Source organism: Vanellus vanellus (assembly GCF_965231255.1).
Source record: "Vanellus vanellus genome assembly, chromosome: 1".
Lineage (NCBI taxonomy): Eukaryota > Metazoa > Chordata > Aves > Charadriiformes > Charadriidae > Vanellus > Vanellus vanellus.
In genome coordinates, this window is record NC_138905.1 from 202863080 (window position 1) to 202984975 (window position 121896).

Sequence of the window (121896 nt, forward strand, 5' to 3'; positions counted from 1 at the left end):
AGCCAAACCTTTCTGGTTTCGCAATGAGTATCTGGGTTTATAAACTTCTACTCACATGAAAAACATAATTCTTGCTCTTGAGGAGCCGACAAGCATAAATAGCCAGGTGTCCTCTGACATTTCTCTTCCTCCAGCTTCAGAGGGCAACACCTTGCCTTGAACATTAATTCTCCTGGGAGCTTTGAAGGAAGACAATATCGTATGCTGATTACCCAGTGAAGAACAAACTGTTGTACTCCAAATGAACTTTGAGTTGCTTAGGGATTTTTTTCTGTTGCTGATGATTGGTCCTTTTAATGCTCTGCTGTAGTGCCAGCCTAAAGACTTTCCAGCATACTTTTCCTCGACTGATCTTCCCTTTAGCTCTTTTAGTCCTTTTGAACTTTGTACTTTTAAAACATAAAAAATTTCCACGTTGGTCATTTAGATGGGGCACTGTATTGCATTGTCTTTAGTTCAGCAGTAAATCATGCAGCTCCAGGATATGGGAAACCATGGACACGATTTCTGATAACACACAGTGGTATTCCTTTCTTGTTGACCTTAATTTCCCTTTCCTTCCAGCAGAGCTGTGTGAAAATGTTCCTAATCCAAAGGCCACATTTTGAACTCCCATTGCTGTCGTGACTATAAGGGAGACAGAAATCAATCAAGCAGAGAAAGTACTGTGGACACAGCAATCGGCAACCTATACTTTTTGCAGTCTTGTCCCTCAAGTGCAGAATGTTACGTCATGGTCTTGCCAGGTATTCAGAGACTGAAATGATGGTAGAAAGAAATGGCTTTTTCACATCAAGAAAAAGCCTGTATACACAGCTGCTGTGTCAATCTTACTTCCTGGCGGCAGTCACCGGTCAGGGCTCCAAAAAATGACTTTCTGACATGCAGCCAGGCCTATGTCCATCTTCTCCAGTAAATCCTGTTTCACCATGGATGTCAGCACTTCTCTGTCTCCAATATTTGCCTTGGATTTCAGAGATTTCACATGCTAACCAATGTAAAAATTTCCTCTGTGAATTTGGCACACTTGGGGATGTTAATGAGATGCAAACTTTGTAAATGTATGCTTAAAAGAATTTGACTGAAATCAGCATAAGAGACATGCTGCATCAAGAATTGAGGGGAGATTTTCCATATATGAAGAACGTAAGAATGATTTTATGGTTGAGGAACTAGAGAAATACTAAGACACAGGTTTAGGCTCCAGCTTTGCTGCAGACTTCCCGTCCGACCTGGGCTGAGTGATTTGCTCACTTTCACTGCTTCTTGTTTGAAAACGTGCAGAATTAATGCTTCTTTCTTTGTTTGTTTCTCACTTTCCTGTTTTGTCCTGATTTCTCAGATTGGAAAACCTTTGATGTTATAATTCTCTTATTATGCATTTGTAAAGGTTGAACATGAATGGACACTGAAGTGCAGCTCTATTACTCATCATTACTTTGTCACTCTTATGCTTCACTTGACAAGGAAGTTGGTGCTGCAGAACACCCAGTTATACACTGGTTTAATTTGGTTTATTTATAGCTGTTCACCAGGCCTAGAACAGAGGGAGTCAGCAGCAGCATGTAAGTAAGAAAAAAGAGATCTTTTTCTAAGGATGTCCACCCACCTTGTCTGCTGCAAGAAAAAGATCTTAGCTTCAAAGGGAAGTCACACTTGACCAACTTGATGAACTTCTATGATGAATTAAGTGGCTTGCTAGAAGGGGGCAGAGCAGTGGATATTGTCTACAAAGACTTCAGTAAGGCTTTCAACATTGTCGCCCATAAGTATGGGCTGGATAAGCAGACAGTTAGGTGGATTGAAAACTGGCTGAATGGCTGGGCCCAGAGGGTGGTGACCAGTGGGACAAAGTCTAGTCTGAGGCCAGTAGCTGGCGTGTAACCCAGAAGTCAATACTGGGCCCCTTCCTGTTCAACATTATTAATGACCTGAATGATGCGGCAGAGTGCACCCTCAGCAAGTTTGCGGAGGACACAAAACTGGGAGAAATGGCTGATATGCCAGAGGGTCGTGCTACCATCCAGAGGGACCTCAACAACCTGCAGAAATGGGTTGAGAGGAACCTCATGAAGTTCAGCAGGAAGTGTGAAGTCCTGCACCTGGGGACGAACAACCCCAGGCACCAGTATACGCTGGGGGCCAGCCAGCTGGAAAGCAGCTTGGCAGAAAAGGACCTCAGGATTGCTGGTAGACACCAGGTTGAACATGAGCCAGCAATGTGTCCTTGCAGCAAAGAAGGCTAATGGTATCCTGGGCTGCATTAGACAAAGTATTGCCAGCTGGTCAAGGGAGGTGATCCTTCTCCTCTACTCAGCACTGGTGAGGCCACACCTGGAGTGCTGTGTCCAGTGCTGAGCTCCTCAGTACAAAAGAGACATGGACATACCGTAGAGAGTCCAATGAATAGCCATGAAGATGATCAAGGAACTGGAGCATCTCTCCTATAAGGAAAGGCTCAGAGAGTTGGGACTGTGTCCGGTTTTGGGTGCTGCAGTATAAGAGGTGCTGGAGAGGGTCCAGAGAAGGGCAACGAAGCTGGTGAAGGGTCTTGAGAATAAGTCTTATAAGGAACAGCTGAGGGACTTGAGGTTGCTTAGTGTGAAGAAAATGAGGCTGAGAGGAGACCTTTTTGGTCTCTACAACTACCTGAAAGGAGGTTGTAGAGAGGTAGGCGTTGGTCTCCTCTCACCAGTTACAACTGATAGGAGAAGAGTAAGTGGCCTCAAGTTGCGCCAGGGGAGATTTACGTTAGACATTAGGAAAAACTTCTACACTGAAAGGGTTATCTAGAACAGGCTGTGCAGGGAAGTGGTTGAATTGCCATCCTTGGATGTGTTTAAAAGCAGTCTAGATATGGTGCTCAGGGACAGGGTTTAGAAGTGAGCTGGGAAGAGTTAGACAACAGTTGGACTTGATGACGTTAAAGGTCTTTTCCAGCCATAATGATTCTGTGATTCTATGACTGTTCAGCCTGGAGAAAAGAAAGCTCAGAGGGATTTTATCAACATATATAAATACCTGGAGGGAAGGTGCAAAGAGGATGAAGCCAAAGTCATCCCAGTAGTGCCCAGGGACAGGATAAGAGGCAACAGGCACAAACTGAAACACACGAGATATTACCTGGCACAGGCTGCCCAGGGAGGCTGTGGAGTCTCCATCAAAAGCTGTCCGGACATGGTTTGGGGCAACTGGCTGTAGGTAGCCAGGCTTGAGGAGGGGGTTGAACTGTCTGACCGCTGAAGGTCCTTTCTAACGTCAACCCTTCTGTGACTCTGTGAAAGACCATGAGACAGAGCAAACTCTGGCAATGTTTATATCATCTGTCAGCAAAGATCCTGTGACAGCAAAGCCAGACAATTGTAGGCAGAGCTTTCCTTCAAAAACTAAAAGTATGGTCACATGCTAAGAAAGGCCCTGTGCAGGAATGGTGACACGCTCTTATTCATGAGCTTGCAGTTCTGGAAATGGAAGAAGCTCTTACACTCTGTCACTGCAGTGTTGTTCCCCATAAAACATTTATTGCAAAACTTTTATAACCCAAGTCATGAAGATTTTTTGCCCCCCCCCCCCCCCCCCCTTTTTTTTTTCTAAGTCAATGCATTTGAAACCTGTGAAATGAATAAAGTCCTGTTGCTGTTCCAGTGATACACAGGGCCATGGGGAGACAGTCGGCCTCCAGGACATCAGTGACATATAGCTTTATAGCAATGTTCATTAAAATTTGCCGATTAGGCAGCAGGGTGATGCAAAGAGCAGTGCAGCCTCCTGCTCCAGAAAGTGGAGGAATCAGGGCTGTTGTGGAGTGTGGAGGGGAGGAGTGACAGTCTGGTTTGGGGTGGCAGAAGGCAGTGGAAATCATGGCAATTCCTTTGTGCTTCCAACCAGGACTTCCAAATGGTTTAAAAGGCCACTCAGAGAGATTGTGTCCCCAGTTTTATCATCAAACAAGTTTACCTGGCCACTGGCAGCTTGAGTTCGGTGAGTGTTTCCCACTGATATTCTCACTACCCCCTCTAAGAATTACTGCCATTTCCTAGTTCTGTGAATTAAACTCGGTAAGAAATGAACTAAATTAGTCATTTAAGGCAGAATATATTCAACAAGTCAGCTCTAGGATTTGGAGCAACAGGGGTGGCTGAGCAGACTGGCCCTGACATCGGTGGCAGTGTTGTAACCATGATTTCTACGTGATGGTATGGCACTGGAATATCTCACCACATACTTTCCCCTCAGGTACAATACTTTTTGACTGTCTCGAATACTAGAAATATTTTGTGATATATGTAACTAGAAGATTGGACAGAGTTGAAGGTGTGTCAAAATCCACAGTAGTATTTTCAGACTTTTCCTCCTACATTTTGGCATAAAACAATGTCTATAGCTTAAGAAAATTTTAATTAAGTAAACACTAGAAAATATTTTAGAACAGACTTGGAGTTGAACTTTTTATACATACATTTTTAATAACACATCTTGAATTCACTATTTAAAACTTTGCAAATCTTTTTAGTGTAATAACCAAGTTTAGTTTTCACTTGAGCTCAGAGATGAAGATGGATACTGACTGCACATCATGAATCCTCATGCCCTGTAAAGACACTCATTCTAACTGAAACCAGCTGGAAATACTTGCACTTATTTTAACTTTAGTTTTTCCTAGTTATCTAAAAAGATCACACTGTACTTGCTTAAACAAAACATTTAAAAATGCAGTTGTCATCCATTCTATTCCTCCTGTAGCTGAACACTTTGTTGTTTTATAATAAATGGTGACATTAGTTCATATCATGTGATTAAAAAGGATTCATCACCCATTAGAGCCCATAATCGCAGCCTATAGTCTCATTTTAACATTTCTCACTGGCATATCCTACTTGACCCTGCTTACTGCAGCACTTCTATTATGCTGTCTAAAAGGACAAGAGGACTGAACAGAAACAAAAATGCAGGGGTGAACATTGCTTTTACACTCACAGCTATGTGTTCAGTGCTGTTATAGCTCTAGATGAATAGAAGAAATCTGGAGTCTGGCCAACACCGCTCGACAGAAATCTCCATCTTCCAAAAAAAATGTCCTGATGTGTTTAAAATAAACTGAACAACTAAACCAGTGAGCAAGAACCTTCTTTCACACAAATCTAGGACACCACTCAAGACAACCTGATTTAACATGGCATCAGCTTCATATTTTATGCACTAGCACTGTTTAGGGATGTTTATTTTCTGTTTTGGCACACTGGTAATATATGATAAGGATAAATATCAAAAGATCAAAGGCTACTGATTAGATCTTTCTGCCTAGGTTTGCAATAGGTAATGCAGTGCTGATGTATTCCTTAGGAAAGAAATCAAGGTATAATAGAGCAAACCCACACCTTCATGGTTCAACTTTGTTACACATGGCTTGCTGATAACATCATGAAAATAGCATTCATGTCTGTATTGAGTGACACAAACAGCCAAAACAGATCTTTCTTCTTTTAGCTCTTTCTTTTTTTCCTCTCTTTCTTTTGAGAGCTGCATATCAAAATAACATGAAAATAAAAAGTAGGAAGGTGCTGCCTGAAGCTGTGCAAAACAAGTTTTGCTAGAGCTGAGCCACTGGCGGGTTTACGCCAGGGGCTCTTGGGGCCGGCGGAGGGGCAGGGAGGCTGCCGCTGGTGTCGGGGTTTGGGGGGACAGGAGGAGGACAGACAGCGCTGCTGCGGGCGAGGGAAGGGGGGCTTCGCATCCAGCCCACAGGGCTATGGCACTCCACATGCTGGTGCCACAGCCTGTTTCTCTCGTGTTTTGCCCCAAGAGCTCAAGAGCTTCCAGGTGGAAATATGGTGAGGAATCCAAATCTAAAAAAAAAGCCCAGCTTGAAGTTTACCCTGGACATCTGTGTTTCTCTGCTACTTACATGTAGTTGTCATTATTCATCATTACTCATTTAACTCCTAACCACTCTTAATGTTTGCACCCATCAGTTTTCTTTACTGTTGACCTCTTTTACTGACTCAAAAAAAGCCTATCTAGAAGCCTGCATTGCCCTTTTTACATTGCCATGGGTTTTGCTTGTTTTTCTCCTTATAGCCTGTCTGACAGGGTCACCTGCTGACAAAATTAAGGAGCAGACTGTGAGTATGAGCATTGGGTGCCTGATGTCCACACTGTCTCATCATGGGCTCTTCCACCCACTTCTTCATGGCAAACCTGCTCGAGACAGGGCTGGCTCAGAGCACTGTGGGTGCTGTTTTCCTGGTGCCCCAGGGCTGGGGATTTGGCCTGGACTTTCTTTTATTTAGCAGTTTTAGAACAGCCTTAGAGAGCAGCAGGTCCAAATGAAAGCTGTTGGGTGGGTGCATGGTGTGGTTCGGGTGAGGCAGTAAATGTCCCTCTGTCCTTGTAAGCCTGCTCCTGGGGCCCAAATGTGGCCACCTGCATGTTGCTAAGCTACACCTCTGGCTGAGCCAATGTAACTCATCTTCTGAACCAAATCTTCTCCAGCTTTGCTGAAATCCAGGTGCTCAGTGATGGCTGATGTCCACTCAACAGCAGTTCCCCTTCCTGAGGAAAAAATCCCAATCACAACACCTTGTTTTCTCCATTTTAAAACCCTACTCCACAGTGGTTATTGCTCCTCTCTCAATTGCTCACATTTTCTTCTGGGACAAAGAGACAGTCTGTTCTGGTGGCCTCTTTTTTTGCTCGGCAAAATCAAGTTAGACTCAGGCTTTCCCCAGATCTCCCACAGCCCTCAAAAAATGGTGTGTACAAACTCCCATGCGCAGAAAAACCAAATGAGACATCTCGCAGTTCAAAGTATTTCACATCTCCACTGGGGAATTTTGCTCAGGTTTTCAAAATGAAACAAAAACTTCCCCACTCATTTTGCAGAGGCTCGTTATCCTGTCAGGGCTTTTTTTTTTTTCCACATTGTTTAACATATTTTTCATTGTACCTTCTAAAGTCCAGGTTTCAGGGCTGCCTGACAGTGGATCTCTTTTATTCTTCCAGTGTGGCTGATGATATACTGCCCTTTCCATAGCTTTCATGGTCCTATTGCATCTTGGCTCTCCTCCTACCTGGGTCCAGCCCCATAGGCATCAGTCAGTTGCCATCCCCTTTTCCTTGCACTTGTGCCACAGAGCTCTGACGTGTAAATAGGGTCCAGTGTCCGAATCAGTGTGACCATTCCTGCAGCTGTCAGAAGCTCCCCCCAAAGGGAAAGGAACCCTTTCTCATCTCCTGCCCACCAAAACCAGACCCTTTTGCTGGCTACCACAAAGATCTTCCATTTCTTCCAGAATCCATCACCCACTGGTGTTATTTTGCCATTGAATCAGCATTTACTCAGCAAAACTAAGAGTTAAATAGTTAAATAATTATTTCAAGCTGTATCTCAGTACTTATGTGGCGGTTCTTACTGTAGCATCCAACCTCATCCAACTCCTCAAACCCTGTAACACCCAGGAAAGGAAGGAAAATTTGACTACTTTTGTTTTCCAGCTGTGGATTTGCCCACAGCCCTACAGAAAAGCTGCGGTACAACCACCTCAGGACACCCAAGTTCACGTTGGCTATGAAAACACTTAGGGGTGATATGGCTATTAACACAGAAATATTCCATGATAGTTTCTTGATTTTGACAGGTCAGGATATTTCATGTTTACATCTAGAAAAATAAGTAGGTGAGATAAAAGAAACTGAGACTCTTGAGAGTTATTTGGGTCATTTAGGCACATTGGGGATGGATTCAACTCATCTAAGTTTAGATGGGAGTAAATCTGGATTCCCTTACAGTCCATGGTGAGAGACGGGCATTTCTGCAGTGTGATTCATCTGATTTGCTTCAGATATTCACCCTGGGATTTGCACAACAGAGAGCTGTGCCCCAAAACTGCCTGTTCTCTTAGTGAATTTCGAGGGAGCCAAGGGAGTGAGCTGTGATGGAGATCTCAGCATCATGGAGGGACTTCCCCACTCACAGCTCTTAACTGCTGCTCTGTTAACAGAGGTGGATACTGATTTAAAACACTGAGTAATGCTCAACTTCTTCCACTCCCACAGTTACCACAGTGTTGTCTTCTGGTATAAAAAGACACAATGATTTCTCTGTGTATCTTCAAGTGACTAAAGGTATCCCTATCCAAGTATCCGCCATTTGAGCCCACCGGAAGCCTGGAGCAGGCAAGGCTGGACCCACGGGATGGCTGCCAGCAGAGCACCAACTTTTAGAGTAATATCTTCCTTTCAATCCTTTGGAATGATTTTCTCTAGATTTGTTTCTTCGGCTTTCGATGCTATGATGACCAGCGCCACAAGTGCTGCGTAGACACCCCCAGCCCTGTCTCCAGCCAGAGACCCTGCTCCCTCCCCAGCCTCCACCTTGTCCTTTTTCCCTGGCCCATGGTTTGGGTGGCTGCAGACCACACCGTTCCTTGCTGCTGCTGCTGTGGGTCGCCCAGGGGTCTCACAGAATCATAGAATCACAGAATTGTCTAGGTTGGAAGAGACCCTTGGGATCATCGAGTCCAACCATCTACACTACTCTACAAAGTTCTCCCCTACACCATATCCCCCAACACCACATCTAAACGTCTCTTAAACACATCCAGGGATGGTGACTCAACCACCTCCCTGGGCAGTCTATTCCAATGCTCGACCACCCTTTCTGTGAAAAATTCTTTCTTAATGTTCAGTCTAAACCTACCCTGTTGGAGCTTGAAGCCATTCCCTCTTGTTCTGTCATTAATTACCTGTGAGAAGAGACCAGCACAAACCTCTCTACAGTGTCCTTTCAAATAGTTGTAGAGAGTGATGAGGTTTGGTGTTAGAGACTCCATCACAATCTTTTACCCTACCCTTTTGCCTGGAAGACCCTATTCCTCAGTTGTGTTGGATGTCTGTGGGACTTGAGCAGAGGTGATTGAAGGTCACAAACGCCACAAAGCTCCAAGTGAACCCAGCAGCATACAACTTCCTTTTATTGTGATAAAGCTCCTCTTTCCTAATGAAAAGCATCCCCAGCCAAAATGTGCTCTCTATAAAACATAGAAGGAAAATAGCCAAAGCTTCTTCTGGCCTGCAGACTTTACCTGATCTGGGCTCCAGGGCCATGGGCAGTTTAGGCCAATGATTTCTCTTTGCAAAATTACAATCTCTTTGCATGCAAGGGAGGATGGGGTGATGCTGTGTACAGGTCACAGAATCATAGAATTATCTAGGTTGGAAGGGACCTTTAAGATCATCAAGTCCAACCGTCAACCTAACACCGCCAAAACCACCACTAAACCATGCCCCCAAGCATCATGTCTACCTGTCTTTTAAATACCTCCAGGGATGGTGATTCAACCACTTCCCTGGGCAGCCAGTTCTGATGTTTGATAACCCTTTCAGTGAAGAAATTTTTCCTAATATCCAATCTAAACCTCCCCTGGCATAACTTGAGGCCATTTCCTCTCATCCTATTGCTTGTTACTTGGGAGAAGAGACCGACCCCCACCTCTCTACAACCTCCTTTCAGGTAGTTGTAGAGAGTGATAAGGTCTCCTCTCAGCCTCCTTTTCTCCAGACTAAACCAACTTGCCTCTGAACATTTCCCAGAACTGCCACAAACAAAAACTGTGATCACTGCCCAAACCTGTCCACAGCATGGTGCTCCCAAACATGCTTCTGTGTGTATGTTGCTCCCATATACATGGTGCGTGGTCCTCATTATGGTGCTCCTGCATATGTGGTGTATGGTTTTCAGTGGGGTGCTCCTGTATACATGGCACGTGATCCTCAGCATGGTGCTCCTGGGTTTCTGCACGTGAAGAGAGCTAACCCCCTTATGGGTGCTCACAAAGGAGGTGCCAGGAAAATGGCAGTAACTTTCACATGAGGTGGCAGAGCACTCCCATCAGGCCACATCATTTCCCATCTCAGACCCAGCCGCCTCTCCCAGGCCACCAGTGCTGCCTCCCAACACATCTTCTTCCATGCTGAGGGACTCAGCTTTCAAATCATCACTGCCCAGGTCAGTCCTCCTCCAGGACATGTACCCACATGCCCCACAACTGGAGGTGCCTGCACGTCTCCTGCAGCGCTCTGCTGCTTCGCTTCGTTTCTCTCTGATATGTCAAATAGGAAAGAAAAATGTGCATTGTAAAATCCCCCTCTCTGACTGCTTTTGGATCGCATAGTTTTGTGTGAATTTGTGTGGTTAACATTGGCTCTGGCTTGTCCTGCTTTATCGTGGCACATCTGTATGCTTGGCAACCAGCAGCACTGACACAGAAGTTCAGGAAAAGAGGACAGTTGAAATTAAATTACTGTTCTCCCCCTCATTTTAAAATAGAACTGTTTTTTTGGAAATCTTTTGCTTGTTAACAGTACTATGTAATTAATGTATCTCATTTCACTTTAATATGAAACTGTCTGAGACCCACATTGTTCAGGTTCCTGAGTTTTCACAGAGTTAACAAAAATGTGGTTACATCAAGCTTTCATTGTATGTCGTGTCAATTATGCGCTGCGGGCTTTGTTGGGCACTGGCTGCGCCCATACCCACGTGACTGTCCCAGACACTTCACACAATGGCATAAAAAGACTCTCGTCTTGTCAGCAACACCAAATTTGGTGAAAAAAAGAAAGAAAAAAACTTCAAACAATTGTCTTCTGTTGCTAGAGCATATGTTTTAGTAGATAGCTCTGATGTATCATTTATCTTTTAATGCAACACAATATTAACGTAGGTGCTGACAACTTCACATATTATTTAAGGAACTGGTTTTGATTGCCTAAATTCATACTTTAAAATAAATTTATCACCGATTGCCACGGACTTGTGTAATTCTGAATTTCTCCCAACCTGCTCTTGATCATGTGTTTTTGCCTCACTGAGAAGCACATAGTGGCCACACTGCGATCTGCCTTCCCTCATATATCACACGCTAATTTGCCTGGCACTGCCAGTGAGATTCCTGCTTAGTGTTATCTTTTGTAACACTTGGAAGATTGAACAGCTGAAAGTTATGTTGAAAATATAAAGTTACTCCATAATTTGTACCTATGTAAGGTACTTGCCTGATGACACATACTGTTTATTCTGTGAAAAGGACTGTTGAACTTCTACTGACCCAAGACATATGGAAGTGAAATCTGGCAGAGACTACAGCAATATATAGTAAATGGAGTTAATATTCCCATTTAAGAAAAAATATGATTTAAGTTTTATTGTAACTGGGAAACATAATCGCCATAATATGTCCATTGAGCTGTGTCCAAGCTCATGGAAACCAACATCACCGCTTTCCTTTCCTGCAGCCACCACTCGATCAGGACCTCCTGGTGGCAGGTGGTACGGTTGCTGTGAGATGACCTTTTTACAAAGGTGAAAATACACATAGCAATTTTGTATTTAATAAGAACTGTTTGATACCAGGGGAATTTATAATTATTATGCAAAATGCTTAGTACTAAAAGAACATTTTCTGCTAAAAGAAAAAAGTTATTTGTCTCAGGTGTGTTATACATGCTCAAGAGATCGCTAGCCAACAAGATCCCAGTGGGAGAAACTGCTGGTATGGCAATTTCCCATTGCGCCTTTTGCTGGGTTCATGTGCACAGTCATCTCAAGGTTCTCTTGTAACCAGCAAACGAGCAGCACTGTGGCAGGAACAGACTTCTGTTTCCTCTGGCTTGGAAATAATTCCTAGCTTGCCAAATGAGCAAAGGCAATTTGAGGAATTTGCACCATAGTTCAAGTAAAAGCTCCCTGCTCCTCCCTTGAGGAATGCTTTCCTTTGCCAGGTTTCCAGTGCTTGTATCACACATTTGGTAACCAGCAGAAGGAAGGGACCTATTTTATATTCCCAGCGCTCATGGTTCTTACAATCAGGGCCGAAGGAGAGTTGTCACTTGCACTATTCCTGCTAGCAGAGGTGAGGATTTGCCCTTACAAACCCACAGTGATGAAGCTGGGAGGTGGGTGGGTGACACGGAGTTTTGCCCCCAAGAGAAGCTGTTTGGTGGCAGCCTGTGCTCACAGCAACACGCTGCAAGTGGAATAGAACCTCCTGAAATCATTGACTTGGTGCAGAAAGGCTTGTGGTTTGATGGGTGGGTTTGGCAGGCTTAAAGGAATTTTATATGCCTGGAAGAACATGTGCAAAGAAACTGGAGCAGTCCTACAAACTGCCAGGCAGTCGTGAAAGGGGAGACTATTTGGCAAAATAGTTTTGGCTAACAACCGCTTCATAGACCCCTTTTCTCCATGAGCTCAGGGTGAAGTCTTGGAGTTGAGAAAACATGCTCAGTCCCTGCTCAGTGGTAGTGACCTTGGACTGGAAAAGGTGCTGAGGGTTTCTGTCCTAACTCCTTTACACTTTGGCTACCCAGGATTATGCCATGCAGTAAAGTTGGTGGCAAAAATCCATGTTGCACCAGTCAGAAACTGGTCTAGTTCTAAAGCGCATATCCAGGTGTACCTCAGTAGTCACCAGCCAGTCAATTCGCTTTCGGGCCATGGGGGTCTCCTGCAAGGATGGACCTCCTCCAGCAGATTGGTCTCCACTCAAAATCTGCCAAAGCTGTAATGTTTTAGCAGAGAACAGGCAAAGTAGGCCAGTTAGAGAAAACGTAAAATGAACACAACTGGGCATCAAAGCACTAACATGAAGGAGGGGAAACCTGTGCTTTCTTCCCTATCGTGGCCACCACTTATGTGTTATATTCAGTAATGGTTTCACATACAAATTCCATAAGCCTTAAACCAGTTGTGTAACAATTTAGAAAAGTTTAGGTATTTCTTTGGTTTGTTGGCTATTGGGTTCACACCACTGAAAAGTCACATAGACGCCTTCTCACAGAGGTTATTTTTGACCAGCACAGTTCCAGGGAGTGATGTATATGTACATGCTTAAACTACCATGGAAACAACTCTAAAATGAGATTCCTCACTTGATGAAGGATGCATTTGTACTTCCCTCTGAGCTTCATGCATCAAACATCAAGCAGCTGATGAAGAATTCCCTTTTTTCTATGATGTTGCAAATTATCGGAGGCAGGGGGGAAGAGTTCCTCTTTCAATATCAGCATTCCTTAGCAAGGCTTTATCCCACTCACTTAAGACATATCTCAGTTTGGGATGAGTCTAAAAGGCTGCCTTCTAAAAACATCATGAACATGATTATTTTTTAACCAATGCCACACATCAGATAAAGAAATCTGCTGCCTCTTATCCCTGCTAGAGGTATAGTTTAAGAAAAATTGCTGCAAGACAGCAGCACCTCTGGTGTTTCTACTGACGAGGGGGAGATGGGGAGTTCAGGTGGCCTGGTGGGCAGCAGAACATCGCGCAGGGGGCAAAATAGCAATCATGACTTTGTTCAACAAGCTTTGACCCTTGAGGGAGACAAAACAGCCCAAGTTCTCCATCTGAAAGATCTGCTGTGTGCTGCCCTGAAAAATGCCAAGACCTGTAACCATTTCTGATGTGGCCTCCTGTTGCATATTGCTTGCTCTGACCACAGAAGTTTCCTCCTGAGGAAATCACTTTTAGCGAGGCTGATAGCAAATGCACACTCATGTGTGTCTGCCATTGGGCAAGACATGCCCTCACAACGATATTTATCACCTGGTACGTCCATAGGAAATCAGCTTTCACTCAGGGTCTCTGTATGACCAAACCCAGTTGCTCATGGGCTGAAAACGATTCATGAAAACATGAGGTTCCTGTGCTTGATCTCCCTTCCTGTACCAAAGAAAGGTTTGAAAAAAAAAGAAAGTTGAAATAGTGTGATGATGACAAAGCTTGATTTTCTTGAATTTTCCCCAATTAGTCTGGTACCTTGCTGGGCATCCTGGCAAAGGCCCTCCCTTTTAACCCTGGCAATTTTTGTATAGCCTTTCTTAACCACAGACAGAGAAACAGACCTTCTATAGGGTCCAAACTATGATTTGTTATAGTCATGATCTCAATTTCCAGAGCCAGTAAATCTGAAGGCCTCCGCTGCTGTGTTAGTTACATTCCTGAAACAAGAAGCTTGGATCTATCGATTCCTCTAGCAACAGATCAGTAAAATGATTGTCATGAACTAGAAATGATGGGCTCTAAATGCTCATCCTCAAAATCTTTTCAAAGGAAAAGCTCTGTAAGGCAGTCTAAGCCCTGAAAGGATTCCTAGCACTCTCCTTGGTACCTGCGTTTGCATTAAGATACAGTTTCATAGAATCATAGAATGATTAGAGTTGGAAGGGACCTTGAGGACCATCTAGTTCCAACCCCCCGCCATGGGCAGGGACACATTTCACTAGACCAGGTTGCTCAAAGCCCCATCCAGCCTGGCCTTGAACACTTCCAGGGATGGGGCAACCTGTTGCAGTGTCTCACCACCCTCACACATTAAAGAATTTCTTCCTACTAGATTTAGCACCGCTCCCCCATCAAATCACATCCCAATGGGTTTCTGTGGAGTAAGAAACCACACCATGAAGGGGCTCCTGTCTTGTTAGTTTTGAATTCTTTTGCTTGACTGTTCGTAGTAACATCCCTTGCTATTCACTTCCTCCCCACTGAGCTTAAGGAGTCCAAATCATTCAGTCTTTCTCACAGAAAATCCTTTTCACATCTTTGCTAGGCTCTGATCCTTAGAAAGTTCAATAATTGCAGCACAAAGGCTGGTTCCTTGTTAAACTGACTGCAGAGCTACCAAGGAATTTTATAGGATTCTCTCTTATTCTGGCAATGTACTGAAACTTAACTCACCTAAGCTATTGCTTGTGGTTCTGGGGATTTAGTTGATGTGAGGAGTTACTTGCTGCTCTGAACCTCCTCCTCTCTTCCTTTGTGGGATTCTCCAGTTGAAGCTGGAGGAGAAATCACATTATTTCATGATGAGACACCAATGACACAGACAAGAATGTCCTCCCTTGGGGGTGAGCACACTTCTTTTTTTATACATGTGAAAATACATGTTTGACGTCGCTTCTGGGGATGAGGTGGGATTTTATTATAAGAAATACTTTTTGCCCGAAGGTCAGCAGACACAATTGCTTCCGTGTAATGTTGTCATCTCTCTGGAAGAAGAGTCATACATATATAAATACACAGCACAATCTATAGTTAGTTCTTTAAAGTATATAAAGTACATTGGCTATAGGAACTGTCCAAGATACAGGAACACGTGTATGAACAAACCTGTACATTGCGAAAGACGCCTGGGCTCCTGTCCTCCAACCAACCTGAACAGGCTGGTAGAGAATTCAAATTATTTCCTTCTCAGTTCCCTCAGATGACACTGAGCCCATCAAAGACTCCTTTTCCTCCTGTTCTCTTTCAAAACTTTATTTATTTATTTATTTATTTAAATTTCATCTTTAATCTGACTAAGGTCATGGATATAGACAGAACTCATCGGAGGGGAAAAATAAAAAGCTTTATTACTTAAGTTAATGGAAATCAGACTGTAAATCTTTTGATAGTTACTCTTTTGATTACTACCATAGACTTGTTACATACTAACGTGGATGTCATGTCTGGGGCTACAGAAAATACAAATAGAAAATCTTTTTAGCTATAATGAGGAGGAGAGAGTTTTGACATTATTTTTTTTCCAGACGTACTGAGGCTGATGATTTTGCAATGATGGTGGGCCCCATCCTTTGCCTTAGCGACACAGCTTTATCCTGAGCTGGAAAGTTTCCTCTTCACTTTCAAGTACAGTATTAAAAAAAAAATTATTAATTAAAGACTAGAAATGCAAATGCTACACTTATAAAATGCAAATGCTACACTTATATTGCCTTGCATAATGCATGCTGAAACCAGAAATCGTCATCTTCATGACTGCAGGAAGGATACTGCTTACTCAGCAAACATACTAAGAAAAAAAATAATTCATATTTTAAACCAATAAAGCATTTCTAGTGGTTTGGCACAAATGACATGTCAGTAGTTTAAATTACACAGACGACAAGGATGTTACCGTTCATTTCCCAGAAAGGACACAGAGGTTTCATGTTTTATGAACCAGAATTTTAGTGTGAAAACAAAATAGAGGACTTACAAGTATCCAGGCACATTGTACATAGCACAACCCGCTAATGCTTTGAACACTTCCCTCCACTTTGACTGTGAACCAGGAACAATTATTTAAATAAATAAATACATACATAAATAAAGGAAGATGCTAATAAACCTAACTCTCCCTGTGCTGGGGAGAAGACTCATCCTTGAGGAGTTCTTTCTGAGAGAAATAAAACCAGCCTGCTTGTGTTTGGAACCCGCCACCATTTTTTAATTTTTTTTTTTTTTTTTTAAAGTGTACAAACTCAAAGTCAGGAAACAGCCATAGCTCAAAGAAGGAGCTGCCTTAATGCTAGGTTTTGTCCTTTCCAGACCTCTCAAGTCCAAACTGCCGGCTCCCCCACTCAGCACCTTGCTTTCCAAAGCTTTTAATCCCTACACAGCTGTAAGCACCAGGTGACTGAGGGACACGCATTTTTAGTATCTGCCCTTCTGTCAAACTCTCACTGTTTTGGATCAAGGCAGGTAAAACCAGTACAATAAAGATCTAAACTTGGAGAACAATTCTGGGAAGCTTTCAGCACTCCTGTCAGGAGAGAAGACAGCAGCTTTGCCGCTGCCTTGACATCCCCCTCTGCCCCAAGGCAGGGCGGCAGCCAGAAATGGCCCTCACCAAGTGCCACGTGCCACTTCTCCAAGAAACACCACATTGCAGAGAAAGCAAAACTCAGATCATGTTCAAGTCCCATTCATACTCACATCCTTGGAGTTTGAAAAATCAACTGAGCAAGAAATCCAAGTTGAGCTTGATCTTCTCATTTTCTTTCTCTATTTGCTTTTTGTGAACATCTGCAGAAATTGTTCTGCTCAGAAGTGTTTCCAGGACTGCCACCAGCACTGTTTGCCTGGGTAAGACCATGCTTCATCAAGGGAGTAACAGAGTCTGGGCAGCTTTTCCCAGCTATGACAAACAAGGAGACAACCCTGGGGCTCCTTGCCCAGAGCCAGCTCTCATGTCCTCCTGCCAGCAACAGAAGAAGCAATCGACGGTGTCCTTGAAGGATTTTCCAAGGACTCGGCTATCTTCAGAGATTTTTCTTCTTTCATTTCACAAAAAAGAAAATAAAACAAACAAACAAAAAGGACACTGGAGGTAGAAAAACATTTGATTAAACAATTAGTTGAAATGCCATGATGCCTCAACAGTACCTGGGACACAATATCCTGATTTAACCGCATCCTTCCCTACTCAAATTATGCACTTGCAAATGTGCCGTAACTGCTATATCAGTGGCTTTACTCCATAAAGACAACTAGTTCTTGGGTGAGGAAATAAAAATATTTCCCAGATATATGTATTTGAAAACACCAACATACCGATACCCTGAAAATAAAACTAGCCACAGTAAGCCCTTATAAATATATATATATATGCACATAATTTCCATGTCCACTGACAGCATACAGTAGTTGCTGGGTGAAATCCTTCAAGTCAGGCTATGTGGAAGGTTGGAACAGGTGACAGAAGCTCAGAAGGGATCATCAGAGAGTATGAATTAAACCTGCACTCCTAAACCCCACTAGCTGTTCAAAACGGACACAACCAATCTTTTCTGCCCCTTTTCCTTGTGCATTTGCTCACTCCCCCACACCAGCTTGTCTCGTCACGACCACCTCTCTCTCTCCCTGAAGCTCTTTACTACACTAGTGCCTCACTCAAACCCTTTCTGGTACTTTGTCTGGGAGAACTCGGCTGGGGAGAGGGGAGACTTTTGTAAAGGTAACACTTAGGTGCCATTATGCCTCATTAAGGGATAAGGAAGAAGTGAAATTATCATTTCAGCCCTTTCCCTGCCCAAGACTTATTTCGCACCCAATCATGAACCTGTCTCACGTTGCAAATTCTCCATCATGGACCAACAGCGATGAAACTCAGAAGCGACTGGGACCTCCCCGACAGCGAAGGTAAGAGGCCGAGTGACACCCCCGTGCAGGGTCAGGCCCTGCCCTGCCCGCCCGCCCCGCAGCCACTGGGGCCCTGCCAAGACCAAGCCGCTAGCCAGAGGCTGCCAGCTCCCACAGCGAGCAGCCACTAATCCCCACGTCACCTCTGTACGCCTGCGAGATGCCTGCTGTGCTCGCGGCTGTCCAAAGAGACGGCTAATTAGCATTGCAGACACTAACACCAGCCTAAGTTTAGAAGCGCGTGCCCCATTACTCGCTGGTTTCAAGCATCCGTGCCGTGGCTCACGTGCTGGGGCTTTCGGGCTTCAGCATTTCAAATTAAAAACCTGCTAAAGGAAAGATTTATTTCTGACTTGAGAAATTGGAAATTGCCCCTGGGGACAGCGTGTCCTGCACTGTGGCCACAGTCGCACCCCTCAGGAGACACACACAAACCCTATGGCTGCGCTCTAACCCTAAACAAAGGGGAACTCAAACTTCAGTGCTTCCACAACATCATTAGCGTTTGCTGTTACAACCCAGAGAATCTCATTTCACATATGATGATCTAACACCCTCTTAAGTTTCAATAACTCCTTGGCCTTAAACGCTTTGAATTTCAGTTTCATTGGGAGTTCTCACAGTCCTCCGTGCAAGAGGAACCGAAAAGCCCCCACTCTGCTTACTCTGCATCATACTTGGTCTTATGTGTAACATGTATCACATATGGCACAACTGGAGCGTAATGAACTGAAAAGTGAATGTTTACAAAAATGGAAATGAAAAATATTTAACTGCCCTTCCTAATAGTAACAGACAAAACCAGGAAAGCGAGTATTAGAACAGGAAAAAGCTTTTCTATCCTAAAAAAGGTCAGCAAAAATGGAAATGAGGTGAGTGCCTACCACCACTCATGCCTTTTCTCTTCCATCCCACACACCTCCTTTTGGGACTGCAAGCTCTCCTGTCCTCCCCTGTTCACAGAGTCTCTCACAGGACAAAGTCAAATATACTAAAAAACCAAATGTTGCTGCATTAGAGAGTCACACTGTGAGCATTTTAAAGACAATTAACATTGTACATGTTGAAATTAGTCCACAACCACAACCTTTTGTTCAATAAAAAATAACTGTCATAATTTATGCTTAGCTCAGTAATTACAAAAAGCTGCACGTTCCCCTTACTCCCATAATGACTGCACACAATTGACAGAAAAAATATGACTAACAAAGCAAATTACTTTCCTGAAAATTGCATGAATTTTTCACTATTTCTCACACTGAGCTGTATTTTCTATGTAATTTGCTGCTGTCTAATTTCCTTAGTGCCTTAAGGCTACTACTTCACCCGTGAATTGTTCAAAACCAGATCTCAAACTTTCAAATCCTTAAAGGGTGGATGCCAGAGGGATGGGAGGAGTCTTTTTTCAGTGGTGCCCATTGATAGGACGAGAGGTAATGGGCACAAGCTTGAACACAGGAAGTTCCATCTTAACATGAGGAGGAACTTCTTCACTTTGAGGGTAGTGGAGCACTGGAACAGGCTGCCCAGATGTGCAGTTGTGGAGTCTCCCACCCTGGAGACATTCAAAACCCACCTGGACGCTGTCCTGTGCAACCTGTTGTAGGTGACCCTGCTCTGGCAGGGGGGTTGGACTAGATGATCTCCAGAGGTCCCTTCCAACCCTGACTATTCTGTGATTCTGTGATTCAAACTGAGGAGAAGCAGAGCACGCGGTTGGCGTGACTTGAGAAGTTGGGAACCTCCCGCCTGGACTGGACCGCATTGCCAGCACCATCTGCAAGGCTCCGTGCAGACACAGCAGGAAACCCCTCACCCTGCACTTCTCTGGTGTGCTGTGGCAAAGATCACAGGGATGGCCACAACAGCCAGGTTGCCACCTCACACCCTCCTAAGGTGGAAAGCGAGGGCAGGTTCCTCATACGTGTCACATTAACTCGGAAGCTCTGTGTAGAACAGGGCATCATATGTTTTCCTGCACAGCAACCCACGGGTACTCCTTGACACCAACCTCATTCCAGGCCAGCTGCTGACACAGTTCTTACAAAGAAAAAAATACGTATATGCCCTGAACTCCTAATTATTACAAAATTGCATGTCTTTGTATTTTTGAGAACTAAGGCCTTTTATTGCATTTTGTATCACCATTCAAATTTAGGAATAAACTGCATACATTGAGCCATGATGCATTCCTGACTGCGATATCTCAGCAGTTTAAAGCATTCCATCTAAACGCACTAAACACTTGCAAAACATTATTGCTGATGATGGAATAGCTCCATCTTCTGGAATAAAAGTTATTTACCATGGATTATACCATCTTTATATTTCTAACATGGATCTATGTGTAAAAATTTCTATTTCAACACCTAACCTGAATGCTTTTACTGATATGGAAGGTGAATCTTGGGAAGAAAATGGGAGAAATTTAGGATAATAATGCGATTTCTGATAAACTTATTATTTTCTAACTGCATTGGCAACACGTCTTTTGTACAGCATGCCATATTAAAAACTGACCTTGTTATTTAAGAAATAGCTGTAATCTAACTTTGAGAACAAGAATTCAAACTCTGTTTAAGACAAAACACTCAACACACACGTACTTAACTTTAGTCCTCCTGATTTTCCATACTTTAAGCTCCACGTTAAAAGTTTGTAGTGTTACAAGAGCGTGCTTGTGGTTAAACACTGTGCTAAACAACGAGTGATTAAAGCCGCTGCTGAAGTCCTTGAAGTCTGATCTATAGAGAAGGGGCTAACAAGTGATCCTTATTGGTATTTGTTAAAAAACTTAAATGTATGTTTAAATGAAATATTTCAAGTTAAGTGCATCATGCATTTTAGGCAGGTAATTAGTAACGATGATTGCCATATGTAAAATTTAACTTATGGTCAAGTCAGGTGTTCAGCTGGAGAGGCCAGAACAAAACCACGATTACAGTTTCTGATTTTATCACTTTTATGTATCACGGTCACATTCTATGGCTGTTGCTTGAAAAAAAAACAAGCATTAATGAGCTGAGTTCTTACGTACTTACTCACAAAGGGAAAAGAGCACTGAAGCTGTTAGTGATCTACTGACTGGTGCTGTGTAGTATTTCTTGATTTCACAGGCAGGGTAAAGCCACCAGAAGAAAAATGAAAAATGAAACATGTACATCTCCATCTACTTTTGAAATAGTGGTGTATCTAAAGTTAATACATACTCACGGACACACAAGAATAGCAGAAATTTAAATAAACTTGCTTAACAAAACAAAGCAACTGAAGCTTTATTTCTCTATATAGAAAGAGGTGTCCCTATGTGCATTCTTTTAAGCTAAGGAAAATGAAAAAGCCATGCAGCCCGTGTAAGAAATAAATCCTAAGGTGGCAATATATATACACAGAAAGTTTCCCCTTTAGTAGATGATTCCTCTCGACAGATTCTTAATGTCATTTAGGAGAGCCAAACTTATGACTACTTTATAGTAGAATATTCTACTACATTTTTTTCAGTACAATAGCAAAACCATTTCATGAACCACCATATTGCTCACATCAGTTAAACAAGAGCAAGTAACAAAACTTACGCAGCTAAATGTATATCTGGAAATCAGATTCCTTATGCAAAGTAAGCACAATGAAAGGATATAGAACAAATGAAAGGACTTTTCTTAAAAAAAATTATCTTTCAACCTTCTGCAACTTCAAGTCTCATATGGCTTTTGAATGGAGGCATTAAGTTAAAATAATTTTCCCACCCATAGTCAAGTATTGACTGTATTTAAATACAGCAATGCGAGGAAAAACAAAAGTTAAAAATTTAGCATACCATATTACTTTATGTTATATGGCATTAAAATCCCTTTTGCTAAGGCTACAAAGGACAGATTTACAGAAATATGAGGTACCGGCATTTATGGTCAGAAAAGTAAAGGAGGAAAAGAATTATATAGCATTGTCATCAGACATTTCTTTTCTCTTTTTCTTTTTTTTTTCCTTTTTTTTTTTGAGGAGTTTTTGATTTTGTTCTTGTTTTTTATAAAATACATGTCTTGATGACCACATGCTTAATTTAAGCTTATATTCATTTATTTTTTTATATATATATATTTTATTTGTAGGGGCAATTGAGAGAGAGTCACAAATAAGGAAAGGACACTAAGGTTTTAATAAGGGCAACAAAAAAAATGTTTTCACCAGAATAGATTCACATTACAGTACACCAATATTGACAGCATTCTCTTTTGTCTATTTTTGGTACATAAGATGGAATCTCTCTACATAACCTTATAAGGCTTCAGTAACTAAAAAGTAAAAAACCTATTAGTTTACAATTTATTTAAAAATTCTGAAAGACACAGCAAGTTCTAAACTTTAGTAGTGCTACCCATACACAACCATCTGGTTTAAGAACCCATTAAAAGAGCCTCCTTTCAAGGGAGCTTCCAACAGCAGTGTTGTGCAATATGGATGTCTCTTACTACAAGGGAGGGGGAAAAAAAAAATTACACATGGCACATTCTCATTCATATTTTGCAATGTAAAAAGTTACAAACATACCTAATCAAATAAATAATAAAAAATGAATCTGAAATGTGTTTGTTATGTATCCTAAAACCACTATGCAGAATAATGGAAACTTTCACTCACAGACTATTTACATGGTAATACCCAAGTGAGGGTACACATTGCTACAAAACTCATAAAACAAAGGGTAAACTTGAAATGTTTTCCATAGTAAAGGTCTAGCAGCATGACTATATCTAATGCTGTTTGTTTTCTTGACGGTTTTTGGAAGTTTGTTTTAATCTATGTCTTCATCCAGTTCATAATTGTCTTTGTCATAAATATCTTTTACTAAAAGAACCCGTACGAGCATATTTTCCAAAGTGTTACGGTCCAGTGAAGTGGCAGTGTACCAGATAGGACTCTCCGCGGAGACAGAACACTCTGGTTGCAGATAGAACATGTCCGTCCTCTGATTCAGATTCTGTGGGCTACAAAGGGGGAAAACATGGGGGGTCAGAAAAACAACCTCACAGGACAAAACAATACGTTAGCAATTCTGACATCCTCTGTAAACCAAACTCTAACCGTACTTAGGTGAGTTACAAAAAGAAGATTACTGGCCCAAGCACAGCCAGTCCCACATCCTCAGAGTAGCCAAAAGCAGATGCCTGGGACTGAGCAAGCATATAGGAGACCACCGACTCTTCCAGTTTTCAATTTGCAGCTCCGGGACTTGCTAAACCAGAAAGTACTTTTTATCTATTTAGGAAACCCTGATCGACATATTTGCAAAGAGGCCCAACACTGACACCAGCAATTGCTTGTACCACAGCCTGATGCAGCCGTAGAGCCTGGGGTTGCCATGAAAGTCAAGGATGGTAGTTCCAAGAAATGCATAGAAATACAAGCAGCTAAAATTCCTCCTCCTCCTATTTTACTTAAAGGGTTGATCACTATCAGTCTTAAAATCCTTTAATTCCTGTCCTGCTATACTTTGGAGTTTGTATACACGCTTGATCCAGCTCAGACATATCCTCTAAGCCACTATAGAATCATAGAATTGTCTAGGTTGGAAGAGACCCTTGGGATCATCGAGTCCAACCATCTACACTACTCTACAAAGTTCTCCCCTACACCATATCCCCCAACACCACATCTAAACGTCTCTTAAACACGTCCAGGGATGGTGACTCAACCACCTCCCTGGGCAGTCTATTCCAATGCCCGACCACTCTTTCTGTGAAAAATTCTTTCCTAATGTTCAGTCTAAATCCACCCTGTTGGAGCTTGAAGCCATTCCCTCTTGTTCTGTCATTAATTACCTGTGAGAAGAGACCAGCACCAACCTCTCTACAGTGTCCTTTCAAATAGTTGTAGAGTGATGAGGTCTCCTCTCAGCCTCCTCCTCCTCAAACTAAACACTCCCAGCTCCTTCAACCGCTCTTCATATGATTTGTTTGCTAGGCCCTTTACCAGTTTCGTTGCCCTCCTCTGCCCTCGCTCCAGCACCTCGATACCTCTCTTGTATTGAGGTACCCAAATCTGGACACAATACTCAAGGTGTGGCCTCACCAGTGCTGAGTACAGGGGCACAATCACCTCCCTACTTCTGCTGGCCACACTATTTCTAAAACAAGCCAGGATGCCACTGGCTTTCTTGGCCACCTGGGCACACTGCCGGCTCATATTCAGCCGCTTGTCAATTAGAACCCCCAGGTCTCTTTCTGCCAGGCAGCTTTCCAGCCACACCTCCCCAAGCCTGTAGCGCTGCATGGGGTTATTGTGGCCCAAGCGCAGAACCTGGCACTTGCCCTTGTTGAAACTCATACCATTGATGTTGGCCCAGTGATCCAATCTAAGTCTCTCTGTAGAGCTTCCCTATCCTCCTGGCAATCAACACTCCTGCTTAACTTGGTGTCATCTGCAAACTTGCTGATGATACAACCTATGTCCTTATCAAGATCATCAATAAAGACGTTAAACAGAAATGGTCCCAACACTGAGCCCTGAGGCACACCACTTGTGACCGGCCGCCAGCTGGATTTAAATCCATTGAGCACCACTCTTTGGGACCTTCCAGTCAGCCAGTGCTTGGTTCAGTGGATTGTATGCTCATCCAGGCCATGCGAAGCCAGTTTTTCCACAAGAATTGTATGGGGGACAGTATCGAATGCTTTTCGAAACTCCAGGTATACAATATCAACAGCCTTTGTAAGACCCCTCAGGGAAATTCTAGCATTTTGCCCATTTAGGCAAGTTTCAGAAAGTAATATCCAATTTTGCATGTACAAGTGCTCACTCATGCTCCCTCCTTCATAAATACTGCAGACTTCAGAGGTTAACTGCATTTTATGTTTGCTTGGTAAAAATAAAATCTTTTACCAGTTTGTCTTCCCAAACTAGCTGATAAAGTTTCAGGTGTTGCTCTTCACCTGCTGGGGTGAATGTTGGCTTGTTCTACTCTCACATAAATCTGAATAAGAGTCAGATGAGAAGCCAAAATATAATAATTTAAAATATTCTCATAATTTAAATATTTTAACCCCCTTCCTACTGTTTTGACAAAGCAGTATTTTTATAGGAACAAGCAATGATATAGCACTCATATCTGTGAATGAGGAACCTGAAATTTCAGCTGCAACTGTCCACCGTTTGCCAAGTATACTTCAAACAGCTGGCATTACCTTAAATTTTACAATAGCTTTTAAAGTGTTAAATATTTTATTAAAATTACTTCATCGAAGATGTGAGGTATATGTTACTAGAAGTGGAACCAGGAGAAGCAGTCTGCTGCTCTAGTCAGCAATGGTGACCAATATCTGTAACACAGCAGAACTGGAAACCACACCATAAACAATGGGTTTAAGTGCATGCTTTTTCTCAAAAGTTGAGATGTTTCTAAAGAAAAGAAATTATTTGTTCTGTCCCCTCCACTGGCTGTGTAAGTCAGTTCAAAAATCTAGCTTCAACTTTTAACAATATACCCTCTCCAAACTGTGAGAGTGGACAGCGTGAAGGCAAACCCTCCCTGCCAACAATCAGAATTAACCGAGTTTATGAAAACCAGGTGCTTGCATTAACAGACCACAAGTTACTTTTTACGTGTTTCTCTCTATAACATCACATACTTGCTCTTCTGCCTACACTGTGCGTAAGCTCTTTCTTCACTTTTAAGAATGTTTCCTAATCCATTTTGGGTCTCACACTTTGTTTGATTTATTGTGTTGCATATACAATGTGATTTTATTTCTTTGGTATCACTTGCCTATATTTCACTTAGAGTTACATAAATCTCCATTAAAATCAGTCGCATGAATGGCTGTTCCAATTAAACAAAACACTTCCAAAACACTGAAATGCTGCTGATTTTTTTTTTTTGGGGGGGGGAGGGGGGAATTGCTGCCTAAGCTTTTCTTTTTAATGTATTAATTTCTGTGCAGATTTGAAGGAAACAAGCTTTTTCTAAATGCTGGGTTACTGTCAGTAGTACTTTTTTTAACTAACTAATTTTAATCATGCTTTCAAAGTAGGTATCTAGAAAGCATCTACATCTCCAATTCCTGGTAACTTAACATTACGCAAATCCATTGTCTCAATCCAGTTTTTACTGAAGAGACAGGGACCTCACAAATGAAACCCTCAGTAGCAAAACCTACCAGATCCCTTGCTGGTAATTCTCCAGAGATACTCACTTGTCTCCTGGTAAGAAAACTGAATCATACTGTCATTCCCAGATGGAGTCCTTAACAATTAACACTGAAGTACTCTGCTGCTACCACACTTTCTGCACGTCTTGTCCAGATAAATAACTGGAGATTTCAATGCTTTCATTTAGCTGTTTTTCAGAAGACCTCAATCCATTCCCTTTGCTTGAGCTTATTTCATGTCGCATCAGAACATTTCCCTTGTGCACCCAGTCTACTCTAGACCACTTCTGTATTACCCCATATCATACTTACCTTTTAGACAGATAGCACTCAAACATTTTCACAGGGCATCTAGCTGGATCGGAGGTGTTTTCAATTTGTTCAAATACTGGTTCATCATCTTCATGTTTCCTTTTTCCAGTAGTAATTTTATCTTTAAGAAGAAAACCAACAACATCTAAGCTATAATTTGAAGTTCCTTTACATTTTTCAGTAAACACCCCAGCATGGGCAGCCCACCAATGCAGTCACCACAGCTACTCATATCTGCAACCTACAGCCGCAACAAAGTCACAGCATTTAGCATGGAGACCAGTGGGCTCAAAGGGATCATTTAAGGCAGAGACCCTGTGGTCTCCATGGACCACACACTCTGATTAAAGATCCAGGAGTCGAGAGCTGCTCAACTTTATGCAAAGGCAGACCCTCTGGTTCCCAGCAAGGTGCCCAGATGTCCCTCAGAGGAGCACAGTGTGGATGCTCCTACAATACTTATTTTGGAACTGCCATAGTACCTTCACTATCAGCTCTGCACAGGGAAGACACTTGATATCGAAGACAAGCTTTGCTTTCCATTGTTAGAGGATTTTTTTTCCACTGTCTGAAAACAGTGCCAAAAGAAAGTCTTAAGTGTTGCTCCACTGTTTTCAGGCCAAAATATTTAGTGTTAAAGTAGAACAGAGTATTCAGAAGAGCAACCGGTGAATGTGATCCTAGCTGTTTAATCCTCCAAAGGTAATCTTCTTCAACTCGAGAGAATATTGATCCTTCAAAAAAAGAATATTAGACAAAATACAATGGATTAGCCCATAAACTATGAAGGTGCAAAAGAATCAAGTTTGTGTTTACCACAAAATTAAAATGCTCATGACAGAAGCCTCTAATAGGTATATTTAATTATCTGTCCACACCCCCTAACCCATCTCTTAAAGACAAAGACACTCACTATTTCAGGAAGAGATAGTCAATGGGAAATATCAGTATAGGCAATTTCACACAGAACACATTTCTGTTTCATTTCAACAACAACATTGCTTACATGCGGCTCCCTCATGTTGTTACATAAAAACAAATGTCCACAGGGCTAATCTTAATCCCTTCATAAAAAGCGTATTTTGGAGATCATATTATTCTGCTTAGGCAAGGCCTCCAAATAGCTATACCTTTTTCTTCTTGCTCATGGATACCCCACTTGGAAAGCACTCCTGGACCATATCAGGGTATAGGGAGGGCCCTATACAGAGTCTCTCCAGAGCTATACAGAGAAAAGCGAGTAACAAGAAGAGAGAGGAAAGGGGCTGGTAAGGACAAGCCCTCACTCAAGAGAGGATTGCGAGAAAGGTGGAAGAACAGTGGATTCCACAGTTAGCACTAACACTGATCTGCTGGGGAAAATTCTTGTTTTCTCCATGAACTGGCAAACCTCCTGAGCAGAAGGCCCACAGCAGAGAGTCCTCCCAATCCAGCTGAGAAAGACTAAAACGCATAGCCCCGTACCTGCCTGCCTGCTTCCCATCTGGGAAAAAAAAATGGGCAAAAAAAAATAAATTCAGCTCAGGTAAAAAGTACAGGTTGAAGAGCAGCTGTTTATTCTAACTGTCTATACTAAAAACGGACAGTTAATTTAAGATTAACAGGCAGTGGCAAAATCAACTATTGCAGCATGGATTACCAAGAAACAAGACAATAAGAACAGGTACAGTCTTAACTGACCTTTTAGATGAGATCTTTGATTTTTAATCAATTACTATCGCAATGCATAAAATGTTTGTATATATCTACATGCTTAAGAATACTGAACTATGAAGAGATGAAAAACATACATGACCAAAAAGAAATTTACCATCTGGAAGTATGCTTGGTTGCCAACTTCTAAGGATTTTATTTAATTCCTGTTCAAACGTCTGGTAGATTGGATCAATAAATATGTTGTCTTTTCGATTACTTCCATATAAATACTACAGAAAAGAAAGAGACGGACAATATTTACAATTCCAGATTAGAACAAATCCTGTGCTATAGGGTTCTTTTTCAGTACAATACTTGCCCTTTTATAAAAAAAACCCAGTATCTATAAATAAAGCAATGACACTTTTTCAATATTTAGCAGTTAAAAGTTACCTCCAATATAATGTATGTTGTAACTTTCTAACTGGATAAGAATCATAGATTAATTACAACTCTAACATTTTTCTCTAAAATTTCTTGTGTGCAACATTGTATCAGTGAATGGGGAGTAATTAAAAAAAAAACAACCAACAACAAAAACTAATTTATCTTTTCCTATAGCTAGGTCTTCAAAGAGAAAAAACATTTAGCAAGAACCTGCCATTTTACATGTGAACTCTGGACACTGACAAAAGCATCTTCAACACAGAAGTGGGAGCAAAAAAACCCTCCCCGTATATTTGCGGTAATGATGTGCAGCGGTGCAAGAAAAAAAGATAGAATAGTGCAAGGCACCTGCCTATTCTGCAATCTAATTACCTTAAACCTCTTGACCTTACAGACAGAAACTCTTCTGAACCTTTACCAAGAATTAATGGCTGAGGGCCATACTAGTATTTGACATCCTTTCTGGAGACATTTCTAAGAAACGGAGGACTGGCTTCTTAAATTTTCCACTTCAGTGCTATCTTTGCATGAACATGCCTGTTGTTACTGAATACAATAAAAGTGACAAACACAAAAAAGAAAAGTATTCACTTCTGGAAATGGCCTCTATTTCTGTACACATACTTGAAATAACACTAAACACCGCACTCATTTATACTTGGTGGTTCAGCACATCTTGACTTCCTTATCTTTGCACTTAGTTTTATAATAAAGAAAAATGAATTGTTAAAATTCCTAGAAGTCTCCAACTTCATTTAGATAACTATTTCATACAATGTTTAACTAATTCTTCAAAGCACAACATTCCCCAAAATGTGCTTGTTTCTACATATATCAGGTTTGATTCTACAAAGCAATTTTAAACCAGGCAATACAGCTGACTATAAGCTTCACAGGGTTTGTCCCTCTGCTCCCTGGCACATTTTTCCTCCATGAGTTTTCTTTTTTTCTGGTTTGCATCAAACACTCACACTGAACACTGGCGATGAAACTGAAATGAGACTGAAAACTGGTTCAAAACCAATTCCCACATAAACCTGTGAGAACTCAACTAAAAATACTTGTTTCCTGGTTCAGAATAAGCATTTGGCGTAACCCTGGCACCCCCAGTAGAAAGAAACCTGTGAAGCGCCCTGGACTATTAGCACTGCAGGGTCTACAGAAGAATGATGTCGTGTTGCAGTCTCCCCTGCTCCACAATACCCAACGTGCATCTGCAAACCTTCATTTCCACACCATAACGCTGCGCTCTGCTACTCTACAAACTCTGTAGCATAAGCAGTTTCCACCTGAGATGAGCTCTACCGAAACCACAGTGAACAGGAGGGAACAGGACATGCCTCTGTCCCACAGTGGAGAACAGGCTGAATCACAGCCCACAGCACCTTCAGACAAACATCTGCCAAGCTTCATCAGCCTGAATGTTGCCCAAACACCACCATTATTACATGTGCAAAAAAAACCCAAAAAGAAAACCTCAAAAGCCCCTCATCTGTACTGGGACAAAGAATGAAGGCCATGATGCAGCAGGGGAGCACAGCAGGCTAACGCATTCTTTTAGATGAACTCTCTCCACTAGATGCCCATCTGACCATGCAACAACCTTTACTTTCAAGTATTTTTCAGGATCAGTACTTTAGAGTTATCAAAACCATTACTGAGCCATTTCTGGCTGGAAGCAGAACAATTTCAGCTGCAAATGAACCTGAACTGAGAAAATGTACCATTTGACTTAGAGACCAGTTTGCTGTAACACATTTTCCACATGCTTCCTTTAAGAAAAACAGTTATTTTCCAAAGTCAAAAAAACAACTTAAGACTTAAAGACTCTTAAGCACTTCCGCTGTGCTTAAACCATATTCCACCCATGAGGAAAAGCTCCAACTTGAGCCTGTACTTATCCACAGTGAGTGCAGTAATTCTGGGAGGGGGAAAGCGCTCTTTTTCTAACCTATGGCTTCCACATTCTTCTACTTTGAAGAGAAACTTACTCTAAGTTAGCAAAACGTTTACAATCTTTGGCACAACTTTATCCTTAAATGGCACCATTTAACCTCCTCTGAGCCCCTTCTGAGTTAAACAGCACCAATACCTTTTATGCAGTAGCAGACAATTTATCCTCTTTCAGGAGTACCCACATGGAGTTGTCAGATGGAAAGAAGGACTAAGAAAACACTAGGAGGCCATGGAGTTTTGTTGCACGTTGCCCCAATCCCATTGCATTTAGTGTACCACTAACTTGTTTAAACCTGTTTCTTCAGAAGGGTAACACATACCCATATACGTACAAGTTGCCATTAGCACATAGATGTTGGCCGCAACCCCTGACAGCTCACACGCTTACGTGTTTCTGTCCCTCACTTGCTGTCTGCCTTTGCAAAATGCACACTCTTCAGAACAGGGCACATCTTCCTACCAGTCTGAATAGCACTGGCACAACTGGGCCAGTGAAATGGGGCTGTTAACATCACCCGAATTAAATACTCGACACTAAGTATAAGCAATAATTACAGTAAAATGACCACAAGTTGTTCCTCTGATGTTGTCCTCAGTGTTGTGTATGTGTATTAGGGCTCGTGATAATTACGTTGTGCCACACAAACTTTAGTTCCGGTGAGCTAAAAATCCCCCGAAGCTTTACACATAGCTAGCTTTCACAGTAGACAAAATAGACAGTGTCAAAGGCACAAAGAGAAAGGTGAAAAAAAGACAAAATATTAGTTGGGTTCCATTTTTTAAACACAGACCTCGGTCTGTGTATTGTTTATCAGCTTAATATGAGTATTTTCAATTCAACAGAAAGATACAGAAAGACAGCAGACCATGCAAGCGCAGAAGCAGAAAGCTAGCTGAATTTGAAACATGCCTTGTAGCAATATTGACTAAAATGCCAAATAATGAATGCTCGCTTCTCAAAATTGAACCATGAGGTAAAGACATTAACTAACTCCTTAATTTTGCATACTTGCAATACAGAAAAATTAGTGGAGGTACTATTTATTTTAAAAAGATTTTGATTAAAAAAATTGTTATTTGATTCAAGTCCTCTGCCTTAAGTATGGAACAGTTTAAACAGGATTGCAAAGCCTGTGAACAGCTTGCTTTCCACACCATAAGCATTTTTTTTTGCTTGTAACTTGACTGAAATTTTCTGCATTCTCAGCTCTGAACACTGCTTATTTTATCCAGGTTTTGCTTTATGTACCAAAAATTAAGACATCCTCTGCTTAAAAGATAAGCTGTGGAATAGCTTTTCTAATTATCTAGTGATACGTTATTGCCTTCACATATGATACATCTAAACTGACTCCCTTTAACTGCAAAATTCAATGTAATTACAATTCAGGGGCAGGGGGTGTGTGTAAGACAGTCAATATAGCAGAGATTCCTGCACTCTACAAAAAAAGCCTGACCATCCACAGTCTGCAATATTCAGTAAATTATACTCTCTCCAAAAGACTCTTCAAATAGCTTGTTTCCACTATATGCTAAGTAACTGAACTAGCAAAACATTTACAGATCATGTCTCGTTTCATTCTGTTTTTACATTAAGCCATCTTTAGCAAACAAAATGAAGCACAGCATTTGGAAAAACTATGCCATTTTAGACCGCAAATTCCTTGCTTTAACACAGCAAGAAGCTTAAAATTATTACAATATACCAGTTTACATTTGAGTTTTCAGGATGGGTCTGCAAACTCATTTTCTACACAGACAGGTTCTACAACGTGATTTACACGGCGGCCTCTCTGTGTTCCAGATCATAGCCATCATATTAAGAATAGCTCCTAGCCAATAAATTCACATTATCTCCATTCTTCCACTGAAATGGGTTACGGTCAAATCAGCAGCTCCGCTTCTCATCGCTACAGCCTCTACTAACCTCCTGAATCCCAAGACACAGATAATAGATGCTGTCAGGTGCATAGTTCTCTCCATTTGGCCTTCGAATTTCATTGACAAAATGTGTCAACCCATAGTTTAACTCAGCTGAAGTATGTGATAATAGATCTTCCTTTAATTTCACAGACTTTGCTGTAAAATAAAGAAAAAATGCTACATTATACAACAGAATTATTACACTGTGAGGATGGGTTGGGGTATTTTTGGAGTGGAAAGCAGGGAACTGGCTTGATATCCTCTCCACTAACCAATGAACAAATCTAAACGTACCAAGTAGTTCAAATGTTAGTTCTGTATTAAAATAAACAAGGCTACCAGAGCAAAGTCTAGTTAACCAAATGCAGTATCACCCACTGTCATGCACAGCTGAGGATGACACAGAAGTGGCCCAAGATGTTGAAGTGAAGACAGTGCTGTAGAGGGAGACCTTCGGGGGAAATGGCAGTTCCCAAAGATCCAACGGCATAACACAAGGTTGCTGAGACGCACGTGGGAGCTGAAGAACAGCAGAAGTAGTAGCAATCCCCCTTGGCCCTCACAGTACTAATGTACACACAAAGGAGCATTGCAGAAAGAGCAGCGAGGCTCCACAGGAGCGAAGGCCACCTCCTGTCAGAGCTCCACAGCCAGGTAGTGCCAGCCTCAGATGAAGATCTCTTTCCAGGACAAAGAGTAGGATGCCCCTCCCTCCCTGGCAATTTAGAAGTCCAGAAAAGGTGCGAACTCCAAGGTGAGTTAGAATATGAGGAAAACCACGATGCAAACAAAAAAAATCAAAATGGTCACAGAAAGTTGGAAGAGCCAGGAAGGTGCTGTCCTGGCTTGCTCGAGAACTGTGAGACCCAGCACTTTGAACCAAGTAGGGAAAACTAGGAAAAAAAAGAGTTTGGGAACTACGTGGTAAAATAATCCCAGCCACTGTGGGAACATTGGGGACACGTGAAAACTTCTATTAAAAATTCCATCTGAAAAATCAGATCAGTACAGCAATTCTCCCTACCAAATGAGAATCTGGATGCCAGATTTTTGGAAATACTTACTTGATTTCAGTTCCTCTAATTCTGGAAGCTCTTCATCTAAATACCGAGACTTTACCCAATGCTTCCACGCATTTACACCATACGTGTATTTGAATGGAAAACTACACTCTGAGTTTTCAGAGCTGTCATCGTGAGATTGGTATTCTGACACCGCTTTCCTCTTCACTCCCTGCCATTGAAACACAGTGGTTAACACCGCCGACAGCCGCTAACGGCAGCAACACAGAAGCTGGGCAGAATAAGCAAGCTGCAGGCCAAATTACAAACTGAAGGACCAGTGTAAAGGAACACATGCTTCATTCAGTAGGTAGTTTCTGTGTTGAACATACTTCTAAGGACACTATTTACTCGAGCTGACAGACATTTCAAATTCGCCTTTTGAACTGGTTCCTAACAGACAGAACAATTCTTGATAATGGAGTTGCGGTATCAGCACTGGAACAGGCTGCCCAGGGAGGTTGTGGAGTCTCCTTCTCTGGAGACATTCAAAACTCGCCTGGACGCCTTCCTGTGCAACCTCATCTAGGTGTTCCTGCTCCGACAGGGGGATTGGACTAGATGATCTTTTGAGGTCCCTTCCAATCCCTAGCATACTGTGATACTGTGATCTTTTATATTGTACTAAGCAACAAACATGTGATGCACTAAATAATTCAGTATATTTATAGGATTTTATTGTTTTAATGCACAGGAAGTTAAAGATGCGACAAATTATGTCAGAAGGCCAACTTTGGGGCTCAACTGAACTCATCATTGGAAAAGTCGGCATTGGTCCCAAATTACTGCATGTCCAGCAATAGATATGCGGACAACATCAAGCAGATAACGCTGACAGTTTAGACTCCAAATTTAAAAGTATAAAGACACATTTATTCTTAGGAAGTTTTATTAGAAGTTGGCTGCTTTTTTTAAAGCTGCAATATCTACTGCAGTTATTGCAACAAAACCATTTCAGCTTCATGCTAGCACCAGAAATTCTATTTCCTCTTAGTTTCCTTCTAAATAAAAGAACGTGGCTAATTTATTTGCCACACCTAAACTAAGATTTTTGACTGAAAATAAAGTCTGGGGAAATTACTAGCAAATTAAATTTTTTTTTAAACTATTTTATAGAGAAAATGTTATAACTCCCATTATAAGCCATGGTTATGCAAACAGTCTACCATTTTACTATCAAATTAAAGCAAGAGAGCTTTGTTCAAAGTAGAAGGTACAAGAGCATTACCAAGAGTACAGAGTACATATATACACACTAGCATATTACATCAACAGTTCTACCAACGTGAAGCAAAAATGGGATCAGAACTTAGAAATCACATTCCTATTAAATTCAACAGCTAATTGCAACAGACATAGGACTGAAATAATTTTATTATTTGAAATATATCAATTTACATCATAAAGATTGGATACTAGGTATGAATAGGCAGTAACGTTTTAGAGCAGTATGAGAACTGAAAAAAAAAAAAAAAAAGCCAAATCAAAAACCTGGCATATTTTTGCCCACTTAAATTATGTGCTTTTTGATTTTTTTTAATAGCATGACAAAATTACCTTCTTTTTAGACCGAGGCCTTGGCTGTTCCTCATATTCTTCCCCAAAAACAGGAGGTAATAAAAACTCATTTTCTGTATCAAGCTCCTCAGTTGCTGAAAATACATTAACAGAAACTTATTTCTAAACATCTTTTGAATAATATTGGTTGGAAAAAACAATTAACTATATCAGTGTGCATTAACATGACAGGTCGACAGAAGGACACCCATAAACATTACCAAAGACTGGATTTCGGTCAGACTAGATATAAGGCAGAATTTTTTTATAATGAAGGTGGTGAAACAGGCCCAGGTTGCCCAGAAAAGTGGTAGATGTCCCATCCCTGGAAACATTCAAGGTCAGGTTGGACTGGGCTCTGAGCAACCTGCTCTAGTTGAAGATGTCCCTGCTCATGGCAGGGGGGTTGGACCAGATGACCTTTAAACATCCCTTCCAACCCAAACCATTCGACAATTCTATGAAATAAACCTATTCTTATTTCGAAAGTAAGGCAAAGCTATCAAAATGTTTATTTCTGAATAAACTGTAAAGGATACAATGCTCAACATTTTCAAGCTCTATCACAAGTTACTGAGGCAGCATTTCTTACTACAGACTCTTACACAATTTCTTCTGCCTGTCTTTGGTATAAAGTTTAAGATATGGTGAGAATGAATAGCTGTGAGTGGAAAAAATACAAATTAACTTACTACATGCACTTTTGTTCATGTATTTCCATCATTTCTATTCATGTTTTATATTTTATATAGCACACTACACTTGGTTAAAAACATTAAGAATCAGAATGTAAACTTTTCAGAGAAATTGGTTTTAGTCAATATTTATACAAGTGGTAGAAGTCTAGCTCATGGTGCATATCACAGCAATTTCAGTAAAGAGTTATATGATATATGTCAAAATACAATTTCTTTAACATTTCAGGGGTAGGATGATGGACTATTTCAGGCAACACAGTGGAACAAGACAACATATGAATGGATTTAATGTTGCAAGTTCCACCTTTATTTACTTTACTGAAGATGGTTCATCCCCCATTTACCCATCAAACAAAATCTTCATTCAAAACCAAATGCTCTTCTGATAGCCTGATTTCACCACCTTACTGCTCAAGACACCATTCAAACTGGTCCAGATGAAATAGCACTCACATGCAAAGATTTAAGAACTCTCCCGCAGACTAAAAACCAGTCTTTCTCCTGCTGCCAATAAGAAATCTCATCTCAGAAACACTTCAGTGTAATCAATATCTATTACAAAACTGCTATTATTTACTACTCCACTTTAACTATTTCTTCTTCCATGCTTTTTTTTTCTCATGTACCCAGCCTCATGTACTTAGAAGATTAAAAATCTAGTATGCACCCGGCTAATAAACTTCCTAAGACTAAGGTCAGACTAACCCTTAGACTTGATCTTTAAATTAGACATACAGCAAACTGAGAAACCCAGTCCGGGCATCTAGTGCTGATATCTACGGCACAAGGCAAAAGAAGACTTTCAATATCAGACATAGAAGCTAGCCAGGGGAGGTTTGAGTTACGTGTCCAAGATAAGCTATGTCAAGGAAGATACTAGTTACAGCCAGGAGTTTTCGTGGATCTTGGATTGATTAGGACCTGGTATAAGGAAACAAACACTGTTGTCTGCATTCTGTACAGTGGCAGAAATTGTAATACATAAAAGGTCTCTAAGTAGTGATTTTCCTGCTAATTCAAATACTGCAACCTTTTTCAAATACAGGTATGGACATTACCACGTTACTAAAAGGTAACACAAGCGATGTGCCGCATCTCAGCTTGCAATTTTCTAACAAACTTGAGTGGAAATTTTGCCCTTTTGTCATTTCTGCTCTAAACCACCACTTCCCATGGAAATACCTGGTGATTGAAGAAGTTATGCATTATTGTTTTCCATGACATGTGCCATCTGAGTCTTTGGGCCTTCAAGATAGCTTTCCTAAATCCATGTCCCAAACCAAGTAATGCAGCCAAGTTCTTTTGTGAAATGTTAATTCCCCCTTTTCTTTGCATTGTTTCAAATACCATATTTAGAAAGATGGAGGAACTAATTCTGAAGTCATCACTCTTGCAAAGACATGGCAAAGTTGTACCTAACAGTCAAGTGGATCTTGCCATCAAATAAAGCTCCTCTGAAAGGATGATGAAACAAAGTACAGTGGTTGCCCACAATGTCTATTTCACAATATTTATTAAAATGACAGAAAAAATACCTCTTGGAAAGTCTATTTCAATATCAAGGTCTGGTTCATACGGAACATCAGGCAAGCTTGTCCGTGCCTCTGTTTCTGAGTTTAGTAGATTTGACTCAAGTATCACACCTGTTGAAAAACACAAAAGGAGGAAAGGGGAAAAAAAAAAAAAAAGGAAAAACTCTCGTTATTTTAACCAACACGTGGATCAGTCAAAACAGGGCAGATTTAGAACATTAGAAGCTGAGTGGTTCTAAAGCTGCTTGTTCTGCTCATCACCATCCTAGGTTTTGTTGTTCTTGGGATCTCAGATTTACTTCTTCAATCTGATTTCCTTCAAACAGAAAAGATACTTACTAGCCCATCTGTCCTTCAGTAAGATGTGTCAGCAAAGCACGTGTATAGAAAATCAAATACTGGCAAATCTGGATCATATCAACCAATCACAGAACTCAAACAAGCTTGACAAACCTATCATTTTTTCTACATTATTCTGCCCGCAATAGAACAGACTTTCAAATCTGTGAAAGAGATCCTACCAAAGCAAACAAGGAAGGTAGGCTGAGAGAAACAAAACCTTGACCTCTTTCCAATGAGGCCTGGCAAAGACAGATTCTTCCGAATTCAGTTCTCTGCAAATGAGCAAGCTCTGGTCTCATATACCTACTCATTCAGCTAGTTGTACTTAACAAAAGGGAGCAAGGAACTGCAAATGACAACCTTGCAGCGCTACCAGGAATGTCCAGCTTTAACGGGGGAATGGCCACAGTTCAGAAAACAATAAGCCTCCTGAGACTGCAGCAACGTTGGCTTCCTACATACCAGGCCCAAAGCGTAAGTTTGCATCATTTATCAACATCCTTTGAGACATCTATTAAGAGAGCTTAAAAAAAACCCAAAATTTCACCCGAGTCATGGAAAAACCTTAAAAACTAGGTCTTGGAAAAGGCAGCAAATTACCCTGGGAAGATACAGAAGAGATGAGGAATTTGGCAGGCAGAACTGGGGAAGAGGGGCAAAGAGGTATGTGCACTGTGAAAATATCATTACAGCATATGTGGGATTTTTTGATCTTCAGCTGTAAAGTTGTCCCAGACAGTTCTCCCCTTTAAGGTAAGCTGGTGGGACAAGAAGCCATTTCAGCATCACAACCCCAATGATCTAACAGTTGACACATTGCTATCTTCAAAGATGACACTTGCAGGTCAGGATCAATCAAGAGCGAAAGCATCATTATGTCACCTGGCTTTGTTGACCACAGTTCCACTTGTGAAACTTAAGTTTCTCTTAGTTGTAACAGTCTGTGCTTCCCCACACTCAACGTAAAACATGTTTAGTAACGTGTTACTACAAAGAGATCAGATCCCTGTCATATCCCACCTCGTTCACAGAAAGTTGTGTTCACACCTGTAAGACACAGCTACGGAGATCGCTTTCCTTAAACTTTTGACTTGAGTTTTTCTGGGAGGAAGAACAGATTGGTTTTGGCTTGGTTTGAGGTATGCTGAGAAGAAAACATGTGTGTGCGATGCTGGATGACTGCCTGCCATCAGCCAAGGAGCTGGCGCAAGCAAAGGGAATGCCTGTGTTTTTAAAGACAAAAGTCTGGTACAGGACAGTGAGGTCACACAGCAGACTTCAGAAAGTTTTCCGTATTTCAAATGTGCTAAAATGGTCTTTAAAAATATTTACGTGATTAGATTTCAACTTAACATAACTCAATAACAGCACTATTGTACTCAAAGAATCTTTCCCCAAAATAAAAAAAATAAATAAAAAAAAAAACAAACAACCAAACACAACCCTTCTCTTGATTCACATACCCCCACACATACACCCAAGCACTCCACAGAATCAAAAACTAGTCAGGAAACTCACTGGCCACATCAGAAGCTTCAGCTTTTCCATCATGTTCAGGTACCATCCCTGACAAGTTCAGTAGCTCGGTTTCCAGAGGATTTGAGGGTACTTTTCCCCTCAAATCTTCTATTGCTGCAAGGATTTTCTCACTGCTATCCAGAGTAGTGGGCAAGAAAACTGGAACTGGCACCTATGCAGACACAGGGAAGAAGAGATAATTAGAAAAGAAAAAAGTATGCTGCAATAAAGCATCAACAGCAGTCAACACAGCAACAAACCCTACATCCTTTGTCTAAAGGACAGGTAATACAGATTAGAAGCATATCACTTCAGTTTGGGCTAACAAAAAATATTGACAGGTTAAAAAAAAAATCAATATAAATGATTGAGAAGTGAAAGCAGGAAAGGATACAGAAAAAAAAAATTACAAAATATAGTGGGGCAAAGTAAGAACAGAAGGGACTTTGGAGTTTCAAACCTGTCTCGACTATAACTTAAGACTAACAGTTTGGACAAATCAGCATCCTGTTTTAATGGCTTGCCTGTGAAACACAGAATTTTAGGAATTCAGGGTTTTCTTCCACCATTTGGATGAAATTTGTTACATTAGTGATAACAAATTTGACTTAAAGTTACTTTCTTTTGCTTGCACAAGATTTTTGGGGGTTTTGGGGGTTTTTTTTTTTGGCTTTTCTTCCTTCTGTTTATCCCCCTCTGCCATCCCTCCCCAACACAACCTTTCCATTTCCCATTACCTATTCAGCAAACTCAAAAGTATCATTCAGCATTGTTCCTACGAAGTTCAGCACCATAAGATTTTCACACCGAAAGTGGGCAGATGGGTGCTAAAGTACAATCAGGAAATTAAGTGCCACCATCAGATTTCTAATGCTTTTTCAATAAATAGTGCTGCGGCATCCTGCAGTCCTTTAGATGGACCAGAATGAGAACAGTCAACACCACATGCATGTGAATGGATGCCACGTTAAAAATGAAGTTGAAGACTCACTTACAGGAACAGGAACTGTTGTAGGAACAGGAACATTTTGACTATACATGTTCATAGGCACCGGAACATAGACAGGTACAGGAATAGGCACTGGGACATACTCTTTTTTCCAATCATCTTCTATTAAAAGAAAAAAGAAAAAGGTAAACACTCGCAGGTACTTAAATATATTTTACACTTGCAGTTTAGGAAAAAAACACGAGTATTTGCAATATTTTTCAAGATAGTAAAAGTTTAAAAAATCTGCACTGAAGAAATTAGTAGTTCCAGTACATTTGAAGAGTTACCTGTCTGACAAGATTTTGTCTGCATATGAGGTTTACAGTATGTGGCTTTCGTCATTGTCAAAGGCTTGCAAAGAACTGCCTTGTTCTTCATTTCTCTGTTAGGTGTTGGAGAAGGCGGTGGTGCTGAGCCCTACAGAGAAGCAAAGGTGGTGCTGTTACACCAAACTGATTTCAACACAAAGTTCTTGATTTGATGTATCAGTTCCTACTTGTCATATATGAGATACTGAAGAGGACACTCGCAACAACACAACAGCAAGAACTATGATTCTTTAATTGCAAGCTATTCTACATTTCTAGTAATGAGCTGCCACTGGCAGGAATGTAACATGGTTGTGTTTTGTTCAGTCAGGGCTAGCACTTTTATTAGCAGCTTCTGGCTCATTTGCCTTTTCTTTTCTTTTTTTTTTTTTTTAATTTAAGATACTCTTAAGATACTCTTTTTTACATTCTTGTTTAAGTGAAAGTGCAATTTAAGCTATTTTGTAACATAAAAATAATTTTAACTGTAAAAAGAATTCACTATAAGTAGCATAGCAAACTTTTGGCTCAAGGTCTACCCTTCCTGAACTATGCTATAATCCAAAGATCACAGCTTTTTAAAAATGTATTTCTAAATAAAATATCTCTAAAAAAAATTTTAATACCTAAAGAATGAACTTCGAGCTCCCCCTGCTGGCTCCACAATAGCGACAACAAATACTTGGGAACATTGCATAATGCTCAAACTGTATCCTTACAGTCAACAGGTAAAAAACTCCCTCATTCCAGGCATGGTTTTTGTCCCCTAGCACCTGTTTTAGAACCTGATTTAAGAAACAGACTGTCACTTTTATTTGGTCATATGTAGTAAGACTAGCCCCACATATCCTTTTAAATATGGAAAGAAAGTCAAGTCATAAGAACAGCAGTAGACTAACAGGCGTATACTTTCTAAAAATATTTTTAAAAAGATTGTATCACAGATATCTTTTAAAAATCACGGACTGAATTAACATCACTGGAAGCTATTAACCATAAAATACTAGATGTTTTTAACCTGATGGTTTAGCTTGTCTGATGTCTCTAGTTACCTAAGCAACCTTATTTTCTGTGTTTTTCATGACTATATTTTATAATGCCATCAAAATACTTAAATCTAAGATTTACCTGACAGAAGCCTATTTGCATTAAAAAGGAGAGCCGATTTTTTCATGGAAAAATGGGCACTTCTGAGATCTTCCATGAGACAAACAAATCAAAACAAAACTAACTTTCAAACAAAATACATTAAGCTAACTGGAAAAAATATTACTAATAATACTTTTGACAAGTTGGAAAAAAATGAAACCCAAAATGAAGGCTGCTGCTCCACTCATGATCCCCACCCTCCCAGACAGTGATCCTGCAAAAGGTTACGCTTCACTACTTTGTCACCTGCAGTAAAGTCAATCAGACCCTGAGCACCAAATACTCTACTCTTAGGAATTATAATTTAAGATCTGAAGTTTTATTTTCAGCCTTTTAACACTGAGGTACAACCTTAATATTCTAACTGATCAGTGAAATTATCTTCCCTTTCTGTACTCAATAAATACACCTAATCAGGCTAAACATGTCAATATATTCACATACTTTGTGGGTTAACACTTTTAATCAACACTTTCATGCACTATAGACATAAAGTATATAGCTGATGATTTGGTTTCCCAGAAGACATTGAAAAGACAAAATATGAAGATTAAAAAATTTAATTTCAACTCCTGAGTGGAAAAGACTAAAAAACTCCATGAATTTAGGTTAGTATCATTCAAAGATACTAATTTTTTTTTAATAGCATCCCTTTAAGCCATCAGGATCTTGCGTTTTAAAACATCTAATCATGTTATATATGCATAAAATATATATACTTACTGTCATTTTTGTTCGAGGGGTTTGACATCCCTGATCTAAAAAATGTAAAAAAAAAAAAAAAAAAAAATCATTTTTTTTAGAATTCTTTTTTCCCTTTTTCAGAATCAAAGCAAATTTCAATAAGCAACTCAGACAACATCGATCACCAGGGAAACATTACATTAACAGCACTGATTAGTACCCCATCCCAGGTGAGAAGTGGACACGAGACTTCTCATTCACAGGCACCGCACTACTCCAGCATTGAACTTTACACAAAGGCAAACACTAAATCAATGCTTAAAAAAAAGTACATACCTAAATGTTCAAATATGAAAATGGCCACACAAAGAAGTTGTGTTGACATAATTACACTAATTAAAAAGCTGACTTATTTGAACTTTGCCTGACATGCCATTTAAACCACATAAACACGCATTCAAACCCCATCAGTAAATTTATATGGTATCTATTGCCAACAGAAAAATAAAAAGGAGAAATGTGTTTGTCTTATCTAGATACTTTCATTCCATTCTCATTTAGTTTCCATTTCATTTATTTCCTTTAAATTCCATTTATTTCTTTTTTCATTTCTAGTGCATTTATGTGCTCTCTGTGACTAAAACACATTTTGAAGTGTTTCCACAGAGCAATCACAAACTAGAGCACAGTGAAAGAAGAAAACATTTTCTGTCCCCGTGATGATACAACACTAAAATTATGCTTAACCTAAAAAGATTTGTTTTTTAAAAAGTGATTACAAAGCTGTTTGATTACCTCACAATGTTTCAGCTCTTGAAAAAGCAATAAACTAAAGAGCTAAGATAAAAATAGCAAGCAGTGCAATGATGCCTCTGATGATAAAATAAAAAAGGGTAATTTCTAACACAGTTTATTACAACACATAAATAATTCATGCACTTTTACATTTTTCATTTCAAGGAAGCATCTTGTTTGCCATTTAGCAGCCATAAAGCAGCACATACCATAGTGTAAGTTCTCGGGTCCTTTTTGGGTTGCCAGATTTGGCTCGTTTTGTTGACAGTAGAAACGGAGCAAACAGTGCTGATCACAGAAGTGTTTCATTTCGCCACGCCACTGCACTTTCTCTTTGAGAGTTCCTTGGGACTTACAACAGTCACATCGTGCAGCCTTAATGCAAAGGAAGATTTGGACATTTTTAAACAAGCCTTGGGGAAAAAAAAGTATTTCTACATTTTAAAAAGTTATGTTTTTAAGAGTGCTGAAGAATCATTCCCACTATAATTATGTCTTGCTCGCGTAGGCTCTACGATAGTTACACTACCTCTAACCTGTGCATACAGGCACATCTGTCACTCTCCTTGCAACTGTTTGCTGGGGCTTAACACCCAGAATTAATATGCTTTGTTTCACTAAAGACAGTCAGCAAAAAATAATTTTATGCATCAATTTTAATGACCTCCACTGAAACATTCTACAAACCAAGAGCAGAAAGCGACTGAGACTTCTTAATGACTCTCTTGAACCAAGGACAAGTAGAGATTTCCCTTCCCCCCCAAAGTTCAGTGCTTTTTTTGTTTAAAGTCACAAACAATTTCTTCTCTAAGTATCAGATCAGAGCCCTTTAGTGTAAATAATTTTTATATTTTCATTATTTTAGTAGTTTGACAATTTAAGAATCCAATTATTAATTAGTTCTTCAAAGTCTATGACTTATAAACAACAATAGCTCTCAAACTAAAGAAGATAAATCCAGTTAGCAAATAACTTGAAACTCAAAACTTTGTTCTTCTGTATCCCTAGCTAAACATGTAAGTAATATAACTTTCACCAGCCTACATGAAAATTTCACGAGACATCACTAAGAAAGACATTGCTTTTCTCTAAAATAGATTCAACTGAATTTAATCAGCCATGCTATAAATTGTTATCTGAACAGTGGTACCCCCCATTTCAAATCTCGAAGTAAGCAAAAGTTTGCACTACAGCTCCCCTGGATATTGCTTGCAACCTCCATCCTAAAGCAGTCCTTAAAAAAATAATAGCTTTATGGATGCTCAAGAATCTAAAATTAAGTCAAGCTAATTAATAATATAGCCAGGAGAGGAAGAGGGAACTTACGATAAAATGCAACACAAAACATTCATACGTAAAATCATACACAACACTGCAGTTATGCACAAGACTCTGGCTAAATAAAATAAAATAAAAAATGGTCCAACTATAGTTCTCACGACCAAAAAAGTACGGAAAGGCCAATTAGTTCAAATTTTAAAAGTAACTGAATGTTGAGTTCCTTCTCTGTGCTTCAACAGTCTGGCACCATCCTTTGGCAATGCAGGAAATTCAGCTCTCAGCTGTAATTTTCAAGTGTTTGAGATGGTATATACAGAGATTCAACTTTAACAGTATAACCAACTTCAAATTGGGAGCAATTAAAGCTGTGGCTTCAGGATCACCTCTCACCAAGGAAGGGCAGGTAATTCTTTTCCCCCTGCTCTGTGCAGGTGTCAGCAGTAGCGCTTACACACCTGCAGGGTACACCAGGTACAACAACTCCATTACTCCCACCCTTCCTCAACGTTTGACCTCCTGCTGATGCTGATCCAGAGTTCACGCTGCAGCAGAGATGTTCTCAGTGGGACAAAAGAGCAAGTAAGTTTTGTTCTTGGAAGGGAATGGGGAAGATGGAAGTGCAGTGTTGCTAAAATAGTCTAGATTTATCAGTTCAGAGAAACTGTGAATTCACACCTTTAAAGCAAATTGCATCTTCCAAAGGCACCAAAAGGTTGAAATACCAGTAGAAAAGAAAAAAAAGTAGAATTCACTAATTTTAAATCTCAAGCCCACCTAACACTGATTGGTAAGAGTGCCAGCTGACCCATGTACAGAAAAGCCCACCTACTCTGACCTGCCGTACACTGCTTGACTATCAAAGCACCACTTTCTGCTCAATTTTCTTTCTCCTTCCAAGAAAGAAAAGTGAAAAATCTTGTCAAATGCAGCAACAACAGCCTTCCTGTAACTGTTTTCTCCCTCTCCTGGTTCTGCTCTTCATTTAGGCCTTTGAGTAAGTGTATTGTCATCTCTCCTGGGCTGCTGCTAAGGTGAAAAAATTTTGGTTTGCTTCCACATGGAAATTACTATTCCTTGGCAAGCCCAAGAATCCTTTATAAGGACAGTTCATTTCTCATCCCTACACTGTAATTCTACTGTTTCCATAATCATGCTTGCACTGAATACTATACACCCTTCCACGTACTGAAGTTTCCTACTACCTGCTTGCTCTCCCCATTTCCCTGGACCAAGAAATTATGTGAAAGCAAAAGTGTGAATTCATGATTTTCTGCTTTTTCCTTCCTTACCCTTTCCGTTTGTTTTCATTTGGAATACTGGCACTATATATTAATCAAATCTCCAAAATACCTGCCTTCAAGTTTGCTCTATCTCTGTGTTTGCAAAAAGTCCATCTATATACTCTGTGCTCCAACTGCACATAACTCATTTGCCACTCATGGCTGTTTTTTGGTCCAATTCTTTTCCCAGGTCCAAGTTCAACATGTTCAAATGGACATAATGATTAGTATAAATCACTAACGCTTACCCCAAACTTGGTTTAAAAACAAAGTTTTCACATGTGGGGCTTTTATTTACATTTTTAATCCTCCAATGACCTGTTCCTAATGTTTTCCAGTGATTTGGACTGGTATTAATTTGACCCAATCTTAGCTGTCTATTCTGAGTTCAATCCACAGTAAGTAGGAAGCAAGGGATATTTCCAAAGAGTGAGTGATGCTAAGAGAAAGGAGATCAGCTATTCTGGAACAGTTACCTACTGGTACCTACTTGAAATTGAGATGGCTAACTGTACAATGGCTAAATTTGGACAAGAGAAATTCCACAAGGTTATCTTGCTTCCTTTACCATTTAGATTAATGCTGGCTCCATTGTTTCAAACTTTACCAGTGTTGACAATCAGTGTTATCTGAGCTCACCAGTCACAATAATTTTTCTGTGCCTCAGACTGCAGCTCCCCACCTCCTAGTCTTTGAAGATATCTGACCTCCACTGAATACAGTCATCACTGTATGTGCTCAATCCAATACTCCACTATAGCCTTGAATGACCTGTAAGCCCACTTCAGCTGTAGCATTTTAAGCAATGTTACACAATGTATATTTAAAGAAACATATTTCTGTGCTGTCTTGGAACTGTAAACTCTTTTTCGAGGTACTTTCAATGCTCTAGTATAAGTAACATCAAATAATTGAAACTGTCAAACATCAGGCTACCAAAATATTTATATTGAAATTTCCCAGGCATTCTTCAGATTAACATCTAAGCCATGGCTTGTTATTGAAGTTTACAGGAGGAGCTCTAATAACAGGGAGCTAACCTGAAGACACCAAAAATTGTACCTCTCTTATTAGAGGTGCATGGACACCATACAGTAGAAATTTCCTCAGAACTTAGCACCAAGGGGTAACTGTAGCTGTCACCCAACAGATGATTAGGGCTAAACTATTCTTTTACATTTCATTCCTTCATATCAGGTTTGAGGAACACTTCTAGATAAGTCTGATGTGGTTCTAATACTTCTAGATAAGAGTCTGTTGTGTTTCTACCACTGCTACCCTCTTCTGGCTTTTTGAGAAGAGAATTTTGGCAATCAGGAAAGGTCTCCCGTAATACTTAATTATTTTTAAAAGTCAAGATGTTTTCCAGATAATACTACATGAGAAAGATGTGTCCATAAAAAAAGTAGACAAAGAAGATGGAGACAAACACTTGTTTAATGAACATAATGCTGGTGTTAAAACATTACTAGCTTATGACTACTTATTTCTCTTCATGTATACATTCATTGGAACTCCAAAATAACACGGGACATTGCATAAATGAGACAAAGCTCATACATACGTAACTATTCTTTTAAAAAAGCTAACAAACAAAACAGCAAATGAAGTACAAATTCGGGGAGGGATCTGTACCTATTCTGTCTTCCTATATTTTGATCATTACCTCTTTACGGCTAGGTCAGCTAACAATGTGCTACCAAATCTAAGACATTTGGAGTGACTTTTATAAAAGAGGGAGAAGTTACCAGCAAGGATGTAAAGAAAAAAAACCAAGGCAATTTTAGCAAAACACACAATTTCCCAAAACCTATTACATGTCTTCCCCATGTAATAAACCCCAAACTTTTATAACCAGAACTGAATTAGGCAAAGGCTTTATGAAATATTTGGAAAAAAACGACAATCAAGAATTCAACATCATGTAACACTACTTCCACTAGCAAGTGTAAGATTCAAAAAGTAAAAAAAAAAAATCTAACACTTCAGTATCATCAAAAGTCAATAGTTACCAGCAAGTCTGCTTAGATTAAATTGCCTTTTCACGGCATCATACCCAATTTTCCTGCACCACAGAACCAACAGCATTTCTTCAGCAGACTTAATGGGCCAATTAAGTTATTGTCTTACCCAGCAATAAGGGTAGGGACCAGAAGGATAACCTGACATCAAAATTTTCAAGTGGTTCTCAATCATGAATCAGAGTACAAGCTTCCATAGAAGTTTATGTATATGAAACTAGTTTGGTACACACACCCCCAGACTATATTATTTGCTGAATCACCAAGAGATTTCGAAAGCAAACAAAAGCTTTATTAGGTTCACTATCAGAAGGCACTTTTTACGCAGGGATAAATTTCACCCCATACCCCAAGTTTTAAGGCATATTGATTAAATATTATTGTATGAAGTTAACATTTTAGTAAGTTTAAGAACTTTGCAGCCAAGCTCCATCACCCTATTTTCACATGAGACAGAAGACATGAGACATTCTGGTCTTCAGTAGTTCACTTTCAGAAATGTCTAACAGGACCCTACATACTTTATTAAAAATAAAGACTTCACAATGTTTGGCTGTAACATTTCTGGAACCAGCCATTCCAAAATATCAGATATGTCTTCGGATTCAGTTCTGTTATGGTAGGTAGATCATCTTGAATTACAGGACTTGTATCTAGCCCTCTAACACTTCAAGCTTTTTATTGCCTTCCAGGCTGCATACAGAGTTTTGGTAAGGTGATGAATTTTGAACTGTCTTTTTTCCAATTGCATCCACAAGTGTAGTTCTTGTTTTGATATTATCAGTGTAGCTTTCCAGGATGTTCACACCAGAGATTTTATCCATGGTACTAATCGCAGGTTAAACCCAGTCCAATTTCACCTTTATTTCTTTCAAAAAATGAAAACAAAAAAAATCTTAAGGTGAACTCTTTGTTGGTTGTGCTTCACAAGGTAGTTAAGCTTCCAGAGATTTAGAAATAGATGCTATCTGTTTGATTAAAACTTTTATTAGAGATCCATTTGGGCTTGCTTTTCCCTTTGGCATCCTTTCCATCAGGAAATACTGAACACTCAAAGCCTTTGCAGTTCAAACTGTGGGAGAAGGGAAAAGGCAAAAAAGGAGGCAAAAACAGGAACAAGAAAAACTCTGCTAACCTATTTTATCTTCAGTCAACTCAAGGTATCATCCAGCTGCTATTAACAGTGTTTTCAACATTCTGAATACATATTTAAGAAGTTGTCACAAGAAAAATACAGTATCAATTGAGCAGAAAAAATTGGAATTGTAAATTAACAAGTACACATAGTAGTTTCTTGTTTTTCTGTAACTCAAGACTTCCTTGCCATGTGAATTAATAAAATCAGATGGTAAAAATGCTGCTCTAAGATCTAAGAAACCTCAAATGACGAAATTAATATATTTGCTTATTGCATAGCAAATGCTTTGCTGAAGTAAGCCATATTTGCTGTACAGTCCTTGAGATATCCTCACATGTGCATTTTTGGTTTTTTTAACTGTGGAGCTCTCGTCAAAAATTCTGAGTTACTTGCCTTGTAGTACCAGTCCTGAAATTTTTTACAGCACTCTTCACTGCAGAAATCTCTCACTACACCATCAAGTTCCTTAGATGCTCCCTTTTTGCACAGCTGCGAGCAGTAATTACAAGTAACACATCTCAGTCCTAACCGTCTTGCAAAGTCTTGTTTATATAGCAGCTTGCAGCCTGGAAACAGATTTTAAACATTAGGAACAAAGTAATTTTTACAGAGAGATATCACAGTTAAGAGTTAAATATTGAAAATTAAATTAATACAACAGCTAACAATTGGGGCTTCAGACAAATTCAGGTTGCATAATAGACTACATTTCAAGACATTTTTACTTGAATACCTTTCCTGCACAACTCTATGGTTTCGTGTGATGTCTGCATCTTTTTCAAAACACTACGCTTGAATCTGTGCTTATCAAATCCCTGAATAAACAGTCAGAAAAAATACATAATTTTCTTTTCATATAGACCCATGCAAATGTGTTGACTTGAAGTTACATTGCTCAGTTACATGTCCTCAGAATGCTAGATATCCAATGACAAGCAGCAATTTTAAGCTACACAACTCTAGCCGCTAAAACAATACTGATCTTCAAGGATCAACTTATTTCTATTACTACTTTCATTCATATTACTACAACAAACCACTTAAAATAGCCCATTAATTTTTAAGAACGCTAATAGGTACAAGATGACCTAAGAACCAAGGGTTTCTTAAAAATATTAAAGTCAGCAATGATCAGTACTGAGAATAATTATGCAATGACAGGAGTTTACATATGAAATTTGTGTAGTATTTGTATGCAATGAATCTTCTATTTTTTCTTTTCACATCAGGTGGGTTGGGGCTTTTTTGCATTTGCTATACAGTCATAATTGCAAGGCTGCCATAAGCATAGCTATATTCTTCAATAATCTGATCCTCCCTCAAGAAAATTAGAAGACATTCTAACATATTAAATGCATGAAAAGATGAATACTGTAGCTATTACGTAGGCTATTTTGAGAACATAATGTATTTAAACCACGTCAAATCTAGTGTCTATTCAGCTGATGCCTAAATCGTATACCATGTATCTCTGTAATTGTGCTAATTTTACAGAAAAGAACAGTATGAGAATACGAAGTAACTGTCTATATTAAACACTGGAGGGACAAGGTAACATCTACACAGACCTTTAATCTAAGGTACTGCACCAGTTTTTATGATCTCCCAAATATCACAGTACCACAAGTCTTCCAAGTGCCCACTCTGCTAAGGAATGTAGTCTAACACATGCAGAGTTCTGTACTTCTGCTAAGTTATGAAACTCAGTATGTAACATACATGCTGCACTTCCTCTGGCATACAGAATATAACAATACTAGAATATAACGCATTCAGTCATTTCAATTAACTGACTTGCGCTGTTGTCTATTAGGGTAGAATTTCATATGTGTGAAACTGAGATACTATTTTAAAAATCACAAAAAACACAAGAATGGAAGTGGAAGCTGCAGCAGACAGCATCTTCCAAAACCAAGAAGTTATTAAGAAATTTTAACTTGCAATGCTACAAGCTTTCCTAACAAATTAAATTTGCTAGCAATATCAAAAAAAAGACAATTGTATAGATCATACAAATAAGACACTGTAGGTAATAACTGTGTTTTAAACTGGCTTTTTTTTAGTTATATATCTGACTCTAATAACAGAATAAGGAAAATTACTAACACACAAATAAGGAGTGAAGAAGGAAAGTGCCAAATCATTCTTGCAGTGCAACTAATCTGGATGTTAAATACACTGCTCTTAAGAAAGTAATAATCCTGAAGATAGCAGTGTGTGCAAGCTGTTAGTTAAAAGTGCCCATTAAAGCACTGAAAATTTCTTGCCAGTATTCACCCTCTACAACTACCTGAAAGGAGGTTTTAGAGAGATGGGAGCTGACCTCTTCTCCCTGGCAACAAGTGATAGGACAAGAGGAAACGGGTTCAAGTTATGTCAGGGCAAGTTTAGATTGGATATTAGGAAGCATTTTTTCACTGAAAGGGTTATTAAACATTGGAATAGGCTGCCCAGAGAGGTGATAGATTCACCATCCCTGGAGGCGTTTAAGAAAAGGGTAGATGAGGTGCTTAGGGACATGGTTTAGAAGTGGTGGTGTTTTTATCAGGGTAGGTTAACGTTAACGGTTGGACTTGATGATCTTAAAGGTCCCTTCCAACCTCACTAATTCTATGATTCTATTCTTTCCTGCTGGCTGTATCTCTCATTATTGTACGGGGCATCAGATTCTTTCCATTTCTTTACAATTCTAGAGATAGCTCAGTATCACAATGTATCCTCCTCTTCAGCTGTGCCTTAGAAGAGCCATCCAATGCTGCATCAACCTTTCAAGACTATAGATTAGTACTCTACTACCAATCAGGTAAGCTATGTGCACCAAGCTAAATAGTCTACAAAAAAGGAATTGAAAAAGGTGGCATTTTTCTTGGCTGCTAAACTACAAGGTGTAAAACTGAAGATAACTGCTGTTACACTGAAAAAAAGTTACCAGGTAAGGAATTTTCCATTCTACAGTCAAACATCTCCCACATCTCTGTGACTCGGGGAAAATAATGACCATTGAACATTAAGTAAGGGGAAACAAAAAGTCCAAAATTCCAGCCCTTGAGACTAAATGCCTGAAAAACATGGGGTTTTTTTATAGATCACTGACTGCAGGGCTTCTTGCTGAAGGAGACCTCTACAGAAGATAGAAAATCCAGTTTTATAAAACTTCAGATGCTGACAGAAGATTGTCACAACCCTGAAGACTTCTAAAATGGAAGTACAGGCTTTTCTTTCTGCAACATTATGAGCAAAATTCTTTAGATTTGTCTGATAATTTTTTATGTTGTTGTAACATATAACTTCATCGACCTGACCAGGCAATATTTGGTTGCTTCAAGACCTTGTCATGTCAGATGAAGGGCAAACAAAATGCCTTTCTTTTTATAGGACGTATTTTAATTAGGCTCTTGGTACTCTGTGCATTTTTAGGATATAACTTTTCATTATAATCCTATGGTTTTGATTGGAATAGTAAGACTTTCTCTGAAATATGGAAAAAGGTATTCGCCCTTGGCAAAACAGATTCTAAACTCAAACAACTTGGTCTTCACAGTGCACAATGTAAATCCTGAATCAACAGAGCAGTAACATCCATGCTGGCTTTGTAGATGTGACCAAGAAGTGGGTTTTAACTGACAGTACACTGTGGATGAATAATACAAAGAGCACTAGTTGTCTGATCTTTCCAATATCAACACTAAAATCTTGAGGCTTTGGCCAGCCTAACTCCCCCAGGGACTGGGGTTCATGAGCATAAGTACTTTTTAAGACAAACAGCTGACAGCCCCAACATTTTGAACAAAAATATACAACTAAAATCCTAAGCTCCTCCAGATTTCTGCTGTAACACCAGATACACAAGTTATAGTGTGACCAGATGTAGAGGTCTAGTGCCTTAAAGTGATTCTAAATAGTTCTTGACAATTTCAAAGAAAAATGTAAGTCCAGGTCATTTGGTTCAAGCTACACAAGTAATCAATTACGTTCTTTAGCAAAGTTCTAACAGAAGACCACCCCACAAGTCAACTGTCTCGGAAAGACCATTAAGGAGCATTTTCAGATGAAGTATCTCTCACTCAAAATTTGAACCAGGAAAAAAGAAGTAGCCGAGCATCTGCTAAATCAATGTAATGTCTCCTTAATTAAGCTATTAGAGTTCTGGCTTCCAGGCAAAAGCCAACACAAAACCTATCCCTTCCAACAGCCTTGAACTTTGGTTTCCCACATAAACTGCAGAGAGAGGATACGCATCTGAACAAATACAACAAGGGCTCGCTGACAGGACAATGCACAAGCAGTTCCTCCAAACCTTTACTTCAGGCATGTTCCTGGTCAAGAGAGCTTTCCTTTCTCTTGGCAGCCCCAAGAACTGCCAGGCCCAGCCCCAAGAACTGCCCATGACAGGAAACATGCTTCACTTGGCTGTCTTCAGCCTCAGTACAAGCAAGCTACTAAGAACCTGATCCTATTCCACCAGCAGCACCCACCTGAGTTATGGGAAGTTCAGTACATCGACACATCAAGCAACTGTGAAAAAGGAATGCTGAACTAGAAACACTTCCTAAGTCCTCAACACCAGTCTCTCTTTCCCAGAGAGAATACCATATTTTATAGAATGTAATTGTTCCATCCCAGAAGCGATTAGGTTTTTTACCTCTGAAAGGCTGTACTTACCAGACTACCTTTCTCCTCCTGCAAGCTACGTAGACGACTTGCTTCTCTCATCCTGTAATAACCTCAACTATTGCCCTTTAACAACTTCATCTAGAGAAGAATAACAAGAGGCCTGTCATATCACAAGCCTATCACAAGCCTATCACAAGTATCAAGAAGCCTGTAGCACCACAAGGTAGGTCTTGAAGATTTCTGGAGCTATGTTCCATCCGCAGCTTTCTGCTGCTTTCTGTTGCCCCCCTCTGTATTGATTTGAATGTAACAGCCACCTCTTCTGTACCCACATTCCCATCATCCACTGTCTCTAGCTTCACAATAAACATTACTATCCTTAGGAAAACAGATGCAATGCATCCAATTTTGGGTCCTGCTTGGTTTACCATTAAAATAGACTCCATTCCCTCTGAGTAACAGACAGGCTATGTCTCATACTTTCTTCCTTGTCTTCTGGTTAAGAACCTTTCAGTATTTTATTATTCAACTCAACTTTTACACAACCTCAGTTTACCTTGGAATTTTCCAGTATTAGATACTATCTCCTTCCTTTCTCCTCCCTCCTAGTCCCACCCAGTTACTCAGTTTCTGCTTGCTCTTTAATCTTTTCAAGTTGATCATTCTTTCATGTTAATAGGAAGCATCTTTATAAGCTTTCTTCTTTTGCTCATAATCTCAGCACCTTAAATTGTCATCACCACTTATCTGCAATAGCCAATACTGTCTTCACTTAAAGAACTGTCTCAAATATCTTCAAAGACACAACAGTGGAATTAACACCGAAGAACATCAATTTAACAAGGACCACTGTAGTCAAACAATGCACAGGGTTTCCTTTCTTTACCATGTTAGAAATTAGCTCTCCATGAAAGAAAAAAAATCTCAAGATTCAGCATAACCTGTATTCAAACTAAATTTAAATTACGTTACTTTAACAGTATCAATGTTCTCCCTCTTATAGACAGAGGGAAGACAAACATATAATCTCTTCCTCAGCATAGTTCTATCTTCTGAATTTTTCAACTACAAGAACACTGACAGATGTATCAAAATCCAGGCTAACAAGTTAAAATTTTCAAGTAATTCCAGAAGATATGCATCCAACAAGCATTACTGTAAACTACACCTACACAATCAGACTCTCCCACTTGTGGAACTCCACAAGAATTGCCTCTCTAGGTCTTCCATGTGCATTTGTCTAGAAGATGCGAATCTGTGCTTTCCTGAAGCATAGAGCAGAGAAGGCAAGAGCCTTCACTTGGTGCTTCTGCAGAGAGGGAACACGTTAAGTATTTCAGAAGGGACTTTTCTGATTTGAATACAGACTCCATCTACCTGGACTTGTGCAAAGCATTTGACACTGTCCCACACAACATCCTTGTCTCTAAATTGGAGAGACATGGATTTGATGGATCAACCACTCGGCGGATAAGAAATTGGCTGGATGGCCACACTCAGAGTTGTGGTCAACAGCTCAATGTCCAAGGGGCAAGCAGTGATGAGTGGCTTTCCTTAGGGGTAGGTACTGGGACCTGCACTGTTTCACATCTTTATTGACGACACAGACAGTGAAATTGAGCACACCCTCAGCAAGTTTGCTGATGACACCAAGCTGTGTGGTGTGGTTGACACATCTGAGTGACAAGATGCCATCCAGAGGGATGCGGACAGGTTGGAGAGGTGGGCCAATGCAAACCTCATGAAGTTCAAGAAGGCCAAGTGCAAGGTCCTGCACCTGGGTTGGGGCAATCCCAAGCATAAATACAGGCTCGATGGAGAATGGATTGAGAGCAGCCCTGAGGAGGACTTGGGGGTGTTGGTGGATGAATAGATCAACATGAGCTGGCAATGTGCACTCGCAGCCCGGAAAGCCAACCGCATCCTGGGCTGCATCAAAAGAAGCGTGGCCAGCAGGTTGAGGGAGGTGATTCTGCCCCTCTACTCCACTCTCGTGAGACACCACCTGGAGTACTGTGTCCAGCTCTGGAGCCCCCAACATAAGAAGGACATGACCTTTTGAAACAAGTCCAGGTGAGGGCCACGAAGATGATCAGAGGTCTGGAGCACCTCTCCTATGAAGACAGGCTGAGAGAGTTGGGGTTGTTCAGCCTGGAGAAGACTCAAGGGAGACCTTACAGCAGCCTTCCAGTACCTAAAGTGGGCCTACAGGAAAGGTGGGAGGGACTCTTTATCAGAGAGTGTAGTGACAGGATGAGTGGTAACAGTTTTAAAACTGAAAGAGGGTAGATTTAGATTAGATATTAGGAAGAAATTCTTTACTGTGACAGTGGTGAGACACTGGAACAGGTTACCCAGAGAAGCTGTGGATGCTCCACCCCTGGAGGTGTTCAAGGCCAAGCTGGATGGGGCTTTGAGCAACCTGGTCTAGTGGAAGGTGTCCCTTCCCATGGCAGAGGGGTTGGAACTAGATGATCCTCAAGGTCCCTTCCATCTCTATGATTCTATGATATGCTGTCTTTTTTACCTTAGGTCATTTTTATCAGCAGAAAAGTATCTTTGAGCTTTTACAGTAACAAAATTTGTCTGGAATAGTCATCTGCAGCTCAAAGATTTAATACCAGACTGCTCAATAAGACAACATGGCCCAAACAACTGCACTGTGCCAGAGTTCTCTAATGAAAACTGCTACGGGTCAACTTGATGACAGGGACATCCCATTGTAACTTTCGTCCATAACAGTCAAAACAGATTGTATTCTCTCAGAATAACTCAGGCACCTTAAAATCCCTCCGAAGTTGATTTCCACTCTTCTGCTAAGCCGATTTGTGGGAAAGGAATACATTCTCTCACTAACGACATGACCCTTGCAATTGTGAAAGGGCGTTTTTATGGATCATACATTTTACAGTATTTAAGACATGTTTTACTTTTCATTTGTCCCCTTTTTCCAGGATACTCTGACTCATCACCAAATAAACCTCCAAAAGAAAGCTGCAAGAAAGCTGATATTTCAGGTTAGAATTTATCTTAGAGGGTCACTGCCAAAGGAAGTGGTCAGAAGCAAAACCAAACTGTCTAACATGGTGGGCTAAAGTTGAAAAGCCGCCATAGCAAGCACAAATTATTTTAATGTGGTAGGCCAATGTGAGAGCTTCAGAGAGGGAGATAACAGCTCCGTGAAGGACAAACCCAAGAGCTTGTAACAGTAGATTTTTATTACGCAAAACAGTTAAGTGTGATATGAAACTTTACAGATAGCAAACTTTTTTGGTTTGGTTTGTTTTTTTCCTGGAACTATATTCTGTACTACTTACCAATTCTTGATAGCATTATGAGGTCCTATTGCAAAGTAGTATGTAGTTAGGAAGTTGTAATTATGCCATAACATTTTTCACGAAAATAGGTGGTTTACTACTGTCTTCAAAAATTTCTGTATGCTAGCCCAAATTCTGTAAATTTTATTTTTAAAAGGAGTATCAGTGTTTCTAGAAATAGATAGATGATTACACGTAAATTATAAAAAAAGCTGTGTTTAAAGAGTTTCTGTAGCTTTCACATTTAACAATAATGAAACCAAACATCAGGAATTAAGAGGTTCAAGCAGGTTTGATGACAATTCCCTTCACCTAGGGGAACACAGCAGCCCAGCTTGGCAGGGCCAGTGTACCTACTTTTCCTCAGTGCAGTTTACCTACCGGAGAAGCCCAGCAACTATAACTCAGTCTTGACAACACTTGATATCAAACATCTGTGTTGAAACCAGTTTGTTAATGTTTCTAGTAACAACAGGAATTGCTCTAAATTTCAGGTACTATCTTAATTGGTTGTGAAGCATTTATATGTAATCACCCGTATAAAGTTTAACACACTCGTGTTTAGGCTATTCCCAATATCTGTAATGTTTTAATATAAATCTAAAAATTAATCAACTAAACTTTTAATAGTATACTTTACTGAACAATCCACTGCGCAGCAGTGGTTGGAAAAATACCACTCTGAAATTTACAATGCTTTAACTAAATATACGTCTTTCCTAGACACACTCAGTTCTGAAATCACTTAATTTCCTGAATTTCTTTTTTCCACTTGTCAGCTCTACAGTATTTCAAAAGGGGTTATCTCTACTTAGATGATACATCAGAACTCTTTACATGGAGTTTAATTTGCAGGATCTGTATCTCCCAGAAATTTATTAGCATACTATCAAGATGATAGTACAGTTGCTGGTGTCATAGCTGCCCTTTATCTGTACTATCCATTTGAAAGGAACTCCCATGCATCAGATAACTGAGTTACTCAGTAACACACCTTACTGACCTTCCCCTTCCAAGAAGCAGACTACTGGATATGAATCAGTGTTACTAAAATCCACATTATAAAATTATTACAAGGCCTGTGTTATTTAAATCATAACACTTAGTTCTTTTGAAAATATGAATTAAATGCAAAATAAGTCTCAAAGTAAAAAAGTTATGGGGATACTCATCATAAAATAGTTCCATTGCTGGATTGCCAAAGACTGATTTGCTGTCCTAGACCCTCAGAAGGGAATATATATTAAAAACCCTCAAAACTCAGTAACTTGAAGATTTCCTCAGGATTAAAACCCTGCACAGCCTATCCCCAATTAACACAAGAAGATCGAAGTTGCATGAATGACAACATATACAATATACATCTTATTCAATTTAGATACTGGTATTTTGGAATGAGGCATTCTAATGGCAAAACACCAGGACAGTTTAATTTCCAAAGCGTCAGCACCAGGGGAACAAATTAAATTCTTTCAACTAGTCCATTCAGGTTGTTCACCCTCCACATAGCATCCAAGTTTTGGACAGAAACAGAAAAAGCATACTGTACTCCAGAAAAGAATTAATAACCACCTTTAGGTTAGTTCTAATTCCACCTTATTGCAATGGGAGTTTCAGCTGGTGACTGCACATATTTTTAAATATCTCAAGTGAAACATACAAAGAAACAGAGTTGGAATAAAACTGCAGAAATACTGATCACAGAGACTTTAATGTGGGTGCCACTGTTTGTGTTTAAATATATACGTATGTGCATGTGTAAAAAACCTCAGGTATGAGGAATGTGAGCAGAGGAATGAAGACATCTTCAGTAGTCTGGCTAGGCAGGCTAGTCAAGGGGTATTTGTGGTTGATCTTACATATGCTTTCCGGTCAGTTTGCTTGATGACTAACAAATAAACACTCTTTCAGCACCTGTTTAACTTCTGTTGATTTTATCTAGGAGCCTTCTTTTATAAATACACACCTGAAATTTTCCAGTATTTTCCCTTGAGAGTTTAATTTCTTCCAAAAATGCCTTCTGTGACTGAGCACCTTCTAGGTTATTTCTTCTCAAATCGTAATACATTGTCTTCTGGTGAAGAGTAATTGCATGCTCAACAAAATAATCTATGTTGGTGAAGTTTCTCGAATACTTTGCAATATCAAAACCAGCACGGCCTCCATATCCAACAAGTTTATTTTGTTCATCTACTAGTTTTTCTACTTTACAAACAGTTGGACATATTTCTGGAAAAAGGCTATAGCATCAAGGAAAAACTGGTGGTGTCTGGGTGCCTGGAAAAGGGGGAAGAGAAATCTATCACCTCTGACAATGGAATTTGTATTTGTTGACCTCCACTCAGTCTATCTAAAGACCTGGCCCTCTCTTCCTCACTAAACTCTGTTAACTCTTGGATTCCACTATTTCTGCAGCAATGACAATCGTTGTTTTTCCTTTAAAATACAAGGACTGGGTTGCTTCTACAGAGCTTCTGTCCAGGGCAGCAGTTTATTTTCATCAGGTAACGCAAACAGCTTTTCTCATATGCATCACAAAGTAGATCTAAGCTACACGTAGGAGATGTGTGCCATATTTATTCAAGTGACTTTCTACTTAATGGTGCTTTTGACTACCTTTCTGTTACTCGGTGGTTCAGTTCACCACAGTAAGCTGATAAAGTTTGGTTTAATGCTAACATCTGGCATATTCATCCTCACAAAAATCATCTTTGCTCTCAAGCTGGCAGTCCAACACATGCAAACTTAGGACCCGCACTCAGACGTCCAGCAACGGATTCCCCCCATTTATTAACTGCACTCATGGGGGAGAGGGTGTTTTTATTAATTTCCTTCCTCAAATTTTCCAATAGTAAATACAAGTCCTCACTTATTTCAAGCCTCCTCACACAGAAATGTATCTACAGAAGCAGTAATATGGCACAGCTCACATTATTAATCTTACTGATTTTGTTGTGACAGCCATCAGCCTTTAAAATGAGGGAGTCTTTTAAGTATTCACAGTAATACCAGCGTATACTGTGACCTCCAGGCCAAAACCAGTTTGCTCTTCTCTTTGAATATATTCTGTGGAATTGTTTATCCACAGAAACAATTTCTAGCTAGATGTTTTCAGTGCTGCAATGATACGCTGTAAAACTGGGCCTTGCTTTGTCCTTTTTTCCCCTCCAGCTATCACTCTGCAGTCCAGAACACAAGAAGTACGCAATGATGGCAAAGAGACCTAAGCCACCACACTCTGTTCATCCGAAACAAAAGATTGTGCAGTCCAGAGCTATCAGGGAATGTCCTGGAGGGAAGGCTGCCTCCAGCCTGGCACTCCACCCCTCTCCAGGTTAACAGGATCCTGCTACACGTAAATTGGCACACCTGCTGTTTAATCTGCTTGAAAGCAGAGAATCTTCAGCAAGGTTTACCAAATGATAGTGCAAGCATTATTATGATAACCAAAGAAAAAAAAAAAAAAAAATCACTATATCCTCCACACATAGGTCATCCAAACTTGTAGTTAAACTTCTAAGATCAGGATTAAATACAAGTATCCTAGAAGTGGAAAGGATAGGTTCCTATTGAGACAGTATTTTGCTGTTTGTATTAAAACAATCAATATTTTAATGCAACTTAAAAGAATCCTATGCCCATATACCTCCTTTTTAGTTTGTTTTCTTTTTGAAAATCCAAATCATTAGTCAGGAAAATTATAATGACAATAATCAACACAGAACAACAGGCATCATTCAAGTTACTGCTTGAATAATTATTCTAAGCCAACACAGAAAGAATTTCCACTGTTGCATTAAATTTTTAAAATACTAATCAAAAAGAAAGCTTGGTAATCCTCAGTGCAATTAGTGTTAGCATAGGCTCTGCTGCCTAAGTTTCAAAAAAAGAATTTATGTATAATTTTTTTGTGCATATGTGTACGTATATGTATTTACACACGCACTGAAGAGTGTTGCCCACTCTTCCTTAACCTGGAGTAAGTGGTGGAAAAACTCCAACAAAAGACCGTAAAAGCAGTTCAAATTAACAGGTATACGCACTAATAATAACAGGTACATGCACTTCACCAATAACAACTAAGAAACTTCTGTTTCAGCCTTAAGTACAACAAAATGAGTTATCTTAAAAATTAACATAGTAAATCAACTGTAGTTAAACTACAAACCTTCGAAAAAAACCAAATACATACATACCTTCGCTACAAAATGGTCTTTTGATGCCAGAGAAATTCACTGTCTCATGCAGCGTTTTCTCCTCTTGACAGTATTCACAGTATGTGACTATGCAGTGCAGTTTCTTATAATCATCAGAACATGCTCTGCTGCAGAACTGATACACTTTGTTCTAAATGCAAAATTGCAAAGCATCACAAATAGCATTGATGGGTAAAATCTTAAAATCTGAAGAGTGCAACTTTAAATAATAGTTTGCCATTAAGACAAAAACTTTAACATGCAAAGTAAACAGAACTGCAAACACACAATTCAGGTATGACTTCTAAAGCTAAAGATGCTATAAATACTCATCATTTCATATGAAAATGCTAAACAAAACACGCCAATAATCTTAGCATATCCTCTTCAGATACTTCTCTCAGTTCACAGAGAAGTGTAACAATGGTCTATCATATATACAGTAATACAATAACTGAAGATGAAAGCAGATTTCAAACATTCTGCTGATGTGAGAAAGTACATTTTTCTTTAAATTCCACAGATGCTTTTTTATTTATGAACAAAGACGACTGCTTTTATCCATACTAAAGCTAAATTATATTCTCCAGAACAAGGTAGATTTTATTAACTTAATTTTTTAAGCTCAATACCTTATAAAATAGCTACCCAGAAAAACTGTATTGGAGTTACAGGTTTAAACTTTTAAACACTTCTTCATTCTAAAAATAACACAAAACAAACCCTTACCTCCCATTCCAGTACTTCTGGTTTTGAACAAAAAGAACTTTTGCAATAATTACATTTCAACTGAATATCACTGGGGGAGACAAACTGACCATTTGTTGAAGACTGCACACTGAGAGTCTGAAAAACATAAATATGCATACACATCACTAAAAAAGAAAGTTACTTTTAAAAGTTCTCTTCAGACAGATTTTTTTACTACCTCTCCATCTCGCAACTGTGAAAGTGTAAAACATTTCTGTTACAGGATACTTTCCTTCAGACCGTCATGTCTGCACTAGCTAGCAGTGCAAACAGTATCTTTTTACACAGATGCACTAATTCTGTATCAGGAGTTTGCAGGCATTAAGTAGTCATGCACATTTCCCAATCACAGACAGGACCCAAGAACAAAATGCCACATACTGCAGAAAAGATGCCGCATTTATCTCTGTGGATAAACCTTTAACCCCATTGTCCTGTAACAACTTTAACACAGTTTGATGCCAACATACAGCAGTCATATCTCTCCTACTATATCAAGCAAATGTCCTTGTGGTTGAGAGAGGTTTGCTAGACTTCGGCTGCTCTAAACAAGTAGCTGAAGACTTGTACTAACACAGGAGCCACAAAGGTGTTTTAAGTTCAAGGTATAATCTATGCACTTCTGCATTTGCAGGCTTCCTCACAACGCAAACACTACGCTCAACACTTTCTACCATATGGGTTATGTAAGGACAACAGGAGTCCTAGAAGTTCTGGTTCAAACCCAAAAGAAATCAAGAAGCAAGTATACCCACCACCTCCAGTTCAGGAATGAAGGAAATGTTAAAGAACTAGCAGATGTGACAACGTGTACAGAAACGCTGAAGACTGAGGGAGGAATGCAGATGAAATATATTAAGTGCTCCTCAAATGAAAAGCAACTGTATTTTTTGATATCTGTATTTGCATTTAAATATAGGACCACAACCCCTATTGTGAGGTCTACAAGTTAAAAGTAAAACATGTTTTTTATTGTTTTCTGATGTACAGCACTGTTAGTTTCTTTTATTTCTTTTCCCAAGTATTTGCTGTGGCAGAAATTCAGGCTCTACATAGTCTAGGGGGCTGGTAAAGGAACAATAAAGACGCAAGAACGGAGTCTGAGACTGTCTAAAATTAAAACTGTTTTTAAAGAATACTTACATCTAACTGTAGATAACTTCTTCTTAACAATTAAGCATTACTGCTTCTAAAACAAAACCAATGTTTGTTATCATAAACTCCTAGTTTCCCACAGAAATCGGTAAAGAACTGCATTCATATTACTGAAAGCTCTAAACCAAGCAGAAGGTGGTTATAAAACCAACACGGTTTTGTATGGCTTCTAGAAGTTTCTGTTATCCTGCTTACAATTAAGGACCACTTCTGTATAGCGTTTTCATGAGTCAAGATGACATACACATAGTATCCTCATAATCTTACTTTGCCGCTAATTCACAAGATGCTTAGAACAAATAATATCTTTAGGAATTATTTGGTCATATTATGACACACAAAGAATAGTGCAGCAAAAAGATCATAAATTCCTTAAATTCTCTCACAGGTCACCCCAAACAGCAAGGTTTTATCAATGTTGTGCTTCAAAGGTATCAAGGTATCTTTGAAATCACATACATATATATACACACACACATATGCTCTTTTGAATATCTTAAATTCAAACAAAAAATATTTATGTTGAATCTGACTTTTCTTGAGCCTGCCCTGAGCAACAAGAGCATGGGAAGTGCCAAGCAAAGTGAGAAACCATTGTAAGGCCCTTGACAGCCTTCAAACTGCTCTAAACTGCCAAATTACTAATGAACAGCAGCAGACACAGCCTAGGACTCTTCTGAGAAGACCAGTGTAGTAGCACAACTTCTGGCCTGCTCCTGCCACCGCAGTGTAAGCAATAGAGGGGTTATCCTTGCTCAGAGCAACACAAAATCAAATTGTGGAAACACCTCTGTACATAAACGTATACATGGAAGGGCTAGTTGCAGCCAGACTGTGGTCAGTTTTTTTCTAGTTGAGAAAAAAATAACTTTGAAAGAATCAAGTTGTTCTTAACGTGAAAAAGAGAAGCAAATATGTACAAGGAGTCTTTTACATATGGTCGCCCACTCGGACAAGCTAAACATGAGCCAGCAGTGTGCGATCGCAGCCCAGAAGGCCAACTGTATCCTGGGCTGCATCAGAAGTGTGGCCAGCAGGTCAAAGGAGGTGATTCTGCCCCTCTACTCCACTCTCGTGAGACCCCACCTGCAGTACTGCATCCAGCTCTGGAGTCCCCAACAGAAGAAGGACATGGACCTGCTGGAGCGTGTCCAGAGGAGAGCCACGAGGATAATCCAAGGGCTTGAGCACCTCTCCTATGAGGAGAGGCTGAAAGAGTTGGGGCAGCTCAGCCTGGAGAAGAGAAGGCTCCGGGGAGATCTTATTGCGGCCTTCCAGTACCTACAGGGGGCCTACAGGAGAGCTGGGGAAGGACTTTTTACTCAGGCATGTAGCGATAGGACGAGGGGGAATGGCTTTGAACTAGAAGAGGGCAGGTTCAGATTGAACATTAGGAAGAAGTTTTTCACTCTGAGGGTGGTAAGGCACTGGAACAGGTTGCCCAGAGAGGTCGTTGAGGCCCCATCCCTGGAGGTGTTCAAGGCCAGGCTGGACGTGACCTTGGGCAACCTGGTCTAGTGAGAGGTGTCCCTGCCTATGGCAGGGGGGTTGGAACTCTATGATCTTCAAGGTCCTTTCCAACCTAAACCATTCCATGATTCTATGATTCCACAAGCAAAAACAAGGGCTTCTTTTTCTAAATACATGTACGTATGTGCGCGAGAAAGAAGTGTAAGGTATATAACAAAGAACACTTACAGACAACATAATGATGGTGAAAGACAACATTAGTGAATTATCACAATGAGTAACCTGCTAAAAGACATTGTACTTATAATTCTTATACATACTGGTTCTACAACCCTCCAGATACATCCATAAATTGAAAAAAAAAAAAAAAAAAAAATCAAAGCTTTAGCATAAGTTTTTTGAAAATTTTGCATAGACTCATGTTTTGCAAGATAGCTTGTACTTCAAGATACTTATACATTTGCTAACTTTGGGAAGACGCTTGTGCTACAGTCTCCATGTTCACAATAAATAAATTAGCAGTTTATTTTTCCTTAAGAGACAAGCTCAGAGCAAGATCTTCAACTGACCCAGTAATTAGTCAGTTAGTCAGTCCAACTGACAATTTTGAAACAGTTCTGTCCTTAACTCTGCAATAACATGCTACAAGACAGAGCACAAAAGAAGACAAGATACAGTCATACTATTTCACCACCAACTACCAAACAAAAATCAAATCAAGCAGGCTATTCTCCCTTTTTTACCCTCTTTCTTACAAGGATGAATGCTCTTGCAAGCTGTTGGCACAAAGGAGAATATAGATATCAACATAAATCGCACAACAAGCAGCTCCACTGAATCTTTCAAATATTTTAATACATTAAAACAACAGTTAGCTAGGAAAAAAAAAGGTTATTAATAAGATGACAATCAACCCTACTGTAAACAAATTGGAAATTTAAATATTCCAATCCATTTGTAAACCAAAAGGACTAAAATTTTTGCAGAAGGGAGACACAGACCTGAAACAGCAGTTTGTCTGTTCTGAGAAGGGTAACCCCTAACAAAGAAAAACGTACAGGAAGAACAGGCACTGTAAGAAAATGAGATTAATATAATGCCAGAAAACTAAAACAAGTTATCTGCATTAGTAAAAAGTGAAAACTATCAAGCACCATAGTAAATCAGCCATTTTTTCAAAAGATCATTGCAGAAAGAATTGCAATTGACCAAATGGATCAAACTATTTTCTCAATTTAGGTTCAATGCCTTAAGTGTCACTGAAGTATAAAAGCGCCTCAAGGGAACACTTACAGTCCAATGCTCACATTGTGGTATGCTGTCCATCTAAATACTAAATGAATGTAACAAACAAGTTGTTCTCATACAATCAACTCTTACCTAACGTGAATACATTTTATTCTTCTAGACAGTGAATATATGAAAACTATCAAAAGTCAGAATCTGACAGAAATGTTTGAGCAAACTAACTGTTATGCAAGTGACCACCAACCCATTCTTGGTCTTTACTGAGAACTCACAGACTGTATGGCTGCTCTAATTAACCTCCACTACAACATTAAAGACAGATCTACATGTAGCACAAACTACAACAAAAGCATCAGCAAGGTCTCAGTAAGATCACCTACTACATTGGTTAGGATGGAAGCACAGAACAGGGCTACATGATGGAGGTCCTATCCAGGGTATATTAAGGAAGCAATTAAGAGATTGATTTGCTTTCCAGTTGACAGAAAACACCAAAGTTTAATGACAAATGGGAAAACCCTGTATGGGTGTAACTGTTCAACAACACATGAGAAGGCGATTATCAATTACACAGTGCACATCTGGGAAAACTCTTGTTACATACAAAAACTGAAACATTTTCTTTAAAAATGTTCTTTCATCACCTAGAGATCAATCACTACAACACCTTTTACATACGCTTTAACCTTAAGTCATATTAAAAATATGACATTTTCAAGAAGCATAGCAGCCTCGTCCAGTGTGCCTATCACTAGGCTTACAAGACTCCGGTTTCTAGACATAATTTAAACAGCTAGCTTCGTCCATAAATGTTCTAATGGCTTAGGCTCTAAACTTTCATTTCAGAAACAATCACTTTTCCCCATGACACCCCTTTGTTAGTATATGAGAATTTTGTTACTGTATTTAGTATAAACAAAATGAAATTTGTTGATCTTCAATCCAAAACTGCAAGGCTCATCTCCATAAAGATGCTGGGGTGGGAAAAATAAGATGATCAGTGATCTTACTTTGTGTTTTCTTACAGTATCAAGGAGAAATAGGTTGTTATTATCTGATTTTCTAAGTTTAAGATAGCAAGTAGTGTTATCATTACAAAACAGTACTCTGATCAAAGAAATTGTTATGAGCCAGAAGCATTTGCTATGTTAATTATAACTCATAAACATGTATATACAAGCAAGTTAGTTTAATATGCAAATACTTAACACAAACACAGGTACACAGATATTTAGGGAGGAAAAGATTTAACACAGCAGCTAACCTGAAATTTAGCTACACAACTGGAACTGCAAAAGTTGTACAGTTTTCCATCAGGCATTGTGGCTTGATACTGAGGTAAAGAGTTTCGTTTACAAAAGTGGCAAATAATTCCCATACCTAAAAGAAAAACGTAGTTTACAAACAAAATAAACACAAAATAGTAGCGTAGGAAAAAAAAAAAAAAACTGGATTACAGGTCAGCTCTTTCCACCACTTCAATGTAAAAAGCTAAGATTTGCCTGTTTTCCAGTCAGCTTCCACAAGTCACACAAATCAAAAGAAACTGCAGAGGTTTTGCTGAATTCTTCCACTAAAAATCAGCATTAAATATGAAATGTCACCTTCTGTAAAATTCACTAGAGCATTTTCAACTTTGAGTTTGCTGAATTGAGATCTATGCCTGCTTTGCATATTGAAGAACACACATTTTGAGTTATTTATCAGTTCCTTTCACTCAGATTAAAATTTTCACCTAGAGAATATCCATAGACATTACAACTACCTCCATCCTCCAATCACTGCTTGAGGAGGCAAAATGGCGTGGGGGGGTTGGATCACAGCCAAGAGAATATTAATTTATATGCACAAAAACTGCACTATCATTCTGTGACACATCAGAGTACATTACGTCTCAACATTTTTTTCCCCAGAAGCCTTAAGACAGTTGAAAACTGTTTCCAATATCAAACAAAAAGGCCAGTGGGGAAAATGACCCCTCATGGGTCCATTTACTGGTGTTGAATGTAAGATGATACTTTTATTTTCTTCATAAGTAAGTTTAAAAACCTGTAAAGTCACATCTGCATAGATTAATTCTAAAATAAAACCCACCCCCAGTGTTCAAACATAAAAAAAAAGAAAAATATGTCTAGTCTTATCAGGGATGAAAATCCATCACCCTTTTCACTTACTTTGTGATTTTGCATATTTTGATTTGTGTGTGTTCATGCATGTAGTTGAGCAGTATGGCTCCATATATCCATTAGGTCCTATGCACTGAGTCATGTCAAAAAACCTGCACTGAGCTCTGCAGCCAGTACAAGATGTTAATTTGCCATATTTCTAAAACATAAAACAAAGCAAAACAATGTGTTAGTTAAAACTATGTTTGGCTTTTGGTTTTAAATTACGGTATAACAAGCAAGAGGAAAACTTATTTATTTACTTCTGTAATTTGCTCCCCCATCAGAACCTTCCTATATTAACTATCACGATCATCCTCTCAAGAGCATTCTGCACTAGGGTTGGGTCTCTTACTCCTGGGGCAAGCTGGCTAAAACTAAACTTCTGTGTAAAGACAAAAACCAAACACACACCCCTCAAAAAACCCCAACCAATCAAAAAAACCCATCCCAACCCCCACCATCTGCAAACTGTGAACTGTGGTAAGAGTATACAGCAAGTTGTGGTGAGACAACTCTGTTTCTCTCACCTTGTTGATGGGACAATAGTCATTAGAAAAGAAACAGGAGCCTGGCATGGAAAAGATGAAGGATAAATAATGGTGCTAAACTTTGGAAAAAACAATTAAAAATTATACTCTCCAAATAATAACATCCTTAATATTATCAAGTATAAGTTAGGTGTAGCAGTTTCTTAGTAACAGCACTGTCAGGAAAACCCCTAACTGTTCAACTCTCCTAGTTCTAGTCCTCCACAGGCAGAGGAAACACTGCAGGAGGTTTTATGCTCCTCATTGGATACAATGAGGAACTGTGACTCTGTGAACCCGATAACCTAGGTTATTATTATACAACCTAGGTTGCTTTGAGTAACCTAGTCTAGTGGAAGGTGTCCCTGCCTATGGCAGAGGCGTTGGAACTAGATGATCTTTAAGGTCCCCTCCAACTCTAACCATTCTATGATTCTGTAACAGACTCAACTTTGACATCTCTCAACAAAGCAGTCAGTAAATCAACAGTTTCCCACTGAAGGGAACAAAAGTTTTATAAAAAGCACTGGAAGGCTGCACCAAGCAGAAATACCAATGACACAGTCAACACACAAAATCAATAGTTCTGATCTGCTACATACTTTAGTGTTAACCAAATATCTCAAGCACCATAAAGCAAGTTTCAGGAAAAAATTGTCTAGACACCTTCCCTGCCCATAGAAATAGCATCATGGTTTTGACAGTGATCATAAGATAATTCCTCATCTGAACAGCGATGAGACTCCTACTAGACAGACTCTTTCCTTATTCAGTATTAGAAAATACCCTCTCGACACTCAGGCACTTAAGATTTCTTCCCTTCTGTTGAGGAATAATTTTGGCACGACGTCTCCCTCTTTCCCTCTTCTCAAGGACTGAAGGGGGAAGGAACGGCAAAGCCTGTTTCATAGGTGCTTCACTTTGTTCAGAGTAACAGAAGCTTCAATGGATATCTCTGGACATAAGTATATCTTCTGGACATAAATATATCTTTGGATATCTTTAACATTTGAGAAATAGGTAAATCCAGTCTTACAGACAGCCAGAGAATAAACTTATGGTTTTATAACATGCATCATCTTCCCTATATTAAAATAGTGTACATAAAAATGTACAAATACACATGCCTCTGCCACAAACTGGGTTTAGCACCTTGCAGAGATCAGCAAAATTTCAAAATACCACACAACTTTACAATTTCCACATGCTGCTTTGATGAAAACTTTGCTGTAGATTTCCTCCAAAAAGGAGTATGTGTCAAGATATCAAGCTCCTACATAGAAGAGGTTATTTTATACAACTCCAGGATCCTTCCTTCTCATCTTCATTTTTTTTCCTGTTTCCCTTTAAAAATGCTACCCAGTACCTAATAGTCCTCCTCATCAACCACAATATTGACAAAATTCACACTAAGTACCAAAACCAAAATGCAGCAATTACACTGTTCTATGACTTGGAGCTATTCTGCCAACATACATGCATCTCCAACATACATGCATCTCCTCCTACACAAAAGCAGGGCATCAAAACCACTTCAAGTTATATTAACAGTAAGAATATGGAGGTCACAATTTACAAAGGACTTGACTTCTTGGAACAAGCTTAATAGACAATAACCATCAAAAAATCTGCGTGCATCAATAGCCTTGGTACCTCTAGAATAAATCAAAATGTAAATCTAGAAGCACTGATGCAAATATGCAGACAAACAGCTTAACAAAGAACGTTAAGGAATATAATCAGAAAACACCGCACAGGTAAGTGAAGCTTTCACAAGCTCTAGATCTGAAAGGAAAAAAATCAAACTGAGGCCATAATGACTTCAAGAGACAGCAAGATGAAAATATATGCTATAATAAATGAATTTATAGTAAGCTGATCAGAGCATAATCGGTAAAGATGCACTGTGTCAACAGACTACATGTTTCTACTTGAAAGTAGACATAGCTTTTGCTAACCAGCATCTCAAATATCTCATTATTTAACTTGAAGTCAAGAGAGGATCACGCACACAAAGGTCACTTCTGAATTTCAAACACCCTTATAATACTGGAGTAGTTCACCGATTTCAGCCTAGATCTTTCAGACTTAAAAGCAACATGAAGAATCTTTATTAATATCTAGTAATAATCTAGCAAACCTCGATCTAAATTATCAAGGCTACAAAGAACATGACTTTCCAAGAAAAACATTATCAAGGATGCAGAAGATTCTGTGGGTAGAAACAAAAGCATGACAGCAAAACTCTCACTTTATTCTTGTCACAGCAACTAAGAACAGTGTTAGAGCTCTTCTGCATTATTAGAAGTTTAAACGTGTTACCCAAGTAAAGGAGACAGGACATCGGTGAAGAACAAAAAAATTAAAAGGCCTGAAACTTCTTCAAATTTATTGACCCCAAAACCTCATAAACATCATCTCCTCCAAGCTGAACTTTCTTCTTGCATTTTTATTACTCTTGCCAGCACTCAACTTGTAAGCTTGAATATTAATATTCAAATTTGTAAGCTTGAACATTAAAACCATTCAAAAGCCAAGGAGTGCAACACTTAAAAAAAGAGATTAAAGCACACCTGAAAGTATTCATAATTCAGCATTATACAGGTGTCTCAAACATTTTTTTTAATAGCCTAACTCAAAGGCTTCCTCCACTGACAACATCAGAGAACTTCATACCGTACTGTCCCATACGTTTTTAGATAGCCATAATGCAAACCAAGAACCCTCTCTTGTTCTTAAGCGTCAAATTTCCAGCTGAGACTCTCTTCTCAAGGTTCTCAGGTAACTTATATTTCTACTCTCGCATTCATCACAACGTGTTACCTTTCATCTTTAAGAATCTACAGTATTAATTTCATTCTGTAGAAGAAGAAGTAACATTCGAAAATCCTTTCCCTAGAAGTACCCTTCTAGCTGGAATAAGCAAATGGAAGATTCACTAAAAGTAAGGAGAACCATAGTATTACACAGGGTCAGAGAACATTCTTATGAGGTAAGGAATTTTGGCCTGAAAACAAGATAACTTAAGAGGATAATAACAGAACCAAAAATGGTATAATGTGGGGCACTATGGATCAACTGTTCATTGTCTTTTCTAATATTAACAACCATGGGAAATTTCATGAATATCAACAGAAGTTTAAAAACAAACAATAGGAGGCAGCTCTTCACATAACAAACAGCAGGTCAGCCAAACTTCTTACTGAAGAATGTCAGAGACGGAAAAACTGCATATATGTGTTCACAAGGAGACTGGACACGACTAATTAAAGAGATTCACTAAAAACAGCATGCAGGAACATTGCATGAAGTTCAGGAGATCCCCTGACCTCCAGAGAGTCAGAAATTAAGAGAATACTCAGGGGAAAATATCTTAAGTACCTGCCCTGTTCCTACTCTTCCCTGTATGCCCACTTACATACACTGCAGGAGTCTCAATCCCTGATCTGAACCAGAACAGCTGTTCTCATGTTCTTACTACAGAACATTTTTCTTTTGAATTGAGTATTTTAACCATCCTCAAGGAAAAGCGGGTGTTCAGAAAAGAAATTAAGGAAAATGTAAAGCTATGTCAGTGTTGTTGATATTTCATGGTCAGGAGACAAAAGAACAAACTGCACTGGTAGAGAGAAAAACAACAAAGAATACCAAAATCTTCATTAATGACAAAGTAAAGAGGGAAACCAAAAAAATTACAAGACTTCCCGACTCTGTATTTTAAACATCACTGCTTCATTCTTTGTTTCAGAAGTACAGAATCACAGAATCATGTAGATTGGAGGGGACCTCCAGATCCAATGTAACCCGCTGCTCAAAGCGGGTCCAGAGCTGGTTGCATAGGATCTTGTCCAGTCAAATCTGAGCACCTCCAAGGATGAGCATTCCAAAACCTCTCTGGAGGACTTCACCGCCTTCACAGAAAAATAGCTTTTCCTTCTATCTAAATCAAGTTTCCCCTTGCCTTCAAATTGTCTGTTGCCTCTCATCCTTCCACTGTGCACTTCTTAGAAGAGCCCAACTTCATCCTCTCTATACCCTCCCATTAGATAACTGATCCTCCTTTAGCCTTCTCAAGGTTGAACAAACTAAAGTCTCCCAAGTCTGTCTTCCTATGTCATATGCTCCAGCCCTCTAAACATATTGGTAGCTCTTCACAGAACTTGTATCAATATGTCAACAACCTTCATCCTGTGGAATCCAAAACTGGACACAGTGCTCCACACGAAGTCTCAGAAGTGCAGAAGAATGCGTGTGTGTGTGTGTCTGTCTGTGTCTGTGTGTGTGTAGAAATCACTTCCTATAATGTGCTGGCTACCCTCTTGTTAGTATAGTAATAGGTTCCCCAGAGAGGCTGTGCAGTTCCTTGGAGATATTCAAAACTCAAATGGACAAGGGTCCTGGACGACCTCTTCCAGGTGACCCTGCTTGAGTAGGAAGGGGGACAAGATGACCTCCAGAGGTCCCTTCCAACCTCAAGCATTCTGTGATACAACCCAGGGTGCAGTTGGCCATCTCTGCTGCAGGAGCACACAGTAACTCCTGTACAACTTGTTGCCTGCCAGCACACTGAAGTCTTTCTCCAAAGCTGTTTTCTTGGCAGTTATCTTCCATTCCAGATGAAATACTGGCTTCATCTTGCGCTCCCCATGACACTTCAGTGGTAGGCAAAAGTCACTGTAGAGAAAAACCTGCACATTCAAACTGGTCTCAGTTTCAAGTTTCCTTCAAAGATGGAATTAACTCAGAACCAATCCATGAGAGAAAGTTACAGGCGTCTTCCTTCCATGCCCCACTTCTGGCAAATTCAAATCTACACAGTCCTATGAAAATATACGCAAGTTTAAGGAAAATTTTGAGTAAAAACACTGCTATCAAATTAGTAAGAAAAATAGTATGAATTAGATTAATAAGTACAAAAAAATTAAGTTAATCCAGAGGTAAAACTTCCAGAGAACAATGGCCTAGTGCCCCTTAAGGTTTGGAAACTTGATGCAAAGTAGTCTGACTAGACCTCTGACTAGACCTCTCCCTCATTACTCCACCTAGATTCTGCATTGAGATGACCTAATTTTAGCTAGATGCAATTGCATATTTGACCTCTTCCAAAGCATGAAGTCTAAAGTAAATGCAGAGGCCTGAATATTCTTCTGTTCTTATTCTATTTGATTCTAAACCCACTCCTTCTTTCACTACATGTTTGTATACCCTGTTAGACACTTAATCCTAGAAACCAAGTCTACTTCATGATAAGTATCTCATGACAGATAACTGAGAAAAGATATATTATAAAACACTTCATGCAGTTCAAAAATTCTTATGAGTTACTAGTTCTACATACATTTCAAATCTTCATTCTGTCCACTAGGACAGTGCTGAACTTAAACTGGCAACGACAAAAGTGGCTATCAAGATGCAAGACAAACAGATGATTGGGATATATTCCAGAAATACAAGTATTGTTGCAACAGAAATTCAAGTTCCTGGCAATAAAAGAAAATTCATTTGGAAGGTTTCTGAGGCATTTTTATCCTTGCCACCATCAGTCAGCAACAATCATTTTAGAAGGAGTCTTGATCTTCCTTTGTATCTTACTGAAAGGACCATGAGAACTGAAGTCTAGAGCTCTTCTTGCATACATCCGACTAAGAAGAAAGATAAAGCCCCAAAATAAATATCAGACCAATACTGTAACTTCATGGTATTTTAGAAGACTCACTTCCATTTGCAACCGAAACTAATTAAAGTCTCTGTTCTTGACTAGAGTTCTTTCTGGCTGCAAGAGTGTTTCAATAAAGCTATTAGCGCCTTGCATCTAGATACCTGTGCTACAGACTTCTGTTCTTGACTAAAAAAAGAAGTTTGATCTGCTTCACATGCATTCAAAAGGATAGAGAGCAGGATGAAGAGCATGGCTACAGCATTAAGAGAGCATTCTTGCTACAACTTCTCCCATGCGAGCGCCAGTTGATCAAGAACACCAGAATACCGGCTGATTGCTACAATGCTATGCAGCAGCCCAAAGATTCATTTCCAGTTGAAGGAAATGCTTCACAGTTAAACTCATATGGTCCATGGTAAAACGGATCAGTACATACTTCTCAATCCAGGCAAACTTCTCGCTGGTAGCTTTAAAGAGTAACAGTTTCAGACTAGAAATAAGATAAATACTGGGAAAGCTTCTAGAAAAGAATATTCTGGAACAGAAGCACAGTCAATGTGTGTTCAAATAGACAGGTAAAGGAGAAAGAAGATAGACATTTTCTGTAAGTAGAAAAGCTAAGAGATTCACCACATGGAATTCTATGATAACAGAGATCCATTAGTAAGGCAATCAGGAAAACAGGAGCTAAACTGCTTCAGATATATTTGAAAGAAGGATGGTCCGGATGGGTCCAGAAGCAACACACACGTCTAAGAAAAGAACCAGATGTCAGCAGAATCTGTAACAGCAAAGAAGATACTGTATTATTTATTCAGTCTTCTGGAATAAGGCACCCAAATCATCACTCCCGCAAGAATAACTGTAAATTCTTCCCTACTCCTACAAAAGAGACTAAGATTAGTAACACCTCAAAAGCATTTGCCCAAGTCTTTAGAGCAAAAGCTAAAGTAATTGCTTTTGTGGCCCTTGAACACCCAGTGATTTGTGTTTACATTTCATCAGCTGAACTTTGCAAACAGCCAAATCAATAACTTGTCCTGTAACTTTTCCTTGGCATCTCCAACTGTCAGCGCTCCCTCTTCCTGCCAGTTTTATTGCTGCTCTCAAGACACTTGTCATCATGCCTTCAAGAAAAGCAGAGCTGAAAACCCCTTCTTCCCATCCCTCAAAAAGCAAGCTACTCTTCCAGCTGAAACATTCATTTAATGTCTGTTTTGCCTTCTCTCCCTCTTGCCTTCAACCCTGTCCAGTTACTCCAGGTACAGCAGTGCATGGATGTGGTTATATCCATCTGAACTCCTGATACCTAGTCATATCACCTCCTTGCTCCTCTTCCTAAGAATTTCCTGTGCTCCCACAAAGATTACACCTCACAATTTTCACTGCCGTAAGGACTTTTCTTCAGAACTACAAAGCTGTTTTAACATCTCTGATGTACGTATCTCACTTTATCTTCTAAAATATTGACAAAATAACATCCTGAACACTTCACCTGAATAATATTCAGGTACCTAAGGAAGCCGATTATATAGTTTTTATTGAAGAGCAGCAAATTCTACAGCCGAGGGCAGACATCTGAAGCAGAAATGGCAAAATAAATGGTTCAAGAAACAGGAATAAATAAAAGGTAGAAGAAAAGGCAGAAGAATAGGATAGTTTCTAGGAGGACTTGATTTGCATCAGAGATGCAAGAAACTGGAGGCATAAATACCGAGAGACCTCAAAAAGACCCCACACCACTAAGCAGGAAGAAAGAGGAATCAATTATTTCTTGGTTGATAAAGGTTTGGCATTTAACCATGGTAGATGGGGTAAAAACCATCTAGCTATCTCCATCTGTAGAAAAGTACACAGTATCAGATTTCACTATTATCAGAGATTACCTAATACCAAACTAAGTATTACCTGAAGTGAGACAGAAGTGGTTTAAAATACAAGGAGGAGATTCCAATATTAAATCACAGTTTGAACTGGCTGCAACTGCAGAACTTGTCTTTAAGAGTTACCAGAAAGATAAAAAAACCTGCTAAAACTGAAAAGTCAGTATTTCTAATATTTCAAACTAAAGCAGCTGTTCAACTCTCACAATTACTGGTTTTGTTAACAGTATTTACTCTTGAAACAGACACTTGGAAACAAGATTACAAAGCAGTAACAACTGCATGAAGTAGCAGATTTTGCTGTTAACCGTACCATAAAAAGGACAGATTTGTCTTAATAGCAAAGCAGCACAGAAAAAGAACTGACACTACATGGGACAAGACAAAGTTGAAAACCCTAGATGCTTCCACTGAAAGATTACGTGACAAGACACTCTATCATAGCATTCAGTGAGATTTAAACCAGTAGATAACAATACATTTTGTGAAATTAAATACAAACTCTGTATAAACAATGACCCACAAGTTGCAGAACTGATATGCATATTATTGTATACAGTGAAAGCTCCTAAACCCCTAAACCCCTTCATACAGATGAAGCAGATGAAGTGAGTTTTAGGAGTTTCACAAAAGCAGTTGTTGGGCAAGAAGAATTTGAAACAAGGAAACACAACTGCCTAGGTTGGGTTTTTTTCTATTGCTTGTAAGTGAATAGCTCAACGGGATGGCATAGCCTGGTTAGTCTTGAAGCATGTTCAGTAGTAAGTCTTTATCTAATCAAGTAAGTCAACCAAATGCACTTCTATTCAGTACCGAATGAAATTTTTCACTAGATGAAAAGGCACTGTAAGCATGTTCTCAAACTAAGAAAATACTTGTTTGGCTTGCATTCATCTGGTACTCGCTTCATCCAAGAGCTATTAAGAAGCCTATGAAGAAATAGCTAGCATTCCTTCCCCCCTTTTTTGACAGCACATGGAAGACTTTTAAGAAGCACCCAAAGCAAGCAAATCCCAGGTCACGTTCTAACAAGAAGAATTTAAGTTAAGGAAACAAAGCACAAAAAGTAAAAGAACATTTTAAACTAGTAAAGTATTAAATGCCATCATAGCAGAATCAAGAGCACTGTGAATCAGATCAGGCCAGTAAACAAAGCAGTTAAAGACTGTATTTTTTAAAGCAGACACAGACTCAGCTTTATCTTAGTTGAACAGCTGGAAATTAAAAGGTATGGTTGGTTTCACAAGCCAAGTCACAGAATTCAGTTGTTCCATAAAAAAAGGTTGTCAAGTCTGTACCCAAATCCAGCAAGCCAGGACACAAAGGATGTGGCGACTGCCTTGAAAAGGAAGTTGACTAATTTTGCAGAGACAGAAAATACACAATAGTATCACAAGCAGAAACAATGAAACAACACATTTATGTGCTGTTGGTCAATGTGTCTTCACGGCAGGCATACCTGGGGTTTGTTTCAATTTGTTGCATAGATACTAATTTTTAAATGAATCACTAAAGTAATTTTTTAATGGTTAAGTTTCATTTTAATTATATGAAACACCTACTTGAAGAATGCTTTTGGCATTTGCACAATTACATAGGCAGTTTAGCCACCTCCTTGTCAGATATGATCTCAGTCTCTTCTACTGTTGGGTTTTTTTTTTATTCATTTTGTTTAGCATCATTCTTTAAGTCCTTCTTGTCCCTCTACACATGAACAGTTTGAACTTCAGTGCAACAAGTAAAAAGAACTTACAATCCAGAAGTAGTAGTCTTCTTCAGGTTTAAAAAAAATAACCATTTCCAATGAGGGTTTTGTTTTGACATTTTATCTAAATTGTCACAGTGATTTCATTTATGGAGGAAAAATTTTATCGCTGTTTAAGAAAGCTTGACTTGCACTAAGCTGAATGGCTGTTGTGCCATCAGGAAATTAACATGCTCTTGCATATAACCACAGTGAGCATTAGTTAGGCCATGTCTATTTAAATAAAATTAAAAGAGTTCTTACACAATTTATTAATCTATTTATTTTGCACAGCTATTTTTAATATGAAAGAAACCTAAGCTCTGTAATGACATCAGTTTTAGGTAAGAAAGAACAGCCACTGCCTCTCAGCAAAGCAAAACACAGGATGTAATATTCAAGATTATTTGTGTCTCAGTTTTACAGCAGGTTCCGAAACCGGTATGTAGAAAGTGAAGTGCATCCATCACTTTCAAAGGTGACTTAGGCACTTCAGAAAAAACCTATGCCCCATCCCAGGAATAGCACTGTTTCTTACTTCCCTGCCTCACACCAACGGTCTAAAGCAGAGGAAAGAAAACCTTTGTAGCTGATGGATTATTTGCACTCAGTGGCCATTCCAAGACCCACAGTAATTTTTATTACCCACAATTTTAATTTTTTCATTCCAGGAAGAAAAAAATGTCCGTGATAACTTATTGAAAATTAATTGTTCAAATCAATGTAATATTTATTAAAAAAAATAGGGATGAAGTATATAGATAGGTACAAGTAATAAGAATCAGTTTTCATTTATTACTACTACAAACGTATAGCATATTGATAGGTGTATGACATTTACAATGTAAACTGCTTAATACAAAGCTCGTACTAGTAAGACCTATTTATTTTACAACTGTTTGCAAGAAAACATTCGCTAAAACTGTTATGTGACACAGGATAATCAGTTGCACAACACAATGCTATAATTAAATAACACACCAACTTTTCCTGTATTATCTATTCCATTGAGATAATTTCAGTATGTAATAGCAACTCTCCCATAGTTTCTCCTTCACCGGTTCTCCTTTAAAAGATCTAATAAAAAATTTCCAAACAACATTGTTACTACTGAATAAAGCAACCTACAATTTCTCAATTGTGGCCCAATGAGTTGTCAAGTGATACTTTCCAAAGTCTAAATTCCTTTTTAAAAAGCAGAATTCCTTGAATACATTCAGTTAAGAAAACCTTAATGCAAATGGAAGTTCAAACCTAAATAAATCCTGCTAGACAACTAAATATCCTCAAATAATTGTGCTCTGAGCAACTCTGACACCTACAACAACATAAACTAAAAAACTTCTAATTTTATGTCTTGAGTTTCTCTTAATATCAAAAATACCCCAAAACCCCCACACTCCAGGAACATTTGAAACCTAACAGTTAAGAATTACATTTAACCACCACTCCAAACCAGATGCACATGAACACTAGAATTAAGCTTCTCACAGCCTATTACAGTTCCTCAGTATCAAATATTTCCACAAAAGAATTAAGAACCTGCTTGAATAAAGTCTGCTGTCAGAACTAAATGCACCAAAAAAATGTGTCTCAATTTTAAAGGTTCTCTTAAGGATCCTCACAATAATGCACAATACCCGACACTACTTGTGAAGATTCCTGGTACTGCAAATTGCTCCTCCCCAAATCAAACTAGAACATACAACTTGCTACCCATATCCTTCTCATTCTCAAATACATATCTAAACACAAAAAAAAATGTACAAAAATATCTGAACAAATAGAGTACAGTCTGTCATGAGTGTTAGGTACAGATTTATCATTCGACCTCTCAAAATTCCACGTTCGTTTCATAATTCCATGTGCAGTGCATGTTATAATGGTTGTGTGGGAATGGCTCAAGTTCAAAGTTAATCTCATGCCTTTTTGTTTCTTCGAGAGACAGTATTCAACGTTTCTTCAAGTCTTTCCATGGCTTCTGGGCATGCCTATGTTTTTAGTATCTTGGAAACCTATCCTGTCCCTTTTGGTATAGCTGCGACAAAAGAATAATGCTTATGTTAAGTTTTCGGTTATGCTGTTTCCAGATTTGCTGTTTGCACATTGCATATATACAAGAACAGCCATCCCCAAAAGCATCAAAATTTAATGTCCAAAGAGAAAATACAAACAACAGGATGCAATATTAAACAACTTAAAACCATTCAGCGCTGTACTCCCTTTTCTCTTGGATCATTGTTTTCTTAAAAATGGAAAGAGATGAAGAAAGAACTCAAACCAATGTGCAGCACTGGGGCCACTCACATATTCAAGCGTGAACTTCAAAATCAGATAAATTTCTTGCCAGTAAACCAGTACTTTCATATTTCATAACATTACCCCTACAAACTCAGAGCAAAATGTGCCAAGCAAAAAAAAAAAGTATCCACCCCAAAAATATTTAATATTTCAGAGCTATCCTACTATACCATAAATACTGTAATAACATTTAAACCTTTAACAATGGTTAAAAATAACAAACCTTGAAACCATTAGCAATGGTTCAGAGCTAAGCTGGCTCTGTAATGTGTAAAAGACATCAGCATCAGATTTCTTGATTTGGAATTATATTTAACCACAACAATTATTATCTTAACAGTCTTATGAAGAAATAAAAAACTAACCAAGTAAAGAAAATGAAAGCACAAAATTTAAGACATGGACGGACGAAATTAACAATAAATTTTGAAATTCTATGCTGTACAGTGAAGGAGATTAGACACAGTACAGGTACACAGCCTATATGCAATCAGTTAGAGCATTCTTATAGCTATGTCTAATCTGTATGCTCTGCACATCTTCGAATGTTTCTACTGCATACAAACAAACTTTTGTATCTAAAGAAGAACATCACTTAAGGTCCAGAGTAAGCTTGTGTGTCAGGCTTGCTATTAATATTCTCATTAAGTGATAAATCCATTAGAAAGAAATAGATTTTTTTAAAGAAAGCTTAATTTCAGTGATACTTTCATTAATAACAAATAGGTATTGCTATTACAACATCAAAAACCCCACCAGTAGTGAAAGGCCTATTCTGGCTAGCTTGCCCTCACTGGCATCAATTTCATTTTCAGAAGTCTTTGTTACTTAAGACTTCTAATGAGAAGTAAAACCATGTTATGATTAACAAGATAAATTTAAGGATCATTAATATTTATTTAATTTTAATTTATAGGTAAAGAAGTAATTACCTGCTTGTATTCACCAACGCAGTTCTGACAGCAGAATCTTTTCTGCTGACCATCAATAATAAGAATATTGTTTCCAGCTCCTTTACTAGGCAAATACTCCCCGCAATGCTCACAGCAATTCATTATTAAACCATTTGCCATCCTGTATCTATTGAAGCAATGGTCACTGCACAGCTTATGAGTCATATTTTTAAAGCTAACTTCATGACGAATCTAAAAAATAAAAATAAAAAAGTATTCTATCACCACACAAGCACAAAGTTACCTGAAACTACCAGACAAGCTCAAAGTCTTACATTCAAGTACAATAACTAAAACCAGATTATACTAGCTCACTATTTAAGAACAGAGATGCTTCAAATGAGCATGAAACATAAAACCAGAAATTGGGTGGTTCTGTTGTCTTCAAAGTTCTAGAAAAAAAATCTTGGACCCATCTGCTCTTGTAGCCTAGAAGCAAAGATCACATGGAAGGATGTAATAATTGCGTATTAGAGCAGGTCAATTTATGCAATTTCATGAAATACTCAATTTGCAGGCTAACAGCATGGCATACAAAGACTGGCCAGACACATATGCTGTGTAAAGCAGTAGACTGAACTATGGTGAGTCCAGTAATGGCATCAGAAGTAAATTAGTACATTCACAAGAATTTAAAATTATATATATTCTACATATATCTAAAAACATTTGCATAATCTTTCAAAATGTACAGGAAAAAATAAGTAATACAGTAAATACTGACTTTTTTCAACAGTAATTCTTCTATGTGGGAGATCTGGGTTATAATTACAAGATTCTAAGCCTAAAATTGTTGACTAGCTACAAGACATCACCAAAAGGCACTTCAAGTTTCTGAAAGAAAAAAATCAAATGTTAACCTCTTTGAATTCTCTCTTCCTTTAGTTGCTCTTCACGGACTTTAAGCCTGCATATCTTAATATCTCACTCCATATGAAAATACTGAATCAGATCTTAAATTTCCTTATTTTGAGTTCTCTTATTTCAGAATATAAGTTATTAATAGTGTCATCATTGAGAAAGATAAAAGACAAAACAGTCAGCCAGACCTCAGTTAGTTTACCACAGATAGTGCATCTTGATTTATTCAAAACTCCTTTCGAAGGATTCTGTTTATCTTCATAGAAGGATAAACATGATGTACTGCAAAACTCCTGGAAAGACTCACTTGAATCAACTTGAGCAACAATGGTACCTTTCATTGTTGTTATATCTCTGAAAGACAAAAAAACCTCTAGTGTGCTTGTGTATAAATACATATATATTTAAAACAAGAATACTTTACATCTTATCTTCTTTTTAATGTTTACATTTCAAACCAGTTTTGTGGATGTACAGTTGTTAGTCATATGTCAAACACAAAGTTTAATAATATTTTCACAACTACTGCAAGTACAATGCCTTTCCTGTGTAAAAACCTATTTTTTTGTTTGGATTTGGGTTATTTTTTTCTCATTACACTATTCTAGAATTAAGTGACTTTAATGGACCATTAGGTACCAGCTGTGGCAAACTCAATCTTACACAAACAAACAAACACAAAAAAATCTAACAGAGCAAATTTAAACTAGCCCTTTTGCAACTTTACACAAAAGCTATACTTAAGTTTCATGTGGGGGGGAAAAAAAAAAAACCAGCAACAGCTTTATAGTAAAAGGCAAGATTTATAGTAAGAGGTCTTTATTTGTATATCACTCCACCATTCTCAGTATTAATCTCAGGATAGGATGAGGGGAGGAGAAGAGAAGGTTGTTTATTCACAGTTTAATGCACATAACCAAAAAGCTTAAAGCTCTACCACAAGCTTGCCTAGAACTTTTTTCATCTAAAATTTTAAAAAAGTTAATTCCAGCATTAATTTAAAGTTCCAAAGCACCTGAACAGTCATGCAGTTGCCCATGAAACTGCACCAATTCAATGCATTTAACCAGACAAGCAACCATTAATAAAACCAATTTGAAACAGAACAAACCTTCTAACCAAACTGTTTTTCACTGAAGTTTAAATCTAGACTTCCTTGATTTTCAGTTGTATGCAACTTAGAAAAGTTGCTAACACCGTGCTTGTCAGTGCACCTTTATAATCAGGTCTCCCAAACTTCTGAGGTCATTTCTAAGGTAGTTTCACTCTTAATCCCAAACTACCGCATACCATGAACTAGAAGAAGCAAGGAGAAGAAATAAAAGCCTCCCCCCTTGCCGTCTAAGGAAAAAAAAAACTATTATTGGCATACAGGAAATGCTATTGGGTGTAATAAATTAAAAATTGATTGGGCACATATGGATCTCTAGTGACATCGCAATGGGTCACCAGTTAGAAAAGACATGCCCCAGACACTCGTATCTAGGAGCCCTAAAACTAGGATAAGTGGAAAGCACTGGAAAAATGTATGTTTCCCTAGACAGACCCTCTTGAAAATCAACTTATACCGCCACTGGGTATTAACACTCGCAAGCCTGCCTCCTTCCATCAAAGGAAAGTCAGCAGATTTTGGCTCGCCCTTTGGCAAGCTAGTAAGGATTTGTGTTAGGGAATGTTACCGCTTCTGTTCAGCAAAACAAAGCCAGAGCTCCTGCCCTGAGGAGCTTACAGTTTCTGGCTGGATTCCACCAGGACTTATAAACACTATTAACTTGTATGAAAGCACATATTAACTTGTATCAAAGGGCACAAATGCAAAGTCAAAAAGAGTAACACAAGTCAAAAATTATGAACGCTAAGAATGCCAGATATTTCCTATACTTTCCTTCTTAAAGTAATTCCTATGCTGTTTATGTAGTTACAAATATTAAGAAGAGTGCTAGAAAAGTGGTTTACAATAAAAAAAGTAAGAATTCTGACTTTTTAGATGGGCTTATACAATTTTTCTAAAAATTTATTGTATGCTTCACTTTTTTCGCTTAATCTACATATTTAAAGGCAAATCTGAGCATTACCTCGAAAAGTCTGACCTATGACATATCAACTATTGTCTATCCAATCTACATTCAAGATCTCCTGGATTTTGCTAGAATCCCCTTATCCTTTCATTGCATTGCAATCTGACAATATTATGTCTGCTGTAGTAGGAACGGAACACAGAAGCGAGTATGGAGCAAAGAGTACCTGGTTTTCTACCACCAGACAGCAAAAATTTGGCAATAAAGCAAAAAAGGCTGGATAAGATTTAGTTTCACAATGAAGTCATGCTATAGAGGAACAATTTCATGTGTATACCACCTTCTATTTAACTGCGATTGAATAAGCAACTGTATATCTAGTGGAAGAGCGAAGACCAACGTTGCCTCAAAAATTGTCAAAAGTGACTTCTCGGAGGTTTTCTAGAAATCAAATACACTAAAACTATTTTAAGTAACCTCAAAAGCTAGAAATAAGGTATTTTCCTCATCATTCAAGAATAAAGCCTTTTAATTCTAGGCAGTGTATATAGCCTCTTACAATACACAGATAAGTATCTCCAAAGTTGCAAGACAGCACAGATTTAGCCATGAATTTTCAAGATTTCAGTCAGAAATAAAAAGATTAGGCGAATCTTCATCTTTATATATAATGCAGCTAGCTGAAGATTGTAGTCACCAGATTACTTCTAAAAAAAACCAGTAGTGTATAAACACGTACAAGCCAACAGAAAGTGCAGAATGCTTTTATCTAGCTCTGTAGAGGCAAGGGTTGAGAGAAACTAGTTTAAATCTAAAATTAAGCAAAGACCACCATCTCCAAAACACACATTAAAGAAAGGAGACTTTACTGCAAGCCTTTAGTTCAGCAAGAATTCATCATTTAACCAGTGCCACTGCAGGGTGTACTGGATTGAAAGTTTACTGGAAAAATATGAAAAAGTACAAGTATCTCAGTACCCGGAAAGAAAAAGTACAGCTACATTGTACACCTAACACTACAACAGTACAATTATGGAAGACTTCTCTTTGGCAATTTTAAGTTTGGGAAATAATAAAAAATTACAAGTCAAACCTAATCAATAATTTAGAGAATGCCACTTCTAGGTGCGCTCATCACTCGCTCTGTACTGCCCACTTAAGGTACCTTCAGCATCAAAAGTTGCCATAGCTCCCCCTAACTACAGGGAAATGCTAAGGCTTCTCTTCTCCCCATGCTGCCAACAGTGGAAGAGCTCCCAGATTTCTTCCAGCTTCTTGAAAGTATCAGTTTCACTTCCTTTTAAAGCCTTGATTTTATATTTCCATCTATCAAAATTAATGCTTTCTATACAACACAAGGTCCACTTTTTCTCATAAAGGACTTCAGATATAAAGAACATATCTTGTCACAGAATATATTATAACTTGGACACCTTATCTTTATTAAAAAAGTAATTTTTAGTGTATTTGCTTTCGTAGAAACAGCCTGCCATAGTCTGAATTCAAAAGCTGGTATAATTTTTACTTTGTAGCAGACACAGTGAATTCAACATTTCCAAACAACATTAAAGTGACACTATGTGAAGTACTTGTATAGTCAGATTTTATAACATTAACAGAGCAATTCTCATACATGCGTGAGAATCTCAAGTATTACTGGATTTATCTCCTAATATGAAACAAAATTTAAAAATCCCTTACTTTCTGCACATAACACAAAGTTTCTTTGGAGTGGGTTTGTGTGAGAATGATGAGAGGCAGGTAGTAGAACAAAAAAGGTGAGCTGATCCTTTTCGCTGATAGGCAGTCTGTCCCTTTTGTAAAGGCTTTTTGCAGTTTGCACATGTGACTTTAACCTGTTTAGAAGGCTGCTGCTGGGTGGAAGGCTGGAAAATCTGTTTAGGAAGTGATGCTACAGGTGACAAGGAATCCACACCTGGTTGCTTCTGATTTCTAGGGAAGGAAGCTGACTGGGATATCCAAGAATCTTCAAGACAAAAAAAACAAACAAACAAACAAACATAAAAGTGAACAGACATGTACATATATATATAGAATAATATTCACAGATATATGACCATAAAATATTTTTTTTTGTTGGAACTGACAATTAACAGGAGAAAGATATTTTAAAGGAAAATGCTGTTTGATGGTACCACTCTCCACTGTTACAAAGCTTCAGAATATGATGGTCCCATCCTACATCTAGTGACAGCGACAAGTTTTGCAGCCCTCAATTCACTTGCACGGGGTTTGCAAACTGGCATTTTTCTCTTCAGACAAACAAAACTGCAATTACCAACTGCAATTAAAACAAAAAGGGGACCAGAGAACATGAATTTCTAAACTAAGGTTTGAGATATAAATTCTGCAAGTTTTTAAGAACACGAAATCTTGGATTTTCATTAGTTATTGTGTTCTAAAGCTTTTACAAGCATTGTGTGCCCGGCGTCAGTGATAAACCCTAGAGTTGCGGGTCCCCATACTAGTTTCCCAGCCTAGCCTGCAGTCAGAGAACTACACCGCAGTTAAAGCTCCACATCTGGGATCTGCATTTACATCACTGATTCCTGTGAGAGCCTGTTCTCCTCAATAGTGTTTTCAATGCAATGAATACCACTTAATGTACAAACTGGCAAAGTCATGAGAGTTCCAAGTCTTCCTCAGTAGAAATCAATGAACCTAGAAAATAATATTTCATTAAGTTCTGGCAGTACACAAATCCATGACTCTGTGGTCTAGACTCCACTAATCTTCCATCTCTATTTTCGGACAATAAGACTACTATGGAACAAAGTCACCTTTGCTCAATCTTTTGTAGCATAACATGCTACAGAGTAACTTGTACACAAGAACTTAAGTAAAACTTTTTCACCAACAGAAACACATCTAGAAAGATCACGTTTCTGTTAAATTACATGCTCAGTATCTTGGTATGGAGCAGAACATATAGTTCAGGAGGAAAAAAAAATACCCCAATAAAACATAATTTCTGGGCTTTTCTCTGGAATTTAAGCTCTCATTTTAAATAATTATCACCAGAATTTAGGAACAATGAGCTTCTGAAGAATGCCAAGAAAGATACGTTACTTCAGTGTGAATTAAAACCTGAATAGGAATTTATTTCTATCATAAAAAAAACACGTACACACATTTTCAATAGTATGTGTCAGCTGTCCCAAATACTGTCACAGCACTTGGGACTTACCTTTCAAGCTTTTTATTTCCAGCATCTAGACCAATGCTTCACTGTTATTTACTGAATAGCAAACACCTGCATAAATATTACTGTATTTGGTAGTACTTGTGTTACTACTTTTAAGTAAACAGTAAACACAACATTTACTATAACTAAATAAAAATACTGAAGCCTTGAACATCTTACTGCAGTAACTCAGTGTATTCCTGGAGTGGTATTACAACTAGTATTAACAACCAAATATAAGAAAAAATATTTTAAATTCTGTTACTTCGTATAACAAAAACCTTAATCCATAGACTTCAGCAACTGCCATACCTTAATCTTAAGGGACATTATCTTGGTCCATAATAATTTATTAAACAGAAGGTACCCTGTCCACACTATTTTGTGAAGTCCTCTCTTTCTGTTTTATTAACAACATATTCTGATGCATAGTTTTAAAATTCATTTTAGGGTAAAGTTCCAAGAACCTTTGTTACAGCAACAAACAACATACATTCCTTCACAAGTAGAAGATCATTTTCTGGTGTGACTTTGTAGCTGTCAAAAATGTTCTATTTCTCAGAAGTGTAAGACACACTGGAAATTTACGCATTGTAACACTTGAAGGTAAATAGAACAGCTGAAACAAAGAGGTGAGGAAAAGAGGGAAACAAAGCAGAACAAAACACATTCCTCTTTAAACCATTAAAGAAATTTATCTTTGAAGGCATTAAGTATCCATACTGACAAACTAAAATATGTTACCACAGTGCTTAAACTTTAAAGTCACTTGACTGCCCTCTTCAAACTTTTATATGCCGTTACGTCTACTATCTCAGATATATTTATATCCTGGTAGCACCTTAACACCTCAAAATATTTTCAGATTCTCCTCTTTCCTCATAGGTTTCAAATAGGAGCACATTGTATCTCTTATCAGGACAACGTAGCATGTGCAGTAAAGTTACATGTGCTTTTAGTTCCAGCAGGACTCAACTGCCTCTCATGAAAACATGAGTTTTCTAGTTTGGGTTTAAAACTTTCACCATGACTTCCCAGTACCTCATTAAGACAACTTTAATATTTCCTGAAGTATCTTAAGGCTTCAGACAGCCTCTCTTAATTGACATTTTGTTGCATTTTTCCTTCCACAAATATACCACAAGAACATCTAAAGATGATCTTGCCTTTTTTTATTTGCTTTCACTTCTTTCACATCACACCTTCATAGACAGTATTTTTTATATTTTGACTTTTCTTCACATCTCACTTTTTAACCATGTTACCTCCTCCACTTTATATTCTATACAAAGAATCTGTAAAATCTGTTTTTCATGTCCTTGAACTGAGAAGGTGTATCACACTTCCTCAGTTGATTCCTCATGAGTTTCACTGCCCTTACGTCTTTATCTTCCAGGTTTCTATCTGCAATTCTTTTATGGCCAAATTTATGAGACTGTACAGTTTTATGTTCAATTTCTTCTTACTATAATGGCTGTTTAGGGTGCTCCCATTCTTTTTGACTCATTCGAGCTCTAAACTGCTATAAAATTATTCCCTACCCTCATTTGAACCAATACATTTATTTCTGGAGCCATCTTGCAAAAATGGCTCAATGAAATTATGTCTTTAAAAAAAAAAGCTGAAAAAAACGTATCAGCACAACCTGGGGCAGAAGTGGGGAGGAAGACAGTAATAAAGTTTTATAGAGGTATGCAGCTCTTGAAACATATTCAGCTACATCTGCATTTATGACCTGGTTTAGATCAGGGCAGTTCTGAACTGCATCGTCCATTTACAATGTGTTGGTTCTGTTTTTGGAGCAGTTTTGATGCAGGAAAAACCTAGATTCCATTCAGAGAAACAAAACCTAAGTTCCAGTCCAAAAGCACTTGAAACTCATCTACATGGACTTCTGTTCATCTACCCGGACTTCTCCAAAACCTTTGATATGGTCCCCCACAATATTCTTCCTGCTAAATTGGAGACATATGGATTTGATGCACAAAGAATTGGCTGGCTGGATGCATTCAAAGAACTACGGTGTAGGACTCAATGTCCAAGTGGAAACCAGTAACAAGCTGTGTCCCTCATGGGTCTGTACTGGGACTGAGACTATTCAGTATCTTCATCAGCCACATAAAACAGTGGGATTAAATTCAACCTGAGCAATTTTACAGCTAACACCAAGCTGAGTGGTGTAGCAGATACGCTAGAGGGAAGGGATGACATCCAGGGGACCTTTATAGGCTTGAGAAATGGGCCCACATGAACCTCATGAAGCTCAACAAGGCCAAGTGCAAGGTCTTTCACCTGGGTCAGGGAAATCCTCAATATCAATACAAACTGGGGGATGCATGGATTGAGAGCAGCCTTGTGGAGAGGATCTAGGGATACTGGTGGATGAAAAATTGGACATGAGCCAGCAATGTGCGCTTGCAGCCCAGAAAGCCAACTGTACCTCGGGCTGCATTAAAAGAGGCGCGGCCAGCAGGTCGAGAGAGGCGATTCTACCCTTCTACTCCATTCTGGTGAGACCCCACTTGGAGTACTGTGTCCAGCTCTGGGGCATCCAACGTAAGAAGGACATGGACCTGCTGAGTGGGTCCAGAGGAGGGCCACAAAAAAAAATGACAGAAGGCTGGAATACCTCTCCTGTGAAGTAAGGTAAAGAGAGTTGGTGTTGTTCAGCCTGGACTTTCAATATACAAAGGGGCTTATAAGAAAGATAGAGATATATCTTTTACCAAGACCTGCAGTGATAGGGCAAGGGGCAACGGTTTTAAATTGAAAGAGGGTAGATTTAGATTGGACATGAGGAAGAAATTTTTTTATGATGAAGATGGCAAGCCATTGGAGCAGGTTGCGCAGAGAAGCAGTGATGCCCCATCACTGGAAGAGTTCAAGGTCGGGTTGGACTGGCCTTTAAGCAACCTTACCTAGTGAAAGATATCCCTGCCCACGGCAGGAGGGTTGGACTAGGTGGTCTTTAAAGGTCCCTTCCAACCCAAACCATTCTATCAAACTCCAATGCTTACTGGGACATTAGCTTCTGAAGTAACATGCTGGACAGAAGTTTCTCTGTCATGCACCTACTGCTTCCCATACAGTAGAGGCACTTAGCTGAGGGGAATACACTAACACTGATCCAGAAGAAATCTTCCAAATCACATATAGAATCATAGAACCATTTAGGTTGAAAAAGACCTTTAAGATTATCAAGTCCAACTGTAAACCAAACAATGCCAAGCCCACCACTAAACCATTTTTCCTAATTTCCATTTTTCCTAATATCCAATCAAACCTCCCCTGGCACAACTTGAGGCCATTTCCTCTTGTCTTATCACTTGTTACTTGGGAGAAGAGACCTACCCCCACCTCACTACAACCTCCTTTCAGGTACTTCTAGAGAGTGATAAGGTCTCCCCTCAGCCTCCTTTTCTCCAGGCTAAACAACCCCAGTTCCCTCAGCTGCTCCTCACAGGACTTGTTACTATAGACCCTCGCCAGCTTCATAGCAGTCCTGGCTAACTGGAGAGGTCCCAGCTGACTGGAGGTTAGCAAACGTGACACCCATCCAGAAGAAGGGCCGGAAGGAGGATCCAGGGAACTATAGGCTGGTCAGTCTGACCTCAGTGCCTGGGAAGGTCATAGAACAGATCATCCTCAGTGCCATTACACAGCACATGCAGGAGAATAGGGTGATCAGGCACAGTCAGTATGGTTTTGTGAAAGGCAGGTCATGCCTGACAAACCTGATCTCCTCTGATAAGGTGACCCACTTAATGGATGAAAGAAAAGCTGTGGATGTTATCAACCTGGATTTCAGCAAAGCTTTTGACATCATTTCCCACAGCATTCTCCTGGAGAAACTGGATGCTCATGGCCTGGACAAGTGTACTCTTCACTGGGTGAAAAACTGGCTGGATGGCTGGGCCCAGCGAGTGGTGGTGAATGGAGTTAAATCCAGTTGGCAGCTGGTCACAAGTGGTGTTCCCCAGGGCTCGGTGCTGGAGCCGGTTCTCCTTAATATCTTTATCAAAGACCTGGACGAGGGGATCAAACACACCCTCAGTAAGTTTGCAGAAGACACTAAGCTAGGTGGGCATGTTGATCTGCTTGAGGGTAGGATGGCTCTGCAGAGGGATCTGGACAGGCTGGACCAATGGGCCGAGGCCAATTGTATGAGGTTCAACAAGGCCAAGTGCCGGGCCCTGCACTTGGGTCAACAACCCCACGCAGCTACAGGATTGGGGTGGAGTGGTTGGAAAGTTGCCTGGCAGAAAAGGACCTGGGGGTGTTGGTGGACAGCCGGCTGAATACAAGCCAGCAGTGTGGCCAGGTTTAGATTGGGTATTAGGAAAATTTTTTTCACTGAAAAGGTTATCAAACATTGGAATAGGCTGCCCAGGGAGGTGGTGGATTTACCATCCCTAGAGATATTTAAAAAAAGGGTAGATGTGGTACTTGGGGACATGGTTTAGAAGTGTTTTTGTCAGGTTAGGTTAATGGTTGGACTTGATGATCTTAAAGGTCCCTTCCAACCTCAGCAATTCTATGATTCTGTGATTCTACTGCCCTTCTCTGGACCCTCTCCAGCACCTCAATGTCTTTCTTGTAGTGAGGGGCCCAAAACTGAACACAGTATTCAGGGTAGGGCCCCACCCGTCCCAAGTACAAAGGTACGATCACTTCCCTAGTCCTGCTGGCCACACTATTTCTGATACAAATACATACAATGTATTTGCCAGAGCCTTACCATTGATCTACTATTTTTCTAACAACATATACATGTCACACGTCCTGATTCCTTTGGCATTAGGGGAAAAAAGTATCAGGAAACAATACATCTTCATATATTCAAGGCTTCAAATCCTCTAGAAATCCTCTATAAGAAAATATGAGTAATGGCTCTTGTTCAAGATGCAAGCTAGAATGTCCTAGCAAGGTAACAGACTAGTTCTGAGATTTGCAAAACTGCTTTGTAAACTGATATATGAAGTCCTTACACAAAGTTTTGACATTCAACAAATGCTAGCTAGAAAATCCACAACAAAAGCTGTAGTATCAGTAAACAAAGTTTGCTACCTAACTTCTTACATCCTATTTCTGAACTGTAAGCCAGTGTTTTTCAATTCACGATCTTCAAATTATATAAATCAAAGCATTTTTATTATCAGTAGGCTTAAATTAACTAAGCAGGAGTCTCCACCTCCATTGGAAATATTTTAGAAATCTGGAAATCAGAACAGATGGAACACCACTGATCCAGAAAAGATGAATCTATCCTTAGCAATCTTTGACTGGAGTTGCGTAGAATCTATTAAACATATGTAAGATCAAATGCTTCCTGTCATATTATCAACGTTTCTAACAGGCAGGGTTAACTTCTACTAACAAGATTTTCTAGAAGAAAAGGAGGCAACTTTCAGGGAAGAAGAACAAAATTGAAAATTGTAACTTGAAAATCTTTCCTTTACATCTTTGTAAGTACAAAAACCCATAAATGATCCGCACCTACCGTGTTTTAGGCTTTTTCTTGTGTAAAAGCCATTTTCACTATAGCGGTCTTCCCTCTTTCCTCCTCTTGTTTCTTCTTCACATGTTCTTTGTCATTTTTCAAATTTCTCTCATTTGGTATTTTTCCTCCTTCCCTTTTACCTGTGGCAGCCCTCCCTGCTTCCTGTTGAACCTACTGGGTTTTATTTATCAAATACAAAGACTATAGCCATAAAAAAATCCGATGTATGTACACTTTGAAATACATCCGTCATATCTACTTCTGAGGGAGTCATCTTCATCAAGTTGCTAAAAAGGACTCCCAGCCACTACTCCTGTCTCTCTGAACTCTGTCTGTTTCAATATTGCTATAGTCCCAGCCTGTAAGACTATACCGACAAAATTCTGGTGTCTCTCTGTTAATCACACCAAAAAAAAAAAGTTCAGTAGTTCAGTTCAGTAGGCAAAGCATATGCTGATTTTCTTAAGACCTGCTTTCCCCAAGAAAAAAAAAAAAGGCAATACTTTAAAGTAACAAATGCTTCAAGTTCTCATCCATGACTGCTTGACCACCGAGATAACACAATAATCATAACCCCATGTCTAAGGGATCAACTAGCAACAGTGGGAATGTTGGTTTTAAAAGATTAGGAACTGAATTTCTAAATTATTCAGTGAGATATACAGACTACAAAAACTTCCCAGCTTTCAACTTCAGAAGTCAAATTTTGAAATCGGTTTCAAGACAAAAATCCACAACCTAACATTTGCCTTAAAGCTTAACTTCATACTGCCATTTCCATAATACAATATGAAAGGTATTAAGACTTTTGCAAAAGTACATTTGGTCATTTGGTAATATATGACCAAACTGAAGAACTTTGCTATGTAAATACTTGTTGAAAACCAAATCCATGTGTCTTAATCAGCATATGAGCAAATTAAGAAATTAGATGCAGTAGACCCTTGTTAATGCACAGAGTCTACCCATTTTAAGTTTTCCTTGGAAATGACGCTAACTAGTCTGAAGTTAAACCTGTAGCAAAAGTGGTAATTTGGCTTTTTCTCCCACTTCTGCCCACAGGGCAGCAGAGTACCAGTATAAGTTGGAACTTCAAAGGTTTTAAATTGCTTACGTGAAAGCTTAAATTCTGTCGAATAGCAACTCCAGAAAACCATTCATGGCTGCTCCATTTGGCTTTTAGCAATACCTGTTTACTTGCTAAATCAAGAGACAATTTACTGCTAATTACACAGAGATGTAGAACAAAAGCAGCTAATTAAAACTAATTAACACTGTATAATATAAATACATATCATCACAGATGACTAAATAGCATTTATATAAAGTGTGTATAACTTACTGCAGGAATATGAGAGTCCACAATTAACTTGGACCCTGTTTTGTTAAGCACTGGAAACACTGAGAATTGCTCAGTATGCAATGATTTATGACAGCTAGCTACGTACAGCTTAAGATCAGACTTTCAAATTCAGGTTTTTCATATATCAAATTATATTCAGACGGCAAGACAACAGATCAGTAAAATAGTATTTAAAAATAACTTTGATGCATCATACTAGTCATAGAACTGCACAAAAAGGTACAAAACTTACATAGATACACTCACCTTTGTGTCAATTAAAGGGATATGCTTACATCATAAAGAGAGCTTTGCTTTAGACACAAATACTTGTCTCTCAAAGCATCTGAAGGTATCACTAGCTGCTAAACTGGCACAGTTTACCTACCCAATATATTATGTCATTGAGCACATTTTATTCCAGAGTCACAGTTACGGTTGTGATGGCGATGAAGGGAACCAAGATCTTCCATATGAATTAAGCTAAAAAAACTAAGCAAACTAATCAAACATTTTATTATTTATTTTCAGCTTTTAAGGAAATGTTCAGAATTGCAACTTACCAGGATTATGATGAGTCACAGATTCTCCATTTTGAAATACATCTCCAGCCACGTTCATTCTACCAGGATTGAAAGGTCCTACAGCAGGCTTGGTCTGTGAAGTCAAAGATGGGGTGTATGTTTGCATGTTAACACCAAAATTACTTGACTGCAGTCCGTTAGATACATCTCCCAAGTTGGCATTCTGCAGTGATGTTACATGTGTAATCATTAAGTTCATGTCACGCCCTTCAGCATTTTCTAAATGACCATCACTCACAGAGCTCATAGCACCTGTTTCTAATGTAGTAACATTAGCAATCTGAATTTCAGAGTCTGGTTCTGTGGTTATACCACTATTACCTATCCCTGAATTTACCTTACTTCTTGAAAAACTGGAAGCTGAGAATTCCATATCGTTGGTTCTACTTTTACACTCTGGAAGTCTTCGTTCATTAAAACTGGAAGCATTCTTCTCTTGTCCTTGATTTGTTTCAATGTCTTCTTCATCATCAATAATAATAGTTTCACTTATACTCCCCTTTTGAGAATTTACATCTTTTGGAGGAGGAAGCATTTTGCAATCATTCCCTTGAAGTTCTTCATTTTTTGATGATGTAAATGCAGTGGTCCTTTGATCTGCTATCAGTGATGTAGAATTTTGCGGAGGTTGTATAGGTTCAATAAAAACTACATCATCATCATCTTCTATAGGCGAGTTTTGGAATTTATTAGGTCTAGAAACTAAAGAACTTGGTGGACCTCCAAATGTATTTCCTACATTTGCAAGACCTGCTGCCATGGTGGTATTCCCTAGTAGACCAGGAGTATGTTCAGACAGTTCTAATCCTCCCAGAGGACTTGTGTCCATTCCAGATCTGCTGTTTAAAGAAAAACAAAGCAAGAAAAAAAAAAAAAAAACAAAAACAAAAACAGACACCCAACTTCAGTGTAAGATACAACTTTAGAATAACAGTTCTTAAAAATAACTACAGGATTAATAGTTCCAGCTTTTACTTTTTCTTCCTGAGATCATAAAAGAAAAAATAAAGTTTGTCTGTGCTCTTGGAACATTTTAACATTCATTTACTTTCTAATCCTATACTAGTAAAAAAAAATACTTTCAGTACCAACATTTTCCACACAATAGCTACACATCATTGTGTTTAGCAATACATACATGCATACACAGGAAATTGTGGGTTTTTTTGATGGTACTTATTAAATTATTCTGATTTCTCAGCCCCTTTCCCACCCACATATGCACACAATGATCCTGTAACACTGCTTTTCTTAAGACTGCAAAGCAAGATCAGAAGTTATATGTGCAGAAAGATTTCAATTCCTATTAAATTTCATTCCTATTAGAAATGTTAGTTTCAGTATCAGTAATTTATACAATAAAAGACTGAAGCACATGTCCAAGTGTCTAGCAAAAAAAAAAGCAACATCATTTGCGTACTAGCAGCTTTGAAATTCAACTGATACTCTCCCAAACCCACACTGCCACAGCTCCATACGCAGCCCCAATACAACTGGAATGCAGAAGTAAGCAAGAGAGATATGGAACCGCTGCACATGACAAGAATAGATATATTATGCAGTGGAAGGTGCACAGCCACTACCAGAGGCAGCTCATTTGAGGTCCTGACTTACTACCTCATGTTCCAGTGCAGCTTTCAACAACTTTAACTCTTTTCTTTTTAACAACAAGTGATGCTTTTTCAGGCTTCTGCCAAACAGTTTCTTTGCCTGGGGGGTTCTGTTTGCTTTTAGTAATTGTTCTGTTTGGGGAATCTGTTGCTCATAATTGTCAATTCTACCATGAATTAATAAGAATTATAAAAGGCAACCTGGACATACGATTTCTGTACCTGTAATTCCAAACCGGTATACAATCAGTGCTAGAGGACCTAAGATCTCTCTAAAAACCATCTGTACTAAAAATCAGTAAATTCAACTGATCTTGATAAACACAACCAGAAAAATATAGACATAATTACATGATAAATTAGGTATGTCTCAGAGTATACACTAATATGTGACATTACTGAGCTCCTGTGAAAGTAGCTTTCTGTGCTTTTTTTATAAATCCTTTATAAAGGAAGGTAAATAGAGGAAGTATAAATATCCTGCTCATCAATACTTACCCATCTAGAAATCCACTGCAATCTGTTTACCTTAATAAGTTGCTCCAAGAGTTTTTATTTTCTTTCCTGCGGGGAACCTGCTCTTCTTGTATCAACTTGCTGCCCTCCACAAAAGCAGTGTGTTCTGAAACAGGGTCAAAACAAGCATTAGGCATTCTAAACAGTTTCTTCATCTCAAACCTCTACTACCAACTATGTTCATTAAACTGAATTCCTTTTAAATTTGCAGCTTAAGTTCAAACCTGACTCTCAGCACTATCATCCTACAATGTTAGAGAGAGTCAGTCTATACAACCATTGCCATGAGTAAAGCAGCAACAGTACTGTTTATTCTAGATTTTCCACTCTGTCACATCACATTTCCAGAATCCTTTGTTTGATGCTTTATAGACAGATGGAATACATTTGGTAATAGACAGACATAAATGCAATTAAGTAATCAAACATTAGAATTAAGAAGTATATCTGCAATAGAATATTAAGGAAATAAATGGTTCAAGTAAACTAAGCTATTGAGTAAAGAAACCTTAGCAGTTACATTTCTTTGCATTTTATCATGTCAACCTCCTTGATGCTCGTAGCATAATATACTATGCTAAAATTAAGATGTACCAAAAGGAAAACTACACAACATACGTTACAAAATCAGGCTTACAATGCAATATAAACCTTACATTGCTAATTTTCAAATTATATATATACACTGCAGTGATACTTAGCATAGGTTCAGGCATCCACAGCTTATATTAACACACGTGAACATTCACAAGAGACTGCAAATGTTCAAAGTTCAAGCCTATATTTATTCTTCAGGTTTTATAACAGTCATTAGGTTTCCCAGACTTGGCAGCATTTTTAAAATAGAGAGCATCAACTTGTGTAGTTATCTACTGTTTGAGGACAGCCCTTAAAATCCCCAGACAGTGAAGAGGGCCAGAGAAATAAAGCTCAAATTTTCTTCTATGCATTTATAACATTATTCAAGCCCTCTTGTCCATTAACGGAGCAGAAAAGGGAGGTGAGGGGGGCAAGGGGCATGATAGACCAAACCGCAAAGCTGTGAACCAGATTAATCCTAGAAGAGAAATGACCACCTTCTAATTCCTTCATATGTTAGCCTTTCAGCCAAATGACATTATGTAACAGCATTTGAACTGCAATAAAGGTAACATTCTGTTGGAATGAAAGAAGTTTTCTTACCCCCCCCCCCCCAAAAAAATGTATTATCAATGCAGTTTGCTTGTACCTCCCCAGAAATCAGTAAGTTACATTGAAGATTAATTTAATCCAGTATTTACCTATCTTATTTTTTCCCTATAGGGGTGAATGATTCAAAGTTAGATTTTCCTACAACTCCACTTTTGCTGAAAAGAATTCATTCCGTTCACTGATTCCTGAAGTTTCCCAGGTTTATTCCATGTATTTTCTTTCTCTACAAGTATAAAAGCCTCACAAGCACATAAAGCTTTTAATAAAGTTTTAAATATACCTGAACAGATGGGAGCAAAGAATAAATAAGACTATGCCAAGATTATACCTCAGGCCTGACTCAAACCTTTGCAATTCCTATTTTTACAGATCCTTAGTAGAAAGACAGACTTGGGCTGAATTACAGTACATGTGCATAATATGCAGCAAAGGTATGACCCAAAACATATGTTTTTGCCTAAATATATATTTTTTTTTTTTTTCACAAAGTTTCTTAAAAGGGTATTGCTAGGTATGACATAAAAATACGAGGAGATTATGTGCTTAAATGTTAGTGCATAGTCATAAGTAAAATGTGCATATATTTCCTCGGAAACATCAGCTCCTCCCTCTGCAAAACTCAGTAACAAAATTACCCCTGAAAATCAGAATTTTTGCAAAACAAGGTAGCTAGTTTTCTAAAAATGCTAGTACCAAGAAGAAACACAAAACTACATAAGCAATGTCACAGTTAGTATTTCTGAACGAACAACTACCAAAAAAGGAACAAAGTGAAAAGAATAGGTTTAGAATGGGAAACAAGGAAAAACCTCACATTTCAACTGGTAACAGTGAAAGATGCTTAACAATAGAAATACAATTGCTAGAAACCTGTAAGATTGATTAGACCGATCACCAGATGAATGGTTGAGATTTTGAAAAAACCCAATAAAATACAAACCGATGAGACCTACTCTGCAGAAAATGCATGTTCAATACAGCTGCAGAATGAGCTCAAGGCTTTGTGGTATCACACAGGCACCAAAATTACACCTGGATGGAAACAACACCACTACCGATATATAACAGACCTTCCTGAACCAGGCTTTGTGTGTCCTCCTTTTAAATTAGGCTACATTACTCATTATAAAAGTCTTCATGCTGAAATAAATTACAATCCCATAGCTACATTCAAGGCTTAATTGCTGGAAGAAATAAAAGGCCAAATGCAGGCATTTCTCTAGAAGAACGGCAAATAATACAGCTTTTAAGACAGCCAGCTAGGCCTGTCTTAACTCCATTGCTGAATGATAAAATAGATTTTTAAATTTATGATGAAATGCAGAAATTGAGGTGGGGTGTGTGTCTACCTGAAAAATATATAAATATGTGTCTTATCTCAACTCCGCTTTAACAAAAGCAGAAATTGGAATTTAACAGCCTTTACTAAGTGCCAGGAATAACATCTGGGATGAAGGTGACAGAAGAGCACAATCATGGTGCTGTACACTTGGAGCAAAGTTACAAAAATCAAAAGGAGTCACTGAAATCTGGCCAAAACCAATTTGGCATTCAACCAACAAAGGGCACTTGAAACAGACACCCAAAGTAGGACCAGTGTGTGCAAGTACTTCCATATAAAGGCTAGAAGCCTAAAAATGAAAAAGGAAAACTTGAAAGATTGTTTTTGAGAGAACACATAACTGAGACATCTTCAAAAGTGAATGGATGAACAAAATTCAGTAGACAATACTATACTAAGGTTCAAACATTGGAACAAGAAGAGTGATTGATTTGCCCTAGTCAAGGAATACTACTTTCTGCTAGGAAAACACGGTATCCTAACTAAATTATTTACTTCAGCAGGTACTGTACTGCATTTAAATTCCATATCCAAACTAGAAGGAATAGCATACTATCTATCATTTCCAGTCAACAGTGACAGCACATGTGAGATAAGAACAAGAGACTGGAAAGTAATAACTGAACATTTCAACTACTGTGGTAGGGCAGACCAAACAAACAAACAAAAAACCCCCTGACCCCGCAACTCCCCCCCCCCCCCCCCCCCCCAGTGAACTGCAACCAGCTAGAAGACTAAAAGGAGGAAAAATAACTCCTGATCTAATTCTGAGCAACACAACATAGTTCAAGACGTAATTATCCAGACAACGCTCCAGAAGAGTATATTTAAACTCCCAGGGGAATAAAAAAATAATCAAAAAAGTTTCATTACTTCAACATTTGACTTCAAAAGGGAGAACAACATAAGTGTGAGAAACCCAGTTAAAAGGAAACAAAACGGAGCAGCAGAACAAAAAGCTTCTTAAGAGCATGAAGACCATTTAAAACCTCACCATATTAAGTATACAACCAATCTACAAAGACTCCAGAAAACCATGAAGACTACTGTCAGGAAGTCTCTGAGCTTAGAAGATGCTGGAATTGTACTCAGGGGAAGTTTCATATACATTTGCCTTATTATTTACCTTTTGCTAGCCATGGTTCAAGACAAGCTACTTAACCTATGTCAGAACAAAGGTCTGTCTAAAATGACACTTCTTGCCAATTTTACCAAGAGGATATACTTTTTCTTTAAGAAAATTTTACAAGAAGCCTGCACCACAGCAGAAAACAGAAAAAACACCTTTGCATTGATGTTCAGTAAGAAAAAAATCAGGGAAGACCACATCTAAGCTCTCTTTCTAGGGGTCAAGTCAGAGGAAAAATGTCATATCGATGTGCTAATAGAAGAGGATTTTAGAACAAATCACTAGGGGCACAGGGCATTCACTTAATATTTCTAAAGACAGTCAAAAATTATGTTTCAGCATCTGTAACAGATTACTTAAGCAGGAGGTGATAACAATTACCCAAATAATTACAGACTACAGTCCCATCTCCATCACTAAATAAACTGATAGAAACTACAGTGGAATAAATATTAAAAAAAAAAAAATACACAGGGAAAGAATTAACATGAATTTTGCAAAGAAAAAGTAATGCCCCACAGGACTACTGGACAGATCTTTTGAAGGGTTAACCACTTGCTGACCAACCCTGATTAAACTGGCATATAGCACTTAAGACTTCCAAAAGACATTCAAAAACAATCCTCACTAAAGACTGCAGTGGAAATTATCCATAATAAAGGTTTGTGAAAGGGGGAATTGTGATTATTTAAAGAGAAAAATATCTCGTGTTTGCTGTCATCACACTAAAGAGAAGTTACCAGGGGCGTTCCACTGCAGCTGAAAACAGAAACTGGCTATAAAGAACTACAGAAGGCTATCACAGTTCTCAGTGCTCCGATAGTATCGTAGACAAAATCACTAGTGATAAATGCAAGGTAATGAACAGGGAGAAAAGCGTAACTACACACATAGCAACCCCTATAAAGTGGAATAAGCAATACCTAACTCTAAATACATAGCAATACCTCTAAAGATCTAAGTTTCAACTCTTCCACTCTTTCAAATCAAATCTACTCAATCATCAATGACCAAAGAGGAAAAACAATAGAAAAGAAGAATCAAGAACAATATAGAACACATTTGTCGCTACATAAGAAAGATGCTGGTGAATTTTTTTTATCATGAGATGTTCAGACAACCCCCTTTTCATGGAAAGGGAAAAAGAGATGAGTTACATTTTATATTAAAGGAAAAATCTTCTCATTGGAAAAGACAGACAACTCAAGGAAGATGTTAAATCTGCAAGGAAAAAAAAATACATAGAAGATAAAGAGAGTGCTATGCCCAGTTTCTTACAACACACAACCAAAAATGCGCTCAGTGAAATAATTAAGTAGCTTTAATAAACTATTATGCAGGAAAACATCTTTTCTTAATTGTGAGTCACTGCTGTAGAAGGCTACAAAGGGCAGAAATGCAACCAGTTCAAATAGGGATTGAGCAAACGTGAAAATAAATGCACTGCTGACTGTTAAACACAGTGGTCCAAAGGCAACTCTACCTAAGTCCTTAGCCACCAGCCAGCTGCTGAAAACCAGAATAGAGCCGCAGAAAAATCATGTTGTATCTGCCAAGTTTCTATTCCTACACACCACTGTTGCAAAAAGGTTACTGAATTGTCTACTAATCTAGTACGGCAATTAATCTAACCTAGTAGAGGAATAATAATATTCTTACACGCAGAAGAAATGTCACTAGCCTCTCATGGAAGCTTTGCCCACTTACACAAAATCTGAATTTTGGCCTATGGCTGTCAGGCTGACTTCAGTTGGGAGGCAGGTGTCAACATTTAGGCAAAATAATCAGTAAGAAACTAATTTCAATGTATCTCAATGGTCTGTGAGGCTATACAGTTCCAATAATGAATTCCTGACCCTGACATTAAATGATATCATTTAATTCCTTAATTCAGCTACTTACAAGAGTTCTTATCGTTCCTTCTCACAGAAAGTCACTTTTTATCACTTGACTTTTCATAAGTCTGATGATCAAAAATTCAGTCTATTGTAAAGACTGTACGCAGCTATTAAGGTCTCTATCTTAACAGCATGCTGTAACATCTTGCTACAACTCAGGAACATTCATTCTCTACACAACCAGATGCAACTTACATACCACAGCTTTTCTTGGGGTATGAACCATATCCATACAGTTTACTGTATGCCACAGTTCACCCCAAAAGCAAAGTAAACCAATCCAATTAAAAATCACCTTTAAGTGATTTTAAAGTACTCTTAAGTACTTTTTTTTTTTTTTTTACATTGCAACCGAGGCAGTCTAATAGCTCAACTATACCCACTCAAAAGGGCTGAAAAATGCTAGAAAAGCAGAAGTAACCCAAAATTTTAAGGGTTGCAATTTAAGCCACCTTTAAGCTAAATCTGACTGCTGCTGCTGCAGTCCAGTCTCAATTTGTGTAGTGAATAACATATACTGTGTATGGACAGAAACCGACCTATGTGAGTAGAACTCCACCTTAGGGAAAAAAAAAAAAAAAAAACAACAAACCCACAACACGGAGTTGTAGGGCCCTTCTGGGTCATCAGATATAAAATTCTTACCACAGGCAACCACACAATAAAACCATTTTTGTTGAACATTGTTACTATAAACATTTATTATTTTTGGTTTGGTGGGGTTTTTTTTGTTTGTTTTATTTTGGGTTTTTTTTTTTTTCCTCCTTGTATCATTTCTGAGGGATATCTACTCATGAACCCTAGCGTTTTATGCTCAGGTATGCCTCAGATATGTGGTGGTTTTGATTTACTGTCAACTTTCACATCTCTAACAAAAGTTTTAACACTTCTGAAGGTATACCTAGTCATCAGGTCCACAGACTGATTTTGTTATGCTATCATGTGGCACAGTTGTTTCTGCAACCACACACATAGCCAGACAAAAGTTGATCCAGCTGACAGAGACTTTCCTGCTGGAGTCCTTTCCAGCCAGATCAGTTCCCCAAAACATAAAATGTCTGTGCAACAAGACTAACAACTATGCCTGAACATAACAAGGTTGGTGCCACAGCTCTGAACTTCAGCATAGAGATTATTTAGCAGATAGTAGTGACAAGCTAATAGCCACAGACTGAACTGCATTACCCTGAGAGCAAACACTGTGTAAAACACTCAAAAATGCACATGCTAACTGACAATGAAGCAAACAGCAACAGACTGAATATTAAAGCATATGTATATCCACTGGTCACTATCAGCATGGTATGTGAACCTTTAAAGACTTTAAGCAAACCTAACATACTACATTAAGGCCACAATGACAATTATTTCATCAGTCTACCAGCTTCATCACAAATCATGCTAGTGAGTTCAACACAAATACTTGCCTACTTCAGGCTAAACTCAACTGCAAGTACTCACAACACCAAAGTAAAACAAAGGCCTTTTTTAAAATATTATAGATGTTAATTATAAATATTATCCAAGAGTCTAAATAAGATTTAACATTAATGCATCAATATATTTATATCACTGTTTTTTCAGAACACAAGTAAGAGCTTTCAGGAACAGGATACTAAGTTTAGGTCCACAAATCTAATCTATCCACTTTCTGAGTTCCATCGTTAGAAGAGTCCGAGATCTCATTACTTCAGCCTAGAGATACTACTCCAGAATTCATTTTCCAGTAGGTTTGGAGCTGCTTCAAATTTCATTCTTTCCCCAGATTTTCAAAGCAGTGGTACAGACTGAAAAAATTAGCTTACTAAAAGTAATGCCCAAAATGTATTTGTCACACAGATTTCAGGGATTTTAAGAGAAAAGCATATGCACACAAAGACCTGTAACTAAAAACAGTAAAAACACAAGATCTACACAGTGAAGGAAATAATTCTGAAGCAGTTGGGTTAGTAAGTCTTGGTCTTATTCAAAAGGCAAACTATTTGCACACAAACTAAAGCTTACTAGAAAACATGCAAACTTCAGTATCTCCTCAGCATCTTAACTGCACTGCAGCCACCAGGGTTACATGCAAATGCTGACATCTGGTTTCCAACTGATGTTTCCAGGAAAACTTTAACTATCTTTACTTAACACAGCCTCTTCCTTGGGTCTTCCTACTCAACCAGTGCTAAGAACTGCTCCCCTGTAAACATGAACAGACTAACAATTCAGGGTCAATCTCAAACTTGCTTCTATTAATGGTCAATCTTGAATGCAAGTGTATCCACACCAAGCACCTATCATTTTCAAGATTACTCATAGGGCAATAACCAGCATTTGACATAGCAAGTCACAGCAAATCAAAATAATGTTGGCTAACTATGTACAAGTTTTAGCGCAGCCATACTGACATGTATCCCCCACCCTCCCTTATACACACGCACACTTTCAGTGTATTTCATGGCTGTTTAATCATGAAAAGGTGCTGATCAAGAACCCAGCACCGCTTCTAGCCTTAAAAGCCATTACATAAAATGTGGTAGACAGCAAGTTTTATCTCCCTACTACTCAAGCAGCAACATACTGCTTAAGGGTATCCTTTACTATAAGTGGAATAGAAAGGTGAAACAAGACAAAGAACCAAAAGACCCACAGAAGATTTTATATCTAAATACTTATCTATTACTTATAGCCAAATGCCTATCTATTTCCAGGAAAGTAGGTAACACTAGACCACAGCAACAGACTTGAAAGATGACCTAAGTGGAAAGGGAGCACTACAGTAACAGTAGAGAAGCACTATGCTAAAGATATGAAAACAGTAAAAGGGCAAGTAAAACACTGGAAAGTAAAAATAAATAGTAGAAAGTGGCCTTAATACAGCATGCAAAGAGGCCAAATTGTCGTTTGACATATCTTAATTTTAAAAACGTAATGCTTAGTAGGAAAAAAAAAATACATACTGAATGGCTAGATCAGAAACAAACGTGAGAACAGTAAAATTATTTAGAAGTCTGGACTGGGCAATGGAATATAGACCACTAATAAATGTCAGTGGGTTACAACACACATTTCAGAAACATGCGTTCCTCTTCCTCCACAGGGACCAATGAAGATTAATTGAGAATTCAAATCTATGAAGTCCCTAGATTTTGCTAGCATTCAAGAAGTTACATTGAGATAGCAATACACAAAATGTATAATCCTTTTAAAACAGCATTTAATTATTACAGGTTCTAGGAAGCAGGGTTGGAAGTACTCCATTAACAGACGTATTACAGCAAATACTACAAATTTAGCATAGATACTAATGAGAAGAGGCTCTATAACTAAACTTCTCTTTCATAAGAGGTATAGTTACATTGGCTATATTTTTGATATATCTGTATCATGATTAGTGGCTATACTAATTTGTAACAACGTATTATACACAAGTAGCATGTAATCTTTCAAATTTGTAAAGTGACAAGAAATTAGGGGTACAGCCAATAACAAATAAACCAATCTAATCTGAAAAAAAAAAAAAAACACACAGGAAAGACAAAGAGAAATCTCAAATGCAAGAGGATAAGCTCTACTAGATCTAATGCATCCTGTAGAACTACATGTTCAAAAAACAAATAAATTAACTACAGTAATGCTGATTCTGTTAACACATTAACCTTCCCTTTTAAAATACACTTTTTAAAAGTCAGTACATTTAACGTAATTTTAAGAAGCAGATTTTAAACAGTATTTAATGAATTTACATTTTATTAATAATTTTATCAAAACAGCACAAATTTTTATTTTTGTGTTGGGGGGGGGAAAGTGTTCAAATTAACTTACAGTGAAGCACTACCTATCAATGGAGAGCATCCTCCTGGTCACTGAATGATATCAGACTTAGCTGATGTTGGAAGGAACCTCTGGATATCACCTTATCAAAACCACCCCAGCTCAAGGCAGTGACAAATTAGAAATGAGATCCATCCTTGAAGTTAAGTCAGGTTATTAGGGTCATATCCAACAGAGTTTTGCATACAAGAATACAGATTTCCCAGCCTCTCTGAACACCTTCTTCCAGTGTTTGATTACCTTAGCTATTCAGAATTCTCCTTGTAGCAATTTATGTCCATTACCTGTCAGCCTATCAAAGTCCATCCCCGAGAATCATAGAATGGTTTAGGTTGGAAAGGATCTCGAAGATCACTGAGTTCCAACCCCCCCTGCCATAGCCAGGGACACCTCTCACTAGACCAGGTTGCCGAAGACGACGTCCAGCCTGGCCTTGAACACCTTGAACATCCAGGGATGGGGCCTCAACAACCCTTTCTGGGCTACCTGTTCCAGTATCTTACCACCCTCAAAGTGAAAAATTTCTTCCTAAGGTTTAATCTGAACCTGCCCTCTTCTAGTTCAAAGCCATTCCCCTTCATCCTATTGCTACATGCCTGAGTAAAAAGTCCTTCCCCAGCTCTCCTGTAGGCCCCCTGTAGGTACTGGAAGGCTGCAATAAGATCTCCCCTGAGCCTTCTCTTCTCCAGGCTGAACAGCCCCAACTCTTTCAGCCTCTCCTCATAGGAGAGGTGCTCAAGCCCTCGGATCGTCCTCGTGGTTCTCCTCTGGACACGGTCCAGCAGGTCCATGTCCTTCTTATGTTGGGGACTCCAGAGCTGGATGCAGTACTCCAGGTGGGGGTCTCACGAGAGTGGAGTAGAGGGGCAGAATCACCTCCTTTGACCTGCTGGCCACACTTCTGATGCAGCCCAGGATACAGTTGGCCTTCTGGGCTGTAATCGCACATTGCTGGCTCATGTTGAGCTTCTCGTCAATCAGCACCCTCAGGTCCTTCTCCTCAGGGCTGCTCTCCAGCCATTCCCCGCCAAGCCTATATTTGTGCTTGGGATGGCCCCGACGCAGATGCAAGACCTTGCACTTGGCCTTGCTGAACTGCATGAGGTTGGCTTGGGCCCACCTCTCCAGCCTGTCCAGGTCTCTCTGGATGGCATCCCTCCCCTCCAGCGTGTCTACCTCGCCAAACAGCTTGGTATCATCGGCAAACTTGCTGAAGGTGCACTTGACCCCACTGTCCATGTCACCGACAAAGGTGTTGAACAGTACAGGTCCCAGTACTGACCCCTGAGGAACGCCACTCGTCACTGCTCTCCACTTGGACATCGAGCTGTCTACCACAACTCTTTGAGTGCGACCGTCCAGCCAGTTCTTTATCCACCGAGTGGTCCATTTGTCGAATCCATGTCTCTTCAATTTAGAGACCAGGATATTGTGTGGGACAGTGTCAAACGCTTTGCGCAAATCCAAGTAGATGACATCAGTTGGTCTTCCCTTGTCCACTGCCTCTGTAACCCCTTCGTAAAAGGCTACCAAATTTGTCAGGCATGACTTGCCCTTGGTGAAGCCACGCAGGCTGTCACCAATCACCTCCTTGTTTTCTATGTGCCTCAGCAGAGTTTCCAGGAGGATCTGCTCCATGAGCTTGCCAGGCACAGAGGTGAGACTGACTGGCCTGTAGTTCCCTGGGTCTTATTTCCCTTTTTGAAAATAGGGGTTATGTTTCCCCTTTTCCAGTCAGCAGGAACCTTGCCAGACCTCCACGACTTCTCAAATAAGATAGCTAGTGGCTTAGCAACTTCATCTGCCAGTTCCCTCAGGACCCGCGGATGTATCTCATCAAGTCCCATGGACTTGTGCACCTTCAGATTCCTCAGGTGGTCTCGCACTTGATCTTCACCTACAGTGGGCGGTTCTCCATTTGCCCAATCCTCGCCTTTGCATTCTGTGTCATGGGCAGTGCGGCTGCAGCCCTTGCCAGTGAAGACTGAGGCAAAAAAGTCGTTGAGTACCTCAGCTCTGTCTCTGTCCCAGGTAACCAGTTCTTGCGTTTCCATCTGGAGAGGGCCCACATTTTCCCTAGTCTTTCTTTTCTCACTGACATACTTCAAGAAGGATTTTTTGTTTGTCTTAATGTCCCTGGCCAGATTTAGTTCTATCTGGGCTTTAGCTTGTCTAACCCAATCCCTGGCTGCTCAAACGATTCCTCTTTATACCTCCCAGGCTACCCGCCCCTGTTTCCAGTCCCTACAGGCCTCCTTTTTCCTTCTGGTCATGTCCAGAACCTCCTTGTGCATCCATGCAAGCCTCCTGGCTTTTCTGCCTGCATTCCTCTTTGTAGGGATGCATTGCTCCTGAACCCAGTTTCATCTTCTCTATACTTTCCCACTAATTAGTTGAAGACAGCAGTAACATGTCCCTCCAACCTATTTAGACCGAACACACCCATCCCTATCAGCTTTTCCTTTGTTGTGTGCTCCAGCCCCCTAAGCATCCTCATGGCCCTCCACTGGGCTCACCCCAGTGTATCAGTGTCTTTATTATAAAACGTTCTACCCAAAACTGTACTAAACACTGTAGATGTGATCTCCCAACTATCAAACAATGGGGAACGATTACTGCTCTCAAGCTGATGGCTACAGTCTTGCTTAATTCAGCCTGGTATGCTGTTTGCATTCATCTCTGCAAGGGTGCATTACTCATGTTCAACTTGCTGGCTACCAGGACTACCAGAAGCTGCTTTCTACCCTATCAGTGCCCAGGCTGTACTATTCTCACATATTTTGGAAATGAAGGCACTTTACAAATGTCAACAAGGACTTTTAATGTTATTCTTCATTACTGTTTCCTCCTTCCTCGTTTGGTTTCTTTTTTTTTTTTTTTTAATTTTTATTTTAAACTAGCATACAGTCTACACTTATATATGTACAGCTCGTGAAAAAAGTAACTGCACAGATAACTGGTAGCCATCATGCCCAATGGCACACCCCTATTTCTCAGTGCCTGATTGCCCAAATCTTTTTCACTAATGCTTTTAAAATCCTTTCTTTTTACTTTTGCACGTGCTTAGAAAGAGGAAAAACTGTCATGCCATAGTTTGTAAGTGAACAAGAAGTTTGTAGACAGTCCATTTTCCTTGTCTTTAGCAATAACGAACATCAGCTAGTAGTCTCAACCAGATTTTTCATCCTTGAGAAACACCTGAGTATTATCTAACAACCTAGTATTTTTGGCCCAGTATGGACAAGGTTCTTCAACACAATTTAATTGCAGTGATCAGCATTCAATGCACCTAGTAATTCAGAACAAGGAAAACCGAATTTAAGAGAGTACATTAATACTATGCTACGTATAGGAGGGAAACCCATGCAGACTATGACCAAGTAAACAGCCAATGAAAGTACAATATAACAAAGGAAAGAGAATCATAACACCGTAAACAAAGTGAAATGAAAAAAGGAAGGGGAAGGAAAAAAATTAAATGGTCATGCAACCAAACATATATGCTTATTTGAATTTAACCTCATTACAAATACACTATATAACATTTGTTCTAAGCCAATATTTTGTCTTTTGAGTCCGAATCTGCAACTGGAATAAAGACCTGCAGAACATTAAGTGTATTCCAAGCCTAAAAAAAAAAAAAAAAACCAAAAACAAACAAACAAACAAAAACTAAAAAAAAACCCAAACAAACAAAGAAACATTTAACTTTGCTAGTGGGGACCTTTTCAAATTCTCTTTAAACTTTTGCCTAAAAAGAATAAAGTGATGCCTCAGTAAGTTATTTCAACTCTTTGTTAACCCAGTTCTTAAGTTATCCTATCCACTGAAAGGCTATACACTGTTCCCTGTCTGAATTTGTATAGCTCAGGCAATAATCAGCACTCAGAAATTAAGCCTTTAACACTGGGGGGAGGGGGACACCCTATTACCTAATATGTTACAGGGCGCATAGTCTCTCCTTGACCAGGATTAGGTTGCACCCTAATCTATTCTCTTAATTGAGGACTAAGACTGAGTTTCTAAAATCTGTTAATAGAAAGCATGTTTTCCACTCCTTCTTAAGTTATTCTTATAGATCTTCTCTGAACTCTCCAATTCTTTTTAATTATTAAAAAAATGCTGGACTTAGTCCAGATCATAACTGCTGTACTACACAATATTAGTCAGACAATCTCAGTATTTCTAGTTGTTAATTCTTTGGACAGAAGTATACATAACGATGGCCAAACACAGTTACAATGGCAATAACTCCAAGATACATCCAACACTTGTGTCCAGTAAGAAGCAAACAACCAACCTTTGCTGCACTCTCCATTTTCTGTCATTTCTAAATTACAATTATTTTTATAAATATTACAGCGAACTTATCTGGCCTTTCTAGATACTACTTGGTTTCTTTAATGAGCCACCATCTACCAGAACAAAACCTCACCTTCTGAATGAACATTTTTCAAAAACAACAAAATCACCACTATCAAAACAAAATAAACAAAATCCCCCAAAACCCACGCATACAGAAATATTAGCTATTAACTCAAAAGATGTCTGGTAAATTCTTCCAGCTTAGTAAGAGTTCTTAAACATATATAGGTTGGTATATTAATCGATTCTTGCTCAAACAAAATCGTGACGTTATTTCAGGTATAACAGAACACTAGGTCTTCTTCCCCTTTCCACACACACACTTAAACAAAAAGATAAAAGAAAAAAGACACCGATACCACACCCATATATTGCAACTCTTATCACATGCTCCTAGGAGCCAAAATTACAAACCACATTATGCTACCCACCATACAAACACAGAATAAGACTGTTCAAAGAGCAAACAAGCTAAACATAAGTGACAACAGATGGAGAGACACAAAAAGGAGAACACAAGGAAACGGCACCATCATAAAGAATGGTTAGAATTAGTTCTTGATCTACAGATAGTGTGAGTCCCAGAGTGACAGGAAAGGTGGTGGTTTGGTTTTAGTAGGCTTTTTTTCCTAACATTAGCTCCTTTTGGATTACTAAATTTAAAGGCTGTGTGCAGGGAACTTGTCCAAGCAGGAGGAGCACCACAGGAGAACAAACAGAAGTGTTCCATCACACAAGAACAAACAGAAGTGTACAACTGTCCATGATGTCACCTTCTAAACAACATTTAAATCTCATTAATAACAACAAAAAAGATAGATAATACCTTCACAGCTAAAGCCCAACTTAAATTTAAAGGCAAGTAACCCATTACTTTTACAGCCATAAAATATAAGATGCAAAAAGACTAGACAGTTAGAGCAGAAGACAAGATAAGCACTCGTTAAGGATTCTAAACCCGTATCAACAGAGCAGGAACATTTTTACCAGAACCGTAAGAAAAACTGTTACCACAAGATACAGACACCAAAGGCAAGGTATGAGATTTAGTCATGTGATTTATTACATAACCATATAACGAACACTTAATTGTTTATTAACAATTAAGACACAGATTACTATATGTGGAAGAAATCTGCAGTCTGTTAGAAGAATAGTGTGTGCTGTGTCTAAAACAAGGGCTAGATTATTGACTTAAACCAAAGATCTCATGACAACACTGTCCACAAGTGACAGCACAGAGAGTTTTCATTTTGGGGTGGAAGGATTGCCTTTGAGATAGTAGCCTGAGCTAAAGGTCAGACATCCACAAAGAGAAGTCAGAAGCACAAACTTGAGATTTAGCTGCTATAGAAGGCATCAAGTCTGGAAGAGAGACAGACTTGAAGGTCATCCATGCAGACATGATAGCTGAGTTTATGAATGAGACTAACAAAACAACTTTTACAGAAATTTGATGCAGTAACAGGGGTAAATGCCAAACTGGAGAAGACTTATGGGGATCCAAAGAAAAGGAACTCCAGAAAGAAGTAAGGTTTTCACCAAGGTCAAGGAGAGAGAAAAAAAAAAAAAGAAAAAAGGATAGTTGCATCATGAGTGTACTTTTGTTTAAAGTTCAGTACTGTTCTATTGCACAGAGAAGCCTAAAGGAACACAAGATGCCAATATGCTTCCAACAAAAGTATGCAGGAGGAAAACAAAGAGATCCATGTTTCTAAGAGTCACTGAGACATAACCGGACTAAATTAGAAAATTGTGCATATAGTTATTCTATACGTTATGCCCAATTTTATAGAATCACAGAATCACAGAATCATCAGAGTTGGAAGGGACCTCTAGAGATCATCTAGTCCAACTCCCCTGCTAAAGCAGGATTGCCCAGAGCACATTACTCAGGACTGCATCCAGGCGGGTCTTGAAAATCTCCAGGGAAGGGGACTCCACAACCTCCCTGGGCAGCCTGTTCCAGTGCTCTGTCACCCTCACCGTAAAGAACTGTTTCCGTGTATTTGAACGGAACTTCCTGTGTTCTAACTTGTGCCCATTGCCCCTCGTCCTGTCACTGGGAACCATTGAAAAGAGCCTGGCTCCATCCTCCTTCAACCCACCCTTTAGATACTTGTATGCCATAATAAGGTCTCCCCTCAGCCTTCTCTTCTCCAGGCTAAAGAGTCCCAGCTCTCTCAGCCTTTCCTCATAAGGCAGATGCTCCAAGCCCTTAATCATCTGAGTTGCTCTTCGCTGGACTCGCTCCAGCAGTTCCCTGTCCCTCTTGAACTGGGGAGCCCAAAATTGGACACAGTATTCCAGTTGTGGCCTCACCAGTGCCGAGTAGAGGGGGAGAATGACCTCCCTCGACCTACTGGCCACACTCTTCCCTATGCAGCCCAGGATTCCATTGGCCTTTTTGGCAACAAGGGCACATTGCTGGGCCATGGATAATTTACTGTCTACCACAACCCCCAGATCCTTCTCCTCCAAGCTGCTTCCCAGCAGGTCCGCCCCTAACCTGTACTGGTGCCTAGCATTCTTCCTCCCCAGGTGCAGGACCTTGCACTTGGTTTTGTTGAACCTCATTAGGTTCTTCTCTGCCCAGCTCTCCAGTCTGTCCAGGTCACGCTGGATGGCAGCACGGCCCTCTGGGGTGTCAGCCACCCCACCCAGTTTGGTATCATCAGCAAACTTGCTGAGGATACACTCTGTCCCCTCATCCAGGTCATTAATGAATATATTGAACAAAATTGGACCAAGTATTGACCCCTGGGGGACACCACTGGTTACAGGCCTCCAACTAGACTCTGTGCCGCTGATCACAACCCTCCGAGTTCTGTCCCGCAGCCAACTCTCAATCCACCTCACTGTCACCTCATCTAGCCCATACTTCCTCAGCTTCCTAATGAGGATGTCATGGGAGACAGTGTCAAAAGCCTTGCTAACGTCAAGGTAGATGACATCCATGACTCTCCCCTCATCCAGCCAACCAGTTATAACATCATAGAAAGCTATCAGATTGGTCAAGCATGATTTACCCTTGGTAAATCCATGTTGACCACTTCCAATAACTTCCTGTTCCTCAACGTGTTTGGAGATGACATCCAGAATGAGTCGCTCCAATACCTTCCCAGGGACAGAGGTTAGACTAACCGGTCTGTAGTTCCCTGGGTCCTCCTTCTTGCCTTTTTTGAAGATTGGAGTGATGTCGGCCTTCCTCCAGTCCTCAGGCACCTCTCCTGTTCTCCATGACCGTTCAAACACGATGGAGAGCGGTCTAGCAATAACATCCGCCAGCTCTCTCAGCACTCGCGGATGCATGCCATCAGGGCCCATGGACTTGTGAATGTCCAGCTTGGCCAAGTGGTCTCTGACACGGTCCTCCTCAATTGAGGGAAAATCTTCCTCTCTCCAGACCTTCCCCTTTGCCTTCAGAGTGTGGGATTCATGAGGGACAGCTTTAGCAGTGAAGACCGAAGAAAAGAAGGCATTCAGTAACTCTGCCTTCTCTGCGTCCTCCACCACTAGGGCACCTGTCTCATTCACCAGTGGGCCTACATTTTCCCTAGTCTTCCTTTTTCTATTGATATATTCAAAGAACCTTTTCTTATTGTCGTTAACTGCACCTTTTCTTATTGTCTTTAACTGAATATTGATATATTCAAAGAACCTTTTCTTATTGTCTTTTACCATCTTCTTTCAATGCCATCTTTCACAACAAAAGAATTGAGGAAACTGCATGTAGAAACCGATACAAACTCTTCCATAATGCCACTGTCCTCTCCTGATGATCCATTTTCTTTGCCAGTGTGCCAAGATTGGTGAGCTACAGCACAAGTATCTAAGCAGTTGTTGTCCTACCAGTTAACAGTGTGTGATCGAGTGTACATCACTACTTTGCACAATCTATTAAACGTGGGAATGGTGGAATTAAGATGACACCCTTCTTAGCACATGTCAGTAAGTATTAAAACTAATGAGCAGGGACTATGCCTCGATAGACTTTTGTACAGCACTAGGCACACAAATTTAGGTATGTCCTGGTTTGAGGTAAAACAGAACCAATTTTCTGTTCAGTAATTTTACTTTGCAGCTAAGCCTCTTCTAACTAACTGAACTCTCTGAAATTAACAGCATATTGTGGAGATACTGTTTGTTCTCAAAATGATAAGACCTGATTAGCTGCAATTCATGCCAAGGAATGGTATGCAGAAAGGCTCTAGCCTCTGTCAGCTGACATTCAGTGGCCAGTTCAGCCCAAACCACAACAAGGTATTATGGCTTTCAGAAGTTTGTATCACTCTAATGGAAGGATTCTGATAGTCTAATAAGAGTTATGGAAAAATGTTTATGAACCTTATTGTAGAGTTAAGTTCATGTATTTTAGGTAAAGCGGTACCATTTAAGTGTTAAGTATTTGAGATCTAAAAGTATTCTTTCTGCACAACAGCAATGCATGATTAAGTAGTCTCATCTAAGACAAACTCAAACAAAGCAAACAAAACACCCACCACAATCATCTTATGCTACTGACACTCAGTATGGTCAGGGAGAGCATCGGTAATGCCTAAGTACATTTCAAGCCATTACTAAAGATACTCTGTCTGGAGCACTGAACACTTGCTTCTGCACCCCTGCCTCAGTGATGAACCCCTGCCACCCTCATCAGATTATTCTCCAGTGACTGATGATGGAAGGGGCAAAGAAGGAAGTTCAGGTGAAGGTAGCTCCAAAAAGTTTGGGAAACAGAGAAAGATAGAGTGCTTAAGATTTAGGACAAACTTACAAAGCATAAACACCTTCCCAACACAGAGCAGCTTGAAAAATACATTGGTGGAAATCATGTCACTGGAGACCATCAGTTGACCAGAAAACTGAATAATCTCTGTTAATTTTATGTTGGATTAGTAAAATCTGAATTTGCTGTATTATAAGCATTCATTGAAATAATTTTGTTCTGATAGCAAACAGGAGTAAGGAAACAATGTTCATCATTGACATGTCCAATCCATGATATACTTCAGGTGAAGGCAGGAGAATCCCTTAGTGAAGGGATTCTCCTAAGAGAATCACTAAGAATTCACTAAGAGGATCCCTTAGTGAAGGGACCCTTGGGGTCCTGGTGGACAGCAGGATGACCATGAGCCAGCACTGTGCCCTTGTGGCCAAGAAGGCCAATGGCATCCTGGGCTGTATTAGAAGGGGGGTGGTTAGCAGATCGAGAGAGGTCCTCCTTCCCCTCTACTCTGCCCTGGTGAGACCGCATCTGGAATATTGTGTCCAGTTCTGGGCCCCTCAGTTCAAGAAGGACAGAGAGCTGCTGGAGAGAGTCCAGCGTAGGGCAACTAAGATGATTAAGGGAGTGGAGCATCTCCCTTATGAGGAAAGACTGAGGGAGCTGGGTCTCTTTAGTTTGGAGAAGAGGAGACTGAGGGGTGATCTTATTAGCGTTTATAAATATATAAAAGGGGAATGTCATGAGGATGGAGCCAGGCTCTTCTCAGTAGCAACCAATGATAGGACAAGGGGTAATGGATTCAAGCTGGAACACAAGAGGTTCCACTTAAATGTGAGAAGAAACTTCTTCTCAGTGAGGGTGACAGAGCACTGGAACAGGCTGCCCAGGGAGGTTGTGGAGTCTCCTTCTCTGGAGACATTCAAAACTTGCCTGGACGCCTTCCTGTGCAACCTCATCTAGGTGTTCCTGCTCCGACAGGGGGATTGGACTAGATGATCTTTTGAGGTCCCTTCCAATCCCTAGCATACTGTGATACTGTGAACAGCTTCTGATTTAACCTGTCTATAAAGTACAGTTGTTGATCTCATCCATTGCATGTGTTGATGTTCTCATCCATACAGACATACAGTCAGATTTTGTGTGTGTGTGAATCCTATTGAACAGCAGTGGCACAGAGTTTCACACAATAAATACGGGTTTTGTCTTTAAATTTATACTTTCTGGAAACTCACAGAAGACAAAAGCCTTAAATTGCCAAAATAGTTTAAGTATAAATAAGTGGTGTTGAAATCATAGCACCGTTTAGGTGGAAAAGACTCTTAAGATCATTGTGTCTGACCATTAATCTTACACTGCCAATTCCACCACTAAACCATGTCCCTAAGCACCACATCTACACATCTTTCAAACACCTCCAGGGATGATCACTCAACCACTTCTCTGGGCAGCCTGTTCACATGCTTGATAACCCTTTCAGTGAAGAAATTTTTCCTCATATCCAATCTAAACCTCCCCTGGTACAACTTGAGGCCATTTCCTCTAGTCCTATCGCTTGTTACTTGGGAGGACAGACCAACCCCCACCTTGCTACAACCTCCTTTCAGGTAGTTGTAGAGAGTGATAAGGTCTCCCCTCAGGCTCCGTTTCTCCAGGCTAAACAACCCCAGTTCCTTCAGCCACTCCTCATAGGACTTGTGCTCTACACCCCTCACCAGCTTCGTTGCTCTTCTTTGAACTTGCTCCAGCACCCCAATGCCTTTCTTGTCATGAGGGGCCCAAAACTGAACACAGTATTCAAGGTGTGGCCTCACCAGTGCTGAGTACAGAGATATGATCGCTTCCCTAGTCCTGCTGGCCACACTATTCTTGATACAAGCCAGGATGCTGTTGGCCTTCTTGGCCACCTGGGCACACTACTGGCTCATATTCAGCCAAGCCAACCAGAGCAGCAATGAATACTCCTTAGCCATTGCAGTGGGGGTAAGGAATGAAGAACCACAAAGCAACAAAGACAAGGCTTGTTGATGCAGTAGAAACCACAGAAGCACCTGAGAACAGTCACATCGGGATTAGGGCTTTCCCCCAAAAAAGGCAGCGGGATCAATGACGCAACTGAAGTGCCTCTACACCAATGCAAGTGGCATGGGCAACACTGTGCAGCTGGAAAACTACAATATAAAATCAATATAGTCAAACTTAACTGAAGAGGACATACCATGCAACTGCTTTCCAGAAGTTTGACACTGCTCCCTTCTATATAAAATTTCTTTTAAGTACAAAACGCTACATGACAAACTTACAAATCTTGGTCCAAAATGAAGAATTTTAATACTAGCATGTAATGGAACAGATCATTCATATATCAATTTAGAATCTACTGGCAGCCATACTTGCCAGCAGCACATAGGGTAGGCTACACGTATGGTAGAAAAGCTAAGTTTCCTCTCAACTCTAACCTGTGAGAAACTGTTATTCTCCTGACCATTCACCTAGTAAGATTAAATCACTGAAACAAAGTTAAAGTTAAAAAGAAGTTGAAAAAAAAGCCCTTTCAACTGTTGAGTTAAACTCAACAATTTCAGCAGACAATAAAACTGCTGTAGCATACAGGGCTTTGAGAGCCTTATGAGGCAAGTATTACCTCAAACTTCTCAGAAGGGGCAGCTAGTCTTTTGAACTCTTCTGAACTTCAAATTTCAATCCCTTCTCACAGCTACGTTGAGTTCATTGTTATTGGTGATGTACACATTCTTCCAGAAAAAGGAAATAGTTCTCCACAAACAGTGGATTTTCCACTAGTAACAATACTTGATAAAGATTCTTCACAGAACTGTTCATTCTCCTTTTGTTGCAGAGGGTATCAATAGGTTGCAAACTCCAACACAAGACAACAGAACTTCAGTAATTCTGCATTTAGTCCTCAAAACCAAAATGAAATCTACTAAAGCAATGCACAATTGCTCATGGTGCTGCTGGACAAAAAAAAAAAAAAAAAAAAAAAAAAAAAAGGAAAGAAAAGAAAAGAAAAGAAAGCCAGCAAAAATCTGAAAGAGGTTGTATAAGTTTTGGTCCCACATCCCTCCATATACTTGAACAAGCTTTGTAGAAGACAAACTTGCTTTCACTTTTTCACTGGCATTTGTACATTCTTGCTGACACAAATCCCTCTTAGCATATTATTCCAGGTTAAGCAACAGTAGAATGCAATAATATATCTGGGGTCAAAGAGGATTAGTAACAATAAAACAATAAAGCAAATTTCTTAGATACACTAATTAAGACAGTCTTTCATTAGAACAAGTTATTTATTTTAACTACCTAATAACATCTCATCATCACCTTCATTTCATAAATTGTGGCTGAGGAGGTTGGTTGCTAGAGCTAACTTTGCAGCACTAAGCACCGAATACATTCCCTCACCCAACAGCATGGCCTATCACGTGCAACAGGATACACTTTTTACCTCCAGTCATGTGCTGGAGAGAAGACTGTACCACCACCACCGCAGCTGAAGAAAGACAATGTGCCATCTACTAGGATGCTTTTGTGCAAGACATCAGTGTAATTCACAAACCAGCTGGCAACTCCTTACTGAGGTTTACTGAATCTTAGCTATACAGCTGTTCTTGGCAGCATTCTCATTTTTTCATAGGAAGCCACACAAATAATTTTTTCAAACCAGCTTCAGTACACAACATCCTTTCTCACTCCCTTCCAACACAACAGCCTCCCTCCTTCCAAAGCATTATTTGCCTTGATCACTCTTAGAAGTAACTTTTTTAACATGAAGAAGCATCAGAAAAAGCAGAACAGCTGTTCAGACTGGACCGTATAATGAACCAGAAGTAAAATTAGATGGTAGACCTACAGCCAAGACACGGTAAGAGTTAAAAAATTACAATTAAAATTTAAAAATTACAAGTCAAGGTTTAGAACAGACCAGTTTATTAATGGTAACAGGCCATACAAACTCTTAGTGTCTTTCATGAGGCTGGTAATTTCAGAAGCTCAGAAAAAAATCCAAATCTGACACCTTCCTCCTAAGCAGCGAGGTTTCGTAAAGAACCACTTATTCTTTGTATATGTAAGCCGCGGAAAAGTGACAAAGAAAGTTGCCAAGCTCTGCAAATCTGGTAAATTTACCACGTAGAATGGCAAGGGGGAGGGGGATAATAAACATTTAGATAGATGGGGTGGGGAAGACTACAACACCCGAGTCCCCCCCGCAGCCACCGCAGCCAGGCATGGAGCCCCGAGCCGAGGCCGGCGCTGCCTTTTTGTTCTGCCGCCCGGTTGCGCGTCACCCCGGCGGCGGCGGCGCTTCCCGCGCGGCCTCTAGCGGCGGCGGCCGCATCCCGACTCCGGCGCTCCCAAACCAAACCTCCCTCTCTCCCCATGCCCGCCCGCACCGCCCGCCTTTCCCCTTCGCCGCACTACCTTGCGATCTTCAGAATCCCCCGTGCAGCAAAACAAAACAAAAACAAACACCAGTACCATAAGGGGCACAGTCCAGAGCCGAGTTACGCCCCAATCGTACAGACAGGGACTGGTAATCAGCCTCTCCTCAGCCGACCCAACACCCAACAGAGATCACAATCTGCTTTGAAAAACCCACACAGGTGAAGCACCGAAAACGTTCACTGCAAAGAAGATGTGGGTTTCCCCAGTGACCTCCAGCTTTTTGGGGAAGGGGAAAAGCTGACGACTCAGAAGCCCCTCCACGGCGCACAAACCGCCAATGGCGCCCAACAAAACCACCCAAGCGAATCTGCGGTTGTAAACGAGCCAGTCTGGAGGCACAAAGGAGAGACCCTGGAGTATGCTCTGCGAACTGCTGGGTTACTTTAAACCTCCAATTCATCTTCTTAGCTTCAAGATACACAGGACACGGGGATTGGGGGGAAAAAAATTTAAAGATGGCTAAAAGTGTCTTCGTCACAGATTTTAATACACGCTCTAAAACTCTAGAGGGCACCCGAAATATGCCCTCCCCTCCCTCCTGAGCCGGGTAAGGCCAGCAGCGGCAGCAGCCCGTCGTCTGCTTGCCGGAGTTGGTATTGCAGGAGCGATGTCTGCAGCAGCAGCGCCCACCCCGAGGAGGAGCCGCCTCACAGCCATTACTGGGGCTTCGCCCCAGGGCAGCAGCTGCTGGACCCAGGAATTTCCCCACCCGACCCTGGAGGCCCCTCCTTCTACCCCTGCCCTCGGGAGAATAGGGGTGGTGGGATGGTGGGTGTCAAGCCCTCCCTGAGCAGGTCTGAAACAGATACATAAATAGCACTCACAATGGAGCTCCCTCTCTCCTTGTTGGTCTCTGCCAAGGCTGCACCAAACTGGGCTGGAGCCTAAGGGAAAGACGTGGGGTTAACACGGGGCAGCGAGGAGCAGGCAAGCACCCTCCCGCCCTCCCCCTCCCACCCCCCAGCAGCGTTTCCTTTGCCTGGCCAGAGTCGGTACCGCCTGCATCACCCACCGCTTCCCTTTAATCCCAACCCAATAAATAAATAAATAATAAAATAAATAAATACTGCCCTCCCCGGGGGCGTTGGGGTACTCCTCAAGCGGTACTCCTCCACGGCCGCCGCTGAGGGGACAAGGAGCCGCCCCGGGCGCAGCTGCACCGGGGGCTCCTCCGCACGAGTTGGGGGGGGGGGGGGGGGGGGGGACACGACACACAGCAGCGGCGGCCCCCACGGCGGGGAGCAAATATTACCTGCTAACTTGCTTAAGCAGCCCTGAACCGGCGCCCTGGGGGGTCGCAGGGCCCTCAGCGGCAGCGCCTCACTGCCGGGCGAGCGCCTCGGCCCCCCGCACGCTGCCGCCGCAGTTGCCCCCGGTCTCGGGTTTGCCCCCCTGCAGTCGGCCAGCAGCACTGCCGCCTCCTGTCCGTGTCCGCCATTAGAGAGACCCAGCCAAACAATACGGGAGGGGAGCAGCGACGGCGGCAGGATCCGCGGAGCGCCGCGCCGGGCAGGGGAGGGAGGCACCCGCGGGGGGGAGGGGGGGAGGACGGGGGGAGGGAGCGGCGAGGGCCGTGGGTGGGGGGAGGCACTGGGGCAGAACAACAGCCGAGGGCCCGGCGGCGAAGGCAGGGAGGGAGTTAAAATAGGAGGCGCTAAACCAAACCCGGCCCTTCCCCCAAATACCCCTGCCCCCCCCCCAGGGTTGCCCCCGGGCGCCCCCCATTTACCCCCCGCCGTCGCCCACCTCCGGGCCACGATGGTTATCCGCGGGGCTGCCCCCGCTGCTGCCCGCGCCCCCTCCGCCGCCGCCAGAGGTGGCGGCGCGGCGGCGACGACGACGACGACGACACCGTGGGGTACTTAGCCCGGGTAGCCCGGAGGCACAGCGGCTGCTCTCCCATCCCCACCCCAGGGGCAGTTCCGCGCCGCCAACCACCCGCCAGCCCGCCCCAGAGGCGCAGCAGCCCGCACTCCCACCTTACCCGGCTCCCCACCGCTCGCAGGCACGGACAACCTCCCCCCTCCCCCCCGAGGACGCACGCACTCTGCGCTACTCCTCCGGCGTCTCAACTCTAACTCGGTCCAGTCCCGGGCGAAGCGCAGCTGCTAGCGAAGGGGAGGAGGAACCGGGCCAAGCGAGCTCGGGGGAGATCCGCCTCCCTGCCCCGCCATTGGCTCCCCTAGAGGGCGGGCTCTGGCGCTGGGCTAGCGGAGTGGGTGGGCCGCCCATCCGTCAGAGCCGCCCGCAGCCGGTTGACCCTATAAACTGCCAATCTTCCTCCTGGCCATGCCCGGGGTTCTTCCCACTTTGATCCATCAGGTTTGAGGAACCCGGATCGTTGCCCACCGGCTCGTTACCCGGGTCCGAGGGCTGCGCTCCCGCGCATCTCTTTTTGACAGCAGCAACTTGCCGAAGTTTGTGCTGCTGCTGGGCCGGGCCGTGTCGGGCTGTGCCGGCTGCCCTCCTCCGGCCGGCCGCCGGCGGGGAGGTTGCGCTGCCCATCCCAGCCTTGCGCTCGGTCCCTGTGGGCGCCACAGCCCCGGCCGTGGGGCGCGGGCTCACCTCTCCCTTTCCGTCCCCCGCGGCCGAGCGACAGCGTATGGG

General features: G+C 39.8%; 1 protein-coding gene across 1 annotated transcript; it reads right to left on the reverse strand.

The window, feature by feature from the left end:
- Positions 1-22424: 22424 nt before the first annotated feature.
- On the reverse strand, positions 22425-121345 carry ZMYM2 (zinc finger MYM-type containing 2). The gene is made up of 24 exons (XM_082483770.1): positions 121336-121345; positions 96368-96461; positions 94209-95068; positions 85300-85585; positions 81769-81934; positions 80699-80911; positions 67659-67809; positions 66749-66864; positions 61591-61707; positions 60862-61012; positions 49128-49300; positions 43224-43389; positions 42259-42293; positions 40366-40495; positions 40083-40198; positions 39088-39259; positions 37231-37338; positions 34998-35092; positions 33444-33612; positions 32384-32535; positions 28229-28343; positions 26901-27152; positions 26419-26539; positions 22425-22947 (listed from the first exon to the last, which is right to left on the reverse strand). The coding sequence occupies exons 3-24, from the start codon at positions 95056-95058 to the stop codon at positions 22755-22757; spliced, it is 4047 nt and encodes a 1348-aa protein (XP_082339896.1). The 5' UTR covers positions 95059-95068; positions 96368-96461; positions 121336-121345; the 3' UTR covers positions 22425-22754.
- Between the last annotated feature and the right edge of the window lie 551 nt (positions 121346-121896).

What these genes read in the sequence shown, in the direction of transcription:
- ZMYM2 (XM_082483770.1), bottom strand. Translation starts at nt 95,058, where the DNA reads ATGGACACAAGTCCTCTGGGAGGATTAGAACTGTCTGAACATACTCCT. An exon ending in GCGTTGGTGAATACAAGCAG is followed by an intron (nt 67,810 to 80,698) that starts GTAATTACTTCT and finishes TTTATGTTTTAG; the next exon opens with AAATATGGCAAATTAACATC. An exon ending in GACAAAATCTTGTCAGACAG is followed by an intron (nt 40,199 to 40,365) that starts GTAACTCTTCAA and finishes TTCTTTTAATAG; the next exon opens with AAGATGATTGGAAAAAAGAG.